Here is a 144,179-nt window from a genome sequence, read left to right on the forward strand (position 1 = left end):
GACCGTTCACAGTGAGAATCAATGAGGGACAGGAAGTGACGCTGGTGAGTTAAGTTTTAGCTTGTTGCAGTCTATGGCTACAACAGTAACCTGTGTTATCAGTGTGATGATGATGGTCATTATTGTTATTATTATTGCGGCGGTCATTATAATGATAATTATAATAATATATATTAATACATATTGTATATATATAAATCCTGAAATCCAATCCAGCTGTTCAAGTCTGGTTCTTCAGTGGTGGTGTCACCAAACAATTACTGACACCTAGTGACCAATGTAGAAAAGCAGTTCAGTGTTATCTTGCAATTTTGCATAGTTTTAAAAAGTGTATGATTGCACCTTGTGTTCTTCGTCCTTGTGATGTATTTGATCGATCTATCGGTGCTCTGTTGTTATGTGTCTGTTATTGTATTTAATACTGCCGAGGATGTTGTATACTGATTTTGGATTTTGAAGACGTGCAGCTCCACCTCGTCTCAGGATGTGTTTACATGCCTGTATGAGCATATTAGGAACCCACAGTTGAAATTAGCATACACTACATAATAATTGTAAACAACTAAAGTTGACGACTTTGCATATTTCGCTTATTGTGGGCTATATTAGGAACCTATCCCCCAGCGATAAACGAGCGACCACTGTATTTGTATTTTAGTTCATTTAGCCATTTGTATGATGAAAATGATTAATTTGGGCAAAAATTATGTATGATTTGCTTTTTTTCTCACTAATAATATGCTATAGTCAAACACAAAGTGAGGGATGACATCATCACAACACATTATTTGTCTTTTGAGGAATATTATCCTTGCCAATTTGTATAACTTTGGGGGCATTTGAATTTTAACATTTAATCATATTTAAAAAAAAATATGACTAATCCATGAAAAACCCAAACACTTGCATCAACATCACACATACTGACAATATGCTTTCAGTTTAAACGCACACACACACACACACACACACACACACACACACACACCCAGCAGCAGGAAGAGTGTGTGGGTGTTAAGGAGCAGCTGCTTGAAAATCATCTGACTCCGTTTCCTCCTGGTGCAGCCATCATCATCACCATCTTTTTCTTCCTTTCCTATCTGTCGTTCACTCTTTTTACTTCCTTTAACCACACCCCTCGCCCCGGTACAGGAACATCTCTCCTCAGTCATGAATGTATCAGGGTTAGGATCTGGTTAAAATAGAAAAGGCCTCTGTGCAAGATTGTGAAAACAGTCGGTTCATGTTGCAAACTGTGTGTGTCCTCTTTATGTATGTGTGTTTATCACAATAGCGACACCTGAGAAACCCAAGAGTTGTGCAACACTTTCCTGTCTTCTGCCTTCATCGAGAGGTCGCATTCTCGCTGACTGGCAGCTGTGGCAAGGCGTGGCTCACATGCGAGTAGATGCAGACGGACGCAGCAGATAAGACTGTTAAAGTAGCATTAGCTACTGCCGTAATTGCCAGAAACATAATAACGATTGCAAAAACGTAACACACATACTAAAAGAAAGACGAACATGCACAGCACCATCTGTTGGTTGTGGCGGTGCACTGCACCAATTTGCCCCTTGTGCAAAACATCCATGCCAGCTCATACCCTCCAAGTATAGACCCCCTCTGCTGATAAGTGGTATTAATTGCAACAAACAGCCTGTCTCTGCACTTAAGGCTGCATTTCCGACATGTCATGTGCCGCCAGTGTCAGCTAGCATGGCGGACACACACAGGCGACCAGGTGCAGAGCGTCACAGCATGGGAAGCGAGCCAATAAGCCAACTGTGGCCCCCACAACACGTGCTGCCCTCCATCACCACCTTTAACCCATTACTCTTCCAAATGGAGGATCACGTTTATGAGAAAGGGTGTCAAATTTGATGAATTCAAGTTTGTTTTGTCCTTCTCACGTAGCTAAAGTATCTAAATATTACACACAGCTGTCCGTCAGTATGATATTCCACAGTTCTACACGAGTGCAACTCCTACAATAAACTTATTAATGTCCATTATCATTATGGGAAAAATATTTTTGGTAGTGGCCCACTCGTACCACAGAAAAAGGCTGCAGGGGTCAGTCCAGGATGCAGGACAAGTAAGGCCAACTCACACCAGGGTTGGTTCACCCTCTTTCCCTCAGCTCACCCCTCAGACCGCAGATGCAGCGGCCCAGACAAGGCTGCGCTTCTCTGGGCAACACAGAGGCATTGCTGTGTGCTCCGGTTCCTGGAGCCCCGGTGCTCCGATAGAGGCCCATGCGCCCATGCAGGAACCAGAGGGGCGGAGGGAGGGGATGCAAACACATCTGGCATCTGTGAAAAAAAGCCTGCATGCTATGAGAGTTAACAGTAGAGCGCAGACCTCCGACCTCCTACAATACACACCAATTGCATTGAGGATGACAGTAAAAAGATGCTATTATATGCTATTGTTTACATTATTGTTACTATTACATTACAATTATGATATGCTGTGATAGAACTTATTCCACAATAAGTTTTATACCTCGTGTCCAAAGAGAGCTGGGATAGTCTCCAGCACCCCCGCGACCCTCGTGAGGATAAGCGGTAGAAAATGAATGAATTAATAAAAACTTTTACACATTTTGTCCAAATATTAATTATGTATTATAAATTTGTCTCCATTACAAAGACCTCCGTTTCAATCACTTTACACCAGGGGTCTCAAACACACGGCCCGCCGGCCAAATGTGGCCCACAGGACACTAGTTTGAGGCCCCCGCCTTGATATGAAAGTTAAATGTTAGTGCGGCCCGCGCAAGTTTGATATGGATGCTGTATGGTATCATGTACCCAGAAAAAATTATTACCTTTGATTATTGTTCATGTTAAAGGTTAAATAACTGTTAATAGTTATCCTCCCTATCCGTGTGGAAGTGGTAAGTTTTTGGCTATTTAAGTTTAAAGGAAATAACTTGAAGGCTACTGTTTAGGTCGCTAGCTCTCTAGTTTGCGAGTTAGCATGTGTCTCAAGACCCTGCAGTTGCGCAATATGTTGTAAATAAAAAGAGTATAAATGTGACTATAGTCGTGTTTTGTCATGTCTACAGGGCTCTAATAATGCTTTGTTCATTTTAATCTGAAAAAAATTATTTGTCTACCCACCAATATACCGATATTTATTTATTACTGATTGATTGATTTTCTTTATTCTTGATTTGTTTATTTATTTTTCATCTTATTTTGTGTAGAAAAATAAAAAGTAAGATATTTGAGAACAGTGGAATGTTTTATCAGAGCTTTTATTGTAGAAAATTGGAACCAAAGCAAAGTTTTTAAATTTTTTTTGTTTTTAATAAATGCATTTTTTTTTTGTTTTTTTGTTTGGAAAACCTGATGGGGCCCAGTCTCACCCAGACCCGAGCTCCAGTAGTCCCCAAGTAAATTGAGTTTGAGACCCCTGCTTTACACTGTAACCACAATAACATATTAGCATATCCTAATAAGTGTAACTAATGCTGTGGTTAAAGTTAAGGTCTATTAGGCTTCTCAGGCAAATGAGATGCGTATACGAGGACGCGGTGAGCAGTTTGTGTGCGTGGGTGCACGTCTCTGCAAGGTGTCACTTGCTGTGTTCTGCGTCTTTGCGTGGGTGCAGCCCTTCTTTGCATTAGGCGGCGGTACGAGGTGGTTGTGTTCCTTTACATCTCAGAGTAGGTTAAGGCCTGTGACGCATGCCGCTTGACGCTCGCTCTTCCACGCGACCTCGTCGCTCTCACAATGACTCAGTTTTTGAACCAGGTGGATGGGATGCTTTTTTTTTTTTTTAAAAAAAGGAAGTAGAGCTTATAGATTGTAGCGTAAGTGTGGCCTCCAGCTCTTTACATTATATAGAGTAGGTCAGTGAGAGGGACAAGGAAAGCTGGCTGGAGCGTTATGCTCTTTGTAGCCAGCTGTTGGCCCATTAAAGGCCCATCTGCACACAATAGGCTCAGTCTGAACACACATATACTACATACAAAGCCTGGTTCCTGCCTATGGATGCACGCATGTGTTTAAGAGTACCATGCGTTTACATCCCCCCACTGCACGCAACTGACAAAGAAAACAAGCAATAACTGGAACATCAACATTTTATTACTGGCACCAAGGAGCTTGTGTTTGTGTATAACCAATGGTATAGTTCCTCTCGCTAGTTAACTCATTCAATCACTGATGTTTTTCACAATTCAATTCTTCCTCGCTGTTGAGTGTGTTTATACATGCAAAAGATGCCTGCTGAGTCCTTATCAAATGCACTTCTGACAGTGACTTGTACTCGTGTGCAGTTGCATCATCATCTCTTTTTACCTCTGGCTCAAAAAAATGGAAAAGACGTAGAAATATGTCTTTGGGAGCAAGCTTTCGGGTTTTATAGTGATACAAAGTAATTTTAACGCCACACTGTAAGAACAAACAATTACGACAATATATAAATCCATCCATTTCCGATACCGCCTACCCTCACTAGGGTCGCGGGCATGCTATATATAACAGACGCATACAGCAGAGCACCGATAGATCGCTCCAATACATCACAAGGATGCAGAACACAATATGCATCCTCTATCCATCCATTTTCTATACTGCTTATCCTCATTAGGGTCACGGGGTATGCTGGAGCCTATCCCAGCTATCTTCGGCGAGAGGCTGGGTACACTCTAAACTGGTCGCCAGCCAATCACAGGGCACATATAGACAACAGACTTTGTAGACTTTTTTTCACATGAGCTACAGATCAAATTCATGTTGGTGACGCCGTTGTTGTTTTTTTGTCTCGCGCACACATGTCTATAGTTTACACACACATCTGTAAATAGTTCAAACACATGCAAACATCTGTAAATAGATGATTATTTAGTGGTATGTTCTAAATCTATGAATACATTTTATTATTTTGTCATCAAAATCTTTTTTCATGTGTTGTTTTTGTTGTTTCATTGAAGTAAACAACTTTTCAGATGTTTGAGGTCTCACTAAAACTAAAAAATATGGACGTCAGTCACTGTTCTGCTTCAATTTGCTTCTCTACAAAAAAAGCTCATTTTCTCTAGTGTTTGGTCCAAATCAGAAAACAAAGAATAGAGTCAAAAGTTTCTGTACATCAGGGGTCTCAAACTCAATTTACTTGGGGGCCACTGGAGCTAGGGTCTGGGCGAAACTAGGCCGTGTCAGGTTTTCCAAACCCCCCCCCAAAAAACGCATTTATTAAAAACAGAAAAATGAATAAACTTTGCTTTGGTTTCGATGTTCTACAATAAAAGCTCTGATAAAACATTCCACTGTTCACAAATATCTTACTTACTGCACAAAATAAAATGAAAAATAAATAAACAAATCAAGAATAAAGAAAATCAATCAATCAGTAATAAATAAATAAATAAATAAATATAATAATAACAATAAAACGCCAAATAATAAAAACTTAAGAAACCACATATAGTTGGTGGATAGACAAATTATTTTTTTCAGATTAAAATGAACAAAGCATTATTAGAGCCCTGTAGACATGACAAAACACGACTATAGTCACATTTATACTCTTTTTATTTACAACATGTTGCGCAACTGCAGGGTCTTGAGACACATGCTAACTCGCAAACTAGAGAGCTAGCGACCTAAACGGTAGCCTTCAAGTTATTTCCTTTAAACTTAAATAGCCAAAAACGTACCACTTCCACACGGATAGGGAGGATAACTATTAACAGTTATTTAACCTTTAACATGAACATTAATCAAAGGTAATAATTTTTTCTGGGTACATGATACCATACAGCATCCATATCAAACTTGCGCGGGCCGCACTAACATTAAACTTTCAAGGCGGGGGCCTCAAACTAGTGTCCTGCGGGCCACATTTGGCCTGCGGGCCGCGTGTTTGAGACCCCTGCTGTACATAGTTTCAATGTTTATGTAGTCCTAAAACTCTTCAAAGATCAGCATAAATGCCCGTAAATTGGCAGTATGGACCTCTCTTTTCTGAAAATGGCCGGCATTTTTGGAAAACTGCGTTTGAGTGAGGGCGTCATGTTTGAACTGCAATGTAGCGACTAGTACTGTGTATACTGTATATATTGGATCCCCGGACATTTGCAATTGAACATTCACATTAGCACATTTTTTATTAAATATATATGATAATACAGGTAAAATACACAGCATACATGTACCTTGGCTAAAAACTGTACTGTATACCATACTGGAGCAAATAGTAGTGGTTATTGTAAAGTTTGGAATTTTTCAGGAAAGTTGCATATGCAGTTGTGACACCTAGGGGACAGGAGTTGAACAGTGTTCTACATCTTTTGCTCACTAGGCTTGTGTTTTTCTTACATACATTGGTACTCTTGCCCGCTAAGCTTGGAGAAAGCAATTCACTTCTACCTGGCATAATCATTCGGCCTTGGCAGAGGTCTATTGAGTGACATTTTAGTTAAAGGGTTCATTAGGTGGAACAGCAAAAACAAGATAGTGTGCCAAATTAAATTAAAGGCAGGTGCATGGGAGCAGCTAGCTAGCTGTCCCAACCACACACACACTAGTCAATGCGGTTCCATCAAGCAAACCACAGTACACACACACACACACACACACTGATGCTGCAGCATGCAGACACATGCAAAAATATCTGTCCCAATACGAAAATAGGCCCTGAGAGCTTGCACCTGCACCTGTGCCCTGGTCCACACCTACACACAGGTGTCAGGATGTGACACACACACACACACACACACAGAGATAGTAGAAAAGGGAGGGGGAAATAAGAGAGTGGGTTGAAACAAAATGCGGTCGACCAAAAAGCTTATTTGTAGATATGATCTGTGTGTGATTTCCATGTTTAAATAGGCTGCCAGCTTGATTTCAGTTGAAAGACAATGTATGCTCATATGCTGTAGAATACCCTATCTAAAGTGTTTTCATGTAGTTTTAACAAAATGTGTCATTACAATCTATGATTCAGTGCGAGAACACGGAGTGAATGTTTATACCACAATGACTCATACGCGCTTGTTACTTTGAAATGGGGCAATAACAAATCTACAGGGAGATGGGATTCACCTGAATTTGACAAACACAAGGGGTCATTTCCAAAATTAGATTGATGTAAATGATAAAATAAATCTTTTGGATTTATGAGACAATATATAGATCAAAACATTTGTTTATTTATATGAGTTACCGCAAAAAACTCAGCTAAAACACTGACACTCAAGTACAATAATATATCCCTTTATTATTCCATAAGAAATGTCGCCACGCTGTGGAGGAATACGGTACTGCACCTTGACGTCATTGTTGACAGCTTCAACTCAACATGATTAACCGTGATTACGTTTTGATTAAAGCACTCACTACTGATTTTTTTGGGTTTAATAAAGAAGGCATTTGGTTGCCTAAGTAAGTTTAGAAATTGTGCATCGAAGCTAAAGTCTAAAAGACCATCAGAGGATCAGTGGGAATTAATTCCAGGCAGATTTAACCCCCCCCCCCACCCCCACTAATCAAGGGTATGCAGACCTTGTCTGCATACAGATTCTCCATATTTGGTATGCTACGGATACACACTGGTGAGATTACCGCTAATTGTAATGATTCAGGGTTGCTACAATTTCATCATCATTGAAATTCACTGCAATTAACCATTAAAGCAATCATCACTAATCATCCTTTCCAACTCCAATGGGACAGGCGATCCCAGTGCCTTTTAAGCCACAATAACCTTTGGGTACCTTCTTTAGGTACTGCTGGTGGTAGTCCTCGGCGTAGTAGAACTGCTGTCCCTCCAGAATTTCGGTGGTGATGGCACCGAGACCCTTTGCCTCAAGGACCTATTGACAACACACCAACATACAGTAAGTGGCACATAATATAGAATACTGGAAGAACTGGCGATAAGCATAAAACCTGAAAAAAAAGAGAAATAGTTTAGTACACGGGACAGACTAATATGGACGCAGAAGAATATGTAGTGTGTCACTTCAAAGTCGATCACATAAACTCATGAGTATGCGGTGGCAAATCCTACATATGTGCTGTGTGACATAGGGTTGCTAACACCAGTATTGAGGCGACAAGGGGCACACTTTGTCCAGTACTTTTTCCTCACGAGGGTCGCGGGGGTGCTGGAGCCTATCCCAGCTATCTTCGGGTGAGAGGCGGGGTACACCCTGGACTGGATGCCAGCCAATCACAGGGCACATATAGACAAACAACCATTCACACTCACATTCATACCTATGGACAATTTGGAGTCGCCAATTAACCTAGCATGTTTTTGGAATGTGGGAGGAAACCGGAGTACCCGGAGAAAACCCACGCATGCACGGGGAAAACATGCAAACTCCACACAGAGATGGCCGAGGGTGCAATTGAACCCTGGTCTCCTAGCTGTGAGGTCTGCGCGCTAACCACTCGACCGCCGTGCCGCCCCAATTTATTTATTTTATAAATAAAACACAAATATATGATGGATGATGGATACTCCATCCATCTGAGCTGACTTTGGGTGAGAGGCGGTGTACACCCTGGACTGGTGGCCAGCCAATCACAGGGCACATATAGACAAACAACCATTCACACTCACATTCATACCTATGGACACTTTAGGTCTCTAATTAACCTAATATTAATTAACCTAATATTTTTGAAATGTGGGAGGAAGCCAGAGTACCTGGAAAAAAAAAGCATGTACACACGGGGAGATCATGCAAACTCCACACAGAGATGGCCAACGGAGATTCATTTAATTTTGTTATCTTCAACTTATGAATAATCTCCCAAAATATACAGTTAATCCATATGATCGGTATCACACAATGTCACTCATGTATGATCGTATTGGATCAGCATCCCTGTTAACTTTTTTCATTTTAAGCATCAGAGCCAAAGCAAAGAAAATGCGTGAGGTGATATTAGACGATTTAGCCGATCAACATTGGTTAAAGGATCACAAAGGATCAACATGATAACTTTGACCATGTGCTTCTATGAAATGGACAGTAATACCAAAGCACTGTAAGGGTGTCACCGACAGGGGATGTTCATCCTTTCTGTTATAGCGAATGTCTTTTTGTCGTCCTGCGGGATACTGCTTCAAATGACTGATGAGTTTGGTCGTATTAAACATCCATGATTCTGTGCCACTGGTTCTGTGTACGTGACAGGTTTTCAGAAATTAATGGAAAATATACACGGCCAGCATCACTACTACTCCTTATTACTGTTAACATGTTAACACAAGCTGTTTCTGTGATCACATGGGCTCTAATCAGGTGCTGCTGGATAGTCTGGAATTGGTTAATTGTTTTGGAGGGACTGACAATATCTGCGATTTTAGATGCAGGCTGATATCATCCGATACTGTTTTTTTTTTTTTGCTGATACCGGCCTCGTTGAGGTGGCTCGGGTATCTAGTCCGGATAACTCCCGGACGCCTGCCTGGTGAGGTGTTCTGGGCATGCCTAGCTGGGAAAAGGCCCCTGGGGCAGACCTAGGACACGCTGGAGGGATTACTGAGACTGCTACCCCCGCGACCCGGACCCGGATAAGCGGAGGAAAATGGATAGATGGATGGATGGATGGCCTGGTATTCGATATCAATATCGTATTGTTACTGAAATACTAGTACAATGTGAGCAACGCAAATCATTGTCAATAACATGGCAAAAAAAAAAACAGTATCGCTCTACACACACCTTCCTGTTTCTTATTTATAGGCATCTTCCGGTGGTGAGTACTTCTACTTTATTGTCGTTTTATTAAACTGTGGTTTACCTATCATTTATACTGTACAGTTATCAAATGTTTGAGGTTATTGACATTTAGCTCCTATTGAGTGTTCCAATATCACTTTTATTATTTTTCAACCTACCATAACCAATAGAACAGCATCTTCTGCTGACACGAAGAAATCTAAAAAACTTCATTCTCAACTTCCCCAAAGCCGCATCGCCTGTTAAATGTTGTTTTTTTATCTGCAGGGTATTCCATGTGAACTTTCCATGTCTCGTTAAGGTACTTAAGAGTTGGTGCTGTGCGACTGAGTGACAATAAAAAGGCGTTTGGTTCTCTTTCTAGTGCTGCACTTTCCTCGCTGAGGGACGGCAGCATCAAACAGCATCGTCTCGCTTTGAGGACGCCTTATAAGACACGTTTCAAGCTTACACTTTCCTAAACACCTTGACAAAAAAAAGGGGGTGAGGCTTCAAATATGTTTAGAAGCGAGCAATTTCAGAGACATGTATGCTCACTAAACTCTGATAAATCCAGAACGTGTGATGTTCTGTCTTTTAACGATGCCATCCGGGCGTCAAAACAAGACAGACAACAAGTTGGTGGTGGTCAACAAGTGAGGACAAACATGTCTGATATTGATATTATTTCCAGAAATACCAATGCACTTGGAGTTCAAACAATCATCACGCATTACTTCACGCAAGACATGTAAATGACAAGATGCTGTATGCTAATTACTTCCAACAGTACCAATAATAAGACACTAAATGAGCAGGTGCCTTCAAAGGGGAAGTCATTTTACTTTATTTGAGTTTTATTTTACAGTTGTCTACTCTGAAGGGTAAGTATGTTAAAATTCATTCATTCATTCATTCATTTTCTACCGCTTTTCCTCACAAGGGGCTGGAGCCTATTCCAGCTGTCTTTGGGCGTGAGGCGGGGTACACCCTGGACTGGGTGCCAGCCAATCACAGGGCACATATAGACAAACAACCATTCACACTCACATTTATACCTATGGACAATTTGGCGTCGCCAATTAACCTAGTATGTTTTTGGAATGTGGGAGGAAACCGGACTACCCGGAGAAAACCCATGCATGCACGGGAATTGAACCCAGGTCTCCTAGCTGTGAGGTCTGCGCGCTAACCACTGGACCACCGTGCAGCTCAGTATGTTAAAATGAAACAGTTAATAAAAGGTAAAAATAAAAGGCTGCATTATGGTGACAGTTCAATCACTTTACCATCCATTTTCTATATTGCTCGTCTTCAGTAGGATCACACATAAGCTGGAGCCTATCCCAGCTGACTTCTTGGCAAGAGGCGGGGTACACCCTGGACTGGACACCTGCCAGTCATATACAGTATTTTTACATTTTAACCTGCACCATAGCTTGCTGCCACCAAAAACATGGTGCCGCAATCTTATGTAACTCTACATCATATATTTTTGTGTAAAAATAAAAATAATTGTCCATTCAGTATTTTATGAGGAGTGATGAAAATAATGTCAAACATCACAGTTAATGTTAGCGGAAGGATGTTCCCAAGCAACCGACTTAAGAAAAGTATTTAAACTTTACACATGTTTTACTCAAAATTAGAGCGAATGATCTATATCTATCATATGCATTACCTACAGTACGTTTGATGTTGTTAGTTATGTTGTTGTTGATAGTTTGATCGTGATTTGACCACGTTTAGCTCCTAACATTAGCTATAGTTACATGTACAGTTGTCCCTTCTTTATCTGCGTGTAATTGCTTCCAGACGGATTCATTTTCATTTCCACAAAGAGGATTCAATATTAATAAAACGGAATTGTGTCATAGTTAGAGCATCGTAAACGTTTTTTAATTTTTACCATTATTAGAGAACTGAAATGAAATACTGAATGAAATAACACCCCTACAGTCACCTTTAGGCTCCTATTATTTTTTGTATACACCACATTGTGCAATACTAATGCGCAGGTGACGGGATCATGGCAGGGACATAACAGAGGACCGCCGTTCTCAGCATATAGAAAGCTACCAAGCTAACTAATTACCCACTCATTTACATACTTTAACTCAATAAAGGATTTTAAACAGAGTGGGGAAGAAGGACAAGTTCAAAGCAAAAACAAATGACCACTTCCACACGGAATGAGAGGAACATGTCAGACATGCCATGACTGACTAAATGCAGTGTAAAGGTAATGTAAAAAGTGTTTTAAGACAAGACTTAAAGCTTTCAATATTTTCTTACATAAGGGAGGGGATTGTTCCACAGCTTGGGGTTGACTACGGAAAAGGCCCGGTCCCCTCTGGTCTTAAGTCTCATCTTGGGGACCACCAGCTGGAGCTAGCATTCTGACCTAAATGTGCGCACTGGGGTGTAAATTTGGACAAGGTCCAAGATGTAATGAGGGGCAAACCAATTCAGTGACTTAAAAACAAACAATAAAATATTAAAATCTTCTTATACTTTTTGATAAACAATTGTTATGGGGGCGGCACCGCGGTCAAGTGGTTAGCACGCAGACCTCACAGCTAGGAGACCAGGGTTCAATTCCACCCTACCGCATTTCTACAACATTCCAAAAACATGCTAGGTTAATTGGCCACTCCAAATTGTCCATAGGTATGAATGAGAGTGTGAATGGTTGTTTGTCTATATGTGCCCTGTGATTGGCTGGCGACCAGTCCAGGGTGTAGCCCGCCTCTGGCCTGAAGACAGCTGGGATAGGCTCCAGCACCCCCACAACCTTTGTGAGGAAAAAGCGGTAGAAATGAATGAATGGATGAATGAATTGTTACGGGGCTGCATAGCACGCGAGTGGTTGGCGGGCAGGCCTCACAGCAAGGAGACCAGGGTTCAATTCCAACCTTGGCCATCTCTGTGTGGAGTTTGCATGTTGTCCCTGCGCATGCGTGGGTTTTCTACGGGGACTCCGGCTTCCTCCCACGACTCCAAATTGTCCATAGGTATGAATGTGAGTGTGAATGGTTGTTTGTCTATATGTGCCCTGTGGTTGGCTGGCGCCTCTCGCTTGAAGACAGCTGAGATACGCGACCCTTGTGAGGATAAGCAGTAGAAAATGAATGTAATCGTTACCTCACCCTGACAATGGTTTGTTCTTTGGTCCATGCCCCACTTTACATTTTTTACAACAAATAAGACACAAGAACGCTGCTGTCTAGTTTTGTCCATGAGGGGGCAGTATAGTACTTCATATGCAGGCGCTGCAGAGGACTGGTTAATCAAAGCTGTGCACCCCGCAGAGCGGCTGAGGCAGCAGCTGACCTCAAAGTCCTCAGTGAGCTGCCGCTACAATGTGGAGGCTCTAATCCTCCTGCAGGAGCATCCACAAGCCAAATAGCGGTGCACGGAATATCAGAAAGAGAGACGTTCATTTAAACCTTTTTAAAATGCTGTGACACAGCAGCATGTGCTACACTTAAACAGCAGTGCGCTAGCAAAGCCAAGCCAGACCAAAGCACATACAGCTCTTGGCCTAATTAACCAGTGATCACCACGAAGCTACAGTGGTAGCAAACCCTTCGGGGCATGGGGGGGGGGCAGGTCCATGTGAGGGGAACAAAACGTCCGAGAGATGGTCCGCTACATTAACACCAACCACCCCCCCCCACTCCCCGCACCTCCCCCTCAACCAACCACAGCTTCCATCCCCTCCGCCCCGCTGCTCACCGCTCCCTCGCGCTCCATCCTACAGCAGTCACAACACGGCCGCCATTTTAGATCTATAAATCAGAATGCACAGCGTCACACCGCCGTGGCTAACCTTACGTGGCTCTGCTCGCTCGCTCGATGCAGCAGCGTAGGAGGGTAAAAAGATGGAGGAGGGATATATCCTGAGCGGAAGCGTGAACGACATGTTCTCAAGTCGGTTCTTTGTATGACGATGCATCAGTGATGTATGTGAACGCCACATTTGTGTGTGTGAATTCTTGTGACAACTTCTGACCTTAAAAGTGTGAAACTGGGCCTTTACACATAAACGCATGTTAGCATTCATGCTAATTTAAGCATATTGACATTGATATTTAATGCTGATTTTTATTTATATGCAATAAACGAAATATACTAACATCTACCCGTACCGTTGAATCAATTTGTGTCAATCGGGTTGGTGCACAACAAGTTTGTGTGTGTTCCCGAGCTCGCCCAGGCCCAGTCAGCCATTCCCCTTCATGCCTGTCGGAAACGTTTCCCTGTCAGCGACATGGCTGACATGGCTGATCGGGTGGGTGTATTTCGATCCCGTCTTCCCCCCTTGCTTGGACCACCGCTGCTTCGTGCAAGTCCTTCTTAGCTCTCCAGCCAAGCGAAAGAGAGGCTGAGGATCTCTCTGGCGATGGCGAGAGAGGCGCGCTGTGGGCCCCCGCAACACAAATAGGACGTGACACCCGGAGAAAGGGCGGAGGTGGCGGTGGAGGAAGAATGGAAATGTAAGCGAGTCCTATACCCCACTGTGTTGTCGGCTGGCTGCCGTTACCCCGCCTTTTTTCAGAAGGCCCGCAGCCAAGAGACGCACTTTGACATGGACTTTGTGACACCCGATGACTCATAGCAAAGACATTTGAAGACGGATATGACCTCAATTTGCTGATTTATGTAATAACGCCTCAGTCTGAGTCCAATGCGGAAAGCATGCTGCATTTTTGGAGGACAAATCATATTTTGTCATATGAGCTGACTTGTATTTTTTATTTTAGGTACTAAACATACTAGAAATGTCCATTAATATTAGCATTTTTATTAATATTTATTTACAAAAGCATTAAAATAAATAAACACATTAAAAAAGGTAAACACACCTTGGTACTCGACCACATTCACACTCGATGACCTCAGTAAAAGATGAGGGATGCGGAGAGAATAAAAAACGAGAGGAGCATCGATATTATTTTAATGCGATGGGTGGGTAGAAAAAGCCAAAAGTCACATGACTCGCTTTGGTAAAATTCTGTGATATGTCATAAAACATGCAATACTCTGTGTGTGATTTTTTTTTTTTCCTGTGCTCTGTTCCTGTTCCTCGCACTTAGGCATCCATTTTAGCAGGGCTGTAATCTTCAGCGGGGGCTCCTACATTTTGTGAGGTAGGAAGCCGCCGTGCTTCCATTTCGAGAAACATTAAAAAAACGATACTTAACTTCCAAGCGAGACTGTCTTCCCTATAAGAGGATTGGACGACGGGATACAAACTTTTTGGGGAAAAAGCTGTCAAAAGTCTGAATGTGACCTTTTCAGAAGAGGAGTCCGAGCTGACCTTGTGCGACTGGAAGTCTGCCGTTATGCACCATTTTCACCCCAAAAAACCTCGCCGCCATCTCCCAAGCCCCTAAAACCCTCATCTAAACCCCCAGTGTCTGCCCCCACTTCCATCTTTCATGCTTATTAAGTTGGGTTGCCTTATCAGAGGGCACACTCACCCCTTGGAGGCGTCACACACACACACACACACACGAGCGGGCACGTGTACACACAAATGATGAGGTAGGCTTGATAGAAGCTATTGTTTGTATACACACACACACACACACACACATGCGCCATGTTTCTTTCCCGACCCCAACCTGTCTTCATGCCACCACCCTGCCCTCCTCCAAATCAACCTTTCCCATCTCCTCTCTCCCAGGCCTGGAGGGAGATGGGGCGGGGGGGGTTTCGTGAAGACACGGGGTAAGGATGAGTAAGGGAGGGAGCTGGAAAAAAAAAAAAAAAAGAGGGTGAGATGGGGGAGGTAGGTGGGTGGGGGCTGGATGGGTGAGACATGGCGGGGGAAGAGATGCACTCCTCCTCTGCGCTCTGCTGCCACAGCGGCTTGGCTACAGAAGCCTTTGATGTTCTGCAAATTTCAAATTTCATTATAGAAGAACCCCCCCACTCGCCCACCCCGTCCTCAAACACCCCCCATCCCCCACTTTTGCGTTTAAACAAGCCCCCTCCCGCACACCCCCACCAACCTCAATGCTAAAGTTAAGAAACTGAAAGCCCTGCAGAAGAGACTTTTCATACGGGTTAATTATTCATCGGGCGGGGAGTGCATGAGCCAAATGTATGTATACATGTGTGTCTGGATTGTTTGATGCCAGCCTTATCGTTGGCCGTCTTACAATGTCTCACCCATTCACTCGCTCGACGTTTCGATTGCTTTTAATCGCCGCACGCTATTGGATGCCATTTTTGGAGTTCTTCAGGATTAGCGTCAATGCGACACGGCGACCATTTTGGTTCTGCGAGAATAAGATTCCCGATGGAGCGCCGTCGAAAACTGCGGTGCCACTGAAGTCGCTGACAGATCGGTGGTGTCAGCAGCGTCGGTGGTGGAAGATAGAGAGAGAGAGAAAGAGAGGGAGAGAGGAAGGCTGTCAGATGTTTGTAAATGTGTGTTTTGTGAGCGAGAACTAGGTTAGAGACTCAGACGTCAACTGGGGAGCTGACAAGACGATATGCCCCAATATGAAGGGCCTTTTGTTGCGCTGTGATACCATCCATATACACTCCATTAGAGCTACTTTGGTTGTGATATAGGGCGGCACGGTGGTCTAGTGGTTAGCGCGCAGACCTCACAGCGAGGAGACCAGGGTTCAATTCCACCCTTGGCCATCTCTGTGTGGAGTTTGCATGTTCTCCCCGTGCATGCGTGGGTTTTCTCCGGGTACTCCGGTTTCCTCCAACATTCCAAAAACATGCTAGGTTAATTGGCGACTGCAAATTGTCCATAGGTATGAATGTGAGTGTGAATGGTTGTTTGTCTATATGTGCCCTGTGATTGGCTGGCGACCACTCCAGGGTGCCTCTCGCCCAAAGACAGCGAGTTGTCCGCGACCCTCGTGAGGAAAAAGCGGTAGAAAATGAATGAATGAATGGTTGTGATATAAAGCAACAGTATGGCGTGTTCCAACACGGTTTTCAAGGTCAAACTGGCACAGTCCAACAACTCAAGGGTCACCTGAAAATCTTGCGCCAGTAAGACACCAAATCCAAAAGCAGAACACAAACTCGACAAGACCAAAATGTCTCATTATCAGCTGATTTTCTCCCGTATTAAGTATTCTTATGGGTACCTTCCACAGTTACTGTATGGGCTCATCTGTGCCTTTCACACAGAACCTAGTCAGTGACATGGAATCTTGCTATCGGAACATTAAATACGGCTGGTGTAATGTATAGAAGCGTCCAAGCGTCCTTTGACGTCAACAATTTCCAGGGTGGGAATAATGTCGGACCAGCCAGGACACAACATTGACATTGTTGACCATATTACAGCCTTTAAAGGCCAGCAGAAGTTCACATACTTTTTTTTTCCTGTTTCTTGTTTTCTGTTTTTTTGTGTATAAGCAGCACTGACACAAAGTAGGGGACACATCGACCTGGCAATTTTCTGCCTTTTAAGGTTCTATCAGAACTGTAACAGGCGGAAGAGCGCCGATGTGTACCAGTACTACATACAAATAACTATTAGGATATGACTTTCTTGTCCTGTGCAATTGTTGTTGTATTGTTGTCTGTGCATGTTATATATCACATCAGATCGGGGTGCTGATGTTGTCTAGTATGAAATTATCTGATTGTGGGATGTTGTGTGATGCTATTCTGTGCCTCGGACATGATAGGTAACAGGTAATATTCATCTACTTGACTTCTTTCAATGCATGACTTTGTAGTAAGGATGTCCGATATTGGCTTTTTTGTCGATAACCGAAATGAGATAAAACAAAAGGTTATTCATTTTGTTTTAGTAGTATGCCAGAACAAAACAGTCTGTAAAAGTGTATGTAATGTGATGTATGTGAGGATGGGTCACGGTCAGTTGATTAGGTTGGCTTAGGTGTCATGGAGTGGTAAGGTTGGGGGCGGGGGGGGGTCACCATCAGCTGATAGGCTGTAGGTCTTGTCTCTCCGATCTCATTACCCTCCTCTATTTATTCTCCTACAATCACCTGACACCACTCCGGTCTCAGCTGCCACCCCTCTCTCACCTCCAACCCCAGCCCAAGGCCAAGGTTGGGAGGTTGTCGTCATGGAAACACCACAGCCCCCCCGTAGCCTGTGACTGCTGACCCCTGAAGTTAAAAAGGACGGTCGTAATTTGCTCCCCTCTGCCCCAGCCCTTGATTGTGGCTGAATAGCTTTTAGAAAGATGGCGGGATCAACGGATAAGACGAACTGATGGACAGATGGATGGAGTGAACAAAAGGAGGGGACGACGTGTGCCAACTGGAGAGTTTTAGCAATGAGCTCCAATGACCTATGCGCCCTCTTGTGCTCTTTCAGCACGAGGGCTGCGGAGAACAACGCCTGAGAGGATGTAGATGTGATCAACTAAACACAGGTGGCTTTGCTTAACTAAACATCATCCAACTCTGAGAGGTCACCACTCCAGAGACGGCCACTCGATTGTTATTCAAACAAAATGGGCCGACTCTAGTCCATGCTTTAGTTTACCGGCGCTCAACGGCTACTAAAGCACACTTGAAAAATTCATTCAGTGGGAGCAGCAACAACCGGAATATTAAAAAGTTTTAAAAGTGTGACTCAATTCTTGCAGTTTATGCTTCAACTCGAGTGCCATCATCCCGTGCTTTAGTCAATAAAGCAACACATTTCATTGAAAACGACACTGATATGACTCCTTCCTGTTGCTAATAGACACCCTTTAAGATCAATTATCTCTGAATGTTATGGTTTACAAATTGGTGAGAGGTAATATTGGATATTATTCACAATGCTCAACATTCCACTGAGAAATTAAGCAAAACAAGCCAAGCATCTGGGGTCAAACACCCTTTAAATCAATAAGGTACAACGCCTGAACTGTTGAAAAGGATCGGTTGAAAACTGATCAGTCGAGCGTTGAAAACACATACTGATAGGATCTTTTTACCTCTGATAAATCATCCATCCTGGGACGGATATCATTTCAAATCAATATAGCTCTTTCTTTGACTCAGAACAATAATCTCTCAAAGCTTGAAAGAGATGATTGGTTAAAAATCAGAAACGGGAGAGCACATAAAAGGAACAAGTTGGCCTCTGACCTTGGGTAACGCCGTCATTACGCCGTTATGGGGGGAAAAAAAAGGACATTATTGTATATAACGTATGTGTACCTTCTGGTAGGCTACTTTGCTCTTCAATGCCAGTTCCAGTTGATCAGCGGTGGTTGCATAAATAACAGAACGGTACTGAGTCCCAATGTCGGCGTGCTGCTTCATACCTGCGTAAAAAACAAAACAAAACACATGCACACAATATGGAGTATAAGTACTCGCAATCATCACGCACACCATCGCATTTGCATGTAAAAGGTTTTCACAATTATGTCATCATCCCCAATCTTCAATTCATGGAGCCAAATGTATTTAGGCTATCACTTTCAGAAGGGTGCCGGTTGTGTCTGCAGTGTCTGCTGGTCTATGGGTTTGTGTAGGTGGGTGCGTTTTCATTTTCATTGTCATCTAAGCACTGTCAACATTTTCATCAGCTTTACATCAGTGTGTTTGGAGGACCACGGCAAAGTACATGCGGATAAGGAGCTGCCACAGCTTGTATGCTCTTCATCAGCAACGTTACTGAGCAGCTTTGGCATGCATGGAAGCCTACTCGGTTGCTTTTTCTTCACTTGTTATTCTCCTCTGTATCGTTTGTTTTTGCATCTGTCTCGCTCTACTGAAACCATATGCCATAGGATGGATGTTAATATGGTCGGCAATAGAAATTTTAATTCTGTCGCCCAATCACGATAATGCGCGTTGATGATGCAATCTAATCACTACACACAAAGGGTAACAAGCTGCAAAGAATCGTCAGTGTACAGTGGCTCCCTCACTCCATCGCAGTGTTATGAAAATTAATAAAAGACTGCTGTTTCGTGTTGACAAAAATAGTGAAAGACACGTTATGTGTAATATTCAGGCCACTAGGAGTAAGTAATCTTATGTACATTGATGAGAAACGACAGATGAGATTATCTTCACACTGCATGGATTCGGCCATAGTGAAAAGAAGTTCTCCCATTCTGTGTGGAAGTGGTAAATTGTTGGCTTCTTACTTTGTTCTTCTTCCCCACTCTGCTTGAAATATTTTAATTTTATTTTAGTTAAGTTAAGTTTTTTAGTTAAGTTTAGAATAAATACATTTTAAGCTAACCAGTTAGCTTGGTTAGAAGAATAATAGGAGTGAGGTTCTATGGTAAAATGGTAAAAAATGGTAAAATGGTAAAAAAAAAACAGTTAGAAAGTCTATGCTTGAACTATCAAAATATGTAATTTATTAATATTAAATCCTACTTTGTGGAAATTCTAATTCAAAGCCAACCGCAATAAACAAGGGATGACCGAAACAGGAGGAGCTGGTGAAAAAGACCAGTGCAAAATCCATAACTTGGAATTGGTTTGTATCTGCTGTCCAAACGTCAGCAGAAAACTATACCCTGCAAAGGCCGTTTTTTCCCACCTCAAAACAAAACACAATTTGTGTGTCATTTAAGCAAAATTATTAAACTGATTGGCTTCTGTCATGTACACAGCATCATGATACTTAGCCCACAATAATGATATCATCCCAATAGCAGGCCCACTCTAACAACAGTATTACACAACATAACCCACTATAACGTCTGCAGTGTGGTACTGAGCAGTGTGATGTTTAGTCATAGTCACAAGGCCTCTTTATGAAAAATGATCTTTCATTACAAACCAGGCACAAATTTACATCCACTGATCACATATTTCTGATGTAGAGAGAAGTTTCAAATCTCCCAGCTCGTCTACATCTGTTCATTACTTACATTCATGCAACGTTTTCACAAGGTCCAACTACTTTTGTTTGGATAGAAACACAAAATAATAATTCTGGAATTTGTCAAAATTTAAAAATGTCAAATTAAAAATCAACATACAGAACGTATGAAAAATGGGAAAAAAAATACGTCTGGCAGCAGACAAGCCCGCCAGTGACGTGTTCTATGTTTGACTCTGGCAGAAACATTGAGTGTCACTCTGTGCTACCAAGTTGGGTAGCGCAAAATTGGGAGGTCACGCACCCTGGTCTTGGTACAGTCCATTGCCTCTTCACTTTTATGCGGTCCATCTATTTGTGTTGTGTATCTCTGTACAGCTCTGATATAAAAAAGGCTGTGGTCTTACAACAATGCACAATGCATTGCACCATCACGTGCAAGTATCGCAAAATTTTGTCTTGGGGCATGATCCAAGATAGCGGGCGTTGACAAACCAGACAATATTTTTGATGCTAAACAAATGTGCGAATGAATGCTAAGGCAAATCAAAGATTTTGGATGTTAATGGAAAAACACGCTAAATGGGGCGTATATTAACCAAGGTATTTGAAAGATTAGGTTTACAACTATATCACACTATCAATCCACATAGTATAGCAGTATCATAATGCAGAATTCATAATAATAATAATGCCGAATTCCCTATCATTATTTCAGTATGTTGTTAGCATGGTGATACGCAGTACTATACTGGGCAAACTTGGCCAATGATGTGTTGCATCAATACATATAATGCTTTTTGCATTTAACAGATTATTATATTAAACTGACATTTTATTTCCATCCATCCATTTCACTCTGCCTATCTGGGTCGCAGGGGCAGCAGTCTCAGTCGGAAAGCCTAGCCTTCCTAGTCCCGAGCCACCTCCTCCAGCTCCACCGGGAGGACACCAAGGCGTTCCCAGGCCAGGTGTGTGACATAATCCCTCCAGCGTGTCATAGGTCTGCTCTGGGGCCTTCTCCCGCCTGGCCATGCCGAGAACACCTCACCAGGGAGGCGTCCGGGAGGCATTCAGACTACATGCCCGCCTCAACTGGCTCCTCTTGATGTGAAGGAGCCGCAGTTCTAGCTGGCTGAGCTCCTCACCCTATCTTTTAGGGTGACTCCAGCTACCCGATGGAGGAAACTCATTTCTCGTTCTTTCGGTCACAACCCAAAAGTTCATGACCATAGTTGAGGGTAGGAACATAGATCGACCAATAAATTGAGAGCTTTAGCTTCTGGCTCAGCTCTCTCTTCCCCACAGCGACTGCATTACTGCAGACATTGCGCTGATTTCTCTGTCGACTTGGTCCCATCTTCCCTTCCCTTCCCAAGACGCCAAGACACATTTTATTTACTGTCACAAAAGTACACACGTGATATAATAAGTGTAAATGATGGAAAATTTAATATAAAATATACTGAAAAAACAAAATGGAATTTTGAAAACGGATTTCGGGCTGCACGGTGAACGAGTGGTTAGCACACAGACCTCACAGCTAGGAGACCAGGGTTCAATTCCACCCTCGGCCATCTCTGTGTGGAGTTTGCATGTTCTCCCCGTGCATGCATGGGTTTTCTCCGGGTACTCCGGTTTCCTCCCACATTCCAAAAACATGCTAGGTTAATTGGCGACTCCAAATTGTCCATAGGTATGAATGTGAGTGTGAATGGTTGTTTGTCTATATGTGCCCTGTGATTGGCTGGCGATCAGTCCAGGGTGTACCCCGTCTCTCGCCCGAAGACAGCTGGGATAGGCTCCAGCACCCCCTTGTGAGGATAAGCGGTAGAAAATGAATGAATGAATGAATAAAACGGATTTCATAGGGCCCTAACTAAAGATCACACTATCATGTTTTTGACAGACATGCCTGTACGCCTAATGAATGTATTGACAACCTCCAGCCACAAGATGCAGACAGATTCCTGATGTGCTGATCTGCCTATCTTGAAGACTGCTACATCACAACCTGTCATTAATTCCATCCCTACTGCTGTAACTACTATAAACAGTCATTTAGTACTCAAAATGAGAGCACACATTGCTAGGACAGCCTTAGCTCTGATTAAACCTCCACGTTTGGGAGCTTGGAAGGCATTCAAAATATGTTAGGACTAAGACTAACTGAGACTGCTTTGCCTTTTAGGCCTTCTGGTCCCGTCAATAACAGGCTGCGATTCTTTCATCATCTATGGCAGGGGTCTCAAAATCAATTTACCTGGGGGCCACTAGAGCTAGGGTCTGGGCAAGGCTGGGCCGCATCAGGTTTCCCCCCCCAAAAAAACGCATTTATTAAAAACAGAAAAATATACAAACTTTTTCAGTGCTTTGGTTCCGATTTTCTACAATAAAAGCTCTGATAAAACATTCCACTGTTCTCAAATATCTTAATTTTTTTTTCTGCACAAAATAAGATGAAAAATAAATAAACAAATCAAGAATAAAGAAAATCAATCAATCAGTAATAAATAAATATAATAATAATAAAACAGCAAATAATAAAAACTTAAGAAACCACATATAGTTGGTGGGTAGACAAAATAAGATGAAAAATAAATAAATAAATCAAGAATAAAGAAAATCAATTAATCAGTAATAGATAAATAAATATAATAATAATAATAACAATAAACGGCATATAATAAAAACTTAAGAAACCACATATAGTTGGTGGGTAGACAAATTATTTTTTTCAGATTAAAATGAACAAAGCATTATTAGAGCCCTGTAGACATGACAAAACACGACTATAGTCACATTTATACTTTTTTTATTTACAACATATTGCGCAACTGCAGGGTCTTGAGACACATGCTAACTCGCAAACTAGAGAGCTAGCGACCTAAACGGTAGCCTTCAAGTTATTTCCTTTAAACTTAAATAGCCAAAAACTTACCACTTCCACACGGATAGGGAGGATAACTATTAACAGTTATTTAACCTTTAACATGAACATTAATCAAACGTAATAATTTTTTCTGGGTACATGATACCATACAGCATCCATATCAAACTTGCGCGGGCCGCACTAACATTAAACTTTCATATCAAGGCGGGGGCCTCAAACTAGTGTCCTGCGGGCCACATTTGGCCCGCGGGCCGCGTGTTTGAGACCCCTGATCTACGGTCTACTCCTTTGTGAATGCATCTCTACCATCCATCTCAATGGATCCAGTGGATCCATCCTGCCCCCACAGCACTGTTGAGAACAATGGTGACACTCCATGAGAGATTGCTTCACCATTGGCTGTCCATTACTCTGATTAGCCTAGAAGCTGAGGTCTTGGAGCAGCTTTCTGACCTATAATTTTCTGAAGCAGCCCTAACCGAAACTGGGTGTAACATGCACAAAAAAGTATTATTTATACCCCAAATCAATCTAATGCAATGCAAAAGCTGTACTGAAAACGTCAATTTGCAAATGCTAATTTTGTTGACACAGCTCTTGTATGGATATTGAACGGGTGCATGTGGACCTAATGTTGTGGCCGGTGAGTATTTGCCTCCACTATCAAACATAAGGCTGTTATGTTGGAATATTCATCACATCTTCAGAGATCTTTACAGCATCAACGCTGGAGATACTCCCCAATCCAAGTATTAGCTCCACCCACAGCTCCAGCATTGCTTTTGATTAGTCTCACTCCAGAAAACATTCCCAAAAGAGTTGAGTCCTCAAAGAGACAACGGCAACAAACACAAGCCCCCCCACCACATAAAAACTCTTGGTTCTCCCCTCTCGTCGCTCTCATGCGCTTTCTCCATTTTTAACAGCCCTCTTCGTTATTTTCTCCATCCGTCAAAGGCGGCAGTAATTATTAATGAGAGCCTCCCTGTTCCCTCTGCATTATGCATGAGAGCCTTGCTTCTTGAAAGCACAGGGTAATGGGGGGGTTGGACAGAAGGGGTAGGGGCTGCTGGGGTCACACGTGCCCATTCGCCGCCTCACGGGGTCGCCGACCTACACCCGTGAAAATATTAATTAACCCCCGCTAGCAGCGCTCAAAACGAGAGCGTTTCAAAAGTGGGCCCCCTTTTTAAACGCTTGACAGACAAATGGAACGGGGGGGACTCAGACAAAGTGGGAGGACGTCTCTCTTCTTCACGAGTATGCATACGCTGTTTGAACCTGCTGAGATTCGCAGCAGCGCCGTGAGATGGTTTTCATTGTTTATACTCATCCTTCACTCTCCCGTTCTGAGGCTTTTAATCTTGCTTACCCCCCCACCCCTCGCTCATTTCCTGCCAACACTTTAAAGCACATTTGAACTAAAAGAGAGTGGAGGGGGGGGATCAAGTGCAAGGCCGCCTTGTTGATGCATGTTGCACTCGCAATGTGTGCCTTTCTTTCACGGCTGCTGCTTTGACCCTCTTTCATTTGAAACCCCCCCAATGTCTTTTTTTATGTAACGACCCTTCATCCGTTAACAAGAGCTGGAGCTGGGATTAGCCTCATCTCGCCACGTACTGTCCCTCCGGCCTCTCTTTGCCTTTGGATTCTAGAGAGGGCCATCCAGCGTTCGCATGCATGCAAACAAGGGAAGACTAAAAATGAGGGGAAATTATAGACACAAAAAAAGAGCTGGCTTACATAACGGCTGCCAAGAGAAATTAAAGCCATGTTTTCACCTCTCATGGTTTGGTTTACAGTGGTAGGGGTGGGAACAGTTCATTGGGCTTGGGTTTTCACTGTGGTGTTAATACAAGCAAGCTGCATCGTCATTCTACATGTTGACATTCTCTGATTTGAATGCGTTTTTAAAAATGATAAAACTGTATTATAAGTACCGTACCATTGCTGCTGCTCTTTTACGGACACTTCAATGTAATAAAACAGTGCCCAAAAGACAAAAAAAATTTGTTTTGAATGATTGTCCTAGTGGAGGAGGACCAGGAACTCAGACCAAGCTTTCTGACACTGGTCAATGCATTTCAGAATGCCTTGAAAGGAGGAAGTAAGAAGCCACAAACGTACCACTTCCACATGGAATGAGAGGAAAATCATCTTTTCCACTCGATCATGCAGTGTGAAGGTAATGTTAAAACATCATGTCTCATCAATGTAACATTGTCCTAGTGGAGGAAGGCTAGTGGAGGATTTCTGACACTGGGCAATGCATTTCACTTCAGAATGCCTTGAATCTTCTACCCTGCGCAGATTAAAGACACCCCGCGTTGGATGCAACATAGCAAAGGAAAGAACACAACTAAGTCTCCATGGTTCACAGTCGGTACGGTATTCCTAGTTCTCGATGCTTCATTTTGTGACTTGCAAAAAAGCTCCAGATTTGTCTCCCAGAAGATTTGAAAACTGTCAAAGTGTATTTTGAAAAAAATGTGACCGGAGGTTTACTTTATTTCTTATTATCTATTATTAGCAGTGATTTTCAACAACTGTGAGAAATCGTCGGGTATGCCGTGAGGAATTATTCAATATCACTTTTTTAATTAACATGTATTAATAATTTTCTGCAAATATTATGTCATTGTCGCGTGTCATTGGTGTAAAGACTGGCAGAGCAATGTAATATTCGTCCGTGTGGCAACATGTAGCTGATTACCTCGTTCCTCTAATAGACTTAGTGATGCACGTGAGAGGTAGTGGTTGTGACAATGTTGGTTAAATTAGTATGCGGATCAAAAGGATCTGCTGTGGCGAGTCCGTAATCAGGAAAAAACTGAAACAAACAAATAATGTTGGTTATTGGTGTGCCGCAAAATTTTTCCAACGTAAAAAATGTGCTGTGGCTCAAAAAAGGTTGAAAAACACTGATCTAGAGAATGAAAGTGAATGAAATGAAAGAGAATGAAAAGTGACATACCGAGCTAACTAATTAGCCTCTCCACTTTACTTATTCTGAATTTAGAGCGTTTCAAATGGTGTGGGGAAGAAGGAGGAAGTAAGAAGCCACAAACGTACCACTTCCCCACGGAATGAGAGGAAAATATTTTTTTCCACTCGATCATGCAGTGTGAAGGTAATGTTAAACATCATGTCTCATCAATGTAACATTACTGACGCCTGGTGACCAGAATATTCCGTATAACTTGTCATTCAGTATTTGTTGACAAATAATAGTTCATAGTAAACCACAAAACTATGATCAGCTATTTAAGTTTGTGATGTAGTGAGGGGCGACTGTATACCCCTACCTCACGTTCCTGGCATTTCCCATTTACACAGGCATGATTGACGGGTTTGATACTTCCGAAGTCAGAATAAAGCCAGACGACTCGGTTATCTCTTTACATGTCCGTGGAATTTATACAGAACAGCGACTGGGAAAAGGCGGAAAAATCCTGAATTTTAGCGACATTTAGAGGCATCACCTGTTTAACATCCATGACCCAGGAAGTCAGTGAATTCCACAAAATGTAATTTGTTAATTTGTTGGTTAACAGTTCTTCCATGGGAGGCGTCAGTGACTACCTTTTCAATTCAAGCATCAGAGGGAGCCCTGGTGGGAAATAGCAAGCTCAATGTCAAATTCTGTATTCTAAAGCAGTCACCATCGGGCCTAGCAAGGTATCAATCGTTTTTTCAGTCAGACCAACTATCATTACTTGCACTATGGTGGAACACAAATAAAACACTGTAGGTAGAAATGGACGATGAGTACAGCCTCCCTTCTGTTATGTTTTTTTTTTTTTTTTTTTAATGTGGTGCGTTCGTGCTAGTAGGTTGTGCTGTGCCCTGCGGTCCTGCTACGTGTGCGTGCCAGCACAGCCCTCTCTCCTTCCTCTTCTCTCTCAGCTGCTATTTTTGCCCTGGTCTTATGTAAGCTGCTGCTGATGCGCTGGAGACAGAGGCAGAGTTTGGGATGGTGAGAGCATCCCCCGGTGAATGCGCACATACACACATTTGCACGTGCATGCAAGCTCTTCATAAGGGCAGCCAATGTGTGACAACATACAGAGCAAAACAGTAAAGCGATCCTGGCGAAAGCATCTGTGAGCGACGAAATGTATGCAGTGAAATGGCGTCTGGCGAAGTCTATGTTCTCATCTTGATCACTTGTGTGTAATTTCCACTGCAGAGCATCGCTCTCAAATATGACTTCATGGTTCTGGGCATGTTGTCAGAGCACACTGACCCAACCGCTGTTTATTTTTAGCTGTATTCAAATCGAACACATTATTTTTGCTCTGCTACAAACTTTAAAGCTTTACTCAAATGTAACACAATTACTAATGACAATGTATTACAAAGGATTACAATGACTAAGGCGACGGACTTTTTATTTTCTTTAAAGGCATAAAGACCATTCACGGACATTCTCTGCTTTGTTTCACTTTTACCTTCGATCACATTATTTTTAAGTGTCTTAATAATAAAAAAAACACCTATTCTCAAATAGATGTCTTTATAATAATGAAAGAGAAACACACACACACATGCCACACAATCTCCATAAATTAGGGGCTGTCAAGCGTGCACGGGGGCCGACACCTGGTAATGAGCACACCATTTGCGGGGTAGAGAGGCTACGAGTATGGGGGTTGCAGGGGTCAAGGTCGGAGGTCAAGGTCGTCTCCTATGGGGTTCAGTTTTTTATTCTTTTTTCAAAAAAGATGCCCCCAAATTGAGGGACTCGGGGTGACACGGGGTGACACGGGGGTACCCCCAAAAGGGAATTGGCGTGTGTCGCAGCCAGCTGGGGTGAAGATATTATCATCAGGGAATATTCAAGCTCATTTGGTAAGAGACCAACGACCATCATCATGACTTTGCAGATCGACTGATTTGGTTCTATTTTGGGATTATTAGGCCTTATTTGTGCTACAACAATACGAAGGTCTGTTTTGTTGTACTTTCAAAATAAATACATACAGGCAAGTCTAACAATTACTTAAATGAATCCTATAAAAGAACAGTTTTATAGACAGGTACCATGTGCGCTCATTGGTTGAGCATACAGTCGTCACTCGTTAATGGCGGTTAATTGGTTCCAGATTGACCGCAAAAAATTTATATCTGCAATTATCGGATTCATTATTAATACATTGAAAAATTGTCGTACTGAGAGCATAGAAAACCTGTTTATGACTTTCTAAATACGGTATTTAACACTATTGGAGCCCTGCAGACATTAAATAACATATGTGCCTATAGTCACCTTTACATTCCTATTATTTGTTCTTTATAACATATTGCGGGACACTTTTGCTGAACGGACTCGAGACAGCTGCTAGCCAGTGCTTGTTAGCGTGCAAGCTAACCAGATAGCTGCAAATTTATTTCCACTATTACCACTTCCACACGGAATGGGATAACTGTTTTTTTCACTCTATCATGTTGGACATATCATGGATGACTTCATGCAGTGTTAAGGTAAAATAATGTCTCAATGTTTACTGTCAGTGATGCCTCCAAGTGACCGGAATACAACATATTACTTGTATAGTCTCCAATTTGCTGCAATTCTCAGTTTTTTTGCTGCCCTCAGTCTCTTCTTCAATAAAATGAACAAGAACCAACAACTACATGCCGAGAATAAGGAGACCCTCATTCTTCACCATGGGGGTGTTTGTTAGCATGTCACGTGCCGACTGATGCAGTCAGTTATTTTATTCTTAAGAGGTTCTGACATTTTGAATGAATATAGGCTGGATTTGCAAAAGGACAGTCTTTTTTAAACTGTTATCTTTGGTCCTTAAATTAGGCTAAAATGCAAAAGTAAATTTTTTTTTTTCATCATTACAGACAAATGAGCAAGGATATTTGAAGGACCCCTTAAGGGTTAAACACTGAAAGGCACTTATGTGTGAAAATGGTGCACATGCATGAGTACGTCACAGTCAAGACAATGGCGAAACACAGCCTTGTGATTGCATGTATAATGAGCTTGATAACTCAAAATGTGTTTTTGCTTTACATTACTTCCATAACTCCAATTTTCAAGCAGAGGGCAGGGACCATGCTTTTGGAAAAAAACAGTTGGCTGACATGCATATTACAGAATTTTCATTGGAAAGCCTGTACAAGAAGCAAAAATTCCTGTTTTGACGTGATACATGAGTAAGGGACGGTACATGTGTTCATAATCTGATTTTTAGGTTTGATCAATAGGGGTACCGATATCCAACAGTTAAAAATGAGGGACAGTATAACCGGTCTGGAACCAAATACAGTACAGCCCAGCCTTTGACTAGAGCGCTCTTTTTTGGCTTGCACATTCCTTAGATTGCTATATTTGTGTTTATTATACAATAATTGTATTTTTGGAATATTGCCGACCAGTATTGTGCAGTTATTTATGTTTTGTTTTTAAAATCATTATAGCTGTTTAAACCAAAGTTCCATGTTTTGCATTTGTTCCCTTACTTCAATAAAAATGAGCCACAACATGACCTTAAAACAAAAGCGCGTACTGAACCGTGATGAAGGCGTACCGTTAGTCCCTACTTGTAGCGGCAGACACGATCAAACATGTTGCGATAGACTTGAACGACCTCCAGAATAGTCTTGCTGATCATTCACTGATGCAGAATCAGCAACTCATATCATAAATAGTACATGGCCTCAAAAAATAAAAGAAAGGATGGAAGGAGGAAAGGAAACAAAGAGAAGGAGGGGGAAGGCCTGGGCTGTTAAGATGAACAGCGGCGGGGTGGAGGAGGGGAGCTGAGGAAGAGCAGGGATGATGTGGGGGTTGGGGGGGAGGCTGAGGATGAGGAGCTAGGAGGAGAGAGTGACTAAGAGATAAAAGAGGAGCGAGAGTGTTTATGTGGTGAGCGGATGGCCTCGGGGAGCAAGTCGACTCACTGCGCTGCTCTGCGGATGTGCTGACGGGCTGAGGGGCCTGCATGTTCGCTCAGTCGCTCGTTCGCCTGCTTTTAGGGCCCGCCGTAACGAGGACGGGGTACAGGTGAGATGTGCGAGGCGAAGGTTTGTGAGCGAGGTGAACTGGAACAAAATGTGGCAAAGGGGGGGAGGAAAAGAACCGGGATAACCAACAGAAAGGGGGGGGGGACGTTCAAAGAGGAGAATTGGAACATGTTTGCATGAGTTGGGGAATAAAAAGCTGATTGTGGGGCTTAACAGAGGGATGAGATTTTGGCAGGTTAATGGAGCAGCGAGAAAAGACGCTCCTTGAGGGAAACATGGGGGATAAAAATCAAGGCCTTCATATAGGCAGCCTGGTTGGGTGCATGAACAATTAAAATAAAGCAGTTCATGCGTGGGAGTAAGTCGAGAGCCTGTATATATAAGCTTGTCATCAAACCCAGGCTTGCACTTTGACACGCCGATGTCACTTTGACTGTACAGCGTTTGTCGCCGTGCGCTCATGTGTGAGCTTGCATTATTGAAGAGTTGTCATAACTCAAGACATAAGGAGCCGTGCGTCTTGAATTTGGGGATGTGATGTGGGTTGGGTGGGGGTTTGGGGGGGTGTGGGGGTGAGGGGGGTCGTCTTTATGCAACATCCCAGAGAAGCCGGCAGACTATAGCATTGCTGAATATGGAAAGAGGGCACACAGCAAAGGCTGCCGGGAGTTTCTGATTGGCTGCTAATGTTGCTATCCAGGCCGGGATTGGCGGAGCCGACGCAGCCCCGACATCACGTTGTCGGGACTAAACCCTTTTGAACTGAGGCAAAGCGGAGAGGCGAGGATCCCAAAACACATGCGTTATAAAAATGAGTGCATGAACTCTAAACATGCACACATATGTGACAGCTGTGTCGACAAAAAGTGTGCATGCAATAGTGTATGTGTGTGTGTGTGTGTGTCTGTGTTGATATCCCGAAACTTCCTGCATTACTCCGAGAGCATCTCTATAAGGTGGACGGAATAAATTGGAGCTTAAGTACGCGTGAAGGCACAGCCAGCGGGCCACATCACGCCACATTTGTCAAATCACAGAGAGAATTTCTGCTACATGTGAACCCAGAATCGGCGAGGTAGGAGGGGAGGTGTGACGGTTGAGACAGCAGGAAGTCACGCTCAGGAAGTAAAACTCAATATAAAAAAGAAAAATATAAGAAAATATATTTTGGAACTGTTCTTAACTGTGGCGTAGACAAACTGCACAGGCTGTAAATAAAACATGAGAAGTCTGTGAGTCAGGGGGGAATCGCATGACTACGCTTTTGGACCCATAGCGAGGAAACGCACACAACCTACAGTAAATACACCATAACACTATCCCGGCTTCTCTTGACCTTCTAGACCTCTTTAATTTCTCTCTTTCTTGACATCTCTCATTTCTTGATATGAGCTTGCCGACATTTATTCTGCATCTGGGTCACACTGAATATGTAAACGCAATCATGACGGATGCAAAACATGACGGCATCAACTCAAGTAATGTCAGTGGGTACATGCTGTGTGTATGTGTGCGGCAGTGACGAGCAAAGGCCTATAAATCTTTGATTCACCTCTTTCCAACTTGTCATACCACCCCCCCCCCCCCCCCCTTCGCCCTTCCATTCCATATGAGTGAGCAGAGTAGCTCTTTGCCCGTCCCCTCGCTCTCTCTCATGCCCTGCTCCCTCCATGCGCACGCTCCTCCAGCGCCCTCCTGGTGCATTAATGTTCTTACATCACCTCCTCCAGTGAGCAGGCGAAACAAGAGAACCTCACAAAAAGAGATGGAGAAGACAGGCAGCGGGGGGAAAAGAGGTGTGCCATTAATGGTCTTGTCCACATAAAACACTTGAACCGCCTGCATCAAATAGAGTCCGGCCAAAACGTTTGCCTCTAAAGTTGAACAAACGCTACCAAATTGTCATCTACAAAGTAACGATGACCACAGAATAGAAAATGGAACAACACAGGTTTGTGTCATGGTTGCCCTCTAGAGTATAGAGTTTAGTCTCCCTTCCCAGGCAGACTTCTAAATTCCAGCGAACATCGACAGTGCTACTTGCTGCAAGATTTTTTGTCACAAGATTAAAATGTGATTTCTTGTTCAAAAAATAATAAATCAATAATAATAATGATAATAATAATTATAATATTACAATGATAATAACAGGGGAAAACAATACAGTGGCATGCACATGATTATATCTTGCAAAAAGGGGTAGGCATTTATAAGCTTTTGCTTCAGCCTACTCCTTTTGGGCTTGGGATCAGATAGTTGAATACAAATGAAAAAAATAATGGAAAGTTATATTTTGATTGATGTAAGAAATGCACTGTAATGCTTCATATATTTGCCCAAATAAAGGAAAAAAAAATTAATCACACAATAATTGAATATGAACTCGATAGTTCTGTTTTACTCATCACTCAGCCTCTGAACAGTCAGGAAGAGGCGTTCCCTCTGTGCATTGTTTTCAGCACCTTACCACGTTTGTTCAATAGAACAACAGCATGAACGGAGTGAGACCCTTTGTCAGTCATACAATCTCTTTGTCTTGGTGAGTGGATGTGGGGCTGCTAGCATGCACACACAGTGCAAAAGAATGTAGCCTTGTGAGAAGCAATGCAAGGTAACATAGTAGAAATTAAGTTAGTAGATTGCAAAAAAAAATGTATTTTTATGCAGGTTAATTCAGAATTGTGAAAAATGTATAACATACTGTACAATGTGTTTTTTTGCCACTACTTGTAACATCTACACAACCAGAATTGGTGGTGTTCTTGTATTTTTTGTTTCACAAAATGTCATTTGAAGAGAGTTGCTTACAGTCCCCTTAACTGTTGAGCATATATATATATATATATATATATACGTACATTAGGTAGTTTTACCCTACTGATCTCTTAGTATGATGGCCACTATAAGTATAATGACCAACTAAAAAAATAGTTTTACAGGTTTTTACTCAATATGGTACCCAAAAAGTACATGAATAGATCACAATTTCAACAATAAAACTATAAGTGTCAAACATCACACCTCATAGAGTATGTGAACTTAAAATCTGACAGCTAGTTTACTGTCATTCATAAGGGCAAAAAAGAAATGTAGTTTGATATAATCATGAGTATCTATATCAGTTATTTAATTTCCTCATGTGGTGTACGGCAGTCACTGTCCACCTGAATATGAAAAACACATGGTATAAAAATAAAGCTTTAAAAAAAAAAAAAGATTGCAATATAGCGTCATATTTTCTTAATTACAATTTTCTTCAAAGTAATGTTAAAATCTTGTGTCGTTCTTATAGTCTTGCGTCTTGTCTCGTGAACTGACTCATGACACCCCTCCTAACTATCACTATAGATTTTTTTTTTTTGCATTTTAGGATTGAAGGTTAAACATCGTCAATATTGCCGTAATTCAACCATTGTGGATTACCAGGACGACTGAGAAGCTACACAGACGTGGTTTTAGGGGGACTTCATCCACCATACTGGCATGTGTCTGTATGGATGGATGGAGCTGAGACACACTAACACTGTCTGGCATTGACTTACACCCATGAGACATCCCTCCCCACCACAACGTACACGTGTGCACGTCTGGGCAGCATCCTTCTGCTCTAATACACCCTTTGCCCCTTCGGGATTCTTCTTGTGTGATAGGCGACGTTTTTGTGTGGAGTTTTGTGTGTGCGAGTGAGCGACGCATCGACTACCTTGTGTCGGATCATGGTTCTCCCAAAAGTGCTTCAGCAGCACCTCCAGGCTGATGTCTTCAGGAGAGAAGACAACCCTCACAACCTCGGTGTGTCCAGTAAGGCCTGCAGGAAGGAACACAAATGTGATTTGGTTGATCAAATCACATTCACACTTATTTTCAACTGCCAGGACCATTAGGACTTTTTGTGGGATTCTACAATTGCTTACACCAAAAAAAGTGTTTAAACAGCAGGAGAAAAACAATAAAACATAAAAAGATGATGGTGTATATAAAATTCATTCATTCATTCATTTTCTACCGCTTTTTCCTCACGAGGGTCGCGGGGGTGCTGGAGCCTATCCCAGCTGTCTTCGGGCGAGAGGCGGGGTACACCCTGGACTGATCGCCAGCCAATCACAGGGCACAAACAACCATTCACACTCACATTCATGCCTAAACAATTAACCTAGCATGTTTTTGGAATGTGGGAGGAAACCGGAGTACCCGGAGAAAACCCACGTATGCACGGGGAGAACATGCAAACTCCACACAGAGATGCCCGAGGGTGGAATTGAACCCTGGTCTCCTAGCTGTGAGGTCTGCGTGCTAACCGCTGCCCTGCCACTTCCATATTAAACTGTATTACCATTCATAGTAATGATGGCTGCCCTGTTCTTGTGCAACAGCTTTTCTCCAAACGAGAAATCTCGGCACGTTTTAATCTCTCTGCCAATCTCTACTCCTTCCACTCTAATGATTCCAGAAAAAAAAAAAAAAACACTTTGCAGTTGCAAAAGTATGCAAAATATGCATACAACCATCATGACACCTGAATGGTGACAGTAGATGTTGTTGTTTTCAAGGACCCTTCAACTAACAGGGTGAAAAGCCATGTGGATGGCAATGGCCTTTTGCACCATCACATCACCCTTTTTAATTTAATTGTACTCGTGTTGCTAGAGGCTACTTTATTCCCCCAATGACGGCACTGAACACTTTGTTTACACTTTCCTTGATTAGTGTCCTCTCTAAATGGACAAGTAGTGTGACAGTATTGCACTTTCATCAAACAAGCAAACAAAACCTTCCCAACAAACCCTTTGGAACGTCTGTTTATGGGCATATTGCTAAAGAAATAAAACTGCAATTACAGGAAGTAGGCCTTCTACATTCCTGTATGGCGGATAGCATGTTTCCGCCACAAACTTTTCTTTTTGCCACCAGATCGACACAGCATCTTCCAACAACGTCCGGTTGTTTTGATCCGCTGTGTGTGATCGCTGCATTCACACCTGTCCAAATAGACTTCACCGAGGGGGTAAATGAACCGTTCAATTCAGCCCAACTGTACAAGGCAGGTGCGAAAACGCCTTGAGGGAGTGCGTCAGGATGGATGCCGTTGTGACTTTGACAAAGTACGCTGTCCTCTCACCCCCTGCAGTCAAAACTTTCTCTACCTTTAAAGTGAGGAAAGAAATCTTTGCTTCTTAGTGCTTTTTGTCGGAACGCTGTAGGGCTGTGAGCGGGAACGTGTCCTCAATCTTAATGTACATGTGCTCAGTTATTCTTAATGTGTGTGATTCATCACTGTTTATCCTGACTGGTGATGGACAAGGTACTTCCAAAAAGTAAGACATGTACAACCACATTGAAAGAAAGTTAGCATATACAGTAATAATTAATTGGTTCCAGACCCAAATGTGATAAGCGAGTATCCGTAAAATAGGATTCCTTATTTATAAATGGGATATCTATGTAGTTAAAGCATAGAAAACCTGTCTACAACCTTCTAAATTTGTTCAACATTATTAGAGCCTTGTACACGTGAAGTAACACCCCTACAGTCTTCTTTGCACATCTATGCACCATTTATGACATAAAACCCGTGCTCATGTGGGGAACTAGAGGAGATGAGTGGGCAGAAAGGAAGTGATGTCAGGGGTTCAGAGTTGTATGCTGTGAGATCATTCAAACCTGCAACTGTGGGGGGGTGGGGGGGCAAGTGAGAGGCTTTCATTTCAATGCAGACCTACCAATGTGTCTAAATTTATAGTACTCAACATGCAATTTGGCTCTTGAATATGCTTGTATGCTCTCCGTTTTGCCTAGTCTGTACAGATAATTGAAAACATTTAAGCAAAAACATTTCTGTCCCTTGTGGGTGGGGGGGGGGCATGACAAAAAAAAAGTACAAAGCACTGCATTACTGTAACATTAATGACACCTTGTGACCAGTGTAGAACGTAAAAGTTACATGTGTTTGCTACACTGATCCCTCTTGCTACATCGTATTCTCTGGCAGACCATGTGCGTGCTTATGAGGTGTGTTAAGAAGCTAAGTTAAGATGCCATTGACATTAATGACACTTTGTGACCAGTGTAGAATGTAGAAGTTGCATTTGTTTGCAACACTGATCCTTCTTGCTACATCTTATTATCTAATGAGCAAAGGCGAACAGATAGCGCCAAATCTATTTGTTCATTCATTCATTCATTTTCTACCGCTTATCCTCATGAGAGTCGCGGGGGTGCTGGAGCCTATCCCAGCTCTCTTCGGGCGAGAGGTGGGGTACACCCTGGACTGGTCGTCAGCCAATCACAGGGCACATATAGACAAACAACCATTCACACTCACATTCATATAATTTGGAGTCGCCAATTAACCTAGCATGTTTTTGGAATGTGGGAGGAAACCGGAGTACCCGGAGAAAACCCACGCATGCACGGGGAGAACATGCAAACCAAATCTATTTGTGATGGTTCAAATTTATTTGAGGTATTTATTTGTTCGAATACTTACTGGGTGTAATACTGCCATGGAAATGAATAATATCTTACATTATAGTAATTTGTACAACTCTTTAACCTATTACGTCAGACCATCCAAGTCTTGAGTCTGCCCTTTTATGTGGCCTCACTAGCCGTTCCATCATTCTCTTCTGTCTGTTTTTCTTTGACCATCCTGACCCTGTTGTGTTGACAGCTCTTTGGTCCGGTGCAGTCGCACTGTTCTTCCCCGTCACGGCCACTGGAGCAACACCAGCACCTTCTCTACTGACAGACAGGCCACCATCCTTTCCTTCAAATGTTCTTCCCCTGTCAAAAAAGTTTATTTCCGCCCTCCCTCTTCCTTCTCTATGATACAGCTCTCAATCTGTTTTTTTCCTGTCATCCTATAGCTGAAGCGCATTCCCTTGAAGGGTTTCTACAATCAGAATGTCTGCCAACAAAAGCGCCTCTGGCGTCCTTTTCCACGTCCAATCCTGCTGTGTCCGCCATCGGGACTCTGTGCTTGTTCTCTGTGTGCCCACGGCGAGGGAGGAGTTCATAATTAAAGCACGCGAGAAGTGTGCAAGAGTCAAACAGAGCCAGACATCTTCATTTGAATTATATATCAATGCCCTACATGAATCTATTAGAATCTTGATGAGGAAAATGGGAACACACACACACAGACCGACAGGTAACCAGGATGTTTGACGGCTCTGAGATTTATGCCTTTACCTCCGCTATGCCAAATCAGTCTCAGGGAAAGCATCTCGTTGATGGCGCTTCATACATGGTAAACTCTGCTGAGAGATGCCGCAGCACACCACAGAACAGTACAGCATAGCAAAGCATCGCATAGAACAGAACGGAGCCCAATCCTTACAAGTAGGTCATGGGTGGGTGGGGATGGTAGAGGGGGATTGGTGGGAGGGGGGAATGCAGCCCATCTGGAGCAGTGCATTCGGTGTAGAAGTTGCCTGCAGATGAAGGGAAGGCGGAGGGGAAGATGTGAGCGCTATAATGAGTCTGACTGTGGTCCTTTTGCCTTTTTAATTTTCTCTCTTTTATGGTGTCAAAATGCAGCGGGGTGTCTTGACAGTCCACTCCTCAAAGGGAATTGGACCTAATATTCATCTGTGGCAAAAGCGAGGGGGCGGAGTTTATTACCTGAGCAGACCTCGTGGTAGGTGGGATTGGGGGTAAAGCCACCGGCGAAGCCCACCTGTGTGGAGAAGACCCCCGGAAGCTTCCAAAAAAGTTTCTCAGCTCCCCAGAAGCAACCCATACCTGCATGTAAAAAAAAACATCAGTGCTGCTTATGGCATCATTTTATTATAACTGATAACTGAGTGTAAAAAATGACGAAATGGGATTAGATCATCTTACCAAACATGATGATCCCCATGCCCTCTGGAAAAGGGTGCACGGTGGTATTGCCATTGACTGCGTGTCTGTCTGTGCATGAAAAAAGGGAAAAGTTAGGATGAACTATTAAATTATTATACAACAGTATGCATACAAAAAGGCCTATAAAATGTGTTAAAAGGCCTATGAATGTCTGTAAGGGTGTCAGGACACACTAAGATCATGAGATGAGGAAATAGACGATATTGGGTTCAATATTTTAACATGGCCTTTTTAAATTTCATTCATTCATTCATTTTCTACCGCTTTTCCTCACGAGGGTCGCGGGGGGTGCTGGAGCCTATCCCAGCTGTCTTTGGGCTAGAGGCGGGGTACACCCTGGACTGGTCGCCAGCCAATCACAGGGCACATATAGACAAACAACCATTCACACTCACATTCATACCTATGGACAATTTGGGCTAGCATGTTTTTGGAATGTGGGAGGAAACCGGAGTACCCGGAGAAAACCCACGCATGCACGGGGAGAACATGCAAACTCCACACAGAGATGGCCGAGGGTGGATTTGAACCCTGGTCTCCTAGCTGTAAGGTCTGCGCGCTAACCACTCGACCCCTATTTAAATTTAATATGTCAAAAAACAATATGCAGGTACATTTTGAACATTGCATGTATGATCTAAGGCATGAGGCTTTTAACTGTTGAACTTTCTTTCCACAAATTGAAACAAAAATTACAAAAAATTTGGGGTCACTGATCAGTATCAACTGATTTCCGTCAAAAATCATGTGATCGGCATCTGCCAATCACAAAATCCAATCGCCTGTGGCTAGTACAATGACAGACTGCAGCGATCGTACGAGCAGGGGTGCAGCCAGGAATTCTGGGTCCCATGAAAAAAACCCACATTGACATATCCTCAGTCTCTAAAATGTAAATATTGTAAAATCCCCTTCCTCATCTATGAAAGCAGACCTGTCTTTATATCAGACTAGAGCTGTCCTATGTAGTCGGACTAGTGTTTGCCCCACATAGTCATTGAGCATGGACTAAAGCCTGCTCGGATGAAAGGCAAAATGTCTTCTAAGACAACCTGAACAGTCCTGTTGTGATTGAGTCAATGCCCTGAGAATACAATGACCTGGATAAGTGAGAATATTCACAGACAAAACAAGATATTCACACACACAGTTGCTTTGACTCTGTCATCTCAGTGATCAACATTCTTGATTATTTCAAGAATGAATTTCATTCATTATCTTTTTTGATGCGGACCAAACCACTAACTGTTTGTGTTTACTTCGTATTGATTTGGTCTGGTTTGGTTACTCAATTACTTGATTAATTGAAATGTTTCAGATTAACTGACTACAAAAATAATCATTAGTTGCAGCCCTTGTATCAAGTAAATTTATGAAATAAATTTTTGTAATTTTTTTATTTTAATTTTTTTTTTTAGTTTATTTTCATTATGCTGAATATGTCGCCTACTATGTGCTCTCACACTCCTTAGAAAAGATTATTTTAAATGAAGTTATTCAAAATTGTATCTTTTAAGACAGGAATAACAATCTTTGAAACGTGAATATTTTCCTCATACTTTTCCAAAGCTAGACATTTATAAAATCAAATTCCATATGTTTCCATACTTGCGTAGGAACCCTGGAGATAGTGTTAGTACAAAGTGCTGAGAGGTGGCAAGGGGCTGGCGCTTAACTGCCAACGGGTGCTGCGCGGCATTAGTGCGCTAAAAAGGAAGTCAGTGTGTGCAAACTAGGCATGCATGTAGTGTCTGCGCAGCCCGCAGATGTGCGGGGGGGCGGGGATTAGTGTTAGCTAAGAAGACTGAGGTGACTTAGCGAGCAAATCTCCGCTAAGCAAGGCTGGTTTGTACTGCAACCACTAATATTAGTCTACAGATAAATAGGGCCACTGGGTGCACTGTGAGCTTCGTCACACGGCAATAATGGATAGTCGCTCCTGAGGTCAAGGCGAGATATGCTGAGAGAGCTGCTTAGGCGATACGATGTCTGACAAAGACCTGAATGCAAACAAAGTCTAATCTGAGTGATAAGAGTTCATTTCCTACATGGTGTTATCCTGCAACAGCAGGCCAAAGACCTGTAGTTACCTGCAGTAAATTTTTGATGAAGCGATTACTCTTAGAATCTATTTGTCCTGCCTCGTTCGTAAAGAACACTGTTTGAATAACAGAGCAACAACCAGTCTGTCTAGTTGAGGCAGAAATGACTCGCTAGCCCTTTTCACACAGCCCACTAAATACAGACATTTTGCGGACATTCTGTTCTGTGTGAACAGCACCTACGCGGAATGGGAGATAAAATCACCCTGGGAATATTCCACTTTTCTGCACCTTTGTGTTAAGAACAATTGTCAGTGTCAGACATGTATTATATACAGTACAGTACATATGTGATGTTCTGTTGTGTGAAAGCATACACAATTGCAGCAGTATTCCGCATCACTGGGTTCTGTGTAAAAGGCAAAGGTACTTCTGTGACTGCATGATGCCTGTGTAAAAGAGACTTTTGTTGCAATAGGAAGACTGCTATGTTACATACACATCCACTGTATTAAAATCCTAATGTTTCTTTTGGAAACTATCTGCAAAATTATACATTTAAGGGTTTAGAACAGGGGTCTCAAACTCAATTTACTTGGGGGCCACTGGAGCTCGGGTCTGGGTGAGACTGGGCCGCATCAGGTTTTCCAAAAAAAAAAAACGCATTTATTAAAAACAACAAAATTTAAAAAACTTTGCTTTGGTTCCAATTTTCTACAAGAAAAGCTCTGATAAAACATTCCACTGTTCTCAAATATCTTACTTTTTATTTTTCTACACAAAATAAGATGAAAAATAAATACACAAATCAAGAATAAAGAAAATCAATCAGTAATAAATAAATAAATATAATAAAAATCATAAAACGGCAAATAATAAAAACTAAAAAAAACACATATAGTTGGTGGGTAGACAAATTATTTTTTTCAGATTAAAATTAACAAAGCATTATTAGAGCCCTGTAGACATGACAAAACACGACTATAGTCACATTTATACTCTTTTTATTTACAACATATTGCGCAACTGCAGGGTTTTGAGACACATGCTAACTCGCAAACTAGAGAGCTAGCGACCTAAACGGTAGCCTTCAAGTTATTTCCTTTAAACTTAAATAGCCAAAAACTTACCACTTCCACACGGATAGGGAGGATAACTATTAACAGTTATTTAACCTTTAACATGAACATTAATCAAACGTAATAATTTTTTCTGGGTACATGATACCATACAGCATCCATATCAACTTGTGCGGGCCGCACTAACATTAAACTTTCATATCAAGGCAGGGGCCTCAAACTAGTGTCCTGCGGGCCACATTTGGCCCACGGGCCGCGTGTTTGAGACCCCTGGTTTAGAATGACACCAAATTTATTTTCTTGTGTGTAGTAACAGATTGCAGTGGCATAAACTCCTAAATTGTCACTTGCAGCCCTCAGGCAGTCCTGTTCTGTCTTTGTGCAGTAGTGCCAAGCCATGTTAAAGAGCTCTGTCAGCCGAAACCAAGATGTACATCTGTGAGTGTACTTTCTCAGTTAAACAAACAACAAAAAAAAGGATAACGTATAGGTGGAAGGAAAACAAAAGCAGTCTTCCTCCACCTCCTACTATATGAACATTTCTGACCAAAGTGATAAATAAAAAAGTACTGAATATGGCGAATCAGTGAGTGTGAGGAGAATGAGTGAGACAAGTGTGGTGGAGGAGGAGGAGTGGGAGGAGGAGAGAGCGGCCTGCCAAAGCAGCAACATGACTAAATGGCCAAGAAGATGCAAAAGATGAGAGAAGCTTTCAGCTCTCCATGACTTCAGGCAGTATATAAGACGACGATGCAATCCATCCAAGATAGACAAATAACTACTTGACACTGTTTAGGTTGCTTATTGTTTCATGGTTGAAAACTGAGAAACAGAGTAAACTATTATTTTAATAACATGCATATATGAAATTGCTTCGATGTGTTGAAAACCATGGGTTGTCTTGCCAAAAGTCGAGCATAGACAGCGGTGATAGTGGCATAGATAGTGCCTCGTTAGCACTGAGCAGTGGCCGAGATGTTGTCGACATTGTCGTTCTGGTTGACATATTACTAACGGCGAGGGTCACCAAATGTGGAGGAATTGAGGATAAGTGGTTTGAACTGTTTACTCTCCACTGAACAACAAGCAACAACAAACATTAAACATTTCAGTTGCTCACAACAATCACTTAACCTGGCAACAGAAGTTTGCGGAAAAGTGTGACCTGCACATTTACATAACATTATGAAGGTTTTTTTCTTATTTATGTTGCGAGCCGTTTGATTGCATTTATTTTAATTCTGCTTGAGTTGCAGGATTAGCTACAGTAGGCTGCACTGAAAACTGCATTTTAGTTATTTATATAAAGAATTCAGTTCTTTTTACTGTTGGCGTGTTCCATTATATGGTTACAAATTATTTTTATTCTATTTTCAATAAATATATTTCATTCATTCATTCATTTTCTACCGCTTTTCCTCACGAGGGAGCCTATCCCAGCTGTCTTCGGGCAAGAGGTGGGGTACACCCTGGACTGGTGGCCAGCCAATCACAGGGCACATATAGACAAACAACCATTCACACTCACATTCATACCTATAGGACAATTTGTTTTTGGAATGTGGGAGGAAACCGGAGTACCCGGAGAAAACCCACGCGTGCATGGGGAGAACATGCAAACTCCACACAGAGATGGCCGAGGGTGGAATTGAACCCTCTCCTAGCTGTGAGGTCTGCGCGCTAACCACTAGACTGCCGTGCCGCCCTAAATATATTTCAAAATAACACATTTTTGAGCTGGAATGATGATATTGTGAAACAGTGATATTTTTGCCCGAGGTTATCATACTGTCAGAATTTCATATGGGCCCATGCTTACATTACAGTATCTTCCATTGGTTTTGCCGGTCAATTTAACCTTTTGATAATGTTGTTTGTATGCAAAACTGTTTAAAAATAATCATGAAATGACCTTGTGATACACTGCCTGGAATTTCACTCTAATACTGTAGGAGGCAGTAATGATAACGGTCACACACCTCAAGCTTTTTCCAACATGCACTGCAGGATGACTGCCCCAGTAGGCCCTAATGCAAGTGAACTGTAAATACCAGGATCTGCACCAAAATGTAACGTGTTTCCTCCTGCCAAAATTGTACACAATTTTGTAGTTCCTGCAAAACCCAACTAAATAACAAACCCTCCCACTGACTCAACAAACTTTCATCAAAATAGCTGATTGGCTTGGATTTATTTGTTATTGGTAGGAGTAACAAATACACACAAACACCGGACTCCAAAGTCAAACTGTGCTCACCATCTTCACTTTATACTTTCCCATCATGCCTCGTGCTCTTCTTCCCAACACATTCTAATCACTCTCATACTGACCTCTCAACCCCCCCACCCTCATGGAGGAGCTGGCAAAAGTCCAGGCTGTGCCAGGGTGCCGCCTTTTCACAAGCCTCCCTCCTTTCTCCAGTTCTCACTCACACCCCTAAATGCTTAAAGAAGTAGCCCACCTTACAGCCACAACGGCTGGCGAGTTTCCCTAACTTGGAGAAGATATGGGTAAAATTCCTTTCATACCGTTTTGTTTTGACGATACAGCGGAACACTTGGGTCACCTAGATTGTTGCCATTACACTGATGTTTGTGTGTGGGTTGATCGGAATCAAAATATCAAATCGGGTGGTCATGGTAAAGTGGTCATCAAGAGTCCAGGGCAAAACAAACAACAATATATTTTACAGTGTTTATAACAAAGTTCTGTTTGACTGGTTTTAGTGGGCATTTGGTTTTTATTAGCCTCCGGTTCAACCCGTGGCCCCCGTGGTTCTCACCAAAATTTGGAGTCCAAGCGGCGCAGCATGGGAGAGGTGCTATCGCGGATGCCAAAACCTGTGACGGTAAGGTCGATTTCCAGACTGCTCGATTTGTTCCCTTCCAAAAAAAAAAAAAAGTCCATTCCCTCTCTGCTCTTCCTCTTCCCTCCCTCTTGCTACTCCTCTTCCCAGCTTCACATAGGTTGGCAACGAGCTAGGCACGAGTCGTCGGAGGAGGCTGAAGCTTTATACTGGTGCCAACTACCCTCTGCTGTATGGGAGGATGGGAAGGGGCGAGGATGAGTGTTTGGGGGAGTAACACAGGGGAGGGGAGGTAAGGCTGTTGGGGGAGGTGGTCCAAGAATGATAACAGCCAAATGAACAACACAATGTGGCCGTGTGGCTACAAAACCCAACTCCCTATGTTATGTCTCATTTATCAAACTCCGTTTTCCTGACTGAGAAGACCTTTTGGGTCCCCCAAATTGGATGTTGTGAGTAGAATAATCTGTTCTATAGCCAAACAACCAAATCAACAACTACCAATGGCTCAGTTGCCGTCTATGTTAATCCGAAAAATAATCAGAAGGGGTAAGATTGGGAAGCACATCCGCAAGGTCTGCAAGAAATATGAGGCCTACTGAAAATAGATCCAGGCTTGTTCCAAATTGTTTTCCATTGCCTGTACTTCACCTTGCTGTTTTGAACCATAATCTATCAAAGCCAACCTCCTAAGACTTTTAATATTTGGGCTAGACACCTTGAATTGTAATTCCTCACGTTCCTTATGAAGACATTTTGAACAATACTGTGTGTCCAACTTAATAGGATCAGTATAACAGGAACTCTATTATAGAGTGTATGGTAACAACCTGATAGCGTGGATCTCAACACAAGACAGATCTGCCAGACAGACAATCACTCAGGTCCAAAATCAGTTGAATGGGCAAAAATCCCCACAGACACTCAAAAAACGGAAAGTCATCCATATGGGACCAACTCCAAATATTCTTAATTGTTTCACTTCATGTCTGTGAACCGACATGGCACTTTTGTCTAGATAGTGTTGCTGCAACTTGGTTTTAGGGTGACAATGTGGGTCTTCTTCCAGGCACATGGCAAACTGATGACACACCCAAATAAATTAGACGTACTGTGCATAAAATTGTTGGAATGGATTATTTTGTCATTTTCATTATTTCCAGAATGGTCCCAAAAAAACATTCCCGACATGTGTAAATCCACATTTCTGCTTCTTAGATCGTCACTGAGTTTCTTATATTTTCCCATTATTCCATTCCAATAAGTGCTATCAAATTTTTTTTATGATGCTGAAGAGGAACTGCACTTGAATTTTGCCAATTATTCACAATCCTTGTCTGAAACATAAAAACACATTTCTTTTCCCTTTTCTGTGCATTATAACATGAGAAAACGAGTTAATATAAGCGAGCACACAATGCTGTCATTGGGACATATATTTCAACTATGAAAACATTGCATCGTTTGATATACATGCTGTGATCATGCATTAACATGTACACTGATGATAACCTGTAATAGTTACCGTATTTTGATTATTTAAAACATGACTGAAACTTCTGTCCTCTGCGCATTGTTACCAGCCCTGAAAGAAGTTTGGGATGTCCCAAAACGCCCGATTTCACATCACCTTTGTGATGTCACAGAGGGGCGGACGTCCTTATATGGTTCATAGTTAGGAAGCACTTTGGGCCTGTGACCAATCACAGCGGAGTGGGCATGCCCGGTGGGCCGTGGGTGGAATAAATTCAAACAGACCGTTTTGGCAGGAAGCACATATCAAAGGAAATACAGCTGGAATAGGTGCAGATTCTTCTAAATCTAAAACATTTTCTGTGCGGGTTATTGTGTGTAGCTGCTCTATAGGAGACCACAGTACAATCAATACAAAGGGTTGGACATGAGCATAATAGGTCCCCTCTAATGCTTGATCACAGCATGTATATCAAACAAACGCAATGTTGTTAGAGGTTTTTTTTAGAGGGCTTCATAGTCAAAATAGGTGTATCCCAATGACAGCATTGTAAGCAGCATATATTAACTCGTTTCTTGTGTTATAATGCACAGAAAAGGGAAAGAAATGTGTTCATGTTTCACATAAAGATTGTGAATGATGGACAAAATTCAAAAAAAAAGTGCAGTTCCCCTTTAAAGAGAAATCAGCTGCAGTCAATCACAATTACTAGTAAGAAGTTCACAGGGCTAGGCATTGTCAAGAGACACAGTAGAACCTTCAGCAACATTTACTAAAAGATTGAAGTGAGTGTATGTGTACATTTGAGACTGCATATATTATTTGTACTGTTTTTGAAAATGATTGAAGATTGTACACTCCTTACATCCTGGAAAGGAATCAAGTTCAAATTAATCATTATGGGCCATAATGAATATGGCATTCATGTCCGTGCATGTAAATATATGCCCGACGTTATTCATATCCATATCCAGAAACCTTGTTTAAGGTTAGATTTGAAGACCGCTATTTGCCCTTGAGCAAATCTCTTGTTTATTTATATATTGTTTATACACAATTTGCATGTTTAATTCGGTGCCTTGCATACATTTCACTACCCTTCGAAAGCATCCAAAAAAAAGAGAACCGGAATGAAAAATAAAATTTATATATATATATATCTATATAATTGTGGAAATGCACTTTCACCATGAAGCTGCTGTTAAGAGTTATGGCGGTGAAGCATGGAACAGAGATTGCAGAGATTGATGCTAGACCTCCCCCATCCTGTTTGGAAGAAATATTGGCAGTCTATCCCACACTGCCTGACAATAATAGCTGGTGTGCCCCTACCATGTAGCAATCTGCCACTGGATCATTCTCACCAAGGTCAGCGGGTACATTAAAAAGACAGGAGTGAAACTGGGAGGGAGGACGTCGGAACATGGAGCATCTTTTAAAGCCAAGATAGAAGTGATGTTCATTATTGAAAGAGGTGGGGATGCCATTATTGACTGCAAATATGCTGTTCCATACCACAACTCCGACTAAGGACACACTCAAACAAACCTAAGCCACTCCCCCCCCTGCCGTGGAACAGATTTGTGCCATGCGGCGTCTCCGAGCTGCTTGGACAGACGGCGCAGGAACCTACGACGGGGTGGAGCCTTCATGCGCATAATGCCCAGATGGGCCTCTGGACGCTACAACAATGTGTTCCCCCAGTGCACTCACATGTTCGTCATGTGATGTATTTTGTCAGGAAGACGAGGGCAGGTAATGGCGGGGAAGCACTCGATTCAAACTGAATCAATCAATAAATCAATAATCAATAATTGAAAAAACAAGATGAAACCACATATTTGTATACTTGCACTCAGCAAAAAAGGTTACAAGAAATAGGGCAACAACATTAGTATGCCATATTTGTGTATTTTAACCACTGGGTCGAGACCTGGCACTGGGCTGTGGGCAGAGACAAGCGATAAAAAACACATTTGTTAAAAACTACCTTACATGAAATTTTATCTAAATGCAAATAAATATTGGAAATTTGGTGCATTAATATATCTAAAAAATAAAATACAGTTTAAATCCCATAGTTTTTGCCTGAATATGTTGTATATGTTGTCGTGAGCGTCGACCCATCCCACTTTTTACCACACAAACCAAATAATGGTGCATAATATTCTCACTGAAAAACAAACTCCATACTCATACTGTTGGATGGTTGGGTCTGAATTAATTTTGAGATTGTAATTTAATCTATAATGTTGTACCCCATCCTACACACACACCACCAAAAAAGGTCCTGTCATGCTCATTTGAAGCTTTGTGAACCTTGGTTAGCATCATTCATTCTAGAAGGTTCGTCTCTAACCGAAATGGATGCTATCCAAAAGTCGTTCGCTGGACTAACATTGCTAGCCTTTTTTGGCACGTTATATAGGCCTCCAAACCAATCCTTATGTTATGTTATCTTATCTTTAACTTGTGCAGACTGAGTAATGCACAATGTGTATTTGGTCCACATTTGCACATAGACATGCGCAAGGAATCGTGACAACATAACAACCCATCACTATCTCAAAAACACAAGCACTAACTCAACAATAAATCTGCAAGGTATAATTACACCCCCCCCACAACAAGTAGAAATATGCATAAACTTTGTCATGATGACATTTTGACATGAGCCTTGATAAATAGATAAGTAATCATCCTAGATATATTTTATTCCACTCTGATGTTGGCATCCTGGATTGAATTACAGCATCACTTTTTTGTCCACTCAGGATGGCTATGGTTTAATTCTGCATATTCATTTCATACCTAATTGAAGGGGAAAGTTTATCTGTTATAAGTAGTACATTTTGTAACATTGTCTTACTTTTATTATGAGTAAGAGGAACAAGTTTGGTTAGTGTGATTTGGGTGGCATGTGCATGTATGGGTGTGTTTGCTGTGATTTTCAAGTGTCTTTGAATGCAGCGGCAACTACCAGGCATTATGTGATGCACCTAAATGTAGCATTCGTAGAAAAAAATAGCTGATAGTAGTTTGCTAGTTTTTATGCTGCTTGTTGACTATGAAGTGTCCGTTATCTGACCGGAATCTTTCCATGGTGTCCCAACAAAAGAACCACTACCCCCTCATTCAGAACCAAATATGTATTATACACATTTGTCAAATCTACCGCTCACTCTCAAAGATGTATTTACATATTAAAAATATAATAAACAGAAGTGACCCAATCATTACTTTGAGCTAACACTGTAATCAAAAAACATGATTGTGTCACTTGCCCACATTTTGTTTTCTTTCTGACGATATATTATTTTTAAATAATGGCCCTATTTCCAAAATTGATCTCTCTTTACATAAAATTTCATGTAGTTCTCGTTGTAGTTGGATATCAAATAATTTACCACAAAGAGAGTTCCCGTACTTACTATACGCAGATCAAAACCTTTAATCTGCGATTAAAAGTGATTAATTACAAGTTAGCAGCAGAAAAGGGACAATTAATCGCAATGGAATATTTTAATAATATAATATGTGAGGACTGTTAAAGCGAATGTGGTAATTAAGTTAACAAAATTCAATATTTTTGACACAAAATTTTACGTGTGCACATCCTGTTTAACCCTCAGCCACAGTGTGGCGGTTAATGTTGGGAACAAATATTGGGAACAAATGTTGGGAACAAATGAAGATCAAAAAGGGTGTTTGAAGGGTATTTACTTAGTAGTTTCATAGCCCTGTCAGGTGGCTCTTTTAGCAAGACCAAAGTTATTTGTATCTGCTGTATCTGCTGGAGCATGTGCTATTTTTTATTGTCATCTATACAGTAGTACCTTGGAAGTGAGAAGGTGGAGCACTGCTGGTATTTTTGAAATTGTCATTTATACAGTGATATCAAATAAGTGTTTTTTGTTGTTGTTGTATATACGTATATATTTTTTAACTTATAAGCTGTCTCACGGCTGCAAGCTAAAATCTGGGTTATGAGCTGCTTGTTACCAGCAGGCGTAGCCGAAGACAGCTTTGGGGCTTGTGTCACCTTAGTATGCAGAGACAAAGGCACACACACAGCGCTCAATGAGATGGCAGTAAAAGGGAATTTATTAGTGTTATCATTATTTATAAGCAATTCATTAACGTTTGTGATTGAACGGAGGACAGAATAAAAATTGCATGTTGTGTCATACTTTCACGCTGTTGAAGTCAGACCAAGAAAAGTGTGATAGTGTGTGTGTGTGTGTGTGTGTCTCCGTAAAAGAGTGTTTTGAAGTGAGGTAGAAGCTATAGCATGACTGCACTACAGCTGTAAGTTGTCAATATTTATTTTTCCAACACCCTGTTTTCATTTTATTTGCTGGTGGGTGTTTTTGCAAACCTTTATTTGTAATGTTAGTCACAATTAGATTTGGTGAGATTATTTGCTTGAAGAGAATGATATTTCAGTGACGGACACTTTACCTTATCAACGTCTACTTGTACATTGTTTTGTTTTTTTATACACCCAGGTCCGTTTTGTGTTGCACTGTTTAGAAAAACACAATGTTTAAGAAACAAAAATGTACATAAAGCAAACCTACTTCCCAGTCGCATGTTGATAGTTCTATTAAAAACTTGAAATAGACATAGTATATATTTTATTGACTGACACCCCTTAATAAAATAATAGTAAATTCAATGTTTTAAAGTGGTAACCAACAAACAGATGATAGATGCAACCTTGAAAACTGTTGTGCATTATGTTGTGCACCAACTTGTATTCTGACACTTAGTTTAAAAACTTTTCATTTTTTCGGCTGTGTTGCAACTGCACCACACCTGAACACTTTGGTGACAAACTTTGACATGATGCTAATTACCTGCGACGGACATTTTTTCCTCTCGTCCCGCGAGGGCGCGCTCCCTACTCGGCATCTGAGTCTTATCTGACATTATCTCCTCTGCCTGTGTGGTCCACGCAGGCCACCAGAAACACAGTTTGTTCAGAGAGATTAAGAAAGAAAAAAAATGACTTGAGTGTGAAGCAGCAATCCAGCACAGTGAGGGTGAGGAGGAGGAGATGAGGGTGGAGGATTGAAGGGGGTAGGGCGTCCGGTGGTAACGCCATGGATATGAATATTCATTATGCGTGGGCTACCTCGTGCCCCGCATAATAACTAGTCAAGGGGTTAATATGACTCTGGCACAAAAAGCCTATGCCACACCGTGTGCGGGAATGAAATTAAATTTAAATAAATATCCGCATCGTTCGGCATGCAAATGAGCATGCCATTTGTCGGTGCTCGTTTACGGCAGAAAGGACGCTTCTCATGTTGAAATAGTTATGGCTGAGTAGGTAAGCCTTTTGTGGTTTTGGATGCGTTAATCCAAAAAGGGAACAGCTTGCTGAATGCACTCAAAAAACAAAACAAATAACCAACAACAGAATTCTCGATAATAAAATACATTCACTGTGCAACTGTATGATGAGTATGATGAGCAACGATTTAAATCTACGAGAACAGGGGTGCCCATACTGCCTCCTGGGGCCATTTGCGGCCAGCGATGGTATTTTTTATTGGCCAGTGGCACATTCCAGCAAAACCAATAAAAAACAATGCAAAATTCGAACTATTTTATGAGAATAATGTCAAAATATTATGCGAATAAATTCACTAAGCGATGAACTACGAGAAAAAATGTACAGGAAGAAAGTTGAAATAGTTGGGCAGTTCACACCAGAAGTGGAAAAAACAGCAGATATTTTACAAGAATAAAGTTAAAAAAAAATGAGAAAAATGAACAGTCAAAATTTGAAAAAATTCAAAAAGCGACAAAATGGAAAAATCAGCAATAATTTTTAGATTAATGAGAAAAAGTCATATTCTAATAAGAAAACAAAGACACCATTTTACAAAATAAACTCATTATTATGAAGAAAAATAATGTAATTTTAGAAAATAGAATAGTGTGAAATATTGCGAAATATTATGAGAAGCAATTTTTTAAATTAACATTACTACTAAACATTAAAATGAAACACCACTAAAATTTTGTAGATGAAATTTGAACAATTTGGAAAAATACCAGAAAAAACAACATTAAAAATGGGCAAAGAGTGAAGTGCATACTAATAATACGCATTTCGACCTATATCACAAAGTGGTATTTATTTTTCTTAAAATATGCAATATACAGTACAGCTTCTTAGCATATCTATCCATCCATCCATCGATGTGTTGCTCTCCAAAACATCAAAGTGGCCCTTGCGTCCTTTAGTTTTTCACTATGTGGCCCTTGTTGGAAAAAGTTCAGAGATCTACTTTCTGTCTGTATGTTGCTTTGACATATCATGGTACAGCTAAAAGATATGCCTAAGGTATGCCTTTATTCGTCCCTCAGTGGGGAAATTTGTAGAAATTTGTAAAACTTGCTGCAGCTGCAGTTGACATCAGATTCTTCTTCTGAAAGACTGAATCAACAGCCATTTGGTTGCGGCCAAATAATGCATTCAGTAGCTTCACACTACCATTCATTAACCATCAACCGCACACAATCAGGGAAAATGTTTTTACCATTACCCCTATCACCAAACATGTGCTGTGAGATCCATAGGGGAAACCACCTTGCAGGAGGGGCGGCGGTGGTGTAATGTTACTGCTGCTGTCTTTTAAGGCAGAGGGCAAGGAATGGGTTTGATCCCAGCCCTGGACTTTTTTTTTTTAATCTGACTATTTTGTTTGTATATTTGTTTCCCATGCCCTGTCCGTGTATTGCTCCAAAAGATGCATAGAATAAACTCCAATTCAGTGGCGCAATTTATTTCATGGGGCCCAGAATACACTCATTTGAAGGGGGGGTCCCAAACAATAAAAGTCTGCTTAGGGCACCAATTTGGTCAGGGGTGGCCCAACCTAGAAGGGTACATATCGTTTTTGATCATTTGCTAAGAGAAAAACTAGACAAACAGAAGTGAGAAGTTGGAGCACTGCTGCTATTTTTGAAATAGTCATTTATACAGTGATATCTTGGCATATGAGTTCCGCAACTAATTTTTTTTTTTTTTTTTTAGATGGGAGCCATCGTTTTGGCTACGAGCTAAAATTGTGGTAACGAGATACTAGTTATCTGTAGGCATAGCCGAGGACAGCGATTTGGGGGCTTATGTCAATGTGACCGTGTCTGAGGATGAGAATGGATGTACAGTAAATTGCAGTGCACAAACTAGTCACCAGGACAGATTTTCAACACATCAGCAAAATATACGTACATTATAGCAATCTAGGTTATCTTATGTGTTGTGTGAAACAATATCAAATTAAAAGCACAAAATGAATACAGAGCCACCATTCATCAGTATGAGCCTGGAGTTCGTTTTTCAGAGAGATGCACGGCACAAATATGCACATTGCCACTCAATAATATCATCAAATCTTACCTTTTAGCATTACCACATAGTATGAGCATTAGGGACCACATATGTGGTGAAAGAAAAAGGGGAAAAATACCGTATAGCAATCAAAGTTTGAAGGTGCATTCGAGGAACGCCAAACAAATTCGGACAAGTCGCCCTTTGCATTAAACATGCAAAAAGTGTGGGCTTTTTAACGGTATATTACTTTTGGAATAATATAATGGTCCATATTTCCAAAATTGATAACCATTTACATAAAATCTCATGTATCTATTTACAAACATTTTATTATTTAATTATTTAATTCATTAATTATCATTGCACCTGAACATTTTTCACCGTTTAGACTGCCGTTTGTGCACTATATGTATCAAATCGCTATGTTCTTAAAATAGTTTTTTAATCCTATCAAGATATAGATACATATTATACCGTAAATAAAAACTTTTCTTTCTGCGATTAATTGTGTTTAATTACGAGTTAACTTTGGACAAATGTGATTATTCATAATTGAATATTAAAATGGAGTGAAAGCTCTAATTTATATGCGTATGAAACTGTTTTCTGTCAAACTATAATTGTAAAACTATGAAAACATGTTTTGTGTTAGCATTTTTGGCTATTGAGATTAATTGGATTTACATTGTTTGTCATGGGACAAATTGATTTGTTTGGCCTCCATTTCGGTTAAAGTCAGACCTTTTGGAACAAATTAATGACACTAACCAAGGTTTTCGACACTTTGTTTGATTGTTAGCTAGCAGGCTACCCGGTTGTTCATGGTACATGACATAAAAACGAGACTATGCATCTTTTTTTTTTTCCCCATTCTGAGGTGGATGGCTTCCAGGGAGACTCAAAACCACGAATAGAGAATATCAGTTATGTAGATTTTGTGAACCCCTGCTAACTGTGGCGGCGATCACACAACACGACTTTGAATCACTATTACATGACATCATCACAGATGCCAACATTTAGCACAGAAGGCGGCTTATAGATCCCAAAAGATACATAAAACCAAATTGCAAGTCCGTATAAGATAACAAGTGACAGTTGAAAATGAAAGGAGCAGGGCTGAATGATTACACTGCTGTAAGCTAAGGTTATAAGGCGCAGCCTGACAAAGTGATGTGATGGTAATAAGGATGATTATTTATGTGTGGGCGCCTAATGCGTCCTCCTCTTACATGCTCTACAAGTGACAAAGAATTCAGGATGTTGTTCGTCTGTGTAACGCCAGCCAGAATAACATCACACCCTGCCGCAACTCCCTCTTTTCCTCTTTGCTTGCTCTCTTATCTGCCGGGGAAATGAAGCTCAATCACCTGCGGAGGAGCTAAGGGCGGTGAGGGGGACATGGAGTGGGGGGGGGGTTGACTTTGCAATGCAAATGCCAGGTAATTACCGCAACGCGAGGGGAGTGCAAGCATACATATGAAAATAGAGCCGAAAGAAAAAAAAAAAAGAGCTGGAAATCGAGAAAGAGATGAACCAAATGCCGGGTTCACATGCCTGTTGATGCGGGATGATTGTCAGAAGAATGAGGAAGGAGGAGGAAGAGAGAGATCGGGATGCAAAACCTGGCGACGTCTGGATGTGATTGTCTGCAGCATCAACGTGTGCAACCTGCCGGAGAAAACAATTAACAAGACCTCTCCTGTGATGCTCTTGACTCCAAACAACATTTGTGGTGACTTTCGCTCCCAATAAAATTGTTAGTACATAAGTAAAACCTAATCTTTATTGGACTAGAAAGGTACCGTATAAGTTAGTTCAATAGAAAATAATTTCCTTGCAATTCAAGCAGCTGTTTGTCTTTTGGATGGCATTTAAATAAATACCTTCAGAAAAACGGATGATAATACAAATGTTGGACTGCGACGAACTTTGGACATGATCTGAAGAAAACTGGACTTTGTTCTGTGCAAAAAAAGCAGCCTAGAGCATAAAACATTGAGCATACAGTAAGCATAAAATCCTTCCTCTTCCTATTTTGCATACGTAAAATGTAACACAGCCCTGTGATTGGCTGGCGACCAGTCCAGGGTGTACCCCGCCTCACGCCCGAAGACAGCTGGGATAGGCTCCAGCACCCCCCGTGACCGTCGTGAGGAAAAGCGGTAGAAAATGAATGAATAATGTAACACACGCATGCGGCTTTACGTCAGCTAATGATAGAGATATGGATGCATTCAGCAAATTACGTTAGCTATCATTGACTGTATGGCCAATGGATGGCTGGATGGATGGACTTCACAATGGTGGTCACTGCTCTGAGCGTCTGAGATTGGCTGGCGACTGGTCCAAGCTGTACCCTGCCTCTCGCCCAAAGTCAGCTGGGATAGGCTCCAGCCTAGACCCTAATTAGGCTAAGCGGCACAGAAAAAGGAAGGTTGGATTCTCTGAGTGTTAGTGTATGTGAACTACGGACATGTACATAAACACCGGTCTGTAGTGAGTAAATTACATAAATGTCAATTATTTTATTAAAAAAAATAATCATGACAATTTTATGCAGTTTAATTTGCTAATTCATTCATTAATTTTCTACCCCTTATCCTCACGAGAGTCGTGGGGGGTGCTGGAGCTTATCCCAGCGGTCTTCGGGCGAGAGGCAGGGTACACCCTGGACTGGTCGCCAGCCAATCACAGGGCACATATAGACAAACAACCATTCACACTCACATTCATACCTATGGACAATTTGGAGTCGCCAATTAACCTAGCATGTTTTTGGAATGTGGGAGGAAACCGGAGTACCCGGAGAAAATCCACGCATGCACGGGAAGAACATGCAAACTCCACACAGAGATGGTCGAGGGTGGGATTGAACTCGGGTCGCCTAGCTGTGAGGTCTGCGCGCTAACCACTCCACCGCCGTGCAGCCCAGTTTAAGTTGTATTTCTGAAAAATATTGTCTTTTTTGTGCATTTCTTTGAAAACACTTCTGTTAACATATCGTCAGTGGTGGCGATCTTACTTTTTTTTTGTTTCAAAAACAGTAAATTGGAGCACGTTGCAGACAGTCTGTTCAACTGAATACATTTTGGTTCAATTTTAATATGTTTTGTAATTATTATTTTAATTATATGTATGTATTTATTTTTTAAATTTTATTTTACTATATACATAGACCGTGTCAACCTTCAGTCTGCTGTGTGTAAATGATCTGTGTCGTAATGACTGCGCTGCATGTCACAATGCACGCCTGACAAAAGACTTTTGGACTCTCTTCCATGTTCCCCTGATCTAAATACGATTGAGAACATTTGGGTATGGATGGAAAGGGAAGTTTCCGAAAATGGATATCAGTTCCAGACAGTGGGTGCCCTCGGTGAAGCCATGTTCATCACCTGGAGCAACATTCTCACTAGCCCTTTTGGAAACACTGGTATGAAGCATGCCCAAATCCATTTTAGAGGTGATTAACAAGAATGATGTAGCTACTCATTACTGGGTCTTTTTTTTTGAAGATTTTATTTCTATTATAAGGGGGCTTTCAAGGTTGTTTAGCTATGGTTGTAATCTTTAGATCCGCTGATGATCTATTTCAGTTTCATGGATGTTTGCAATCAATTGCTTACTCGATTTTTCTCTTACTCCCATTTCTTTTTTTGTGCATTTTGAAACTCTACTTAGAACCTCCTTATGATTAAACAGTGCACTTGCATTTTTCAACTGGTGTTGAAAATTTGATCGGAAGTGTACACTTTTTTCCCCCCCATCAGTTGAATATTGAGTGTGTTTACACAAAACAAGGCACAAATATGTATGATTACTGGGGATGTCTGATATTTTTTATTGTCCAACTCTCCAATTCCGATATCAGCTAATACTGATACTGATATGTGTGTGATATGAATGAACACATGTATTGTATATAATAAAATATCATTTTTCATTCATTCATTCATTTTCTACCGCTTTTCCTCACGAGGGTCGCGGGAGCCTATCCCAGCTGTCTTCGGGCGTGAGGCGGGGTACACCCTGGACTGGTCGCCAGCCAATCACAGGGCACATATAGACAAACAACCATTCACACTCACATTCATACCTATGGACAATTTGGAGTGGCCAATTAACCTAGCATGTTTTTGGAATGTGGGAGGAAACCGGAGTACCCGGAGAAAACCCACGCATGCACAGGGAGAACATGCAAACTCCACACAGAGATGGCCGAGAGTGGAATTGAACCCTGGTCTCCTAGCTGTGAGGTCTGCGCGCTAACCACTAGTCCGCCGTGCCACCCTATCATTTTTCATGAGAGGGAAAAAAAATCTGATGCCGATATCAACCAATATTGCTTTTTCATGCTGATATCGGCCTGATAATTATCGGTACCAATAATTTTATGATTACATATGATAATTATTTGTATGGTTTTATGTTTTGGGTTTTTTTTGGGATTAGTTTCCCTGAAAATTCACAGACATCTTTAGAATTGCATGGCAAGCAGGATAAAATGTTTTGCTTAACATTTACGGTCCATAGGTTGCCTACCCCAAGTTAGGAAATATGGTCCCTTGCCCTATAAAAGGTTAATTATGACAGTTGCATGCTTAAGTGCTTGTGCTTGGGTGCTCTAGTGCTCATATTGCATGTGTGTACTGTATATACTGTATGTATGAGCATGTGTGCATCATTATACTCATGCTCTCTAATGGGTACTTGTGTATGTGTATTCATGTGTGTGTTGCGCTGCAGGATTTACGCAATATGCCAGCTTGCAGCTGTTTTAATGGGAGCGAGCGAGAGCAAAGAGATGTGCAGATGTGCTTAAGTATCACGCAGATTAACAACTGACCTGGAAAAAAAAAAAAAAAAAAAAACAGTGTGGTGAACTGTGAACGCGGCATGCCAGCCGCCATGTTGTTGGGAAGCTTACTCTGTGCTCGACAAGAGGATGTTGTTGTTTGTTTGATTGCGAGCAACAGTGTGACTCACAACTCTCGGCGTCTGATTAACATCTGAGCACAGTGCGAGCGTTTTGGCTGGATTCAGTGTAATTGTGGCTATGCTCGAGTCTCACTTTAGCCTAATTAGAATAATAAATCACGCCACCTCGCCGCTTCAAAAGGGCCCTCCATGGTGTCGCCCAAGCAGGTGGGACTGTGGGATGGTGTGAAAAACAAAAGGGGTTTGATTGCTCTGCCGCAGCCGACACGGTGGCTTAAAAGCAACACGGCGCTTCCCTGAGGATTTATATTCAAGTGTTTCAATTGATAAAGCGGCAAAGGGAAAGCCGCTGTAATAAATTTGGATTCATATTTCGGCCCATGCTTGACTTCACTCCACATAAATGGACTCTTTCATTGGGAAAATTTGTTGGAAGACACGGCAGTAACTTACTTTACCTTAAACATCCCATGCGATCCCATTTTACAACCCTTTAGTGTGTCAGAGGTTCCACAATAGTGTATTAGCTAGCCTTGATGCTGGAATTTAGACAGGTTTAAAGTGGTTTACTTGGAACTTAGCCCTACTTGGAACACAGCGTTTTGTGTGTCATAGTGTTAATGAGCAGTGTTTGTTTACAACAGTGTCCGACAATGTGTGTGTTTCTAAGAAGCTCTCTTGTGCATGTTATCCACATTTTAAATGAGGGGTCTCAAACACACGGCCAATGGGCCAAATGTGGCCCGCAGGACACTAGTTGCGGTCGCGCAAGTTTGATATGGATGCTGTATGGTATCATGTACCCAGAAAAATTATTATGTTTCATTAATGTTCATGTTAAAGGTTAAATAACTGTTAATAGTTATCCTCCCTATCCGTGTGGAAGTGGTAAGTTTTGGGGTTTTTAAGTTTAAAGGAAATAACTTGGAGGCTACCGTTTAGGTCGCTAGCTCTCTAGTTTGCGAGTTAGCATGTGTCTCAAGACCCTGCAGTTGCGCAATATGTTGTAAATAAAAAGAGTATAAATGTGACTATAGTCGTGTTTTGTCATGTCTACAGGGCTCTAATAATGCTTTGTTCATTTTAATCTGAAAAAAATTATTTGTCTACCCACCAACTATAATGTGGTTTCTTAAGTTTTTATTATTTGCCGTTTTATTATTATTATGATATTTATTTATTACTGATTGATTGATTTTCTTTATTCTTGATTTGTTCATTTATTTTTTATCTTATTTTGTGCAGAAAAATAAAAATTAAGATATTTGAGAACAGTGGAATGTTTTATCACAGCTTTTATTGTAGAAAATCGAAACCAAAGCACTGAAAAAGTTTGTATATGTTTTTAATAAATGTGGGGTTTTTTGGGGAAAACCTGATGCGGCCCAGTCTCACCCAGACCCTAGCTCCAGTGGCCCCCAAGTAAATTGAGTTTGAGACCCCTGTTTTAAATACACACCATAACTCTGCACTTGTCCAACATACAACAAGGTAGCATCAAAAAGTGGAAAGATACACACCTACAGTGCTAACATTTTATTCCAGCAACATCATGCTAGGTTAGTTCCCATGTCTGTAGCTTAGAAAGAGATTGTTGGCAGAGCTTGAGGCTTTATTTTATGTGTAGAGCAGCCAATTTCCGAATTGACACTTGACTCTAACATAGTTTGGATTTTTTGACATGAAGTTGTATGACATCCCCATCAGCAGTGTATTGCATCAACAGTGACTTATTCCGTGAGACGAGTTCTGGTCGGTTTTCTGTATGGAGTTGTTCCGGCAAGGTGGTGATGGTGGTCACTTAAGTAAAACAATTTGCTTCTCAAAATAATGCTCAAAAGAGTATTACACTAGCATCACAAAAGCCATTTTCGACAAAAAAGTTAGACATCACAATCGCTTGACAGTATTTTCACATTTTTTTGTTTCACAGTGTTTACATGGGCAGATGACAACTGATGCGACGCAAGAGCGTAATAGTGACAGTTAGAGTGGTATTGTCACAAAAGAAAATATCTACAAAAATGATGTGGGCTTGTAATTATCTGGGCTGTAACAACAAAAATGTGTCTGAATCGCTCTATATATTCCATCGTTTTCCTGTCACAGACATTGCTATCAGACAACTTTGGCTTCTTGCCATATTTGCTATTAAGTGCGAACCATAGAGACCAGCTTTATGTGTTTAGTACACACTTCAGTGAAGTTGATTACAATTCTACATGCCCAGGACAGGGGAACAATCATGTTTTTAAGAGTTCTGATGTTCCAACAATCCCAGGTAAGAAGTAGCTATAGCTACCTTCTGAACCGCAGATGCAGCAGACTCCCTCTTCTGTGCCTTTGGCATCTCCGAGAGTAGACAAAATGCCGGCACTTGTCCGTCAGCTTGACACCACTGCTCAAATCAGTGTGCACAAAGCTCGTTTCAAGAGTGGTGCAAACGCTCGCTCATCACAGTCCATGCGAGCTGTGCGTGCTGATTGGACAGCTGAACTGGGGAAATGGCGAGACTGACGTGCACCCACCACGTGCCTGTTCACAGAGTCAGAAGTGACTGGAGAGGGTATGCGTGTCACAGGTCATCCGGAGCCCAACACATTGAAAGTTCTTCCTGCACTAAAAGTGCTGCATAGTGAATGCATGCTTCCAAATCCACACTGAGGTGGTACTCATCCACAAATTTTGCCCCAAATGCCGCACCAATCTAAAGCTTTTCAAAGCCCCACCCCAGTGAGACATTTTTTAGGCATGTTTTGTAGGGTGCGAAACTTGAATCACTCTCACAAAGACAGCAAGTCCCACACACGGCACACATGCTTGTTCTGAATGCTGTATGATATCAATACTATGCTTTTCCGCTGATATAGGTCAATACCGATTGGTAGCCGATCAATCGGAGCACCCCAATAGGTATGTATAGGTATAGTCTACTCAAATCTACAGCTATATAGTAGATTCAGCCTACCTCCTCTCTTGCACAGTATTTTATTCCTATTCATACAGATATATTTGTGCTAAAAACAGCATAGAAACAACAAGAACTTACAATGTCTGCGCTCATTGGGATGGCTGTGTCTTCCAGCACAAGGTTTGTTCTCCAGTCCTCAAGTAAAAAATCTTTCATCATCTTGTTGAGTATTTGTAGCAAAATTGAGAGCTAGGTATCTGCTCTTCTGTTTGTGACTTACATCAAGACTATCGGATAGCAAGGCGTTGTGTTATCCACCAGATATAGTTTTTCGTGTTAGCTGCTACAGTAGCAATATCGCTGTAGCTTGGTTAATATACAAGTCAGATGTGTAAATGCGACAATGTTGGCGTTTTTCTGAAGTTTTTTTTTTTTTTTTTTGGTTAGGGCATTTGCGTCAAAATAGGTAAAAGTGCGTTACCATGGTGACAAGAGCTAGCTCACACCAACTTGTTGTCTCTTGTTAGAAATCACAGAAAACTGAAATAAATGTGTTCATGTATAATATAAGGATTGCAAATTTACACAAATTTAATTTTTCTTTAAGTTACCCCACCAACTAGACGGAACTATGTTCCTCGACACCAAAAACCGAGCAGAGCTCAACCCACAAGACGGAGCGGAGGGAAACTCACAGCTGATACACTACACTGCTGATGGGCATGTCACACAACTTTAGGTAAAAAAATCTGAAACACAGTATAACTTAAATGTAACCATTCATTCATTCCCTTTCTGTGTTGCTTGTCCTTACTAGGGTCGCAAGGGGAGCCAATCCCAGCTAACTTTGGGTGCAAGCCTTCATCCTGGACTGGTTGCCAGCCAGTCGCGGGGCACATATGGACAAACAACCGTTGACGCTCACTTTAATACCTATGGAAAATTCAGAGTCACCAATTAACCCAACATGCATATTTTTGGAACGTGGAAGGACGGCGTACTACCCGGAGAAACAGATAACAGAGATATGTACCCAGATCTTCCAGATTCCAGACGTGTCGCCAACATGCTAACAACTAGGCCAATATTAAAATATTAAAAACAGTTCTCAGAAGACCTTTTTCACTGAAGCTCTTGTATTGGATCTTTTCAAGAGAGGTAGAGGCAAGTCACATAATGCCGGTCCACTTCCTGTGGCCCTGGCAAAGGACCGGCGGTAAGACCAGCTAGACTAAGCCACTCTTGGCCTACATACGAGCCTAAACAGCAGATTACGGAACCGTCCTTCTAATCCCATGCAACGAGGCATTTGCCACTGTCGCCATGCTAACAGGCAGTCAATCAGGTTGCAGCAACCATCACTCTAGCTCCGCCCCCACAATCCCTGACATCTCTGTATATTTTTGGACATACTTCTGTGAGAAATAGAGATTAAAATGCTTCACACTACCAGCACCACCCCTCTAGTACGGAACCACCTGGCATGGCCTAGCTTCCTCTGCAGCTCACCTAAACCACCAGGCCTGAGATTAGGGTTAATCTGGACCTTGTGTCATCCCGTATCCATCCACCGGCACCCCCCCACACCACACACACACGGCTCCCTCCTTCTTTACCAAAGAGGCTTTGGTTTCAAATCCCTTATTCTGACCCTCCTCCATCCTCCCATCCTCTATCCCTCCATCCTTACGGTGTCTTTTCCGCCAACTTTTCCTCTCGCACCGCATCGTCAGCCAATCCTGCTAGAACGTGTCCCCGAGCTATGTTGCTAAAGATGCCGTTCATTGTTTCCCCAGCTTTGAATAAAAAATGTAAAAAAAAATTTTTTGCACATGCGCACCACTGGAATGAAAAGTGGGTTGCATGCATTTGCAGAATGCATTTAATGGCAACATTGTTTGTTTTTTTTTAATCCGACAGCGCTTTTAAGTGAATTGGAGTCATCCCAGTTACCCATTTAACCAGCTGTGTGCCCCCCTGCAAGGTCCTCACCCACCAGCCTTGGGGTCAAAATGAAGGCCTACAATGGTGCTGTCAGCAAAGATGTGTCGACGAGAGACAAGCGAGGAGAATGTTATTGTTCCGGCGCATCCTTTTTATCATTCTGTTTTGTATCAGGACATGAATGGCATCTTTTCCCTCAAGCAAAATCTCTTCAGGAATAATAAAAATGATAATAATAATAAAACGCTGGTGGGACGAAGATTTAGCAAAAGATGTAGGCCAGAAATAGTCTGTGAGAAGGGGGGGGGGGTGGTGTATAAAAAAAACCCTCAAGCGTTCATAAGATGATGCTTTAATGACAAACACACATTTTTTGATGATTTTCAAGAATTTTTTTCTTGTAGGAAATAATACAAAAAACACAAATGCACAATTTTTTTTTATTTACGACAAAATCTATCTTTGCAGTAACAATTAAATGCATACGCCATTTTTGTTGCGGTCGTGTGCCGTGATATTTTTTAAAAATATGTGTGTTGGCTCAAAAGTCAAACACTTGTATAGGCAATGTTTAAGTGTAAAAATAAGTTAACCACTCTAAAATCATTTCTTGTTCATAGCGGATAATTCCTTCCAGACCCAACAGCGATAAATTTATTGCGGTTATATATGTAGGATTCAATGTTAATAAATGTTATACTTTTGTACTTATAGGACACCTGTTTATGACTTTCTAAATAAGTTTTTTAACATTATTGAGTCTGGCACACATGAAATAACACACCTATAGTCACATTTACACTTCTGTTATTTCTTATATGCTGCAGGAGCTAGCAAGCTAACCCGTTAGACTCAAATTAATTTCTTAAGAAGCAAAAAAAATAGCACTTCCACACATAATGGGAGAAGTACCATTTTTCTCTATCACGTAGAGCATGCCAAGGCTGACTTGATGCAGTGTTAAGGTAATGTAATGTAAGGTACTGTCTCAATGTTTTGTGTTATTATTGTTGCCTAGTGACCACAATACCACATATAATTTGTATTTCAGTATGTTTTGACTAATATACTATAGTGTAACATGAAACAGCAATCATTTAATAATTTGTGAAAAAAACTCACATAGTGAGGGAGCAATAATTTAACCGTGATATTGTGACGGACGACCATAATACTTCAAAAAATCTAGCAATGGGAAGTGCTGGTCTCTGCCCAATACAATATACCATTATTCCTGAATTATATAGTCCATACAGTCTATAAGCCACAGGTGTTCATGTTGTAACATGGGATATTTAGTTAACATGCATGTTCTTGGAATTTGGGAAGAAACCGGAGTACCCATGCACATACAGGGAGAAACTCCACACAGAGATGCCCAATTTGAACCCAGATCATCACGATCTCCTGACTGTGTGGCCAACATACTAAATACTAAAAACCCTCAACAGCTAAAACAACAAAATACTCGCTTTGGCACACTCACTCAACTTGAATGGCGAATCTGAGGGAGTAATACAAGTCACATGTTTAGTTTTCCAAACTGTTGCACAAGTGTAAAAATAAGAAAAAGTTTCAAAGTATGCCACGGTATGAAAAAGTCATATTTCAAAACTACTAAAATTGTTTGTACCGTTCCTGCAATATGAGAGAAAGTGGTGGTGCATACATCTGGTGTCTGAACTAGACATTGTTGAAACCATAGGCCTAATATAGGCGGGCATAGATAGCACCGGCGTTAGCTGGCAGGTTAGCTGGTACGGCTGTGCTGTTGTCGCAGTTATTTTTTGTAAGCAATCTAGCCCACTTCCACATCCCCTCTGTCTAGACATATTTAGACTCATCCACTGGGCTACAGCCAAATCCGCACACGACGAGCATCGGCCCCTTTCACACAGAGGACCCAACATGAATCCATCTTTGCCTTTTATGTAGAATCCCCTCTAACTGCAAATGTGTGTGCTTTTCCACAGCGACTACCAGCATATGGTACGTATGTATGATGTTTCAAATACATACCCTACATGCATGCACCGTCCCACCTCTGTTACGGCTCTGATGCTAACTCAGGCGGCGGGAAAATGTTGATGATTTAATAGTGAAAATATGAAATTGCACCGACTACACATAGGATGCAAAGGGACGTTCCGAAATACAAACATCCACTTCCTTAAGGGCCATTGAGATTATCACATTAGGAAAGTGATAAGACAGGCCAAGAGGAGAAGAATAGGGTGAAAAAAGTGAAAAAATAAAAAGAGTCACAGTGTATGTGAGTGCACAAGGTCCATAGAGAACACCACACACACACACACACACACACACACACACACACACACACACACAGACAAATTGATGGAGCAAATGGATGTAAATGAATTGCTGTCATGTGGATTGAGATCCCAATAAATCAAGGTCAGCGCGGTCTCACCATGTCAAGAAACACAAATACACACACAAACTGAGATCCAACACAAAATCTGTACCCAAAAATCAACATAATAATGTTGTCAGAGAAGTACAATGTTTTTTTAATGTGGTTGTCCTTTGCAGTGCATCACATTGAGAGCTGTTCCTAATAGTATGACGACCTTCGTTAGTAACATATGAAAAACTCAGTATGATTACACTCAAATTCCTGACTAACATGCCATGCCAAATAATGCACCATTGCAGACTACACGATACCCGCTCAATTTATTTCTAGTGGACCGCTGAACTTAACCGACTTGCAGAAATGCATCGTTGTTTGATGAATTAGTGGCGCTTATTAGTGGGGGGGGGGGAATTTAGAAATTAGCGCAGTGGTTTCTGCTTAACTAGGCTGCAAAATTGATTTGCCTCGTTCTGGGAACATAATTTTTCATCTCAAAATATGTCAGCCATGTAGTTTTATGATGGATCATACATGCATTTTGTCATTTTGTTATATTGGCTTTTTTTTTGTTTTGTCAATTCCTGTTTTTTATGTTTACTAAGCAAATACAGTTTGATTTTGATAGGAAAAAATAAGCAAAATTTTAGAAAATACTCCACCTCACTGCATTAAACAGTACTTAGGCCACCGTCACACGTTTACATAATTACATAATTATTTATTTGCCTTTTATTAGCTGTTATATGCTAAAGTGGCAAATAGCATTCAGTTTAAACCTCACGTCAAGTGTGCTTGTTCTATTTTTTGTTCTATTACAGCAAAACCACAGCATTGTACACCAGTAGTACTGCGTGTCCCAATCAAATACTACATATAAGGATACCTTATATTATTATTTTTATTTGTTCTTTCATATTGTACACCCCCACAGGAAATCATTCAAACAATAATACGTGAACATGAGAGGAACGGTGCAAAAACGGGAAGTAGGTCACATAGCAATTTATTTGACAAAAAGGGAAGGGAAGGGGGGTGATGGGGGGAGGGGGAAGTGGGGCATGGCGTGTGTGTGTGTGTGTGCAGAGGCTGTGTTTTTTGGGAGTGTGTCGGATTTTTGTGTATGTTTTGAGACTCTGAAAGGTTATTAAAGTGGCGGTCAGTATATTGTACATGTGAGTCAGCCTTAAAGTGATATTGTGTTCACCGGGCTTGATCAGCTGTTATCATCTAAGCTAACCTACCCCCCCACCCCGACCCACATCACCGCATCCCACCCCAGTAAACACACACGTTTGCCGTCTGCAGAGTCAATACCAAAAATACCATGTAACAGACTCTAGTTATTCCCTATGCAAACACCCTGAGTGCTTCCTGATCACGTTTATCATGTAGGCCACGTCCCTCCTCACGCCACATCTTACATAGCTTAGCTTCCATATCGCATCTGTGCAGGTTAGCCCACCTTCAGATACAGTAGGTGTATTTTATTTATAAAAGAGCTGCCTTGGGGACTCTGGGAATGTGTATATTGTAAGTGGAATAAACACAAACGTAAATCCATTGGACTCTTGGTAAATGATAAAATGTCCTACTTAAGATGGATACTATTCAGATTTGTTAGAATAAAAAAACAGCAGCTGCACATATTTACATTGATTTATATATTGATTAAATGTAGTCACTGATGTGCACGCAGGGAATTAACAATTAATTTTATTTTTTAATTAATTAACATATTGAATAATGTTTAATCACCGCATTGGAAATATATATTTTTAATTTAAAAAATAATTTTATTTAATAAGTTACATTTTCATCGGCACCATTCTTTGCTGATTGGTTAGAAGAAATCACATGGGTACTCCAGACTTGAAGCAGTATTTTAACTCAAAATTGGTTCCCTATCCTATTAAAAAATGGCATCAAAAATGAGTAAGTATACCTCTGCAAGTCTTTTTTCACTCACTACTACTACATGAGTAATTGTTAAACATATTGTAATTGTTTCATTATTGAATATGTATCCCTTCATTTTATTTTAGCCAGTTAACATATTTATTATGAATAATAATATACAAAATACACGTAACACCACCAGTATAATGTATTTGTATTACAAAGGTTTCATCCTCATCGCTTTCTTTTTGAATTGGCTGGGAGAAATCACATGTCATACAGTGCAATTTCAATCCAAATCTGATTCCTTCCTACAAAGATACAAGATATACCTGTGCAATATTAAAATGAAAATACTCACACATTCCCATAATAATCATCTACCATTTCAAGTCAATTCAAGTAGTGGTATGGGAGCGGATACACTGATGTGGCCCTATTTTTAATGTCGTGAGAGTATTTAGTGCACAATCGAGACAATCTGTGCAGACCGAGGATGTGCAAAGCCACATTAACACATGAGAGAGGCTCTGGAGCACCAGTCTTCTCTAATGACTCCATAATCCGACCCAAATGCTGCCTGCTTGCTAATCTCTTCCATCGGATTAGCAAAGTGGGGACGAACCCGCACTCTACTTTGTCTCGGGATGGTTCTTTCCTCGTCGCCTTCTTCTTCCCTGCCTGCCTGGGAAAGCTTGCATGGTGAACCTCATGTGTTCTCATACAGTGAACCTTGCATGTTCTCAGCAGGAGACATTTTGTTTTGTGTTACTCTTAGGAAAAGGCTGCAGGATATCAAAAAGCATGAGCGCGTACATGCATAAGTGCATACAGTACATGAATGCAATTCATTGTCATGTTCTAGCTTTTCCCCCACGTCTCACGATAATGCACCGTGAGAACAATGGTTCCTCCTGGCCAATCAGCAAAGGAGTTAATAAATAAAATAGACCTATAAGTATGACTTGTATACCATAATTATAGATTTTTAAAATGAAGTTGTGAAAGTAAAATTAAAAGAAAACTCATACAATGTACAATAATTCTGTTTTTGTACTATTATTGCAGAGAGTGCTTAATATAAAAAGGAGGGATCAGGAACCTGTGGCCCATGGGCCATATACAGCACGCAACATTTCATCCAGCTCACCATGCAATTGTAGAAAACAAACTATTAAAAACAGACAAATGCTCCTGATATATAAGCATTTGATCAACTATATCAGATCTTGTTTTAAAATATATTATAATAGGAAGGCCATGTAAGGGTCGCCACACCTCAACTAAACAAATTGCATGTTATAAATAACATATTACATATACACATTATATATAAAGCAAATGTGGGGAAAAAAAGGGGAATTATTTCACCGTCTTAATTCATCGAATGGATCACTCCCTCCTTACAAATACAAGCACGAGTCGGCACTTTTTCACACTATTTTACATTGTGTGCGTATGTGTATTCGGTGTGGCGAGATCTAAGCTAATTTTATTGGTCACACATCCACCACGTACCGTTTCTATGTGTTCGCTATAGAAAAGTGGCATTTTGTCCCGTCTTTGAGGGCCTAAAAATGTCGCTTTGATTTTACAGCAGCGCTTGCATGCGCCTAACCCCTCTGTGTGTGTGTGTGTGTGTGTGTATATCTCTGTCCTATGCACTGTCGCTCAAACTGCAGGGCAACAACGTTGGACACTCTGCCTTTTCTAAATCGTAACACTTCATGCGACTCATACATGCATGCAATTGTAGCAGCAAACTAGACGTATAGTGTATTTGTTCTTGCACGATACCAAAATAAAGAGTGTGTGTTTATTCTCGGCTGTGCAAAATATGCAGATGCACCATTTAAACACATAGTGTGTTATTGTGACATTAAACAATCACGACATGAGGACACAATCATGTCCTCTAAATGGCCTCTTCAGGGTCATATCAGGTGTGGGATAGATGACCATTCCAAGCCAATATTCCTATCGTAAACATAGAATAGTGAGCTCTGTTTGCGCTAGCATGACAACAGATGGATGCATTATGATAATACAGCAGGGAGGGGTGTGCAACCCATTGCACATGGGCCATATACAGGTCATGGCTGCTCATATCAAGATTAAAAAAAAAAAAAAAGAACAGAAAAATCCTCATAATATATAATTTTTGTTGACTGAATTTATAATAAAAGTGAAATGTCCTGTCAGCAAAAAGGTTGCTCACTCCCGCTGTACACATTAGGGAAGTGAAGCATGAGATGGAGCAGACTAAAAGAAAAAAAACAAAACAAGGGGTGACTCGACGTTGTTAGCGGACCTGCATGTGTGTGTGTGTGTGTGTGTGTGTAAAGAGGAGCCTCGGAAGGAGGGGAAGGGAGGGGGTTTGTTACTGCGGCTGTCCATTTCCCGCGATCAGCTGATGGCCGGGAATGATGGAGCGCTGGCGGGGTCAGGGGTCAAAGCCTTGCATTGTCAGCCCGTGCCGCCTCCCACCCACCTCCACTTCTCCCCGACCCATCTCCCTTGGGGGTTTCCAACCCTTGGCTACCCCCGTCCCCCAGAAGACTCCTGCAACATTTTTACATTTATTAACAACAGAATGGCGACCATTGCATTCGCATGCAAACAACATGCATGCTTTTTCTGCATGAAATGTCCCCGTCTACCTATCTATCTATAAATATATATTTATATGTGTGTGTGTGCGTGCATAGGGGACAAGACAAGTGCACCCCTCACCCAAAAGCATCCTACCCCACCCCCACCCCAGTTTTTCCTGTGTAATCCCTGCCAGCTGGCCCTGTTGGCTAATCCCTCTGCACTGATCAGATAGGCCACGCATCTCGTACGGGACAGGGGCAGATAGGGGCGGGACGCACCAATGTATGTGTGCGTGGATGAAGTGGGGGGTGGTGTCGACCAGAAAGCATAAATTGACGCTCTTGCCTTCGCCTCGGCGCAGTGTGTCTGTGCGCGAGCTAGTCGCCTCTTCTTCCTCCTCCTTCTCCATCCCTTTATATTCTCCTCTTCCCTTGGATGCTCATACATATATACCGTCTTGGCTTATATATGTATCATTTTGGGCTTTTTTCCCTCCACTTGAATGGATTTCCCCCCCCATTTTTATACCACCCACTACCTTGTTGTGTTCCCCCCCCCCCGACTGCATGCCTGCCTGCCTCCCATCCCTTGTTGTCTGCATCCCTGATCCTGGGCGCCTATCCCGCAAAAAAAAACAGAAGCGAGGACCCTTCAAAAACGAGGATGGAACCAGGACCCGAAAGAGGAAATACTGCGGCTCCTAGGCTGTTGCGTTCTGGGATATGACAACATTGTTATTTTTGTAGGTAAATAGAACATAATTGTGATGACGGTTTAGTAGGGGGAAAAAAAAAGTTTTAAAAAGCATCAGAAGTTTCCAGGATGCTGCTATTGTTTGCTTATCAATCAAATGAGATAACGGGGGTGTTGCTATTTATTTATTTAGAGCCTGTTAGCTGCAGCGAGGTGATGGAGAGTGGGAGGAAAGAATGGAGGGAGGGAGGGAGGGGATGAGGAAGATAACGACACGGCTTTACCAACTGTAACGATGCGACGCTTAAATCTGTTAAGCGGCGGAGGCACAGCGAGGGCTGAAGGATGAGCAGCTCGTAAATGTCGTCTGTTTGGTGTGCAGGAATGGAAGCATGTAGCCAGGCTGCTGCTGATGCTGCAACAAAAAAAAAGGTAGCGTCGTTCTATTCTCTCGCTACATCTAATAGTGTAGATGCTGCTTGCATGTCTCCTCTGTGTGCATCGCTGTGCGTGTAAACTCTACACTGTAGTGTTTATAGTCGCACGAAAAAACAAAGCACGTTGCAGTGGGATTAGCATGCACTGCATAGCAGCCTATGGAGGGCGACAGCACAGGTGAGGAAAAAACGGAAAATGTTAAGGACGTGGAAGATAGCGCCTGGGTTTGAGCTCTTTGTGTTCACAGTGGACCTTGATTTAATTTCAATACAATTAAGGCACGCGGTGAATGCCAAGAGAGAAGCCACAGTCTTCGCTCACCTGACGGAACAAACCAGCCATGTATGGCCGCCACAGGACGGAACAAAGGGCGATGATGTGAAGGTTAACAGGCGATGACATAAAGTACAGGCACAAGAACGCCTCCGGCCAGGTCTGTATGACGATGACAGGAGACGTCTAAACAGTCAACAGCTAACAGAACCATAGGCAGCTTAGCTTACCGTAGTCGACTCGTTGGACAAGTGGACAGAGGGATCGCACCAAAGGGGGATGCCATGTGGTGACAGCGGGCCACTTCAAACATCAATGCCAGTTTCCGCTTGAACGTTCTCGACGTTGGTCTGTAAAAACAAAAAAACAAGGTCAGAACGCAAGAACGTCCACGAGCGGACCTAAGAATGCATGTCGGTTTATGTTTGGTGAAAATGCAGTAATAGAAAGCATGTATCGCCATCTTTTGTGTTTGTTGTTTTCAACCATGTTTTCTTTTCTTTTTTTAAATCAAAAAATTTTGCGATACATGTTTGTTGGATATTTTCAAAATATTAGTGAAAATTGCACAAAAAAAATTGAAGTAAAAAATGCGAACATGGCAAGTGTGTTTTGTTGTAAAATACAGCATCTGTAACTAATTTCAAATATGTGTTTATATAGAAATATGATTGGGCATTTTTTTGTGTGACCCCCAACTTCATAGATTTTTTGTGGTTGTTTTTTGTAAAAAAAAAAAAAATAAAAAATTTAAAAAATCAATAAAGAAATCATTTCATGCACCCAATTTCTGTTTTTTTTTTGTCTGTTAGTAAACCAACCAAAGACACTATCAACATTAGGAATATGCATTGACTTTTATTAAAAAAGAAATTTTACTGTCAAGTCGACAAAAAAAGAAGACAGCTTTCTGTTGGCTAAAAATACTCACAAGGTTTGTAGATAATAACATATACATATATATAATACTGTATATACATACATTTTTGGGGTCAATTTCAACATTTTGTCATTGGACTGGGGAAAAAATATCCATGAATAAATCATTTCATGTACCAAATTGCAGTTTTCAAGTGCAAAAAAAAAAAGAAATGAACACTAGAAAGCTTTTTGTCGGCTTCACATACACACACATACGCTTTTTATGGGAATTTTAACGTCACAGTCCAATTTCGTTGATATACTTTCATGCAGTAATTTTTGGTTTACGAAATGCGAAAACCCAAAAACCAATGAACGTATTTTTGCACTTCTACAAAGTAGCGCTGCATTGACACGAAAGGGAAATAAAGATATTATATATATTTATACATATATAAGTACAGTGGCTCATGTAACACTAAAAATGGCGGTTTAAAACCATGGAAGTGCAGGGGCTATGGGCAATACATGGACCACCAGACCATCAGATCTGAGCAACCAAAATGTCAGAGGAACTGTTATAAAAAGCCAAAAGCAATGAAGCCAGAAATGCACGCAAAATGAAACGCATTTGTTCAATGGTACATTCATATATTAAGCATGAAAAAGCTATCCTGCAACATTTGTGGGGTTGCATAACTAGCCCAATTCGCCACCAGAAGCAAGCTGTTGAGGACTTTTAGTGTAAAGTCAATGCCGGCAAGACTTTGTAGTGCATTATAAAAACCGTAACAGAGCACTCCAGCACCATTCATGTTTGGATTTTGCCTGATTGCCTTTGAGCATTACACAATGAGGGGCGCGCGTGCAGACACACGCCGCGCACGAGGTCATCAACCGCTTTCAGGCCTCCATCACGCTTGTTGTCTACGCATTATGCATGTTGGCTCAACTCTCTGTAGAATTGGGACAGCGGGAAGAAATAAAAGGAGAGGAGGATGGGGGTTGGTTAATAAGATGCTGGCGTTAGAGAGCAGGTGACGCCATATGTATATATGCACACCCCACCACCAACACAGTACATCATTATGACATATTATTTTGCTAAACAGCACCACTGTTTAATGATATTATACGATGAAATAACACGCCACCTCCTGGTCTCTCCGATATACAGTACACCACATTTCAAATGGTGTGATAAGAACATAGAATATCTCAACATTCTTCAGCAAAAATAAAGCCTACATTTGCTTACTTTGACTCTTTATTATCACTATTATCATTTTTCAGTTCAGATCTGGCTTACGCCAGCACACACAAAAGTGAAATAAATCTAATTTACACATGTAAATAGAGGTCGACGGAGGCGACATGGTGAAGCGTCACTAATGGAAGAAGAGATGGATGCCTTATGATAATGAAGGCACAATGAAGCACAAGCATGACCTTGCAGCGCGACAGGAATCCACACACACACACACACACACACACACACACACACACTGTTTTAGCTGGAACAATGCCAGGCAAAATATTTGGGAGATGCTTCCAATATTTAACACCTCTCAAGCAGCCAAATATTAGGGACAGCTATCAATGTGATGCAAAGCAAACGACCAGCATTTAGAGTGCGATACTGAGAACGTGTATTGGAACCCATTGGATGCATATTTAGAATAATCCATATGCCGACATTATGAATAGCATATAATGTATTTGCAATGCAAACCCAAATATATACAGACATATTTGCTCTTCAATCATGTAGGTCATGTTATATGTAAATCCAACAAAAGCAAATACAACTTATAAACATTAATCTAAAAACAAAAAATATACATAAAACAAATAAAAATATGAACAAAATTGTAAAAAAATATTAAATCATGCAACATAAGAAAATTGTCTAAAATAATAAACATATTCAATTAGAATGAATAAAATAACAGATCTGGAAAATGTGCAAATATAAAATAAAAAAACTATTGAAAAATTAAATATATATATAAACATAACTACAACAAATTAATATAGCATAGTCTAAAAAAATTAAAAATAAGAATCATCAAATAAGTTAAAAACTATTAAACAAAATATAAATTGCATTAATAAAATCTATACTTTATTAAAATAAATAAAATATAAACTATGACAAACAAATCTAATACAATATATAAATAGTAAATATATTTTTAAAAATATGGAAATAAAAATATAATACATAAGTATATGCAATGTAATGGTTTGTACATGGAAAATATGTAAAATATGAAACCTAAAAAAATCTAATCTAATATCAACCACTATAAAATTTTAATAAAAATTTTAAAAAATACAAATATCATAATATTAAAGTATGGTAACATTAACTGTAGAGCAAACATGCTCACTAATAAAATAAATGTAAAAAATGCATTGGCATTACTTTTGGAAATGTATATGAAAGCTTTGTCACAATTTCTCTTCTTCAGGCTGCAGGTTACTTAATTCATTAATGTTATGTCTACACCCCCCCCCCCCCCATACACCCAGTTTCCATCCATCCAGCTGCCCATCATTCATTCTCCACCCATCCACTTTCTCCCTAACGGTGTCATCACCTCCCCGTTTCTTCTGTCGTCCACGCCATCCCCCTCTCTAGTCTTGTTTCTCTAGCTTTTCTTTTTTTATGTTCTTTTCTGAGCTTCATTTGCATCCAGGAGGAGCTAAAAAGGAGTCCCTGGAGACACCCAGATAAGAGTCATGGGAGAGACCCTCCAGGCTGCGTGCCTTTTCCACGCACACGCGACACGTGCCGTCGCCCCCTCCCTCTCTACTCCAAACACACACACACACACACACACAGACACACACACTTACTGTCACCGTGAGTCCTCAACCAACCTCTGCGTGTAAAAGTATAAACACCATCACTAAAACTTACCTAAAGCGTAAAAAATACACAGTGGAAAATCAACGTGAACCAGGAAGTACGTGTGACACGTGCCAAGAACATGCTTATCGTCTTAAAGGGGCACCCCCCTTTAAAAAACGCCACATTTGACTATCCTCTATTAATTCAATCAGTTTAAAGTAAGTGATTTTTACAATAACTTGAGTTTAAACATTATTAGCATACCTCAGTGTCGTGATTTGTTGTCTAAAATGTAAAAAATGTAAAATCTAAAACTCTGTCAACCCGGAAATACGGTGGCCTCTCAGGGTCAAACTGCTCAATTTTTTTTTTAAAGAATATAAGATATATTTTTAAACGTGCATCATATATGTTTTTGGAACGACTGTAACGTATATTAAAATATTTTGGACCAATATATTTAAAAATAATTTTTTTTTACAAATGCTTTTTAATACGTGACTACGTATTACCTTGTGCATTGGGCCACATAACCTGGTGTGCGTTTACAATACAGGGAAACAATATTATGACCGCACATATTGGCAAAAAGTACCAAATAAGACACTTCATTCCACCCAACTATCCGGCCACTATTTTTTAGCAGTAATTGCAAATGGGGTTATTGTATTTGCTTTTAGTGTAAGATTTAGTGTAACTGCAGCTGTAATCTAATCATACACAATGGCTACTAAAGATGCTAAAGGGTTGTTTGAGAGGTTCCCTGGTACAGATCGCCCTCTGGTGGCCACACCGTTAACTGCAATGGTTCGAATGAAATAAAATGGCGGCTATTAGTATTCGTCTGGCCTAGCTGCAAACAATGCAGCAATGCCAGAAAATAGCCAGTTATATATTTTGTCATCTGCATGTAGAGTCCATAAATTCCAAAAATCCATAAATTAGTATTAAAAAACACATCTAGAGCTAGCCACCTGAGCAAATGCAAATGAATTGTATTTTATGTTCTTGTGGAAAAACCCAAGAGACGAGCCTTTGTGGAGCATCTTTATTATGCCACAAGTAAAAGCCAGTAGTTCTGAAAGAGGACTTTGCATGTTTTTTTTGCTGTTTAAACTTCCCAAAATGACATTCTGGAAAAGAAACCTCAATAGTATTATAAACTAATTTGGCTTGAGCAGTCAGAAATGTGGGAAAATGGGCCCACATTAGGGCCAAGTTAGTTGATTAGAGAAGACATGGAGGGTTAAAAGTGGTGGAAATGATGGCAAAGAGGTGGCTGAAATATTAACGTTAAGACACATTCTTCATTTAAGGGTGGGAGGTTTACAAATTTGTGTGGAAGTGAAACAAGGGGAATGCACACCAGTTCTGCTTAATATACCACATTTATTTGGAACTTTTGAACCGATTAATAGAAAGAGCGGGGGGCAAGGCCACTCGCATCACTGTCGTTAGAAAAGGTCGAAAGAAAAAAAACAAAATGAAAGCAGCCCATTGCAACAATGAATAATTAACGTGTCCAAGGTAAAGGAACAAGATGGGGGAAAACGAACTCCAATGAAGACTAGTTAGACGGGCCCCATAAAAATGATACCGACAGCAAGGCTCAACTTAATTCTGCTTTCTTACTCTTGAACCCATTTCTCTTTTTTGCTTCTTCTTACTCTTCCTGAGATCCTCCGCATGTGCCCACACGAACCATCCAACACATGCAAAACCAAAATAGAGGGCTCGTCTAGATAGAGAGAGCGAGAGAAGACAAAAAACAAACAAAAAACATGGCTGATATTTAAGAACATGGTTCTGGAAAATGTGTCTTTTAATAAAGAGCCGCTGTGTCCAGGTTGTCCTCAGAAGGCATGGTGCACAGAGACAATGGGAGCGACGGCCCATTTCTGACATCAGAACACCGTTAACATGAACATCTATGTGAGCGTTTGTGTGACAATTATTACAGACTTGCTCTTTGATTAAAAAAAAAAAAAAACAGACCAGGATGATCCTTTTGCTTAAAAAATGAGGGGGAAGCATACGCAGTGGAATAGGGTGGGGCAAAAAAAAAGCTCACCTAAGGATGCTATGCATTAAGTTGTAGTCCTAGGAATAATTGTTTCTTTTTTTATTACTACAAGTTCGAAGTCTTCAAAGTCAAAAGAAATCAAGGAAGTCTTCATTTGTGTTTTTTTTCTCTTCTCTTGTCCTTGGTTAATTCTTCACCCCATTTTTGAATTTCTTAGATGCAGATGTATTGATGCAAATGCATTGGGGAGAGGGGGGAGTAAGGAGAGGGAGGTGGGGGGCCTTTGCAGTCTTTTGACAAAAGCACCAACTGTTACTTGATTCGTCCTTGGCGGTCCTACAAGGCAAAGGAAAGTACAACATTAAAATATTATTTATACAATCAAGAAAGAATCTTTTACCCAACATGATATAAAGTGGAGAAATTGTAAGCCACCCTTTCCTAGTGTGATGATTTTTTGTCAGCACAAAAACGACTAAAACTACCAACATACGGTATATGCTGGGATGGATGGCGTATTTGTCAGTCTACAAGAAAACTGTAGCTTCATCAATTTGGTTGTGTTTTAAATGTATTGCATCTGTACATACAGTCATGGAAAAACTGTTTCTTGTTATTGTTTCTTCATTTGAATGCCTGACATACCAAATGGCACATTTTATTGGACAAGTATGACAAAAGTAGTTCATAGGGGTTCAATTTAACAGCCAATTCCCCTGCATACCCTGCAACTTCCACTGTTTTCTCAGTTGTAGCCAAAACCACTGAAGTTCTCACAACAGCAATGGCATTGTATTGTCAAAAAACATACCACATTATAATTTTTGTCACCAATATATTTACCCAAGCAAAAGTGTTGCACAACACATCCTGTTTACTTGTGTATTTTAACAAAATAAGGCTAACAAAACAAATTCATTGCTATGAGGGAAAAGGGAGAAATGGCATTGGACGCCAGCCAATTTTGGTCACTGTACACTTTTTTTGGGGTAAAAAATCCGGTCTGCAGTGCAACTGTCAAAATGTGAAAAATAAAATACTAAAAAGGCACGCATATTATTTAGTAGTCTGTACAGCCATTTTCTAAACATTCATTGTTATTGGTGTCTATCTCATGTGCAGTTAATGCAAGTTTGTATTGTTTCATGGGTATTGCTTTTTTTTTCAACAAAATAAAATTGAAACGTTGAGTGTGTGTACTGTCAGTTACTTAATACCAAAATCATTGTCTGCCAGAATCAGCTTTTTTAGGCTTTTTAAAGATGGGCTGGAAAATTTTAATCTGTACACCCTGAGAAAATTCGTAGTATGTCTTCAATACAATGACAAGGCTGTCGCACAAACAGTAATCTAACAGTCTAAAAAAAAAGGGAGGGGGGGGCAGAATCCAGGTGAATACTGCCATCCTTTTATTTTGAAGCTTATTATGCACACAACAGGAAGTCACTGTGCATGTCTGAATGCTCATAAACAGACCCATTTTGTCATAGAAATGGGCCTTTTAGGTCATTTGATCATCATAATCATCATGAGCAGGAGTAGAGGCTTCAGCAAAAACAACACTGTGGACCAGGACTTGAGGGGGTCATAAACAGGCGCGACTTGAATAAAAGGGAAAAAAAACACAACCTCCCATTCGAAACGTGTCTTAGTTAATGAAACAAACCATGTTATGTTGATTACAGTTGTTAAAATGAGGGGTAAAATAAAGTGTGCACAGTTAAGAGTTGAATGACTGACAATTTACGCCGTCCTCACACTGCCTACAGTGCAGCTCCAATCCTGAACCAGCCTTGATTGCCACCAAGTGCCAATCTCATTGGCTCCGGTAGACACATCGGCGAGCCGCACTCCGGCTGCGGACACCCACAGCTCGACTAGAGAGTGCTCTGGTGTTTGTTAGACCACAAACAGATGATTTCTGTTGTGCTATATGGCCACTGTAGGCAGGGTTGCCCCGCATGGACCTAATGTGAGCCTACAACTGGAATTTCAATCTTGCGGAATGCTTCCGGCGGTCACACCGGATTCAGTGTGAGCCCAGGGTTAGGGCAAAATCCTTAGCAGCATGGCATTGAAATGTGTACAGTGAACTTCACTGACATGAGAATGGTGTATATTACCTGCAGCCTGTAATGACTCCTGTTGCTGGGATATGGCTCGCTGCCTTGGACCTCCACCTGCCACAAACAAACACCGAGTGAAAACTGAGGACATTACAACAGCACAACGCTCCGCACAAGTTGATTTTGCAGTCATCTCTGGAGCAGGTTTACATTTTACCAATTGTACAATACGAATCCTAGTTGTCAGATTATAGCTATTATATTATTAATTTTAGCTATCAAAACACACCATATAAAACTTTCCATCTGCCAGCCATTTGTTTAAACATCAAACGGCATATGATAATGCCACATCAGTTATGATGGATTGCACTAAGTGGCTGCAACCAGCAGAGCAGAGGTATAAGTTGACTGAAGTAGTTCGTTATAAAAGAGCGCCGCCCGTTATTGGAAGTAGACACACATCAATGCCACGACAACTCTTGTGGGCAGCATTATTCTAAAAAAAATATATCAAAATAATGAAATTGAAATACCTACTCGGTCACAAGACTCTGAAACACTCTCCCACTACAAAGCCGTTGCAACTTTAAACTCCTGTTCAAAACTGCTTACACCTCTCCTGACCTTGGTTTAGTTTGCCTTTCCCCTTTGTATTACCATTTTTATCCCTGCATTATTTTTAATGTACTGTATGCGTACTGTTTTGTGGCTATTTGTGCATGTAAAGGTGACCATGGGTGTGTCAAAGGCACCAACAAATAAAATTTCTTATTATTGTATTGATGGCATTAGATGTGCTTGCTCACCATTTTATTTCTAGGTTAGTGTATTTGGTCCAGGACACTTGTTCAGCATTCAACAAAGCAAAATCACAGCGCTTGTCTGGTTTGTGCTATCCTAGCAATCACTGAAAAGAAGCCTTTAAAGCATACACAACTTCATTTTGTGTAACTTCAGTGAGACTACTTTAGAAGAATACATTGAAGACCGGCAGAGTAACGTGTAATGTTATTGACGTTTACTCTCCATCATACCTCCAAAAGGCAGTGAGGCAGACTCATCAGGTGGCAGCACATAAAAGTGAAAGTGGAATTGAAATTGGGCATTTTGAGACACTCGACATTGGCTGCACACCCAGTCCTCGCTGCTGAAATGTGGCGCTCATCATGAAGGATAAAAATGGGATCTTTGAACATGTAAAAGGACCTGCTCCTATGGAATTAGCAGAAACAGTATAACCAGCATAGTGGTCTCCTTCCCATTTAGTCTGTCTCTCACTCCTTGTAACACCCCCCACCCCCCAGTGTGCAAGACAACCACTGGGATAAAGTACGGCTTCATTTAATGTATTTTGCTGTCATCCATGTGTTCTGTGTACAGTGGGAGTGATTTAGCTGTAAGATCTGACCAATATGTGACGTACAAATGTAACCTGAGGACTAACTGTAAGTTTAAGAATACACCAGTAAAAAGGAATACAGAATGTTCCTTAGACCCATTGGTGAGCAGAAAAATGGGCAGCTTTTTTAAGGCTCCATTATCAACTTTGTGAAGTGCAGTGTGAGGCCATTCTGCTTTTTATTCACAGCCTGTTACCATTTCAAGCGAAGGTAATACACAAGAGTAATAACATTACAGGTGAAAAGACATGGCGGGGAGGTAGTCATTTGGAATATTGGGGGGTTACCGCAAGTGTTTGTCGGGACCTAAGCGGTTTCGTCAAACATGTGCTGGTATTTAAAAATGTAGAAAAACAACTACTCAGCAGAGCACCCAATTGATTCAGACATATGGTTCCATTTGTTGATAGCGGGTGTAGGATCATATACAAAACAGGTTGTGCATAGGGTTTTCTCCAAGTCACTGCTTCTCAATTAAGGGCATAAAGCAGGGGTGTCAAACTCATGCCACGGAGGGCTGAGACACAAAAGGTTTTCTTTCCAGCTGGTCACTAAAACAGGTGATTTTCATGATTAACCCTACTTTGGTTTGAGGGAAGGAGCTGTCATTTAAATCACCTGCTGGAGAAACTGGTTGGAAAGAAAAGGGCCAAGTAATGTCTTGGCCCTCCATGGCATGAGTTTGACACCCCTGGCTTAAAGTAAAAAAAAAAATCCTGAGTCTGAACTTTTTTCCCCGCAAAAAAACGAACAAAAAAAGTTTTATATATATATTATCCACTGAACATTTTTTTGCACAGATCCACAAGCGGTTGAGCAATTGTGAAAGATAAATCATGTTCAGCGATGAAAGACTAAACATGTTTCTACAAACCACATACACGAACAGTCTAAACCAAAAAGTACTAAAATATCATTGTGAACATGAACACCACCACACTTAACCCCCCACTAACTTAAATATACCACCCAAAAGTGCATACAATTCTACACAAGTTCCCAAGCCTGCCTTACTTAACCGTGTAGAGCCAATCTGAACGTTACACTGTCAACAGCCTTAACGTTAGCGGGCTAAAGGCAACAGAGAATGCCCAACTGCGGAAGTAAATATCAACTAAATGCAGAGCAACAGAATCATCTCCCGGTCAAATTCCGCTATTACTGATAGTTGAAAACTACAAGCATATGAAACCCATTTGAGGTGAAAGGTAGTACGTTTACACAGCAAAATACGGATGCAACCAAGTTCAGCCTCGTCCTCGTCTCACGAAGAAACACAGCTTTATAATATGTTTTAATTGTTCCCGAATACAAACATTTCAAATGTATTTGTTTGAATTAATTATTCATAAAAAATTATTTGTGCCGTTCCGAATACCATATTCAGGTTCGGCTCCACCCCTATAGCATACATTAGCTTCTTGGAGCACAGCATAATCATAGGATTGGACAGTAGCGATTTGGAGGGGAAGGGCTTGGCAAAAGCTGCATTCAGAGCCCTAACGCATGGCTACAATGACTTTTGCGTTTGTCTGCGTCCCGCAGATTCTTTTTTTTTCATTGATTATATTGCAACGCCAGAGATCCGGCACAGTGGCAGAATACTTTGAGCCCTGTCGATTATTTTCTGTCATGCCCTGCCCCAAGGAACAGAAATGTTTTTGCACACCTCACTGACAGTTACCCGCCCCACTATTTGAGAAGCACTGCTCTAAGCTATTAGAAGTGCTAGGGATCAATGATATAAACTAATAATAATACATTTTATTTAAAGTAGCGGTGGTCTGTTCCCGGGTAAATGCAGAGTGACTTGTACACATTCCTTGTTGACTATAATAGACAAATCACTTTTCCTCTCAGATGAGGATCTGATCTAACATTACCTTTTTCACACACTCCTCCTCCTCCTGCCGCTTCTCGTAGTGAGAAAAGTCGTCAAAGATGGAGGTGGTGTGTTTATATCCAGCGATGATCTTCAGCACCTGCCGGGCCTTGTCCAGAGGCACCTCCTGTGTGTCCCGAGAGTTGGTCACTGGCTTATTTTCGTTGTTCTCCAGTCGGATGTGTCTCAGCTGACTGTTGGGAACGTCTTTTACAAAGATCCAGCGCACGTCAAAACGCCCCTTCCACTTGTCCTGCGACCACACGCCTGCTGATGTGTTGTAGTCCACGGGCGAGCGCATCTCCGCCACACCACAGAAGTGTCCGCTTCCGTTAACGCTGAACAGGAGGTAGAGTGGCCCCTTGGCGCACAGCGAGCGGTAGGCGCCGTCCAGCCTCTTGTTGCCATGCTCCGTGCTGCACCAAATGTTGTACTTGATGGAGCGGTGGATATCGTCCTCTGAGTAGCTCTTGATGATGAACACCCGGCCCTGCTTGGGGTTCCAGTCAAAGTCCTTGGGATTGTAGTTGTTGACCATCCGCAACTTCTCTAAGACTGGGTGAGGCTCGGAGGGGACTCCAGGAACCATGCCCACCCCAGAGGAGGAGGGCGGTGACTGACCTGTACCAGTCCCACCTGCATCCCCGAATCCATTCGCCCGGTTCCGTGGAGGCACCCAACGAGTGGGTTGAGGAGCCTGCTGCTGCTGACTTGGGGGTGGTGGGGGGCCCTGGGAAAGAGGCTGCTGGGGCATTTGAGCTATACCAGGCTGCCCACCAGGTGGGACTTGATGCTGCCCCAGCTGGGAAACGGGGGCTACCAGCTGTCCGTTGCTAAGGGGCATCTGCGGGTTCCCTGCCGCCATAGCTCCAGGTTGGGGGGAAGCCTGATTGGGTGGTTGCCCATTGCTGGGAATTGGGGGTACCTGCTGTGGTGTGACAGCTTTGGGCACAGTACCCTTGTTGTCCCAAGTGCCAATGTCCATGTTGTGTTTAATGGGCGGAGGCGGCAAATTGGCCCCGACCATGCCCCCCTTGGTTTTCAGCTTGGGTTGAGGCTTGGCTGGCTTGCTGGCAATATCTGCCCAGGAGGCAGGCTTGGCGGGGGCAATCGAAACGGGGGGCATATTTGGGGGTCCTACAGATGACACGGGGCCGAGAGGACCCCCTCCAGGTAAGCCAGAACCAACCACCTTAGGAGCCATGTCCCCGTTACCACCAGGAGTGGCACCCCCAATCTTTAACCCGGCCATGCCCTGGTCCAGGCTGTTCATACCAGGAGCCTTGTTTAGGGGTTCATTGGCAGCAGGCGCAAAAGGGGACTGTCCATCAATCATGGCTCCTCCGAGTGAGCTGGGAGCGTAGGCGTAGCTGCTGCTGTAGCCAGAGCTCTGTGGCGTCCCTGACTGTCCCTGAGAGCTGCTATTTCCCCACGCCGAGAAGTCAATGCCGCTCGGGAAGAAGTTGAAGCCATGCTGGCCCAGGAAGGGGTTGTTCCCCAAAGGGCCTGGCTGGCCGAACATGGCATCCGGGAGGTAGTGGGGCTCTCCGTTGCTTAGCTGTCCATAGGAGGCCAGGTAAGGCATAGGAGGGTCCCCGCCTGTGGACCATGCTGCCTCGTTGAGGGAGTAGGAAAATCCTATGGAGGGGCTGTAGTAGCTGGGCATGTAGGAGTCCGACATGGCCGTATAGGCATTGCTCTGGATGGAGGAAATGTGTTTTAATCACATGAACACAAGGTCAAACATGTTCCCAGTTTTCTCAAACAGAGCATTGGGCCTTGAGAGCAAGGGAAGTAATAGCGTTTACCTGTCTGGCCTGAGTATTCAGATAAGGCTCGAACTCATCGTCATTCAAAGAATCCTTTTGGGTCACAGCTCCGTTTTGCACTGCAGAGGAAGAAAATTAATGTACAAAAACGCAAGTGGCCAAGCTCAGACTGATGGGCATTTACAGAAGAACACAGAATTAGCCCACATAGTTACAGTTTGTCATGCAATTAATCACACTGGAGGGTGCACTGCATGGCTATTCAACTGGTGGCCCATGGGCCAAATCCAACACAGTTCAGAACTCTGGGAGGATATCCTGGACTCATGTTATGCATATAATCTTATATTTTTCCCAGTAGGTTTTTAAAAACAGCAGCACGCTCCTGTCATATGGCATACAGCACATCAAGATTTACGTCAACATTTATCTTACCGTTTTCTGCTTTCCACACAATTGGTGGTAATTAATGAGAGATAGGGGGCTCTTATTGCAGCTGGAAGTAATCCATGCCATACAAGTCATTTTTATTGCAAATGTTGATTCAAAATCAGAGAAGGCATGAAAAAAGAAGGAGTGGAGGTGGGCCGAATGTCCACTAAACGAGCCGTATACACACAGTAAAGTGTGATTTCAAGCTGACCAATTACAGCCTTTATAGTCTACAAGCTTTTGTCTTTGGAGGTTTATTGAGACGACAAGTGCCATTTGTGGTAAAAATTTGAAATTATGACAGAGTCATGCATTGACACTTAAAATAAAAATCCTAGCGAGAGTGCGTGGCTTTCAAAAATTTTGATTAGCCAGGTGTATGCTGAGCATCAAATTATGTAAGACTGTATATTAAAGAGCATCGGGCAGTGTTGTTATATTAGATTCCATCCCAGTCGATACCATCATAGTTGGCATGCTGCAAGGATTATGAATACGAGAGAAAACCATAAATGCATATTACAGGTGAGTTTTGTTTATTGTTGCAAGGTTGGTAACCGAGAGTAAGGGCCATACAGAAGACGTGTCATTTGGGGTTAACCTAGCAACCACTAGCTAGCAGTGTATTTCATGAGCGCCAAGGCTGCCTCCTACATGACGAACTTTGCTAACGCTAGCCCAGCATACTACTTTGGCACCTGTAGCTAATGCTACAATAAATGTTTTATCACTTGTAATTTGGAGAGAATACAAAAAAGCAAAACATGACGTATGCTAGCTAAAGGAAAATGACTCATATGTGCATCATGTAGCCAACTTTTGCTAGCCGAGGAAGCCTCCGCTTCCCTCCACAACGTGTAGTCAGCAGTCAATAGGTTCACTCAAGCACCATGCATCTTAAATGCGTTAAGAAATACTATTTAATAACATTGTAAGCTCCTAGGTGTTTGTGCAGTAATTCAGGCAGGTATTTTCCCACACACGCGAGGTGTTTTCAAAGCTTCGCGCACGTTGTAGAGCTTTCAAGTGGGGTTGGTGCCTCGCTTACCTTTATTTCCTTGGCCTTTCGGTCTCTGGATTGGGTCCAGGTGATTCATGAAGGTTTGATTTATGAGAAGAGAGGAAGGGGAAAAATAGATGAAGAGATGGTAGCTGTTGGAGCAGTCAGTTCCCTTTAGCAGGTGGTCAGGGCCTACTTGCACTACTTAGCCACAGCCGCTGCTCTTGTGCGCTATGCTAACCCTCGCTAGCCGCCGCCGCGCGATGCTCTGACAAATATGGCCTCTCGGTAAATGTTCACAAAATACCTCTCTTTACCTGTTCGAGAAGGCTGCTTGCTGACATGTCTTTCCCCCGGCAGACTGCGTAAAGCTATTTACAGCTAAATGAAACGCGGCAGGATGGTAAATTGGTGTAGCGAGTGGAGGATTTCAGTCAAGCGCCCCTATCTGCCTACAGAGCCTGGTTGTCTACACAATGGCGGGCTGCACTCTGCTTGACAGACTTCTCAACATGGCTGGGCGGCCTCGTCAGCCCTCCATCACATTTATTAACAACGAATTAGCGCCCCCCAGCGGTGCGGCGGAATTGGCAAATGAGCACTATACTGTATGCAAGTAGCCCTCACAAAAAGCAATGCTTTTTGTCACATTTGGTGTTAATAAAATACTATGTTTATTTTGCTTACATTGAAATTTATTATAATAATTTTGGTTGCATGTTGTTATTTACTCAAGCCCTGTTATATTATTACACTCCCCTTGTATTTGACCTCATACAATAAATACATATATTAGTGATGGAAAGTTTCCTTTAAAATCAGAAAATATTCAAAGAATTACTGTATGAAAAAACTCCACTAAAAACATTCATTTGAACATTCTTTCACATTCTTGGTTCCACACATGCATTTCTGCATTTGGATGCATTTTTTGCATCAACCATCTTCCATTCTATGAATCTATGTCACAATCAGTTCAGATCATGTCTCATGATGTGATGCATGTGCAGTCAAAGAAGAGTAAATTTCATACATGATGTCATATAAGGTTTTGGGTTGTTGTCTTAAGGCTCACTTTAATAGTAGATTTTGTGACTTGCTTGCAGACTGTATAAAGTAGTGTGTGAATGTATAATACTCTTACCAGAAACCTAATGAGGTATACCTGCACAATCAAAAGTGATACAATACAATATAGGTTCCCAACGTGTGGTATGTGTCCCCCCAGGAGTACACCAACTAAAATAGTGAATAAAAATGAAAAACAAGTCAGAATTTTACCTCACCGCACAGGGAGAATGGAGCAGAAAGGAGACACACCATGAAATTGTTCGTTGCTGTTTGCTTTATATGAACAAATAAATAAGTTTGATTATTATATTGTGTTTAATCTTGAAGATTTCATTTATATTGCCGTTCCTATCCCCGCACAGCGCATCACTGTGACTAGGGATTCCCCCCGACAATGAGGCTTTATCGTTGGTTGCATGTATTGTAATATACGTACTTCAGATACTGCTTTATTGTGATGGTTGAGCTTTCCTCTTCAACTGAATTAATATGCAGACTTAAACCATATAGGATTACTTATCTTTTTACCAGTACTTGTGCAAAACATACATTCTGACACAGAATTACTACAAAATTAATGAAACAATTTTGTTCAATATTATACTCTTATGCTCATTTTTCAACCCTTTGTATTGAGTTGTGGTCTACTATAGAGCAGCTACACACAATAACGCCCACAGATAACTTTTACAGAATCTGCAACTATGAGTTGATTTGTGCTTCCTGCCAAAATGGTCTGTTCATTTATTTCATCTACAGCCCGCCTCTGGGCATGCCCAGTCCACCTTCATTGGTCACACGCCGCAAAGTGCTTCCTAACTATGAACCAGATAAGGAAGGGGCAGATTTTACCACGCTTTTTGAAACCCAGCATTTTGAACCATCCCAAACTTCTTTCAGAGCTGACTTGCAAATCTGAAACTTTGGCATCGTTTAACATGAGAATACAACATTCTAAGTACATTTATAGGTCAGAAAAGTGGGAAAAGCATAATAGGTCCCCTTTAAGTGTCCAGGAGTAGGGGGTACATGGCTTCAAGTCAAATGTCTGAAGGGGTGCATGACTGTAAAAACTTTGGGAACTACAGCAATTGCAAGAAACACAGATTTAAGTCCTCTTTGCACAAAGCCAACCCAAGACATAAGCGAACTGCTTAGGACTTGTGAAGCAATATAACCTTGTAATTGCACAAGTCGACCACAAGGTGGACTACTGCTACAGATATTGTCATGATGATGAGACGGAGGTCATTGGAAACCCTCCATTCAGTTCTTAAAAGCATTATTGACAATGTGTATCCAGGCAACATGCTACTATTTTAGACACTAATTAGCAACTGCAGTCTGAATAACTGCAGTCCCATTAAACTTAACCTACAATGAAAACATTACTGATGAGATAAATCCTTTTACATGTTAATTTACATGTTAACGAATTACAGAAAAAAACAGCAATTGAATATGATTTTGTGTGTTTCTTTGAACAATCAAAAATGTACATTTCTTTATAAGCGTAATTCATGAAACTACAGTATGAGACATTTCTGGATTTCAGGATTTGTCCAAGTCGATGAATATAAAAATAATTACCTGAAAAGCCCTCTAAAATATTGAAAAATATAAGACAAAATATTTATGTACAAAAATCTGAAAAATAATAATGTCTTCTGACAGCAAAAATATGAAAATACAACATGACTATAGTTGAGTATGAGTTAATGTACCGTACATTAAAGCCAACCACCATTAAGTGTATAACATCACATAACGCTACATACATAATCAGTCATTCCAATGACAATATATCCAATTATAGATCACAGTGTTTGCCAAAAATGTATGAATGCATTTTTGTATTAATGCTGTTCATCCCCACAGTCTGTAACATTTCTTTAACCCCCTCCACAGCTACTGTATGAACCGACTCTCAAGGCCAAAGGTCGGTCAGATGGCATGTGACTAAATTGCACCTAAGAACACATGACACAGGGGCCAGGAATAACTACCCTCGGAGTCACACAAACACACACTTGCACACATTAAAAGAAACCCTGTAGAGGGTGAACAAGGGTGCAGGTTTGAAAATAATCAACAGGGTGGCATGTGGTCTGTATGATTATTTTTATTTTACAACAACATATTAAGTGAAGCGGGACTCGCTCTGACCTGGAAGCAGCAACGAGACATTTTGACTTGTGAACATGTATGCATGTATCATATTCAGCCTTTCAACTCTCAATCACTTTGGAGTGCTTGACTTCAGCTGCCGGGTGCGGAACAGGACAGGTGGCGTGGCCCGAGAAGAAACGCTGGCCCTCCACCGGCCAATAAAAATAACTGCTGGGCTCCATGATGTCACCCGTGAGCAAATCATAACCTCAAAGAAGCCAAAGGGTTGAGCGATACGGCAAACAAATGTTGCAGTTGTAAGATGCAGTCAGCCATCTAATTTGTCATTTTTTTCAGTGGTTTAAGGGGCACATGTGCTTGAGCCTTATGATGTCTGCCTAGCAACAAGTGGCCATGCAAAACGTGGGATGGAAATTGGGTTGGGTACAGTGTTTTCCTGGTACTTAAGCTACCTGAGTAGTGTAGTAGTTAACTTGACTGACATCTATGTCAAGAGAGTTGGTTCAATTCCCACTTAGTGACTTTTTTTGTCTCTGTATGTTTTAGTTCAGGGTGTATCCCACTTCTCAAACCAGTTATAGGCTCCAGCTCCTTGCAACCCCAAACTTGACAAGGGGTACAGAATATTAAAAAAATGGCAACTATACTGATGCCCCAACATTTTTCATACAAAACCTGCCAAATTGGAGATCAGTCCAAACAGGAAATCGCACTTCTCTGACCAAAGTTAGAAGGGATAGACGCCCTACACGCAAATAGCTTTAAAAAACTGAGAAATAACTGGATAGTCATTTTTTACATAACTGTCTGATTGGAAAAAATCAGTGCAGGGGGTATCCTGCTTCTTGTACCTAAGTTATCTGGGACAGGCTTGACCCTGAACTGGATAAGCCATATCAAAACTGAAAGGCTCGTAGTCTACCTGAGTTATTTGTGCCCTACCATTATTTCATATAAACCCTGCACAACTGGAGATCAATCCAAGGAGGTATCCCACTTCTGTCACCAAAACTAGCGGGAACAGGTGGTATATAAAGTTAATGGATGGTGTACCTAACTTGTTGGTGCGACACCATGTCCAACTCAAAATCAGTCCAGGGTGTATCAAAGTCAGCAACTGGGTAATAGCTTTAGAAATTGGATACATGGCTGGATAGTTTAAGTTGTTGGTGTAACACGTTTTTTTTGTCCCAACTAGAAATCAGTGCAGGGATATCAAGCCTATTGTGCCTAAGTTGACAGAAACAGGTGCTAGGTTGACTCTGAACAAGATAAGCCAAATAAATAATGGATGACTCGTCGACCTGAGTTGTTTGCGCCCACCATTTTTTCCATATAAATTGCCAAACTGGAGACCAGTCCAAGGGGGTATCTCGCTTCTGTCACCAAAGTTAACCGGAATAGGTGGTATAAAAATGGATGAATGGATGGATGGTCTTCCTAATTTGTTGGAGCCTTACCATTTCTATTTAAAAACACAGCTGTCCAACTGGTGACCAGTACATGGAGTCTCCCACTTCTCTCACCATAATGAGCAGGGTCAGGCTGCAAAAACTCCTGCAACACTAATGATGGTAGAAAGCTTATTATAAGATACACAAAATCTTCTGGTGGAAATCTGATCCAGTATCCCTAACATTGGTCTGTTTTGCCATGCCTCCTCATCAGCACCAGCCATGAAAAGGCAAGACAGACTGCTTCTCGGCCATGCCAGTCACCAATAACACTTCCACCCTGAGCACAGTTGCCAGAGAGCGTGTGCAAACTAAAGCCGGAGTCTGATCTCACTCCCATAACTGGCATTCTGAGGCCACAACACCATGCTGCCCATGTGGAACCTGATCTGTCGTAAATCTTCCCTCTTTGACCATGTGACATGCCGAATTTGTGATTTCATCCTCCCTCATCCCGTCCCCCCGGCACATGGAGCACAAATGTCAGGCAGGAGGGCGACAATTCCGCATGTCTCGATTGCTCTTTCTGTGAACGCGCTCCATGTGTTTGAATGTTTTCCCTCTCGGCCGCGTATCCATGATATCCTCATGTGCATTTGTGTGAATTTGTGATTGCATGCGCACATAACTAGAGTGACCCAGCTCCGGTTTGGCGGCGGGACACTTTCAATAAGAGGATGTCTGGAATGTAGCACTTGTCAGCCTCCCCGAGGATGCTGTTAATTCACATTCTGTCCGTTAGTCTTTGTAAACTGGAAGCATATTTAACTTTGACTGGGTATTTTTCAATAATAAACCATGTCCAAAGTCTAGCAGGGGTGGGGGGTTCACTGACACATGCATTCTAAAAATCGAATTAATGAGAGAGAAAAGTAGCCACATATTGTTTTTGTCTATTTAGACCACACAGACACACATAATAAAGATGGTGTGTTTTCAGAGTGTCAGTGAATGCACATTGCTGTTATATAGTGTGAGAATGAGGAAGTGTCGTTCCCAGATTGAGAGCACTAGAGACGTGTTTGTGAGTTGCAGATACAGTACACACACTGTATGGTAATAGCATTGTACTGCTGTTGAATTATTATTGTTTTGCATGTTTGTCACACTTAAAGGTGACCTATTATGCTCATTTTCAGCCCTTTGTATTGATATGTGGGCTCCTATAGAGCAGCTACATCCTTTATAACTTGCACAGAAAGCTTTGGAGATCTTCCAGAATCTACACCTATTCCCGCTATATTTCCTTGGTTTTCCAAAACGGTCTTTTGCATGTTTGTCACACTTAAAAGGGACCTATTATGCTCATTTTCAGCCCTTTGTACTGATATGTGGGCTCCTATAAAGCAGCTACATCCTTTATAACTTGCACAGAAAGCTTTGGAGATCTTCCAGGATCTACACCTATTCCCGCCACATTTACTTGGTTTTCCAAAACGGTCTTTTGCATGTTTGTCACACTTAAAGGGGACCTATTATGCTCATTTTCAGCCCTTTGTACTGATATGTGGGCTCCTATAAAGCAGCTACATCCTTTATAACTTGTACAGAAAGCTTTGGAGATCTTCCAGGATCTTCACCTATTCCCGCTATATTTCATTGGTTTTCCAAAACGGTCTTTTGCATGTTTGTCACACTTAAAGGGGACCTATTATGCTCATTTTCAGCCCTTTGTACTGATATGTGGGCCCCTATAGAGCAGCTACATCCTTTATAACTTGCACAGAAAGCTTTGGAGATCTTCCAGGATCTTCTCCTATTCCCGCTATATTTCATTGGTTTTCCAAAACGGTCTGTTGTAATTTATTCCACCCACGGCCCACCTCCGGGCAAACCCAAATCCGCTGTGATTGGTCTCACTCAGCTTGTACAGCTAACAGCTTGTACAGTTTGTGCCCAGGCATGCCCATCATAGGAAGCCCAGCTCACTGTGACGTCACAGTGAGCCAGTGAGCTCTCTGAAACAGAGAGCGTTCAGAGCCATCCCAAACTTCTTTCAGGGCTTACTTCCAAATGCGCAAACCGACATGGTCCTGTTTAAAAAAGTGATTTCCCCCTCGCAAAAGAAAGAAAGTCATTGAGATCAACCAGTGTGGAAAATGTTAAACAGTTATAAAGCCATTTCCAAAGCTTTAGGACTCCAGCAAACAACAGGGAGAGACATTATCCACAAATGTAAAAAAACATGGAACAGTGGCGAACCTTTCCAGGAATGGCCGGCTAAACAAAATGACCTCAAGAGTGTAGTGACGACTCATCCTAAAGGTCACCAAAGACCCCACAACAACATCCAAAAAAGAACTTCAGACCTCACTTGCTTCAGTTAAGGTCAGTGTTCATGACTCCACCATGAGAAAAAAGTTCCAAGACCAAAACCACTGCTGAAAAAAACAAACATTATGGCTCGTCTCGATTTTGCTAGAAAATATCTTGGTCTGACAAGACAAAAGTTTAAATTTTTGGAAGGCGTGTGTCCGAATATATCAGGTATAAACATCACGCCACATTTCAAAAAATGAATATCACACCTACAGTAAAATATGGTGGTGGTGGTGAGATGGTCTGGGGCTGTTTTGCTGCCTCAGGACCTGGAAGACTTGCTGTGATAAATGAAACCATGAAATCTGCTGTCCACCAAAACTTCCTAAAGGAGAATATCTGGCCATCTGTTGGTGACCTCAATCTGAAACTATCTTGGGTTCTGCAGTAGGACAATGATCCAAAACACACCAGCAAGTCCACCTCCGAATGGCTGAAGAAAAACAAAATGACTGACCTGAATCCTATTGAGATGCTGTGGCGTGACCTTGAAAAGGGCCTCCAATGTGGCTGAATGACAACAATTCTGCAAAGATGAGTGGGCCAAAGGTTCCTCCACAGCGCTGTAAGAGACTCAACTGCTGTTGTTGCTGCTAAGGGTGGCCCAACCAGTTATTAGGTTTAAGGGGCAATCACTTTTTCACACGGGGGCATGTAGGTTTGGATTTTTTTTCCTCCTGTGATTATAAAAAGTTGCATTTAAAAACAGCATTTTGTGTTCAGTTGTGTGTCAATGACTAAAATGTTCATTTGTTTGATGATCTTAAACATTTAAGTGTGACACATATGCAAAAAAAAAAAAAAATCAGGCGCAGGGTAAACACTTTTTCACACCACTGTATATACAGTTTGTTACGGGAGCCAGTGACTTCCCAAGATCCCGATTGTCAGTGTGAACAATGAGGGAGTTGTCTTGGGAAGAAAATAACTGCACAGTTGCACATCACCGAGGATTTATCACTAACATTTGTGTAGAACCATGAGGGGACCTGTCCATATGTGGTGGCCGTGTGTGTATGTGTGTGTGTGTTTCCGATGACACTCAGGAGATGATTTTGAACAGCTGAGATCAGTTTGTGAGGAACCGAGCAATGGGGCAGCTGTACATCTCTGTCTTGGACATATATACACACACACACACACACAAACAGCGGTGGAATCCCAAGGTCCGACCCCCTTGAGACATAAGCCACACTGAGACCTTAATAAAGGCCTTGTTGTTTCAGGAGGTATAGCTGTTGGTTTCATGTTCATGTTCTCTACAAACCCATCTTTCCAGTTGCAGATTACATTGATCTTATTTTTATGCTTGGATTCTTCTCTATTTATTCTTATGAAGCATGCATGTGTTCAGCTTTGTATTTTACACACTGCGGTATGTCTAGTATAAACTATTAATGGTGGCGTGGCAATGAGAATAGCGGTCTAAATAAAACCGGGTTGCCATTAGTGTGTCAGCTGGCGTGCGACTTCTAAACCAATGGGATTGTTCGCTTGGTCAGATTTGTTTTAAGAGGGGGCGGAGCCGAGATGTCCAACAGGGTCACTGGGAGTGATGTAACTTTGTGTTTATTTTAAGCATATAGGTGTAAATGTAGACACACACACACACACACACACCAAGATTCTCGAACATAGTGTTCTTCACATGCAAAAACTTTTAACATGTACTTTTCTGGATCACTGACAATTGTACCAGATGACATAATTACCTCCACCAAGGCGGGAGGTATCACTTTGGTTGCTGTATGTTGTTTGTTTCCGTAGTTAGCAACCCAATTTAAACCTAACATCCACCTGCAGCATGCTAACAAATGGACACACAGCAAATGCAAATATGTCACTTCAAGATTTTTTTCTCCTAGCTGTGTGGCATGCATGCTAACCACTCGTCCACCGTGCAGTCTCCTTGGAAATCAGTGTAAAATCTAATCCATTGTTAGTCGTAAAAGTGTTTTTTTTTCACATTCAAGTCACAATGAAACCATCACCATTTGTCTCCAGAATAAAAAAATCATAGATTGTCATCCTAATCTAATCCATCGAATCTGAATGTCCCTGTTCATATGTCCGGAGAATTTGAGTTTTGAGTTCGGATAGAGCTACCTTCTGCCTCAGTATCAATAAATGGTCCAACCCATTCATCTTATAGTCATCAAAATCCTGTAAGGATCTGACAAACACTGGTTTTGCCAGAGCTTCAAGGGCTCGTGCAAGTTTTGGGGTCTTTTTCCAACAAGCATCGCATGAACAAAAACCCAGAAGAGCCTGGGGTGTCTCATAGGTGGAAAGAGTGACCATCTAGACACGAGGGCCGTTGTTAACAAGGGATAGGCCAGGAAGTGGGAGCGAGAGACACAGTGAGTAATACACTCATTGCCATTAATACTATTAGTGGCGTCTCCACTGCCTTCCGTCAGCTGCAGCTGTTGATCACGTTGGAGCAACACTGAGCGTTTTAGCATTGCATCACTCCCCCTGACTTCAGTGCAATGCCCTGACTTACCCTGCACTTATATGGCGCCTGTTTTGCACATCATGCTAAGGCACGGTGCATTTGGTGGCGTATGAGCCGCTCTTGCATGCTCTTGTCTGTGAGCACGTTTCACTTCCTTAGCAATGGCGACAATCCGCCCACGAGCTATTCATACAATGCGTGTCACAGGCATAGCGAGATGTTGGTCATGTTCTCCAATGCAGGGAACGCCGCCGAGGGACGATGTAACTTCCCAAGGAGCTTGTCCACTGGCATACATCAGAGACATTCCACCTCATCTGACACTCGTACATGGAATTCTGCAAATTTTCCGCACTGTTCTCCAAGGCATTCTGAAGTGCCTGTCAAAAAGACTGGCGTGTCCAAACAGCGGGCATCTGTAAAGTCTTAAAACAAGAGAGATAGGCTGCTATTTATTAATGCGGTCCTAAACAACATATCACTTTTAATGTTAATTCTGTATGTGAACAAATGTTGATATTGGTATATAAAAACATATTTGTCAATGGTTGTTTGCGTTATTAAAAAAAACAGTTTACACTGCTGATAATTTGTCATAGATTTGTGCAGGGTCCCTTTCTCTTCCATGTTGGTATGAGCAGTGTATGCAACCTATAGTTGACACCTACGTGTCATTCTGGGAACACACTAAATACTTCAGATGACTCAAAGGTTTACTTGGCAACCGATGGCTGTTTTAAGGGCATGGATACACTTTCAGCTTGGACCGAGCGCAAAGTCTTCACGGTACACAAAAAGAAATAAAAGGCTCGTTCCGTGTAATCGTTGTCTTATACGATAATGACAAATAGACCGCCCTGGTATTCATCACAAGCTTTGACATAGCCACCATGACAAAATGATTTGGATTCGTTCCCAGAAATGAATTAGGTGTAACAACCCCACACTGATTTTAGCTCACACATGATTACAATACAATGGTACCTTGGCTTTCGTTATTAATTCGGTCCAACGAAAACTGACATATGTGAAAAACCAAGCAATTTTTTCCTCACAAGAAATGTAACATCATTTTTACCTTATTGTGGTCTGTTTTTGGCATACGGCGAGACACAGGGGAGGAGAGCTACGCCAATTGTTTGCAATCTCTGTTTTGTCAACCCTTACAGGATTCCATAGTATAGTGCAAAACAAAAATGTTCAAAGTGCGGCCCCAGAGCCATTTGTGGCCTGCTGTGCATTCTAAAAATACAATCAAACAAGAAGAAAATCCGAAAAATTTGCAGTCATTTTACAAGAATAAAGTTGAATTATGGGCTGCGCGATGGATGAGTGGTTAGCCTGCAGGCCACACAGCTAGGAGACCCAAGTTCAATTCCACCCTCGGTCATCTCTGTGTGGAGTTTGCATGTTCTCCCCGTTCCAAAAACATGCTAGGTTAATTGGCGACTCCAAATTGTCAATAGGTATGAATGTGAGTGTGAATGGTTGTTTGTCTATATGTGCCCTGTGATTGGCTGGCGACCAGTCCAGGGTGTACCCTGCCTCTCGCCCGAAGACAGCTGGGATAGGCTCCAGCACCCCCACGATCCTCGTGAGGATAAGCGGTAGAAAATGAATGAATGAAAGTTGAATTATGATACATAATAAAATCATAATATTGCAAGAAAAGAAGTAATTTTCCTAGAACAAAGTCTGAGTATTATTATTAGTACTATCATTACTTTTATGAGTGGAATGGGCGAGACATTACTTAAGTTACCATCGAGTGCCTGAAAAAAGACTATTTGCATGAAATAAGTGTGTGGAAATTATTAGTAAAATTCATTCATTCATTTTCAACCGCTTATCCTCACAAAGGTCGCGAGGATGCTAAGCCTATCCCAGCTGTCTTCGGGCGAGAGGCGGGGTACACCCTGGACTGGTCGCCAGCCAATCACAGATCACATATAGACAAACTATTAGTAAAATAATTAGAATAATTAAAAAGAAACGTTCATTCAACTTGAGAAACAACTGGTAGTAGTTTAGTGGATATTGGATACTGCATATTTGTCACAACTTAATTTTAAAAAAAGAAGACATGGGTGTGAAATAAAAAAAATGAGGAAAGAATTTATTGCAAATAGCAATTAAACTGAAACAGGCTGTTCATCAGCCAATACAAAGTTTAATACTATAGCTATATAAGCCACTGAAAGACCCCATATAATATAAATAAAATGTTCCTAAAAGAACTCAATAATAAGTATCTGCAGCATTCTTGTTCATCACCTCTAAAATGGGCGTGGCCATGATTGATGCCAGTGTTTCCAGGAGGCTAGTGGGAATGTTGGTCCATGTGGTGAAGATGGCTTCACACGGGACATTCACTGTCTGGAACTGGTGTCCATTTTTGTCAACTTCACTTACCATCCATACCCTCAAGTTTACACCATATACATCACATATAAGTCCATTGTCTGTGATTGGGGTCGAGTGGTTAGCACGCAGACCTCACAGCTAGGAGACCAGGGTTCAAGTCCACCCTTCACCCTCGGCCATCTCTGTGTGGAGTTTGCATGTTAATTGGCGTCTCCAAATTGTCCATAGGTATGAATGTGAGTGTGAATGGTTGTTTGTCTATATGTGCCCTGTGATTGGCTGGCGACCAGTCCAGGGTGTACCCCGCCTCTCGCCCGAAGACAGCTGGGATAGGCTCCAGCACCCCCGCGACCCTCGTGAGGAAAAGCAGCAGAAAATGAATGAATGAATGTCTGTGATTGGCTGGTGACCAGTCCAGGGTGTACCTGCCTCCGGCCCGAAGCCAGCTGGGATAGGCTCCAGCATACTCCTGCAACCTAATGAGGATAAGCCCTATAGAAAATGCATGGATAATCCCATTGTGTTGTTTATAGTGTAATATTCGAACAACTGTATTCATATCATTTATTGCAACTCTATAATAAAAAATGACATTATTAATTACAGTAATACCTTTATTTTGTACTACATATGCTACTCTTACTTCTACCTGACTTCGGTTGAATGGCATGCATGCACTTAAACGGGCTACCTAATATTAAATAATTCAAAACACGTTCATTTAACTTGAGCTATACAGTACGTTGTATTATTTTTGTTTTTAATTATAGCACCAGGTTAGCAAGTGAAAACATTTTAATAGCCTGTATGGTAAGCCCATTGTGATATATTTTTACATAACAACCAGTCATGCAGCACAATTTTAATATGTACATGCAAGCAAATGTGTGGAAAAAAAGTGGGAGGAGTCAACACTAAAGATGTACAGGGCAGTCCTACTTACCCTCCACATCTCATTGCCGCAGCTGTTGTGGTGCTCACACACACACACACACACACGCACACACACAGTTGCGCACACACTTGTGCGGCATAAGTGCGCTCCTTCTTCAGCGTCCATTCTGGCTGCTTCACTCCTCTGCTCCACTACTGTCTATTGAGTTAGTTGTTGTTAGGAGTAGCATTACACCATCTGTACACACACACACATAAAAAGAACACACATAAAGTGTAATGTTGGTGCTTCATCGCTGGGGAAAGTCTGATTCAGCAGAAGAGTGAAGAAGCGCTCATTTACCATGAGCTGTTTGGATGTTATGTACCCAGCCTATGGACATTACTCGTCTTACTCTGCCAGCGCTCCTGCTTTCATCAACAGTCTACAGGTAGGCTCTCATCATATAGCTGATATTAATGCATGTCATTTCTTATCATACTGTATGATATTTACTCTCCTGCATTGTAAGTTGAGGAAAAACCTGTTTAATTCATTAATGTGCACTTGCAAATGTCAATGGTAAAAGAAACTATGGATTTAATAGTAATGTAATCATTTAATAAGCCATACAATAACCCAAAGCACTGAAATGTGCATATAAAGAAGAACATATTTTGTTGTTGCTTTAACAATATATCTACGGTATATATTTATACCTTTTAGCTACCTAGCTATATATTATGGCCTCTATACTTATATACTATATACAGTATGTATGAACGGGGGCAATATACACTGTTTATTTTATATCATGCATAAACATATACACTATATGCACTATATATATACATATATATATATGCACACACACACACACACGCACACACACACATATATAGTAAAGAGAGAGAGAGCTATCTACATATAGCCTATATATACTGTACAGTTTGAAGATAAGATAAGATATGCCTTTATTCGTCCCTTATTGGGGAAATTTGCATAATGTCTCACTATTTACAGTGCATATACTGTAGATACTTAGCTAGCTATCAATGTAGAGTACAGTCATCTACTTTTATCTACATATACCATAGTACCATAATAGTTGGCAAACGCATTTTCATTGAGGGCCAGGACCTCATGATATTATTACACAATTGCCCATTCAGTTGCTTATTATGTTTTTACTAACACATAGATGGATAATTTCTTTTGGAATGAAAAGTGAAGTTAGAAAGTTTTTGCAAATAAAAAAAAAATGCTTGGGATATCGTGTTGCATGATCAAATGATATACAATTTTAGAAGTATTGAAAGAAGTAAACTGAAAAGAGCAAATACATTTAGAAGGAAAAAGATGAAATGTGATATTGACACAGATTATTCCCAGGCATAATGTGGTGGCCAACATCTGGCTCTGGGGAGTTTGACACATGTGACATATACAGTACTGTAAAATGTTATATATATTTGTTGAGTTATCGACATATAGCTTCATATACCTCTCGATATATCCAAATATAATGTATACTCTACAAGAAAACTAAAAAACAAAAAAAGTTGTAATCCAATGAGAAAAAGTTGTCATTTTATCGAGATGAAAAATTTAGTTTCATGAAGTTGAAATAATAAAGAAAATATACATTCTTCTTTTAAAGTCGTAATGTTATGAGAAACTGAATAAATAAAGTTGTTATTTGGGGAAAATGTCAAAATATTATATGAAGAAAACTTTGAGAAAATGATGGAAAACAGCAAAACTGAAAAAAACAGCTGAATGTGACAAGTAAAAAGTCTAAATATTAAGAGAAAAAAGTTGCAATTTTACAAGATTAAACTTGCCATATTATGAGGAATAATAATGTAATTTTAGTTGTTATTTTTTTATGTTGGAATATTATGAGACACCCCCCCCCAAAAAAACTAAAAAAATTAATTTTTGGTAAGTAATTTCAATATCAAAATAAAGTTAATATCAAAAGAAAGTTTAAATATTTGAAAAAAGGTAAAAAAAAAAAAAAAGCAAAATGGGGGGAAAAGCAAAGTTGATAGTAATAATAGGCTTTTTTTCTTGAAAAATATAGTATTCACATTCTTGGCATATCTACTTTGTAAGTGACCGTTGCATTAATGTTGTTTTCGTTCCACGTTTTGGTCTTGGATTTCTGCCATCCAGGCCATTTTTGCCATTTTCTTTCTTATGGTGGTCATGAACACTGACCTAAATTGAGGCAAGTGAGTCCTGCAGTTCTTTGGATGTTGTTGTGGGACCTTTTGTGACCTCTCGGATGATCGTTGTTGCGCTCTGGGGTTAATTTGGTTGGCCGGCCACTCCTAGGAAGATTCACCATTGTTCCCTATTTTCACCAGGTGTAGATAATGGCTCTCACTGTGGTTTGTTGGAGTCCCAAAGCTTTAGAAATTGCTTTATAAGCTTTTCCACACGATAGATCTCAATTCATCTCGGTTATGTCACATAACCGAAGTGAAAAAACACAATTTTTCACACAATGTAGGTTTGGATTATCTTTCTCTCTTAATGAAAATTTGCATTTAAAAACAGCCTTTTATGTTCAGTTGTGTTATCATTGACTATTCTTTAAATTCGTTTGATGATCTGAAACATTTAAGTGTGACAAATATAACGATTTATGTACCTATAATAAGGTATATAATATAATATTAATAATAATATATATTAATAATATAATATTAGCATATGCTGCATGTAGTATATCTTCACACACTTAAGAGTCAATGTACATGGTGAAAATGTTTGGTTAGTATCTAACTACAATATACAGTACATCTCATGATAACCTCCCCCCACTTGACAGGCTCCCACCAGTATAACCAGCACCTCACCTCTGTGTCGGGACTTTATGGACACTCCAAGGGGTCCAGAAGGGATGTCCGGGGGCCAGGGCACCGTTGCCGGATCCACAACGTCATCCTCTTCATCGGCTTCCTCCTCCTCTTCCTCCTCGTCTTCATCCTCCTACACATCGGCAGCTCCACGGCCAGACGAGGGTGGTCCCAAGGACAAGCAGGAGGGCCCCGAGGCCGAGTACCTGACATCCCGCTGCGTCCTCTTCACCTACTACCAGGGGGACATCAGCACTGTGGTAGACGAGCACTTCTCTAGGGCACTCAGCTCCTACATGGATGGTGAAAGCAAGCGGCGGGCTTCGGAGCAGCAAGCTGCAGGTACCACAGGTAAATATCACAGGCATTTGCTCAAGTATACACAGTAACATTCATTCATTCATTCATTTCTTACCGCTTTTCCTCACGAGGGTCGTGGGGGGTGCTGGAGCCTATCCCACCTGTCTTTGGGCGAGAGGCGGGGTACACCCTGGACTGGTCGCCAGCCAATCACAGGGCACATATAGACAAACAACCATTCACACTCACATTCATACCTATGGACAATTTGGAGTCGCTAATTAACCTAGCATGTTTTTGGAATGTGGGAGGAAACCGGAGTACCCGGAGAAAACCCACGCATGCACGGGGAGAACATGCAAACTCCACACAGAGATGGCCGAGGGTGGAGTTGAACCCTGGTCTCCTAGCTGTGAGGTCTACACAGTGACATGTAGATATTTTTTGATACAGCTCTTCACATTACACTACACGAGAGTCTTTAGACCAGGGGTCTCAAACACGCGGCCCGCTGGCCAAATGTGGCCCGCAGGACACTAGTTTGAGGCCCCCGCCTTGATATGAAAGTTTAATGTTAGTGCGGCCCGCGCAAGTTTGATATGGATGCTGTATGGTATCATGTACCCAGAAAAAATGATTACGTTTGATTAATGTTCATGTTAAAGGTTAAATAACTGTTAATAGTTATCCTCCCTATCCATGTGGAAGTGGTAAGTTTTTGGCTATTTAAGTTTAAAGGAAATAACTTGAAGGCTACCGTTTAGGTCGCTAGCTCTCTAGTTTGCGAGTTAGCGTGTGTCTCAAGACCCTGCAGTTGCGCAATATGTTGTAAATAAAAAGAGTATAAATGTGACTATAGTCGTGTTTTGTCATGTCTACAGGGCTCTAATAATGCTTTTTTAATTTTAATCTGAAAACAAATAATTTGTCTACCCACCAACTATATGTGGTTTCTTAAGTTTTTATTATTTGCCGTTTTATTATTATTATTATATTTTTTTATTTATTACTGATTGATTTTCTTTATTCTTGATTTTAAATTTATTTTTCATTTTATTTTGTGTAGAAAAATAAAAAGTAACATATTTGAGAACAGTGGAAATTTTTTAATTTTTTTTGTTTTTAATAAATGCTTCTTTTTTTTTTTTTTTTGGAAAACCTGATGCAGCCCAGTCTCACCCAGACCCGAGCTCCAGTGGCCCCCAAGTAAATTGAGTTTGAGACCCCTGCCTTAGACTATGTGAGTAGTCATAGCAGTAAAACTAAGAAGCACAGCTCAGAAAAGGTTAGGGTAAGTAGCTATGTCACAACATTCATTCATTTACGTGCGTACAGGTGACAGAGTTGCCTGTGGGGCATCTTTTGGGCCACACAGAGCATCAAACAGGTGGGGTGACATGGCAGCTTTTTGCAACGGTTGTCTCTAGAAAGAGGCCAGGGCGTATGAGGTCGAAGGTCACTAGGGCCAGCCCGCAGGACTTCATTGACTTTGGGTCGAAAGGTGCATTTCAGAAATGTTTGTAATTTGAACACTGCTTAACCTCTGACTGGCTCCAAAGTATTTAAACAATTTTGATCCCGTCGGGAATAATCTGATCCGGTGTCAAACTGTGGCCATCATAAAACGCTGTCATAAAGTATAAAAAGAATCTAAATGAAGGATTAAACAGCTGACTTTGCGATTCTTTTCTATTTTCCTTTGTAGTTGTTTGATTTATTGTCACTTGAGCCAAATTATACTCTCACAGCCAGGACAGGAGCAAGTGTATTACTGGATTTGTTGCTATGCTCCCATGATGACACAATAGATGTTCTATGGTTACCATCACACTTTTGTGGCGGCATCACAAAACAACACAACATGGTTTGTGATGAAATACCCAAACCCTTGAACTTTGACATCCCATTTCAAGCATCCTAAAACCGGCTAAAACAGGGGTCTCAAACACGCGGCCCGTGGGCCAAATGTGGCCCGCAGGACACTTGTTTGAGGCCCCCACCTTGATATGAAAGTTTAATGTTAGTGCACAAGAAAATTTTTTTACGTTTGATTAATGTTCATGTTAAGTGTTAAATAACTGTTAATAGTTATCCTCTCTATCTGTGTGGAAGTGGTAAGTTTTTGGCTATTTAAGTTTAAAGGAAATAACTTGAAGGCTACCGTTTAGGTCGCTAGCTCTCTAGTTTGCGAGTTAGCATGTGTCTGAAGACCCTGCAGTTGCGCAATATGTTGTAAATAAATGTGAGTATAGTCATGTTTTGTCATGTCTAAAGGGCTCTAATAATGTTTTGTTCATTTTAATCTGAAAAAATAATTTGTCTACCCACCAACTATATGTGGTTTCTTAAGTTTTTATTATTTGCCGTTTTATTATTATTATTGTATTTATTTATTACTGATTGATTGATTTTCTTTATTCTTGATTAGTTTATTTATTTTTCATCATATTTTGTGTAGAAAAATAAAAAGTAAGATATTTGAGAACAGTGGAATGTTTTATCAGAGCTTTTCTTGTAGAAAATTGGAACCAAAGCGAAGTTTTAAATTTTTTTTTGCTTTTAATATATGCGTTTTTTTTTTTTTTGGAAAACCTGATGCAGCCCAGTCTCACCTAGACCCGAGCTCCAGTGGCCCCCAAGTAAATTGAGTTTGAGACCCCTGGTCTAAAATGATGGTAAAATATTGAACCTTGCATAATCGGTGCGGTGTTAAAAAGCTACTCGCTGGTCATTTTAACGTTGTAGTCTTACCTGCATTCTTTGTGACCTGACTATTGCACGTCTTCATTTCAAGCGCAACGCACGTCCTGCCTCACAACAGATGCTATGTTTGTACATGGCTGTAAGCGCACAGCCTCGCTTCCTGGCGTATCCTCCTTCAAAGATGTCGCCCCCCTACAATGGTCCGCCGTCAGATTTATACACACCATGTGATCGGACACTACCCGCCGCCATGGTGTCTTTTTTCAGCGGAATATCTAAATATAAAAGTCTGCTCCTGAAAACATATAATGGCCTGCTGACATTCTGTCAAGGGCGAGGAGGTGGAGGATGGCAGAGGGTTGGTGGGGGGGTGGTGTGCAGAGAAAACAACAGGTGGGGGTGCAGGAGACAGAGAAGCGGGGCCGCCGGAGCTTGCACAGGCTCAGTGTTGAGTGTGTTTTGGGGCTTTCACAAGGGCTAGGTTGACATGGGAGTGAGAGATGTCACCACAGAGAGTGATTTAAGGCTGTAGGTCACAGCGTCTGCCTTATATAGCATTCAGGGATATAGGGTCTCTCTCTTTACCTCCCTCTCTCCCGCTCCGTTACATGTGGTTGTGTTTATTTTTGTGTCTTGTTGGAGCTAGCACTGTGTGACGGTATGATCCAATGGGGAAGATATCTGGGCAAGAGGGCTTTGCGGTCATGTAACTGCCATCTACTATTTAACATGCACTTGCTCCTCTTTTTACGCCCCCGTTCAGCTCAGCAGCCGATGCATGGGGATCAAACGGGTTCTAGGATTCAACCATAGACTCTACAATACGAGAATTTGGCGGTATTGCATAAAACAAGTCGGAAAGCAATGTTGTTCCACTCCAGTACTGTAGGTGGTGGTATTGTGCATAGCACATGTGATCCAGCCTACCCCCTCGACCCTAATGAGGATAAGCGGCATAGAAGATGGATGGAGGGGTGGAATATTTTCAAAGTTATGGCATACAAAACTTGTTTACAATCTTCTAAATGACTTTTAAGTACTGTGTACTTGCAACAGCAGGTATCATGGTCTACAAGCAACAAATACTTTAGCCGATGCTTTGCTTCATTATGTTTGGGATGGCAGGAGGGTGCATGGTTGGTGAGAGGGGTAGCGTGAATGTATAAAAAAAAAAGAATGCAGGCATTCTTGCATGTAGTTAGTATCCATGGGAGAGTCCTTGACAAAATACACTGCTAATTAGCAGATTAGACACACAAATACTTTATATTTGAGGCCCCCGCCTTGACATGACAGTTTAATGTTAGTGCGGCCCGCGCAAGTTTGATATGGATGCTGTATGGTATCATGTACCCAGAAAAAATTATTACGTTTTATTAATGTTCATGTTAAAGGTTAAATAACTGTTAATAGTTATCCTCCCTATCTGTGTGGAAGTGGTAAGTTTTTGGCTTTTTAAGTTTAAAGGAAATAACTTGGAGGCTACCGTTTAGGTCGCTAGCTCTCTAGTTTGCGAGTTAGCATGTGTCTCAAGACCCTGCAGTTGCGCAATATGTTGTAAATGTGACTATAGTCGTGTTTTGTCATGTCTACAGGGCTCTAATAATGCTTTGTTCATTTTAATCTGAAAAAAATAATTTGTCTACCCACCAACTATATGTGGTTTCTTAAGTTTTTATTATTTGCCGTTTTATTATTATTATTATATTTATTTATTACTGATTGATTTTCTTTATTCTTGATTTGTTTATTTATTTTTTATCTTATTTTGTGCAGACAAATAAAAAGTAAGATATTTGAGAACAGTGGAATGTTTTATCAGAGCTTTTATTGTAGAAAATCGGAACCAAAGCACTGAAAAAGATTGTAAATTTTTCTGTTTTTAATAAATGCGTTTTTTTTGGGGGGGGAAACCTGATGCGGCCCAGTCTCACCCAGACCCTAGCTCCAGTGGCCCCCAAGTAAATTGAGTTTGAGACCCCTGCTTTATATCTATGTATGTAATTATAGCGAAATATAATAGCGGTTGAGGCTATTATATAGCGGTTGAATGCTGTTCAAAATACCGCTGTGAGTGACAATGATGGTTGCGTGTGTTCGAGAGATGAGGAAGAGTGGCTCAGACATTTTGATGAGCTGGTATCGTAAAAAACAAGGACCTGACAAATTCTGAGTCTGCTGGTGTCATAAATTAGATGAGTAAATTTTACTCCCACCCCCTTCCAAACCAAGAGATGATCTCCTAACAACTTAGACAAAGCGAGGTTTTCTTCCTGACGCTCCCACTCACTGGTGACCTGGAGAGATGCAGTCCTGACACAGTAACCCGCTTGTTCCTAAGTTAGCAAGCCGGCGTTATGATCAATGAAGCAGGCTACAGTATAAAGAATGTAGATAAGTAAATAAGTAAAGAGAGCCATTGTATGGTGATGTTAACCAGTATCCCACTGTCCACCCTCCCACAGAAGCCCCCTCACCAAGTAGCCGACGAAGCTTCCCTCCATCCTTCTGGGACAGTAACTACGCCTCGCCTCAAAGCCGTTCCCACTGCGAAACAGGAGCAGCTTCGTATACCATGGATCCTTACGCGTCAGGACTTCACCCAGGACTGCCGCACCCGCACGCCCACCCTCACTCACACGCTCACCCTCACGCCCATCCTCCTCACCCGGCAGAGAGCTGGGGATACCCCCAGGCCCAGGCTTACGGGCCCCCCAGGCCTCTACATGAACTGTACTCCCCTTCAGCTTTGGAGCCACACTACGGGCCCCTGCTCATGCCCACCGTGCGGGCGCCTCACCTGCCGACCTTGCCCAGCCATTATGAAGTAAGCAAGCTGGAGCCCACGGCTTCCTGGCCAGGTCTGCTCCCACCAGGGGACGTCGGACAGACGCTGGCCCTCAACATGGATGCAGGTAATCACACAATGGGTCCTCTACTAGCCTACTTTAGGGGTCATCTCTCACATGAACGTGAAGCTCTACTGTTGAACACCATGTCGTTCTTTTGTATGAACACCAATATAGAATAGCATCGAATTTCCACCTTTTCGGAGATGTAACAGGCGCAGTGTGGGGTAAAAGTACTCCCCGATGCTCCACAGAGGCATGGAGTATTTTGTTGTGTTGAAAAGCAATTGTTGCAGTCCAGTGATTGTTTTTATACGTCACACCGGATGCTCATCGCGTAGCTACTTATCCGACTGTGGGTTGTGGAAATATCTCAGAATTCATGCTATTGTGAAAAAGCCAAAGGAGTATAAATATCTAGTCACATGATGCAGCATTCCGATTATAGAGGTTTTGATGCTTTCTAGGAACAACCTCAGTTTTCGTTGTTGAAAATTCGTCCTTGGTTTTAGTACATTTACTTGGTTTACATTCTGTATCCTTCTGTACTGCATCCTTAGGCAAAATTAAGTTTTTTAATGTGACTGGGTGGCACAGTGGTCTAGTGGTTAGCGCGCAGACCTCACAGCTAGGAGACCAGGGTTCAATTCCACCCTCGGCCATCTCTGTGTGGAGTTTGCATGTTCTCCCCATGCATGCATGGGTTTTCTCCGGGTACTCCGGTTTCCTCCCACATTCCAAAAACATGCTAGGTTAATTGGCGACTCCAAATTGTCCATAGGTATGAATGTGAGTGTGAATGGTTGTTTGTCTGTATGTGCCCTGTGATTGGCTGGCGACCAGTCCAGGGTGTAACCCGCCTCTCGCCCAAAGACAGCTGGGATAGGCTCCAGCACCCCCGCGACACTTGTGAGGAAAAAGCGGTAGAAAATGAATGAATGAATGAATGAATGAGTGTGACTGCTTAATCACCTGTCAACGGGCCAAAGAAAATTGCAAGTGCCAGCAATTTGATAAAGGTGAAAAACACCATTGAATTCTATCTCACTAGAATGCATAGGATGTGAGCAGCAACAATAACGTCCATCCATTTGTCATTTATTATTATTTCACATTGTTTTCAGCATGTAAAACTATAATTATTCTTTGTAAAATGTAATTTTTATTCATATTTTTGAATGTCTGGAATGTATGAATTGGATTTACATTACAGTAATCCCATGCCACTTTGAATTCCTCCTTGTTTTGTGGTTGAATAAGGCGGATTATTAGCCCCAAATATTCATATCTAAGCAACGGATGCTTACCTAAATTAAGCATTTAATTAACTAAAATAGAAATAATGCGCATATAAGACGCATTCAACACATTTACACATTTACATTTATATTTACAACACATTTACAGCAACACACATGAGCAGAATAATATGAACACAATAATGATGCGTATAAGGGTAATTGATGAAACAATATCACCGCAGGAAATACTGCACAGAACAGGAAGTGAAAAACAAACCCTCCCAATGCTGACTGTGAATCTATATTATATTTTATTCATGTCTGAAGCAGCTTATTTTCTCTTAGTATAGCTATGATATCGGGCAATACGAGTGCAATGGTGACTATAGGGGTGTTATTTCATGTATGGAGGGCTCTAATTATGATAGCAGTCAGCACCACCATTCAATATTCATTCATTCATTCATTCATTTTCTACCGCTTTTTCCTCACGAGGGTCGCGGGGGTGCTGGAGCCTATCCCAGTTGTCTCCGGACAAGAGGCGGGGTACACCCTGGACTGGTCGCCAGCCAATCACAGGGCACATATAGACAAACAACCATTCACACTCACATTCATACCTGTGGACAATTTGGAGTCGCCAATTAACCTAGCATGTTTTTGGAATGTGGGAGGAAACCGGAGTCCATTCAATATTCATTCATTCATTTTCTACCGTTTTTCCTCACGAGGGTTGCGGGGGGTGCTGGAGCCTATCCCAGTTGTCTCCGGACAAGAGGCGGGGTACACCCTGGACTGGTCGCCAGCCAATCACAGGGCACATACAGTGAAGAAAATAAGTATTTGAACACCCTGCTATTTTGCTATTTCTCCCACTTAGAAATCATGGAGGGGTCTGAAATTTTCATCGTAGGTGCATGTCCACTGTGAGAGAGATAAACTAAAAAGAAAAATCCAGAAATCACAATGCATGATTTTTTAACAATTTATTTGTGTGATACAGCTGCAAATAAGTATTTGAACACCTGTGTATCATCTAGAATTCTGACCCTGAAAGACCTGTTAGTCTGCCCATTAGAAGTCCACCTGCACTCCATGTATCATCCTGAATCAGATGCACCTGTTTGAGGTCGTTAGCTGCATAAAGACACCTGTCCACCCCATACAATCAGTAAGACTTTAACTTGTAACATGGCGAAGACCAAAGAGCTGTCCAAAGACACCAGAGACAAAATTGTACACCTCCACAAGGCTGGAAAGGGCTACGGAGCAATTACCAAGCAGCTTGGTGAAAAAAGGTCCACTGTTGGAGCTATCATTAGAAAATGGAAGAAGCTAAACATGACGGTCAATCTCAATCGGAGTGGAGCCCCATGCAAGATATCACCTCGTGGGGTCTCAATGATTCTAAGAAAGGTGAGGAATCAGCCCAGAACTACATGACAGGACTTGGTCAATGACCTGAAAAGAGCTGGGACCACCGTTTCCAAGGTTACTGTAGGTAATACACTAAGACGTCATGATGTGAAATCATGCATGGCACGAAAGGTTCCCCTGCTTAAACCAGCACATGTCAAGGCCCGTCTTAAGTTTGCATATGACCATTTGGATGATACAGAGGAGTCATGGGAGAAAGTTTTATGGTCAGATGAGACCAAAATAGAACTTTTTGGTCATAATTCCAATAAGCGTGTTTGGAGGAAGAAGAATGAAGAGTACAATCCGAAGAACACCATCCCTACTGTGAAGCATGGGGGTGGTAGCATCATGCTTTGGGGGTGTTTTTCTGCACATGGGACAGGACGAGTGCACTGCATTAAAGAGAGGATGACTGGGGCCGTGTATTGTGAGATTTTGGGGAACAACCTCCTTCCCTCTGTCAGAGCATTGAAGATGGGTCGTGGCTGGGTCTTCCAACACGACAACGACCCGAAGCACACAGCCAGGAAAACCAAGGAGTGGCTCCGTAAGAAGCATATCAAGGTTCTAGCATGGCCCAGCCAGTCTCCAGACCTGAACCCAATCGAAAATCTTTGGAGGGAGCTCAAACTCCGTGTTTCTCAGCGACAGCCCAGAAACCTGACTGATCTAGAGAAGATCTGTGTGGAGGAGTGGGCCAAGATCCCTCCTGCAGTGTGTGCAAACCTGGTGAAAAACTACAGGAAACGTTTGACCTCTGTAATAGCAAACAAAGGCTACTGTACCAAATATTAACATTCATTTTCTCAGGTGTTCAAATACTTATTAGCAGCTGTATCACACAAATAAATTGTTAAAAAATCATGCATTGTGATTTCTGGATTTTTCTTTTTAGTTTATCTCTCTCACAGTGGACATGCACCTACGATGAAAATTTCAGACCCCTCCATGATTTCTAAGTGGGAGAAATAGCAAAATAGCAGGGTGTTCAAATACTTATTTTCTTCACTGTATAGACAAACAACCATTCACACTCACATTCATACCTATGGACAATTTGGAGTCGCCAATTAACCTAGCAAGTTTTTGGAATGTGGGAGGAAACCGGAGTACCCGGAGAAAACCCACACATGCACGAGGAGAACATGCAAACTCCACCGTTCAATATATCGCTGTTAATTGGTTCCATTAAATGAATTGCCGCAAAGTCGGATTCCACATTTATTAATAGCATATTTTCTAGTTAGAGCATAGAAAACTGTTTAAGGCACTAGTAGAGCCCTCTGGGCATACAATGACACCATACATTTGTACTTTTATGACATAAAAATAGTAAACCTAAAACAGAAAATAAGGCATATTAGACAAAAATAAGACACAACATAGACATGCACTTTAGTATTGGGAAAATTCCCAATGCCTTTTATTTCTGGACATTGTACTACCTGCAGTGGCTACTGTCCGATCAATGTAACATCACCAGTGCAGAATACTACATATCACGTCTTTGAATGCACCTTCAAAATGTCTTACATTTGTATTTTTGTCCATTTAGTAGCCATTGTTATGCTTAAAATGGTTAATTTAGACCAAGAACATGTAAAATTTGGTTAAATGTTCACTTTTTTTTTAAAAAAAGAGGCCCAAGTCAGCCATGAAATTGTAACTTATTAATGAATTTATTCTGGAAAACAGTGATAGTGAAACCGCACAATTTGAACTGAAAATTGGTAAGGGATGGATGTACAAATTAATGTGATGAATGTGCAAATTAATAACAATGCTCTTTGGACACCCCTGATTTAGAAGGTCTCATCTATCTGCAAAGAGAGGAATATAGAAATAAAATATAATATATAGAAGCGGTATAGAAAATGGATGGATGGAAAATATATAAAAATATTAAATATATAAAAATATTGCACAAAAATGGAAAAGCAATTTTGATCCTAAATACATGTAATTTTTAATGTAATTTTTATGTAATCTTTTAAAAAAGAAATGTACAAATTTGGAGAGCACAGGTCACGAGTGTCAGTCTTTGTAACGCATTGAGACACGCATACATTTGCGGCCTTTGTTGAACACCCTCAACCACCCACCATTGTGGACACCAGCACAAACACCTTCTAATCATCACATTAGCCTTCTTCAACAAAATGTTCGGCCCCAAGCAGGCTCCATGACAACGTGCGCTCCGTTGTTGTCCGACATGCTCCTAATCATCGCTCTCTCTATTCTGTCAGGCCTCCAGCAGCACAAGAAAGGCAAAGAGCTGTACTGGTTCTAACAAGGCCCTCAGTCACATTGACCAGCCATTTACCACAGCCAATTAGTCCTTGGACCCGCTCCGCTATTGAAGACGCGTGTCCCCTTTATCCCAATCCCCCTCCCCAGCACCAGCAGCAGCAGCATACATCTGCATCCATACACCCCGCACCCCCTCCTCTTGGCTTCACACTTGACAGGATACAGCTCCAGGTGGATGTGAGTGCACCATGGAGATAACACATAATCTGGACCGGCTAGCCATGCCCCTCTCCCCGGGCAGACCCATGTTGGACCTGGAAAGACTTTTGCTGATGAAGGGATGGACCTAGGGGGAGTCACTCCAATGTGCCTGGTTATCTGCATTTCATGTCTTTTGTTTGCTATACTGTGGCTGTCATCATCCACCAATAAGTATGGACTTTGTGACTATATTCATTTGCTCTCTGGAATAAAGTGTTTCTATTTATTGGTGTTCCTTCTTTTGAATGGTTTGGTTTATAGGCCAGTGCTTCTGCAATGATTGTGGATGCTTTTATTGTGTTTTTCCAAAAAGAAAAAAGAAAAAAAAAAAGACGAGCCTAATTGGAAAAATAATAATTTTTAATTGTATTTTTTTGCTCATTCTTGTCAGTTGTGTTCTTTGCATTTTAGGCTTATAGTTATCCATCTTTAAAGCTATTTTGTATCACGACTTACTTTTTGTGTGTGACATTTTTGTTTCTTGATTTATTTTGTTGTCTGGAAAGATTGTGATATCAATAAATATTTTTTTGAGGGTAAAATTCCAGACTTCCTCAAAAGGTATTAAATATGAAGATGCGCACCTCACAAAAAACAAATGACAAACTTTGTCACTTTCTCATGTTAGTCTTAGTCTTAAACTTTTGACTGGTACTTTATGTCGGGCCAGTCTTCCAAGGACCACGCTAATTTATTTTTAATATAATTCATTCATTTTCTACCGCTTTTTCCTCACGAGGGTCGCAGCGGTGCTGGAGCCTATCCTAGCTGTCTTCCGGCGAGAGGCGGGGTACACCCTGGACTGGTGGCCAGCCAATCACAGGGCACATATAGACAAACAACCATTCACACTCACATTCATACCTATGGACAATTTGGATTCGCCAATTAAACTAGCATGTTTTTGGAATGTGGGAGGAAACCGGAGTACCCGGAAAAAAACAACGAACATGTAAACTCCACACAGAGATGGCTGAGGGTGGAATTGAACCCTGGTCTCCTAGCTGTGAAGTCTGCGTGCTAACCACTCAACTGCCGTGCCGCCCACTTTTAATATAATAATAATCCAATATATATATATATATATATCTAATATACATATTTATTTACTAATTAACGTTTTAAAGGGGACTTATGCTAATTTTTCGGTCCTTTTTTTGAGTTGTGGACTCCCATAGAGCAGCTACTCACAATAACCCACACAGAAAGCTTTCTACATCTGCACCTATTCCAGCTATATTTCCTTGATTTTCCAAAACAGTTTGTTTTATTTATTCAACCCACGGCCCACCTCCGGCCACGCCCACTCCACTGTGATTGGTCACACTCTTCTTAACCGAACATGTTTTTGGAACGTGGGAGGAAGCCGGAGTACACGCATGCACGGGGAGAGCATGCAAACTCCACACAGAGATGGGTGGAATCGAACTCGGGTCTCCTAGCTGAGCGCTAACCGCTCATACACCGTGCAGCCTTGAAAATGCTTAATTTGTGAGGGGGTGGGGGTTAAGTTAGCTTAAATATGCCCCCCAACCCTAATGAGGATTAGAAAATAAACAAATAAATTATCTGTTTCATGGTTGAACAGTCTATTATTTTAGTTTATTATTTGGTTAATCCTACTGTAAATTCAGCATTTTCAATAAAAAAAAATTGGCAAAATGATTGAAAATACAAAGTGGGACTTGCATCCCGGTGTACATGTTACCACATGACTGAGCTTCACACTTTGGGGGGAAATTTCTTGGCCGTTGCCAGCACATAGAGGAAGTAGAGTATCAGAAGTCGTACTTATGAAGCAAGTACTCCAATTGCAAGAGGGGCGTACTGGCTTTCTAGGCACCTAAGGCTATCGTCACCAGGAGAAAAGACGCCTGCCATGGCCGGTAAGGTGCTTTCATGTCGGCTACGCTATGCGTGTAGCTGCCATGCGTCTATGGAGGTTGGGAGAACCTGAGTGTACAGCAAGAGGAGTACGTTGCCCGTTATGGGAGGAGCCGCTACCGTGGCCAGGTAATATACACAATGTACTTGCAACACACGCAAGGGTCACACACTCTTCCTCTGTTTTGCTAAAGGTTTTTTCCTTTGTGCACGCACAAAATAATTTGCATGCCAATTTTCTTCCAACGGGTTTTGTGTGCTGTCTCTGCGGTTTTGAAAATCCATGCAGGCCGTGTGCGTGTTTCCTGCGTTTTCCCTCATTTTTACACACAACCATTACATATGTCAGGATGTAACTCCCCCTTAAGGCATTGGAAAGAGATGACCGAGTGTAATACCTGTAAAAATAATAATGGGGCCTTGGAAGTAATGTGTGAGACTAAAATTGACTGTTAGTTGAGTGCTAGCAGCAGGTTAGTTAGTTTAGAGAGGGGCCGGCAGCAGCTCCTGTGTGAATGTTCACTGCATGTGTTCTCTGTTTGTTGATTAAGTGATTGAAGTGCATCGTGAGTCTTTCCTTAACCACAAACAGCAGCAGTAGCGTCGTATTTAACAATGGTCTCGAGGTGTCAGTGATGTTAATGTTGATAAGGCCGGGAAGTGCACTGTCAATGCTAACATGTAAGTCTGTCTATTTTGTATTATTATGTCTACTAATATCTGGAAACACAAGTATAAAGGTGGGCGGCACGGCGGTCGAGTGGTTAGCTCGCAGACCTCACAGCTAGGAGACCAGGGTTCAATTCCACCCTCGGCCATCTCTGTGTGGAGTTTGCATGTTCTCCCCGTGCATGCGTGGGTTTTCTTCGGGTACTCCGGTTTCCTCCCACATTCCAAAAACATGCTAGGTTAATTGGCCACTCCAAATTGTCCATAGGTATGAATGTGAGTGTGAATGGTTGTTTGTCTATATTTGCCCTGTGATTGGCTGGCGACCAGTCCAGGGTGTACCCCGCCTCTCGCCCGAAGACAGCTGGGATAGGCTCCAGCACCCCTGCGACCCTTGTGAGGAAAAAGCGGTAGAAAATGAATGAATGAATGAAGTATAAAGGTGACTATAGGGGTGTTATTTAATGTATATGGGGCTCTACTAATGGTAAAAAGTGTATTTAGAAAGTCAGAAATAGGTTTTCTCTGCTCTGTATGAAATATTCCATTTATTAATACTGAATCCTACTTCATGAAAATTCACTTATCATAGTCGGGCCTGGAACCAATTAACTGTGCTAAACAAAGGACGACTGTAGTTTGTTCGAATATTGTACAAAAACCAAATAAATGGAAACTTGCTGTACTCACTGTGCCACAATTTCAAAACTGCAACAAAATTGAAACAATTAATCGTAAAGATAAAGATTCTGTCAATATGGAACCAATCTTAACAGCAAACTTGTCCAATTGCTATTTGAGGATCGGCACGGTGAGCTCTCGAGACAGAAGCGGCATCCCCATCCGATCAAGGACGCAGTGCGCCTTGTCTCATTTAAAAGGCCTGCCATTTGAATTCCTGCTGGCATTCGCACTTTGTCACCTATAAAGTGGGAACGAGTGCCGAATGCCAGCTATGTGCAACCGGAGAAGACGCCAAGCATCCCAGCTATGCGACCAATGTTGTTGTGTTATTGATCCGATAATCAGATTATCCACCAAGGTATGCCAGCCTGGGCCACTATCACAATTTAGCGGCTGTTATGTGTGAATCCTTGCCCCCCTCCACCCCCACACCGTGCATTTGGGAGCAGCCAACTATGTGATTGGCTCTAAGCTGGGGAAATGTGTACAGTAATGAAATTAAAAGAGGCCAAGCATCTTTAGTGCCTTTTCACACTTGACACTTGGCCTCATGATCGCATTGGATCCACCAGGATGTACTTGACTGGTAGTATGTGGCCACAGCTATTATCACATTAAAAGCTTAAATATCAATAAACACAAGGTGGCATCAATAACAGCTATTTTCATTTCATAAAAGCCAGTGGAAACTTAAGAGATACGCATTTGCACATTAAAAGTGATTGTGTAAGACAACATAACATATGGTGGGCTTTGTAATGAATTATGTGAAGGGAATGTTATTTACATGTGAATAAGCTGTACTGCAATAAGAAACAAGTTAAATGCTGCCCTCTGCTGCTGCATTTGCAACACTGCAATATAATACTATTTTATTACATTACGTAAATAGCTATGCATGTTTAAGTAAATAGTGTAATGATATTAATACAGAAAAAAAATCATAATAAAGCAGGTAAATTATGCATGGTTGTAATTCCTTTTTATTATAATTGTTTGTAATTTGTAATTCCTTCTGATACCGTTTTGTGATTATGAATTGTATATAATAAGATAGATATGCCTTTATTCGTCCCTCAGTGGGGAAATTTGCATTGCACAGCAGCAAGAGTACAGAATCAGTTAAGCAGTACAAAAATACACAATATATATAAAAAAATAAACAATATAAACAACCCAAGTATTAACAAATCAACAGTTTGCGACTTTCATTGAGTGCCAATTAGTCGTCCATCAAGGATATTTAGTCAAATGCCCATCCGTAAAACACTCAAGTTCATTTCATAAAATGTATTCAAATTAAACTCTCACCGTACACCCCTGTGATAAAAATTGTAAGAATTCCCAGGATAACTTAACCATGTAACCTTGTACTGCGTTTAAGCCAGGGGTCTCAAACTCAATTTACCTGGGGGCCACTGGAGCTAGGGTCTGGGTGAGGCTGGGCCTTTTTTTTCCAAAAAAAAAAAATAAATAAAAAACTTAAGAAACCACATATAGTTGGTGGGTAGACAAATAATTTGTTATCAGATTAAAATGAACAAAGCATTATTAGAGCCCTGTAGACATGACAAAACACGACTATAGTCACATTTATACTCTTTTTATTTACAACATATTGCACAACTGCAGGGTCTTGAGACACATGCTAACTCGCAAACTAGAGAGCTAGCGACCTAAACGGTAGCCTTCAAGTTATTTCCTTTAAACTTAAATAGCCAAAAACTTACCACTTCCACACGGATAGGGAGGATAACTATTAACATGGTTATTTAACCTTTAACATGAACATTAATCAAACGTAATATTTTTTTCTGGGTACATGATACCATACAGCATCCATATCAAACTTGCGCGGGCCGCACTAACATTAAACTTTCCTATCAAGGCGGGGGCCTCAAACTAGTGTCATGCGTGCCACATTTGGCCCGCGGGCCGCATGTTTGAGACCACTGGTTTAAGCCATTTCGAATAAAATAGGGAATTCTATCCGTGGTTCGACAGATGTCTTGCAACCTGCCCCCGTGCATCAGTGTGCAGCGCTTCTGTCTCGCCAAGATTAAATCCAAAAATCTTAGTAAAAGAAAATGCCATTACACAACCATTATAACGGTAACTACTGTAATTACCCAAGTGTACTTCCAAAAAAAAGCTGGTGAGCGTCAAACTCATTCCAACCACAGTCATATGAAAGTCACAAAATGACTCAACATCCTTTTTTTCTAAACTACAGTAAATGCATACTGAAATTATTATTATAATTCACATTCTCGTATGAGCCAACTGCATTATTTCATCATTGGTTGTGTCAAATAGATTATGTCTGTGAAGTGAAGGCCCCTACTTTCCTTTACTGACACTTCTGGCGCCATTGCATAATTGTTGTTTTTTGAAAGTTAATGTTTCATTTTCAGAATTACGACCCACTTCACATGATTGTCATGTGCATGTGTGATGAAACAAACCAAACATTCAATCCAGTTTTTTCTCTGTCCCATGGGTTGGGGATTGAAGAATACTTCAATATCCCTGCCTTTTTTACAGAACACATACTATAATACATACATACATACATACTATAATTTTTTTTGTAGTTTGCACAAAAAAAACATTCTATTTTAATTGGCCAGTCAGAAAACTGATTTACTGGTTCTATAAAGAGTTTACAGTATGACATTGCAAAGTTCATACGCACATCAATTCCACAGTAAAACATAACAGTATATTGTAGACGGCAATCTATGCGACGGCTGCAGGTATTGAATATTTTGTAATTGGGAATTCTACTGAAAATCTTTTCAATTAATCCTGTAATCAGATGAAACATATTATTGCTTGCTTAAAGAAAATAGAACATTTCGCTTAACTCATTCATTTCCAGCCATTTTTCTAAAGACAAGCCCTTCAGTAGCATCTTAGCGATTTCAAGGGACACCGAATATTGTGTTCTATAGATATATAAACATGGAACCTACCAAATAATTAGACTCCTGTCTTTCACCAGAACATAAGTTTTCATCTACCTTTTTCCGTTCTTTAGTAATAAGCAGTTTCAGGAAAATGTCAGTACCCAATAATAAAAAGGGTACACAACTAAATTAATTATTGGAGGGCTATGTAACCACAAAACATCAACAGAATGTTAGAATAACAAGAATAAAAAGGAAAGAGGGCCTGCACAGTGGCCGAGTGGTTAGCGTGCAGACCTCACAGCTAGGAGACCAGGGTTCAATTCCACCCTCGGCCATCTCTGTGTGGAATTTGCATGTTCTCTCCGGGTACTACGGTTTCCTCCCACATTCCAAAAACATGCTAGGTTAATTGGCGACTCCAAATTGTCCATAGGTATGAATGTGAGTGTGAATGGTTGTTTGTCTATATGTGCCCTGTGATTGGCTGGCAACCAGTCCAAGGTGTACCCTGCCTCTCGCCCGAAGACAGCTGGGATAGGCTCCAGCACCCCGGCGACCCTCATGAGGAAAAAGCGGTAGAAAATGAATGAATGAATGAATAAATCTATTTGTATCTATATATATACGTATGTAATCTATTTGTATGAAATAATCTGGGACGGGTGTGCCAGATTGAGTCAACTCTGCATAGATGATGAGAATTACTAAACTGTCCAAAAGCCTTGACAGAGAGCGAGCGACAGTTCAGTGACATCTGTAAAAAAATGTTTTTTACGATGTTTTCACAACAGGAAAGACTTGGGACACGTCAACAAACTGACAAGTTAACAAGGAATACAAACCATTCTGAGGTGTGGAGTGATACATCGCCTCAACAATCAAACATTTTGCTGACAAGTTTCCCAAAATGAATTGCATCATATAAACGAGTCATGATGCATCATTTCCTCATTTCAATGATTGACACCGACTCTCTTTATGGGCGGGTGACATTCACCTGACTGGACGCGCTGCAAGTCATATATGAAGTTGGCTATATAAGAAAAAAGCTGAGAATAAGCCCTGTATCGCTCACAGGTGATTTACCTCTCAGCCTTCAAAACACCAACACTGATACAGGTAAGCAACGACAGAACACACACACACACACACACACATACACACACAAAAAAGGCCCACATTCGCACTTTGTTGTGAGCCATGTTGACGAGGAGCGTGGACAACATCATGATTTAAACTTAACAGTATTACCGCTAAAGAGGTGTTTTTTAATGGTCAAGTTGAATTTATTTTAAGTTACATTGGAATACACCAGTGCACTAGTGGATGCACGGCGGTCTCACAGCTAGGACACCCAAGTTCAATCCCACCCTCGACCATCTCTGTGTGGAGTTTGCATGTTCTCCCCGTGCATGCGTGGGTTTTCTCCAGGTACTCCGGTTTCCTCCCACATTCCAAAAACATGCTAGGTTAATTGGCGACTCCAAATTGTCCATAGGTATGAATGTGAGTGTGAATGGTTGTTTGTCTATATGTGCCCTGTGATTGGCTGGCGACCAGTTCAGGCTGCCTGAAGACAGCTGGGATAGGCTCCAGCACCCCCTGCGACCCTCGTGATGGTAAGCGGTAGAAACTGAATAAAATATTTTGTCAGCACAGAAGGACTGCGTTTACTTCGCCCCCCCTCATGACTAAATACGCCCCTGCTAAGCAGTAAAAAAGTAGTTTTTTAACAGACCAAGAAAAAAAACTTATTTCCCGTTAGCTTCTATCCCTTTCCCTTCTGTCCTTCAACCACCATTTTCTCATTGGCCACTTTTCCCTTTCAACTCCCACAAACTGCTGTACTTCCAGTAGGTCTGGGTGATTGTTTTCTATCACCTGATGACTCTTTACTCGCCAGACGTGACTTGTCCTTTTATACGCAACCATGCATTTGCATTTCTACCTTGTTACCTTCCCCTTTTTCTCTGACTTTCCTCCTCGCCCGAAGACAGCTGGGATAGGCTCCAGCACCCCGTGACCCTGGTGAGGATAACCAGTAGAAAATGAATGAATGAATGAATGGAATACACCACATAGTACAATTCAATTCGTCATGTCCAAGGAGTAGGAAGAAGCAAATCGTATTTAATCCTACTCCCATCAGTTTCCTATTGATTGTAATACATTTGTTCACTTCCTATATTCTGAATGTATTCATTGCCAGTTTCAAATAGTTCCAGCATTTTTCCTTGTATTCCATTCACATCAAAACCAGCAAAGCGGAATGTTTTTCATGGCTGTACAATGGTTACAAATGGCCCCCAAACTTCAGTGCAACAGCTTGAAAAGAAAAGAAAAATATGTTTAACCTAGTAAGATAGTAATCCAATTTATGGTTCAAAACCTTATAAAACATTATCCCTCAACGTGGCCCCATGACCTGCTTTGAAAATATGTTTTGTGGCAAAATATGACATTTTTTTTGTTTGTACTGTAGAGTCTTGCATGAAGAATTACCATGTGTTAATATAAGGTACTTGTCTGTTATACCAGAAACATTTGATTGATTGTCAAGATTTTCTATTAAATTCTAGTGACAACATGTTCAGGATGTGAATTACATTAAAGAGGAATTCTTCTGGCAATCTCTTTGAGCTCTTTTCATGTGTTTCTGTGAGACAGGATGAAGCTGCTGCTTGTTGCTGCTGCTCTTCTGGCTGTCACCAGCTGTGCTAGCATCTCTCTGGAGGACCTGGAGTTCCATGCATGGAAACTCAAGTTTGGTGAGGCCGTAACTTCCATGTCCTGAACAAAAAAAGTCCACCCGTTCTCTTCTGGTTTATCCGAGATCGGGTCGTGGGGGCAGCGGCCTCAGCAGGGAAGCCCAGACTTTCCTCTCCCCTGAGCCACTTTGTCCAGTTTAAGTACCTCAGGGTCTTGTTCACGAGTGAACAAGGCGGATTAGTGTGCAGTGTTGCAGACTCTTCCTCGGTCTGTTCTAGGGAAGAGGTAGCTTCGGTCAATCCGGTCAATCTACGTTCTTACCCTCATTTGTGATCGTGAGCTTTGGGTAGTGACCAAAAGGACTTAACAACAAAAATCACATTGGAGGAAATCATTGCAGACTCCGAGGGAGGCATTGTAACCCCTAACCGTAGGTCTAACAGACGTTTGAAGTCATTGACAGAAAAGCCTCGAAAAATAAACCCTATAAATCCTGAATACTATAGACCAAGGGTTCTTAACCTTTTTGACGTCGAGGCCTGATTTTTTTCAGTGCAGAGTGGGCCCATTAAGTATGAACACTGTAGATTTAATTGACCTCATTAATTTGTTTTCAGGCGGCACGGTGGCCGAGTGGTTAGCGAGACAAGGGTTCAATTCCACCCTCGGCCATCTCTGTGTGGAGTTTGCATGTTCTCCCTGTGCATGAGTGGGTTTTCTCCGGGTACTCCGATTTCCTCCCACATTCAAAAACAAAAACATGCTAGGTTAATTAGCGACTCCAAATTGTCCATAGGTATGAATGTGAGTGTGAATGGTTGTTTGTCTATATGTGCCCTGTGGTTGGCTGGCCACCAGTTAAGGGTGTACCCTGCCTCTCGCCTGAAGACAGCTGGGATAGGCTCCAGCACCCCCCGCGACCCTCGTGAGGAAAAGCGGTAAAAAATAAATGAATGAATGAGTATTCAGGTGTAATGTTTATAACATGCTAAGGTTGTTTTGGAGTTTCTATGGCCAACTGTAGATTTTGAAGAATATCCATGATCTTAGTGTCTACAGTCATATTTATGTTTAAACCTTTTTGTGGTTGGCAGGAAAGTCCTACAGTTCATTATTGGAGGAGTCTCAGCGCAAGCAAATCTGGCTGAGCAATCGTCGACTGGTGCTGGTGCACAACATCATGGCCGATCAGGGCATCCGGTCCTACCGCCTTGGCATGACCTTCTTTGCTGATATGGAAAACGAGGAGTACAAGCGTCTAATTTCCCAGGGATGCCTGCTCAACTTTAACACTTCCCTCCCTCGTGGTGGCTCCACGTTCCTGCCCCAGCCAGAAGGAGCTGACATACCCCAAACTGTGGATTGGAGGGATAAGGGCTACGTCACGGACATCAAGGATCAAAAGCAGTGCGGTTCCTGCTGGGCCTTCAGCACGGTATGTACCTGCAATACTGCCACCTGCTGCATCACTACCACAATGAATAGCTCAGTTGTTACATCTTGCTCCTCATTCCAGACCGGGTCTTTAGAAGGTCAAACATTCAAGAAAACTGGCAAACTGGTGTCTCTAAGCGAGCAGCAGTTGGTCGACTGCTCTGGTGATTTTGGCAACATGGGTTGCATGGGAGGTCTCATGGACAATGCCTTCAGATACATCAAGAAAAACGGGGGAATAGACACAGAAGCGTCTTATCCCTACGAGGCTGATGTAAGTCTCATCTCAGAGCGATGTGTTTAACGAAAACACTACACAGTACTACGAGTATCTTCTATCGACTTTTTTTTTGTCTCTCCTACAGGACGGAAAATGTCGCTTCAATCCAGCCAATATCGGCGCCACATGCACGGGTTACGTCGATGTGAAAAAAGGCGATGAGCACGCCCTGCAGCAGGCCGTGGCCACTGTTGGACCTGTGTCTGTTGCTATTGATGCTTCACATCAATCCTTCCAGCTCTATGACTCAGGTGCCTGACATTAATTAGTGTTATGAAATATGAAGACAGGAGTTTTGCAATCTATCTTTGTGTCTTTATGTGCATCGACAGGAGTGTACGACGAACCCGATTGCAGCAGCTCCCAGCTGGACCATGGTGTGCTGGCTGTAGGTTACGGCACTGACAATGGAAAGGACTACTGGATGGTCAAGAACAGGTACAGTATACAGCAGGGGTCTCAAACTCAATTTACCTGGGGGCCACTGGAGCTAGGGTCTGGGCAAGGCTGGGCCGCATCAGGTTTTCCAAAAAAAAATATACAAACTTTTTCAGTGCTTTGGTTCTGATTTTCTACAATAAAAGCTACAGGGTGTTACAATAAAAACATTCCACTATTCTCAAATATCTTAATTTTTATTTTTCTGCACAAAATAAGATGAAAAATAAATAAACAAATCAAGAATAAAGAAAATCAATCAATCAGTAATAAATATAATAATAATAATAATAATAATAATAATAATAATAATAATAATAATAATAATAATAATAATAATAATAATAATAATAATAATAATAATAATAATAATAATAATAATAATAATAAAAAAACGACAAATTATTCTTTTTTCAGATTAAAATGAACAAAGCATTATTAGAGCCCTGTAGACATGACAAAACACGACTATAGTCACATTTATACTCTTTTTATTTACAACATATTGCGCAACTGCAGGGTCTTGAGACACATGCTAACTCGCAAACTAGAGAGCTAGCGACCTAAACGGTAGCCTTCAAGTTATTTCCTTTAAACTTAAATAGCCAAAAACTTACCACTTCCACACGGATAGGGAGGATAACTATTAACAGTTATTTAACCTTTAACATGAACATTAATCAATCGTAATAATTTTTTCTGGGTACATGATACCATACAGCATCCATATCAAACTTGCGCGGGCCGCACTGACATTAAACTTTCATATCAAGGCGGGGGCCTCAAACTAGTGTCCTGCGGGCCACATTTGGCCCGCGGGCCGCGTGTTTGAGACCCCTGGTATACAGTATCCATGATGTGGTTTCATATTTATGGGCTTCTTCAACAATATTTTTTCACATAGTTTCGCTGTTATCACATATTTTCATGTTATTATATGTTTGTTTTGTAGGTGACTAAAAAATAAAAATAACCCACAATAACGGTCTGAAAATGTTATCATGGCTCATTAATAATCTGTATATGGTTTTACGCTACGGGCAAATTTGACATTTATTACACTCAGTATGTTTACATGCACTAAGAGTCGCTTGTAGCTGTTTGCACTAATGTGCGTCTGTGTTCAAGTGGATGTAACTTTATCTACCATTCGAATTATCGGTCATGTGACATATATCTACTGTTAGATATAACGTACAGTACATATCAATGGAGTAAGCCGAACTTTGTGAAGTGAAAAAGTAGCCATCCCACTGCAGCAACCTATATGTGATGTGTGCAAACTGCGAGCCATTCAGGTCAAGATGGTTGTATACAATTCAATAGAGGACAACAGTTGTGCCTGGCAGGAAATCGCTTTGTGTAAGCACTTCAACTGAGACATAATTGATGGCACATCACAATGTAGCTCATAGAATTCTTTCTCAGGCACATTTGCTGCCAGGATGTGGTTGCCAGGTCTTCTGAGAGAAACAAGTGAATAGCTGTTTGAAAACAAGCCCAATAACAACAAGCGACATGGGAATTTGCAAGCATCTTTACAAAATACAAGGCCAAAATCTGGCAATGCTGGCCGAGATGCTTTGTTTATACATAACCCTTGTGAGCTGTTATGTATATGTTATATGTTTATTGGAAATAGATCATGTTGACTTGTAACTGGGACTAGGTCATTTAAAAGCAGGTTGACAAAGTGTGAGCACCCCTGACATACTATAAATAATGATGTGTTTTCTAGCTGGGGTGTCCAGTGGGGCCACAAGGGTTATATCATGATGAGCAGGAACAAACACAACCAGTGTGGAATCGCTACTGCAGCCAGCTACCCCTTAGTGTGAACAGGTATGGACGAAACACAGTTGGTACATTCCTTTCACTCCTCATTGGTTGCACTTTTTCATTAACCATTTCTTTGTTTGCTGAATTTGCAGGACCAGAATTGGGTGACAAATCATCAAGATTTGAAGTTGCATTGTTTTAGTTCAGATTTATTTTCTTAAGTAAGATTGTAAGAGCATGTAATAAAATAAATGAACAAAAAAAAACCAAACTGGTATTAGGTCTATGGTGCATAAATCATCTATTAGAATGTAGAATGATTCTATCAAAAATAGCTGTAATCTCCCCTTAGAATAACAACATGGTTGAATTTCCTGTAAATTGTCTCAAAGGTGAAAATAATAAAAGATTTAATATGTGTGACTAAAGTAACTGCCACATTTCATCATATAAATACATAGACCAGGGGTCTCAAACTCAATTTACCTGGGGGCCACTGGAGCTAGGGTCTGGGCAAGGCTGGGCCGCATCAGGTTTTCCAAAAAAACAAAAACGCATTTATTAAAAACAGAAAAATATACAAACTTTTTCAGTGCTTTGGTTCCGATTTTCTACAATAAAAGCTCTGATAAAACATTCCAATGTTCTCAAATATCTTAATTTTCATTTTTCTGCACAAAATAAGATGAAAAATAAATAAACAAATCAAGAATACAGAAAATAAGTCAATCAGTAATAAATAAATATAATAATAATAATAATAATAATAATAATAATAATAATAATAATAATAATAATAATAATAATAATAATAATAATAATAATAATAATAATAATAATAATAATAATAATAATAATAATAATTGAGACACATGCTAACTCGAGAGCTAGCGACCTAAACGGTAGCCTTCAGGTTATTTCCTTTAAACCTAAATAGCCAAAAACTCACCACTTCCACACGGATAGGGAGGATTAACAGTTATTTAACCTTTAACATGAACATTCATCAAACGTAATATTTTTTTCTGGGTACATGATACCATACAGCATCCATATCAAACTTGCGCAGGCCGCACTAACTTTCATATCAAGGCGGGGGCCTCAAACGAGTGTCCTGCAGGCCACATTTGGCCCACGGGCCGCGTGTTTGAGACCCCTGACATAGACTGAAAACAATCCACAAAGTCAAAACCCACAGCACTGTCGCATGTTGAATAAAGTCATTTTTAAAACCCTTGCACAATAAAAATAAACACAGTGCGACTCAGAATAAGACTGGAAATAGTACACAAAAAACAGCTGCAAAAAGTCTTATTTTTTTCATAGTTTGGTTGGCCCTGCGACTTATGTATATATTGCTTTTATTTCACTTTGACCACAAGAGGACGCCGTAAGCTAGTGTGCAAGTATCTTCTACTCCCATCACTGAAACTTTGGCATCGTTTAACAAGAAAATACAACATTCTTACTACATTTATAGGTCAGAAAAGTTTAAAATGCATAATAGGTCCCATTTAAGGTTTCAAAAAACAATATGCCTTTATTTATAAACCACTTTTTACCATGCCAAATACAGCCATGGAAGATAAAGGAATATGATATATTTATATATAATGAAGACTGAGCAGCTGCCCTGCACTGGTACTAAATTAGACTCATATATATTAATAATGCCATTAAATGTGTATCAAGTGATCTCATTTCTGTTTTTTTGTTTTTACGAGTAATCCAACTAAACAGCATCCCTAGAAGTGTCATTATTCTGACTGTACACGGTGCGCTGCGTCACTCATCTGTGCTCTATAAAGTCTCCACAAATAAAACTGCAAAAGCTTGAAAAGGATCCAGCTCATTTGTCACGGGCAATCAAACTTAAGTGTCTTTGATTTTACTGCGTGGCCATCAAACTAGAGTGCACATCAGCCCATGCTGAGAACAGTACTAACACACGATGTTGTACTTCTCAAAGGCTGAGAGGAGAGACGATAATTACTTCTGCCAAGGAGATGAAATGCAATTGCACTTCACAATTACACAAAAACTTACCAATTTTAATTTTGTCAAAAAGGTATGTCGGAAGTCAAGAACCCATCAAATCAGACGCAGATTTGGGATACATTTTTCACTTAATTAATTAATGTTAAGAAATGAATGCTTCACCTCAAATAAATGACTCCTTTCTTCCCCATCAGAAAACAAAACAAAAAATGGAGGATGACTAAGTGACAGTAAAACTATAACAACAAATAATAAAAAAGAAAAAAATATTTTACAAAAAATGCAACGGCACAAATAAAGGTCTCTTTGGGCCTAATGCCACATTTCATGTAACTCACCATTTAGTATAATAATGTATAGCGGTCATAATGTATTACATTTTAATGTAAAAAAAACCAAAAACAAACTTAAAACATGATTATATATTAGTGTTAAAATGCACATGTAAAAAGAGTACATGTTTGTCACACTTAAATATTTCAGATCATCAAGCAAATTTGAATATTAGTCAATGACAACACAACTGGACATAAAATGCAGTTTTAGAATTAAACTTTTTATTATTAAGGGATAAAAAAAATCCAAACCTACATGGCCCTGTGTGAAAAAGTGATTGGCCTCTCTGTTAAAACATAATTTAAAATTCATCAGTGTGGGAAATGTTATAAAGCCATTTATAAAGCTTTGGGACTCCAGCAAACCACAGTGAGAGCCATCATTCACACATTGCGAAAGCATGGAAGAGTGGTGCGGCTGTTTTGCTGCTTCAGGAAGTGGAAAACTTGCTTTAATAAATAGAACCATGAATTCTACTGTCTACCAAAAAATCCTGAAGCAGAATGTCCGGCCTCAAACTTGGGTCCCACAACAGCAAGTCCACCTCTGAATAGCTAAAGAAAAACCAAATGAAGACTTTGGAGTGGCCTAGTCAAAGTCCTGAGATGAATCCTATTGAGAAGCTGTGACATCACTGAATGACAACAATAAAATAAAAAATAAAAAAAATAAAAAAATAAAATTATTAACAAATATATTAAATTATATTAGGAAAGCAGGAAGTGAACAAATATATTAGATACTGATTGTAAAAGTACCAGATGGAGGGGTAGGATTTAATAAGCTTTGCTTCTTCCTACTCCTTTTGGACATGTGGAACTGTGAACTGATTATGGGATGCACTCAATTGTAATCTGATGCATGTTCAAATGAAATAAAACCATTACCATTACCATTACCATTACCATTACCATTACCATTACCATTCTGCAAAGATGAGTGGGCCAAAATTCCTCCCAAGCGCTGTAAGAGATTCCCTGCAAGTTATCGCAAACACTTGATTGCAGTTGTTGCTACTGAGGGTGGCCCAACCAGTTATTAGCTTTAGAGGGGTAATCACTTTTCCACACAGGGCCATGTAGGTTTGGATTTTTTGTATCCGTTAATGATACAAAGTTTGTACTCAAAACTGCATTTAGTGTTCGGTTGTGTCGTCAATGACTAATATTTACATTTGTTTGATGATATTAAATATGCAAAAAAAAAACAATAAATCAGGGAGGAGGCAAACCCTTGTCCCAACCACTGTATATAGGCCCCTTCTCTCACAAATGGCAAATAAACTGGGCTACTATTTACATTAATACATGAACAACTGGTTGGTAATTGTGTGACCCGTCCATACATAATGGATTTATCTTATTGACCAAGTTTGGTCCTTTTGCAGGAGCTACGCTGATCCCAATTAGGATTATTTGGCCTTGGCGAATATCCATGCTCTCTTAAGCTTCACTGTCATTTTCTCATTTTCTTCGCCCCATGAGGTGTCTGACATCATTTATAATCACACACAATAATGTAATTACTGAAATCACCTCAAGTGCACATCACATCAAATGTCACATTAGGTATGCTGCTGATATGATTGGAATGGAAAGTAGAGCGCCACAGAGGCAGAAGAAAAGGAATTTCAGCAACTTGTTTGCCAAAATGGGACTTTGACACCTCAGTGTGTCATCCCTGCCTCCCTTTGCAAACACAACACACCCAGTTAAGGTAGTTTAAAGAGAGATTGAACGTGGTTTGTCAGTCGAGTGTGGCTTAAAAGCAGAAAATGTCATCATCAGTGTATGTGACAGCATTCAAGCAGCCAATTAGACATGAAGATCCGTGACCGTTATCAGCGGCGTCATGTTTATGTCTCTACAAGAGGAGAGTAGTCTAGACTAGTCTCTACAAGAGGACAGAAAAGTGGGCGCCCACCAGGTGATGCCAAAGAATTGGTGTTGCTAAATCCCTATCCTCGAACATCACAAGCCAACATGCTCTCCCAAAAGCTCATTTAGTGCAAATCAATTTCAATCAGTCTGAACCTTCTAAAAAGGAAGCCAATTAGGTCGTTAGATGCCACTCCTTGATTTCCAGCATCGGCATTTGGAACTTCCAATTGGTACCCTGCAGAGAGGGACTTGTGTAAACAACATTCCCCTTCATTGGAGGACGAGCAGCATAGAAAATGAATAAATGGCACTGCAATGCAGCATGTGTACACAAGATGGAGCCACCAGGGAGGCTGACATCATTACAGCACCCCAATGAATATATTGCTCAGACACAGTTCATTAAGGGAACACTTTAAAATAATTATTTTTGTTTCAGTTGAAGCACCTTTTATACCTTTTGAGTGTTAAGTTGATGTGTGATGAGTTTAGTGTTCAAAGTAAGATGACACCGGGAGTAAGACTGTTATGTTGTTATCCTGTTATATACTGTATAATGACCTCTTGTGTTTACCAATGGACTGGCAAACTTGTTGTGAGTGTCAAAGATTAGAATACTTGGGGAATTCAACCTGTTCAACTTTGTTATTATTGGTCACATGATGAATGCTGGATTGCATCAATGAATGCATTCTGGTAATTAATAACACTCATCATTCATTCATTTTCTACTGCTTTTTCCTCACAAGGGTCGCGGGGGTGCTGGAGCCTATCCCAGCTGTCTATGGGTGAGAGGCGGGGTACACCCTGGACTGGTGGCCAGCCAATCACAGGGCACATATAGACAAACAACCATTCACACTCACATTCATACCTATGGACAATTTGGAGTGGCCAATTAACCTAGCATGTTTTTGGAGTGTGGGAGGAAACCGGAGTACCTGAATAAAATGCATGGGGGAGTACATGCAAACTCCACACAGAGATGGCCAAGGGTGGAATTGAACCCTGGTCTCCTAGCTGTGAGGTCTGCGCGCTAACCACTCCATCGCCGTGCAGCCCATCCCTAATATCATCTAGTCACCAATTAACCTAGCATGTTTTTGGAATGTGGGAGGAAACCGGAGTACCCGGAGAAAACCCACGCATGCATGTGGAGAACATGCAAACTCCACACAGAGATGGCCGAGGGTGGAATTGAACCCTAGTCTCCTAACTGTGAGGTCTATGCACCACTCAAACACCGTGCCGCCCCACTCATAATTCATTCATTCATTCATTCATTTTCTCCCGCTTTTTCCTCACGAGGGTCGCGGGGGTGCTGGAGCCTATCCCAGCTGTCTATGGGTGAGAGGCGGGGTACACCCTGGACTGGTGGCCAGCCAATCACAGGGCACATATAGACAAACAACCATTCACACTCACATTCATACCTATGGACAATTTGGAGTCGCCAATTAACCTAGCATGCAAACTCCACACAGAGATGGCTGAGGGTGGAATTGACCCCTGGTCTCCTAGCTGTGAAGTCTGCGCACTAACCACTCATCCACCGTGCCGCCCCACTCATAATTCATCTATGATAAATGACATTTTATTAATCTAATAATAAATGATATTAATAATAGCAATGATAATAATATTATGTACTACCACATATACCTTTCAATTCCATTACATCAGTGCTTCCTCACAGTGACCTTGCACTTAGTGCAGTGTACCATGACCTCCACTAGGTGTCAGCACTAGACTGCTAATAAGCATCCCAGCATGGTTTCCATCACTGAAAGTGCTTCTTCAGAGTCATACGTATTACTTTGATTATTAAGCTTCACCGGAGTACACTCGCTTGGATGACAAATACAACAAACAAACACACAAAAAAAGCAATGCTGCTTTATTGTTACAAACCAGCAAGGCCAGCGCGCCATTGTTAAGAAGACATACATCAACACAATGCAAGAGAGCGTCACACACTATTTGAGCAGAATGGCTTGGAGGAAGTGTCACTCATCACAGTGAACAACCAGGCATTGTATTTCCACACCATTTTCTCTGTTCCACAATATGCCTTTTGATGAGTATTTGTGTAGCCCCTAGAGGTATACTTTTTTTTTCCAAATCAAGGAAATTCAACTGGCCAAATGTGGCTAGTTTAAAACTTGGGAAACGACTAAGATCCGTTCTTGTCATATGTAATATCCTACAGTCTTTTAATTTGCTTAATCACCCATGAAAGCAGACATTGCATCAGACTAGTGTTTGTCTCACCTGGTCAATGAAGTGATGAAACCTCCTGGGATGAGAAGCAAAATGTCTTCCAGTCCAGCTACCATCGATTCAATGCCCTGAGAATACAATGAGCTGGATGAGAACAACATTCGTAGACGTATTTTTTTTGTGTTTTATTCACATAATCAGCTTTGACTTTAGAAATCAATGATGGAGATGTATGCCTCTTTTGTGATATGTTGCAGACCAAAAAGTATTGATAATATATTGTTAATATTAATAATAGGAGACCAGGGTTCAATTCCACCGACGGCCATCTCTGTGTGGAGTTTGCATGTTCTCCCCGTGCATGCGTGGGTTTTCTCCGGGTACTCCGGTTTCCTCCCACATTCCAAAAACATGCTGACTCCAAATTGTCCATGGGTATGAATGTGAGTGTGAATGGTTGTTTGTCTATATGTGCCCTGTGATTGGCTGGCGACCAGTCCAGGGTGTACCCTACCTCTTGCCTGAAGACAGCTAGGATAGACTCCAGCACCCCCCTGCGACCCTTGTGAGGATAAGCGGTAGAAAATGAATGAATGATTTGGGGCCTGACTGATTACGGTCAATTACGGTGTCTAATCCGCACCAGCTACAATTTTGAGGAAAAACCACATTTGTACATACTGTGTATAAACCATACCTGTCCACATTATAAAATGGCATATTGTGGCGTGCACTAGTCCGTAAGGACCTGGCAGGGCTTTGACAGGAGTCAATTATGAGCTATGAAAAAAATCACAACAAACTTGTCAATCCACTAGAAATTAGTCATTACTCAATCACACAACACCAGCAACTTAACACTCAAAAGGTATACCTCAGAAATATATAAACATTTGAAAGTTATACTATATCACATTTCATGGGAGGACGAGCAGCATAGAAAATGAATAAATGGCACTGCAATGCAGCATGTGTACACCAGATGGAGCCCACAGGGAGGCTGATATCATTACAGCACCCCAATGAATATATTGCTCAGACACAGTTCATTATGGGAACACTTTAAAACAATTATTTTTGTTTCAGTTGAAGCACATGTTTGTATCATTCTCAGGTATACCTTTTGAGTGTTAAGTTGGTGTGTGATGAGTTTAGCGTTCATAGTAAGATGACACCGGGAGTCAGACTATTATGTTGTTATACTGTTATATACTGATTAATAACTTGTGTTTTCCAATGGATTGGCAAGCTTGTTGTGAGTGCCAAAGGTTAGAATTTAACTATAAATTAGCGGCACTGTAGGACAAAATGCATGACTCAAAGTTCAAGACAAAATAATTTACAATACTTGATTATTTGAAACAACAATCTTCAAATTCAGCTATTGTAGCTCATACGAAGGCTTGCCATCCAACTTGTCAGTCACCCCAAGTGTTTTCTGGGTAAAGCGCAAACACAAAAGTACGCAAAAGCGCTACATTTGAGTCTGGATCTTGTAACATTCTGTTTTGATAAATTTAGTTTACTTTATTTGAGTGCATTAGACAAAAAAAACAGTTAAGAGTCTTGCACTGACATTATATACAAATGAATTACTTGTATAGCCAAAATGCAATGGCTATGACCTTAGAAACCTCCGCTGTTCTTTCTCGTTTTCTCTGCTTTTGCCTTTTCTTTTCAAGACTAACAAGTAAAGTCCTGCTGCGGAATCAATAGTCTTATCTATCAATTCCGTCCCTCCTAGCTTGATCTCTCCTTTGCAGAGTATCTTGGACAGAATGTACACCCAACTGCGGTTTGAGAAAGTGAAAAAAAAAGCAAGAAAAAAAGACAAATCAGCTCTGGAAAAGGCCAATTACACCCTGACAAAGCACTTTGCATGTCATTGTGTTCAGGATTCACGCTTGATTGACTGAATGGGTTCTAAAGCGGGCTGGCGAACAACATGCAGGAGAAAGGAAGACTCCCCTGATGGATTGATTCAACGGCGCACCAAACAAACAAAGACACTCACACATGAAAGTACAAAAACATTCTCTGGCAGGCTGTTAGCGGTGCAAAGGTGTGCAATCACATTAACATGCAGGCACAGAATGGAGAAATACCGGCATACTGATTTTCCACACTAAATATAAACTGTGTGTGCAGAGTGGGTGTACATTGAAGAGGGGCTATAACGCAAACTGCATATTGTATCTGCAGATCCTTGCTAAGTGAAAGCCGCACTCCTACTTCCATCCCTTTATAGTATCACTTGAGAGATAGAGGTGCATATAAAAACAGATGGATTGGTAAAAAGCCTCGGCGGGGACGACAACCACAACGACGACGACGTGTTATGTTAATGACAGGCCTCTACAAGAGATGTTAGTTTTATTGCTGTGATGTGTTGTGTGCTGGGCTTTGACTCTGCAGAGATGCACATCTTCAAAACATTCTTTTTTTTTTTTTTAAACGTTCTGTCTTGTCTATGAAAGCCACAAGCTAATGAAAAGGATGGATTCTCTGTGTGATGGTTGCAACACAAGTGAGCAAAATATACACAGAAAACTAGAACAGCACTTGCCGCATGCAGTGGAAAAGACCCGAAGCAGTATTGCTATATTGGAGAAAACTGTAGTGACTAATTAAGACATTACAGTAGAGGGAAAATACAATATGTGTAGGGTAACAATTCAATTTTTGGTGCCTGAAGGAATATAGTAGTCAAATATTTCCATGCTACCACATAATGCAGTACACTGGATAGAATGAATATATAGATTTTTTTTTACCCGCATATTTCTGCTAGTAACTTTGAGCATCACCAAATTTGCTAGTAAGTCAAATATAACAAGCGTAAATAGAATTTTTCTGTGATAGAGGGTTCAGAAAACACCAAACCTTTACACCTGTGGTTAGTGGCGGTATGCGTACCCTTATGGGTACATCAATTGCCATAGAGCAGGGGTCTCAAACACGTGGCCCGTGGGCCAAATGTGGCCCGCAGGACACTAGTTTGAGGCCCCCGCCTTGATATGAAAGTTTAATGTTAGTGCGGCCCGCGCAAGTTTGATATGGATGCTGTATGGTATCATGTACCCAGAAAAAATTATTACGTTTGATTAATGTTCATGTTAAAGGTTAAATAACTGTTAATAGTTATCCTCCCTATCCGTGTGGAAGTGGTAAGCTTTTGGCTATTTAAGTTTAAAGGAAATAACTTGAAGGCTACCGTTTAGGTCGCTAGCTCTCTAGTTTGCGAGTTAGCATGTGTCTCAAGACCCTGCAGTTGCGCAATATGTTGTAAATAAAAAGAGTATAAATGTGACTATAGTCGTGTTTTGTCATGTCTACAGGGCTCTAATAATGCTTTGTTCATTTTAATCTGAAAAATATAATTTGTCTACCCACCAACTATATGTGGTTTCTTAAGTTTTTATTATTTGCTGTTTTATTATTATTATTTTTTTTATTTATTACTGATTGATTGATTTTCTTTATTCTTGATTTGTTTATTTATTTTTCATCTTATTTTGTGTAGAAAAATAACAAATAACAAAACAAAATAACAAAAATAACAGTGGAAGGTTTTATCAGAGCTTTTCTTGTAGAAACCAAAGCGAAGTTAAAATGTTTTTTTTTTTTTAATGAATGGGTTTTTTTTGTTTTTTTTTTTTGAAAACCTGATGCGGCCCAGTCTCACCCAGACCCGAGCTCCAGTAGCCCCCAAGTAAATTGAGTTTGAGACCCCTGCCATAGAGGGTACGTGAATAAAAATGAAAAACAATTATGAGTGCGCCTGAACACCTCAAAGAGCGAGGAGACCGCAGCAGGAAAAAGACAAGTTGTTCCTTGCTCTGTGTGCATCATATCAACAAATAAGTCTGAATGATTAGATGATCAGTAAGAGTGTTTCATCTCGAAGATTTCATTTATATTTGTGTTCCGATTCATCGCTGCACGGTCTGAGTGGTGAAAACCTGTCACTGTGAGTGGAGATTCACTCAAAAATTAAGCTTTATTATTGGTTGTTTGTATTTCAGATACTATTAAAGGGATAGTTTGGATGTTTTGACATGAAGTTGTATGACACCCCATATAAGCAGGGAAGTCCGTCAACAACGACTCACTCCCCACTTTTTGTCCAGGAGTGTCCAAAAGTTTGGACACCCCTGTATTATAGGATACAACTGGAAATGGTCAGGCTAACGTCTCACGCACCATTCAGTCAAGCATAAAACCTCAATGTTTATGCTAAGTTAAGAGTCGGGGGGAAGTAACATGACGGTAGCAAGAGGTACTAAGGAGCAGGAAACATCATATCAGGAGGAAGTACCAATGAGGACAGGACGGGTTGCCTTAGAAAACCAAGCCAAGAGAAAATTTAAGTCGACAAAAGTTTCCAGCCAATCAGCATGCAGAACACAATGAGCAGGTTCTCCCTTTGCCAATCGGGGCTGCATCTGGAAACTCATGAGTATACAATACTTTGTACTGAAGTAGTAAATACAATAACACACATACAACAGAGCACCGACAGATCACTCTAACACACCACAAGGACACAGAACACAATACAGGTTCATACACAGTAAAATACAAAACACACACACACACAAAAATGCAAATTGCACTTTAAAATTATACAAAAAAAAACGCGCTGTAGCAAAGGAACGCTGTATTGCAATTAATATCAAGTGGAAGCAAAGTTGTTATGTGTCATGTGTGAATGATGCACCTGGCAATGAACTGGACAAATTAATTGATATTAATAAAAAGGGTCAATTCAATTTGAGGAAATACGGGTAAATGGCAATTCCCAATAAATAAGCAAAATATATCAATATTAAAGAGAACAAGTGGTTTCACATTCCCACATTCCAAAAACATGCTAGGTTAATTGGCGACTCCAAATTGTCCATCGGTATGAATGTGAGTGTGAATGGTTGTTTGTCTATATGTGCCCTGTGATTGGCTGGCGACCAGTCCAGGGTGTACCGAAGACAGCTGGGATAGGCTCCAGCTCCCCCGCGACCCTCGTGAGGATAAGTGATAGAAAATGAATGAATGAATGAAATATTTTGTCAGCACAGTACGCGGATGTGGAGGGCTGCGTTTACTTCAGCCCCCCACATAACTAAATACACCCCTGCTAAGCAGTAAAAAAGTATTTTTTTAACAGACCAAGAAAAGAAACCTTATTTCCTTCCTTTTAACCTTCCATGCCTTTCCCTTCTGTCCTTCAACCACCATTTTCTCATTGGCCACTTTTCCCTTTCAACTCCCACAAACTGCTGTACTTACAGTAGGTCTGGGTGATTGTTTTCTATCACCTGATGACTCTTTACTCGCCAGACGTGACTTGTCCTTTTATACGCAACCATGCGTTTGCATTTCTACTTGTTTTTTTTCGGACTTTCCTCCTCCGTTTTTTTTCTTCTCCTTTGTCCATCAATAGCACAAGCTAATAAGGCAATTAAAGCCTAATTAAAGGAGCCTTCAGATGCAGAGGGAAGGTCTCGGCCAACTTCATGAAGGGATGGTAGCGCTGTGTTTATTTGCATCTTGCTCTCTTTCGGTCTCTAAGGAGCGACAACAAAGAAGTTAAATAAAATCATGAAAGGCTTGAGAGTTAATTCCTCATTCTTTCATGCGCCAAGGTTAGGATAACAGGCTATTTAGTTCAAGTGTGTTTATCCAAGCAGCCCACTCATTGTTGTCCAAAATCAAAGGACTTGGTGCATGGTGTCGATGAGGTTACTGCGGCTTGCCGCCCGGAATCAAAGTTGCGGATTACAGGAAGAAGACGACTGTGTGGTCATCGGTGTTCTATTTAGGATGTGGGCAGCAGGTCGTCGAGATTTGTCAATGAATCCGTGCATGTTTTTGTCCAGCATGTGTACAAGGGGCATTTGTAGTCTGAAACAAAATCTTTACCCCTGATTTAGAAGGCACTTACAATGCATTAGCCTCGTGGTAATTACTAGAAACTCAATTAGGAGAAGTCGCCCAAGACCACAACCAAACTGAAGGGCTTAAGCTGCAACGCTGGTAAATGGATTGGGAGTTAATTTAGTGAGCCAGAGGGTGAAACAGCCATTGGTGACGCTTGGGGCTGCAGGAACGCCGACGCTCTGTGTGCTACGCTTCTGTTCTATCCGATGCCCCCGCTTTGCTTTTCAAGTGTTTCAATTAGATTTATGTGGAAGCGATCCAGTAATATTAACAAGCATTCATTCGTGTCTTTTTATGTATGCGATTTATCAGTGAAACAAGCGTCGGTGGAGGGATTGTGTTTATGGATATTATTTTGTACGCTCCTGAACGCGCCCCGAGGCACATTTTCTGACAGCCAGCAACCACCGTCTGTATCCTGATGCATTCGGTTTCTAGTTGCTGCTGTAATGTTGGCGTCAGTATGGCAGAAAAACGCTGACAGCAACATTTGTGTACGCATTTAACTACTCTGGACCCTCACAAATCACTTCCGCAAGAAAATGTAAAAAAATAATAGAATGAATCCAAACCTGCAGCATTCATGGTTACTACAATCTGAAAAAAACTAGCTCTAATATGACAAAAGGAAATGTATATCTTATCTTATTGCATGTTATCACCATAAATATCACCAAACAAATTTAACCATTACTCACTGACAGCACAACTGAACATGAAATACAAGTTTAAAATAAATTGTCTTAATAATTTTTGGTAGACAGAAAAATTTGTGGGAAAAAAATCAGGAATGGTAGACTTTTTCATACAACTGCAGATTTTTTGTGCTTGCTCAAAAACACATTATAATAGGACCATCTGTGTAACTCCTCTTGTAAACTCACCTCAGATTCACCTGAGAGTAAGTGATCAGTGTTATATTCTCGTGTTAAACCATGCCAAAGTTTCAGATAATGAGGTTTGCGCACTTGGCTCAAAAAACGTTCCTTTGTGACGTCACAGAGGGGCGGACTTCCTTATATATAAATACTGTGCCCTCCCCAAAGCTCTGCTTCCCCAGCAAAATAAATACATTTTAATCTGTCAATGTTATTTCACACTGGACTGCAGCTGGACTAGCCGGCAAACTTGCTTAAGCACCTTTCCAACGTTACTTGGTCATGTGGATGAGTCAGAAGGGCAAGCAGTAAGTAACAATTTATCAGTGTCCGAACTGTGTTTATTTTGTGTGAGTCATGGAGCAAAAGCAATTGTCTGTGTAGCATTATAGAGTGTGCATACAGGGAGCAGGGTTGCTAATAGCTCTGTGGGACATTGGTGGAATACATTTAAACGGTTTCGCTGGAACAACAAAATGTAAAGAATAGGTGCAGATTCTGGAAGAACTAGAAGATTTTCTGTGCTGGTTATCATGTGTAGCAGCTCAAAAGGAGTACACAACTCAATATAAAGGGACAAAAAATGAGCATAATAGGTCCCCTTTAATGCTTGACAAATATTATCAGCAAAACGGAGTTTACGTTTGCGATTATATATATATATATATATGTGTATATATGCAGCACGGCGGTCAAGTGGTTAGCGCGCAGACCTCGCAGCTAGGAGACCAGGGTTCAATTCCACCCTCGGCCATCTCTGTGTGGAGTTTGCATGTTCTCCCCGTGCATGCGTGGGTTTTCTCCGGGTACTCCGGTTTCCTCCCACATTCCAAAAACATGCTAGGTTAATTGGCGACTCCAAATTGTCCATAGGTATGAATGTGAGTGTGAATGGTTGTTTGTCTATATGTGCCCTGTGATTGGCTGGCCACCAGTCCAGGGTGTACCCCGCCTCTCGCCCAAAGACAGCTGGGATAGATTCCAGCACCCCCGCGACCCTCGTGAGGATAAGCGGTAGAAAATGAATGAATTAATGAACTATTTTGTCAGCACAGTACACGGATGTGGAAGACTGCGTTTACTTCAGCCCCCCACATGACTAAATACGCCCCTGCTAAGCAGTAAAAAAAGTAGTTTTTTAACAGACCAAGAAAAGAAACCTTATTTCCTGTTACCCTCCATCCCTTTCCCTTCAGTCCTTCAACCACCATTTTCTCATTGCCCACTTTTCCCTTTCAACTCCCGCAAACTGCTGTACTTACAGTACATATATATATATATCTTGTTTTTTTCATACCACTTTATTCCTCTGTCCTAGAGTGTGCATTACAATTTCATGCAAATGTGCCAATTATGCAAATCAGTCCAATACGTACCCAACCCACCACCACTAATAGATTACAGTCCTGTGGGAAACACGTTTGCATGTGTGAGGTCTCCAATGTTAACTTTAGCTTACGGTTAATTCTTAGCAGCAGTTACGGCACTTTTAGTCATTTTTGAAGTTCAAATATATGCATGTGTGTGGGCGAGCATGGTGAGAGCGATGCCGGGGGTGCCAGATGGCGACGGAGCGAGCTGTTCCTGACATGGCACAGAGAAGAGAGGGTCTTTTTTCATCCCAAAATCATATAGAACTAGGAAGAGGACATTTGAATATTTAGTAATTGTTCAATCGTATGTTAATAAGAAATAGGAAGACATCACTCTGAATATTCTGAACTCCTCTTTCCATGCCAGTGTTGTATTGGTCAGAATAAAGCTAAACCCATGATTGTATTTATTTATGTTTAGCAACACAACCACACGTGGAGATCGGCAGATGTGCGGCTGTAGTACACGTGCACGCCAGGTGAAGCAAGGAAGCGTACGCTGAAGTTTAAAGACATCTGGCTGAGGCAGTGTAGCACATATTCATGGTGATGTTGTCAAACGTCTGCGTAAAACAAGTTAAGTGCTAACACGGCCAGCTGAGAGGTAGCAGATGCGGTACAAACTGTTACCTTCAAGAAATGACTTGCTCATAAATCTACACATTGACTTCTTGAGACATTCCCATTAAGCATGAAAACCAGCCACAAAGCGCTAATCAATCTTTCATGCTTGTATATAAACAATACTTTTTTATTTTTTTTGCATGCACCCCAGTGTGATAAGTAGTCCCTAAGAATTGCCTCATTATTTTACAATCATTCCTACATCACCTGGCATTTATGTGTCCGCTCAAATCCTGCTGAATAGGTATTAGCTTGTTCCTCATTACTTCATAATTGCAGACTTTTTTGTGTGCCCCTTGACAGGAAACAGAAAAATGCTGAGTTAAGCGTGGATTAAGTGTCACTTGGTGAATGCAAGTCCAATATCCCTCTGTCCCGCTGCTCTTTTTTAGCTCTCTATCAAGGGCCTGAGGGAAATATGCAGCTGTTTAGCAGCTAAATGCTACGCTAGGTTGACCGGAGTTGCTAACGTTGTTGTTTAGCGCTTTTTTTACGAGGCTTGGACTTTATTATATTTCATACGAGCATAGGCACTATTTTGCTTGACTTATTTTTACACCTCCAATTATTGTATTATTTTGCATCAGGGTAAGAAACCTGTTGATCTTCCATCATACATGTAGCGATATCTAGCCATCTTCTTACACTTATCTGAGGTTGGAACGCAGGGGGAGCAGCCTAAGCTGAAGCCCACACTGTTGCTACTCTTCCCCTGTTCACATGCCAGTTGAGAGATATAGTTTGGCCAAGGTGTCCTGGGTCTTCCCCAAGGCCTCCTACCGGTCAGACATGCCCTGAAATCCTATACACCAAGAGTCTGGGAGTCACCCTGACCAGATGTCAGATCCACCTCATCTGGCTCCTCTCGATGCGAAGCAGCAATGGTGTTTTGTCCGGATGAGTGCCTCTCACCGAGACCAGCCACCCCGTGGAGGAAACTCATTTTGGCTACTTGCACCCACGATCGTTTCCTTTCGATCACTACGCAAAGGTCATGACCATTGTTGAGGGTAAAAATGCAGATCACCCGGTACACAGAGCTTTGGCTTTCGACTTTCCGTCCTCACCAGAAAGGACCACTGCAGAGTCCGAATCACTGTAGACGCTGCACCAATCAGCCTGTCGATCTCACGTTCCGTTCATTCCAAGACTCAGAGGTACTTGAACTCCTCCACTTTGGACAGGATTTCATCCCTCTGGAAACCTGACCTTTTTTTCCTGACAAGAACCATGGACTCGAACCAGGAAGTGCTGAGTCTCATCCCAGCCACTTAACATTCAGCTGTGAACTGATTCAAGGAGAGTTGAAACTCACAGCCTGATGAAGCCAGCAGAGACCCAATCCAGCAGCCAGCAAACCGGACCCCCCACCAAATTGGTCCACCAATTCTGTTCATAAATATCATAAACAAAATCGGTCACAATCGGTCCACTCCTTGGTGGAGTCCAACCCTCACTGGAAACAAGTCCGACTTATTCCCAGCAATGTGGACCGAACTCTGACACTGGTCATACAGGGAGTGAACTGCCTGAATTAGGCGGCATGGTCCCGAACACTACGAGAATACCCCCTCAACAAATTCCCCAAGAAACATAGTTGAATGCCTTCTCCAAGTCTACAAAACAAATATAGAGTGGCTGGACAAACTCTGCCGAGTGTAGAGTTGAGCCCCACACAGTTCTAGACTAGGACAAACACCAAAGTGGGTGAAGGTCATAGGAGAACATATTATAGGAGAACAGCCGGTTAATCCACCAAAGCTATGTCAGACCAAAAACAGTCCATGGGCCAGCAAAGTCTTCTCCGCTGGCCCAACCACGACCATAGGCAAGGTCCTAGCTAATCAGACTTCTGTCTCAAAACCAGCTTGCAGGGCACCAGTTCGGATTGGTTAATCAGAGCAAAAAGGCCTATAAAAGCCTGTACGGTGCATCGCGAAGCAAGGTTTTTGATACTGGCTCTCAATTATTTCTGGCCCAAACACCAAATGCACGGCCCAGCACTGAATGATAGATAATAATAAAACAAAAACACATCCACAATGTCAATAAATCAATGTGCGCCACTTAAACCCAGCATTTCAATCATAAAACAAACATAATGTAAACGAAACCCATACAGAGCTGATGAGTTAGCCTAAATGGCATTCTAATTCTGGCATGCTAATAGCATTAGCTTGGCCAGTACCTCATTTGCACAGCTAATGTTCAATTACTGTTGAATACACATAATAAAGGCAACCGTCTGTCAATATAATAGCTACTCGCCTCTTAAAAAATACATTTTCTGGAAGTCTATACTGCTGACGAGAGATGCATGAGTCATCACTGACTCGTTTCTGCATTTGCTTAGACAATAGAAAGTGTTTGAATGAAGGAAGGTTCCTGTGACCCTGATCAGAGACCCCCAGCGACCCCCATGTCCTGGAGGTGCCTGGATGCGCCAACAGCAACCCTGCAGATGTTCATGATAATCATGCAAGAATGTGTCAAGATAAGAACTCAAAAAACAATAAAAGTAATTACTCTCGCATATACACACACATATAGACATACAAATACAGCCTGTGCAACTGCCTTCACCCCCCCCCCCTTAGAGTTGCACGACCATGTAGTTGGGACCCCCAAAGGAGAATAAAAAGAGAGGAGTGTGAACTTGTCACTGGGTATGTTGTTTCACTCTCCTCGCTGCGAGTAACTTTGAGTGTTGTTTGTCTCTTCTGTATTTAAGTGTTTTTACAAGTGTCACAGGAGTTAGAACCTGATAGTTACCTACATTAAATTCAATTTGAATAAATGTTTTACTCCGTGTAAATACAACAGATGTGTTCCTTGCCTGAAATCGACTTTTCGCTTCCTGCTGGAAATACACCACGACTCGACATAATGAACAATTCACTCACTTTTTCGGGTGCAACTTGTTTGTTTGTGCACATGCGCTTCAAGTGATTGAGTATCCGATTCACCCAAATGAGTGACTCTTAAGAAATCAAGCCAGTACAAGGAATCAAATGAACCATTGTGTAGTGGTTAGCGTTCTGGTCTTAGGAGCGGATGCCTCAGGTTTGAATCTCCACTAGTAAGCATCATTAGCATTCAGAATTTAAAGGGCTGAAGCAAAAAATCAGTATGCGGATCAAAAAGATCCGCTGTGGTGACTCAGTCCGTATCATGAAACAGCTGAAAGAAGAAAAAACAAAAAATCTATACATGCAAATATCGATATCAAGGATTGAATCGTTACTAGCGCAATAATACCACTGCGTGTGTGTTTTGTTGTTCATGTATGTTCCTAAAATATTTGCCCTGTTTTTTATTCTGATCATAATCATGATTAAAAAAATCATAAAATCATTCAAATATATTGAAAAACTTCAAGTACAGTAATGTACTTGTTCAAGTACAACAAGTACCAAATGTCTAACATGGCTAATTGTCTATTATTAGGTCTACTATATTGGGTAATACAAGTGTAAAAGTGACTATAGGGATGTTAATATTATTTCTATATTTATATTATTTGCAATATCGCCTACCCCTCCTGTAGACACAACACACCCTCTGAACTTCCTCCTCATCCATATTAGCTGTCTACAAAAGTGCCTGGTCAAAATGCTAGCAGCAAAATGGAAAGAAAGAACTGGATATAACATTGCTTTGCTGAAAGTGAAACTATAAAAGTATGTGACTAGTAAAAAAAAATTACAGCATTTTAATGTTACTAGAACTGACCCCGTTTAATATAATAGTGTTGCTCTGTTGGGTCCCTTGGGTTCTAATTATGCATATATATCTATATAAGTATATATAGATATATGTGCGCATAAAGGTCATACATGAGTCGTAATGAGGAGCTTTGTTCTGCTCTCTGGTGCTTGCTAATTGAGCAAAATGCATATGACGAAGGATAGCTGACGAAAGTGCAGCAGCATTTTCAATATTAAGATTATTCTTATTGTTTTAACCTCCAATGAGTCGTAGTCATCCAGCATTCGCCTGCCTGCCGTGTACCGAGAAGGCCAATCAAGCGCTTACACAAAGAAAGGGTGGAATTATCATATTCACAGGCACAAAATGGCCCCCTTAATTGCAGCTGCATTGAGCCTGTGTTCTTCACACCTCCTCGTCACCCTTTTACATCCACCTCCTTCCATCACCAGCCTTTTTTCTGTTATTCTTTCGCATTTTACTTGATTCCTCCTCCAATCACTCAGTCATCAGCAGGCTATTGTGCGGGCCGAG

The 144,179-nt window shown here is 41.2% G+C and overlaps 4 protein-coding genes across 6 annotated transcripts; 2 read left to right on the plus strand and 2 right to left on the minus strand.

Moving 5' to 3' along the window:
• Positions 1–6,086: 6,086 nt before the first annotated feature.
• msrab (methionine sulfoxide reductase Ab) lies at positions 6,087–70,750 on the minus strand. Of its 3 annotated transcripts, none has more exons than XM_078796273.1 (6): positions 70,623–70,750; positions 38,208–38,276; positions 37,989–38,108; positions 34,069–34,173; positions 18,862–18,968; positions 6,087–7,828 (listed from the first exon to the last, which is right to left on the minus strand). In XM_078796273.1, the coding sequence occupies exons 2-6, from the start codon at positions 38,224–38,226 to the stop codon at positions 7,658–7,660; spliced, it is 522 nt and encodes a 173-aa protein (XP_078652399.1). In that variant the 5' UTR covers positions 38,227–38,276; positions 70,623–70,750; the 3' UTR covers positions 6,087–7,657. The 3 variants fall into 3 exon arrangements, with proteins under 3 accessions (XP_078652399.1, XP_057946825.2, XP_078652398.1); XM_058090842.2 differs by lacking the exon at positions 70,623–70,750 and adding an exon at positions 50,490–50,683; XM_078796272.1 differs by lacking the exon at positions 70,623–70,750 and adding an exon at positions 44,133–44,205.
• A 5,386-nt stretch (positions 70,751–76,136) lies between these two features.
• Positions 76,137–85,876, minus strand: ythdf2 (YTH N6-methyladenosine RNA binding protein F2). Its single transcript, XM_058091126.2, has 6 exons — positions 85,660–85,876; positions 85,391–85,415; positions 83,950–84,029; positions 82,143–83,840; positions 78,914–78,970; positions 76,137–77,126 (listed from the first exon to the last, which is right to left on the minus strand). The coding sequence occupies exons 1-6, from the start codon at positions 85,684–85,686 to the stop codon at positions 77,103–77,105; spliced, it is 1,911 nt and encodes a 636-aa protein (XP_057947109.2). The 5' UTR covers positions 85,687–85,876; the 3' UTR covers positions 76,137–77,102.
• Positions 85,877–98,212: 12,336 nt separating this feature from the next.
• vgll2b (vestigial-like family member 2b) lies at positions 98,213–112,431 on the plus strand. Its single transcript, XM_058090521.2, has 4 exons — positions 98,213–98,463; positions 100,852–101,230; positions 106,348–106,797; positions 111,638–112,431. The coding sequence occupies exons 1-4, from the start codon at positions 98,377–98,379 to the stop codon at positions 111,679–111,681; spliced, it is 960 nt and encodes a 319-aa protein (XP_057946504.2). The 5' UTR covers positions 98,213–98,376; the 3' UTR covers positions 111,682–112,431.
• Positions 112,432–119,080: 6,649 nt separating this feature from the next.
• Positions 119,081–125,080, plus strand: ctsl.1 (cathepsin L.1). Its single transcript, XM_058090243.2, has 8 exons — positions 119,081–119,170; positions 120,719–120,819; positions 121,855–122,195; positions 122,277–122,468; positions 122,560–122,725; positions 122,807–122,912; positions 124,651–124,754; positions 124,844–125,080. The coding sequence occupies exons 2-7, from the start codon at positions 120,720–120,722 to the stop codon at positions 124,748–124,750; spliced, it is 1,005 nt and encodes a 334-aa protein (XP_057946226.2). The 5' UTR covers positions 119,081–119,170; position 120,719; the 3' UTR covers positions 124,751–124,754; positions 124,844–125,080.
• The last annotated feature ends 19,099 nt before the right edge of the window (positions 125,081–144,179 follow it).

Source organism: Doryrhamphus excisus, linkage group LG14 (genome assembly GCF_037039965.1).
Source record: "Doryrhamphus excisus strain RoL-2023G ecotype Guam linkage group LG14, RoL_Dexc_Guam_v1.1, whole genome shotgun sequence".
NCBI lineage: Eukaryota > Metazoa > Chordata > Actinopteri > Syngnathiformes > Syngnathidae > Doryrhamphus > Doryrhamphus excisus.

Bases quoted from the DNA above. Each gene is read 5' to 3' on its own strand.
- ctsl.1 (XM_058090243.2), top strand. From the start codon at position 120,720: ATGAAGCTGCTGCTTGTTGCTGCTGCTCTTCTGGCTGTCACCAGCTGT. The intron at 120,820-121,854 runs GTGAGGCCGTAA...TGTGGTTGGCAG, and splicing joins TGCATGGAAACTCAAGTTTG to GAAAGTCCTACAGTTCATTA. The intron at 122,469-122,559 runs GTAAGTCTCATC...TCTCTCCTACAG, and splicing joins CTTATCCCTACGAGGCTGAT to GACGGAAAATGTCGCTTCAA.
- ythdf2 (XM_058091126.2), bottom strand. From the start codon at position 85,686: ATGTCAGCAAGCAGCCTTCTCGAACAG. The intron at 83,841-83,949 runs GTAAACGCTATT...TCCTCCATCCAG, and splicing joins TGAATACTCAGGCCAGACAG to AGCAATGCCTATACGGCCAT. The intron at 77,127-78,913 runs GTAATATACACC...TTTGCCTTGTAG, and splicing joins GGAGTCATTACAGGCTGCAG to GACCGCCAAGGACGAATCAA.
- vgll2b (XM_058090521.2), top strand. From the start codon at position 98,377: ATGAGCTGTTTGGATGTTATGTACCCAGCCTATGGACATTACTCGTCT. The intron at 98,464-100,851 runs GTAGGCTCTCAT...CCCACTTGACAG, and splicing joins CTTTCATCAACAGTCTACAG to GCTCCCACCAGTATAACCAG. The intron at 101,231-106,347 runs GTAAATATCACA...ACCCTCCCACAG, and splicing joins GCAAGCTGCAGGTACCACAG to AAGCCCCCTCACCAAGTAGC.
- msrab (XM_058090842.2), bottom strand. From the start codon at position 50,562: ATGTCAGATAAGACTCAGATGCCGAGTAGGGAGCGCGCCCTCGCGGGA. The intron at 34,174-37,988 runs GTAATAAACTCC...TCCTTCCTGCAG, and splicing joins CTACCACGAGGTCTGCTCAG to GCCTTACTGGACACACCGAG. The intron at 18,969-34,068 runs GTAGTCGATGCG...TTTTTTACGCAG, and splicing joins GAACCATGATCCGACACAAG to GTATGAAGCAGCACGCCGAC.